General features: G+C 42.2%; 2 protein-coding genes across 4 annotated transcripts; one reads left to right on the top strand and one right to left on the bottom strand.

Annotated features, from left to right (window-relative positions):
- Nucleotides 1–14,973: 14,973 nt before the first annotated feature.
- LOC140480514 (transforming acidic coiled-coil-containing protein 3-like) lies at nt 14,974–66,443 on the bottom strand. Of its 3 annotated transcripts, XM_072575475.1 has the most exons (18): nt 66,310–66,435; nt 60,710–60,784; nt 58,037–58,175; nt 56,383–56,534; nt 53,554–53,615; nt 51,206–52,310; nt 46,611–46,665; nt 42,026–42,233; nt 37,862–37,920; nt 32,161–32,279; nt 30,186–30,249; nt 29,890–30,039; nt 28,339–28,415; nt 28,189–28,232; nt 27,853–28,013; nt 19,255–19,361; nt 15,476–15,596; nt 14,974–15,178 (listed from the first exon to the last, which is right to left on the bottom strand). In XM_072575475.1, the coding sequence occupies exons 3-18, from the start codon at nt 58,172–58,174 to the stop codon at nt 15,113–15,115; spliced, it is 2,688 nt and encodes an 895-aa protein (XP_072431576.1). In that variant the 5' UTR covers nt 58,175; nt 60,710–60,784; nt 66,310–66,435; the 3' UTR covers nt 14,974–15,112. The 3 variants fall into 3 exon arrangements, with proteins under 3 accessions (XP_072431576.1, XP_072431568.1, XP_072431583.1); XM_072575467.1 differs by lacking the exon at nt 60,710–60,784 and having other exon boundaries at nt 66,310–66,443; XM_072575482.1 differs by lacking the exons at nt 60,710–60,784; nt 66,310–66,435 and adding an exon at nt 66,191–66,210.
- A 21,607-nt stretch (nt 66,444–88,050) lies between these two features.
- tmem129 (transmembrane protein 129, E3 ubiquitin protein ligase) lies at nt 88,051–106,064 on the top strand. The gene is made up of 4 exons (XM_072575491.1): nt 88,051–88,317; nt 90,018–90,489; nt 90,775–90,934; nt 103,961–106,064. The coding sequence occupies exons 1-4, from the start codon at nt 88,113–88,115 to the stop codon at nt 104,207–104,209; spliced, it is 1,086 nt and encodes a 361-aa protein (XP_072431592.1). The 5' UTR covers nt 88,051–88,112; the 3' UTR covers nt 104,210–106,064.
- The last annotated feature ends 38,115 nt before the right edge of the window (nt 106,065–144,179 follow it).

The following is a 144,179-nucleotide window of genomic DNA, read 5'->3' on the forward strand; positions in this document are numbered from 1 at the left end:
TGTCCATGCTGGTTATCCAAGAAACAATCCAGTTCGTCCATCCCCTCGTTCTTTCCCTGCAGCATTGCTAATTTATTTTTAAAATTTTAATTGACAGCATGAACCATCTGTTTCTCTTACATCAAATGCAGCAAGTTCCAGCTCATGGTCAATTACTTTGTAAAAAAGGTCCTCCCCACATTCCCCCAGGGTCCTTTGCCCAAAACCTTAAACCCCCTTGTCCTTTAACCATTAGTGAATAGTCTTTCCTGATTGAAATCTCCAAGCCCTGCAAACTCTTTGCCTGCAAGGAGGAGAATCCAGTATCTCTACATAACCTAATTACTAAAAACCCATTTCCAGAAACATTTTGGTTAATCTGTTTTGCAATTTCTAAAGCACATCGCCTCTTTCCTAAGGATTGGTGACCTGATTTTTATTCGATACTCTAGTTGTAGCTTAACTGGGGCATTAAATGGGTTCAGCATAATCTCCCTGCTTTTGTACTTGCTACCTCTATTTATGAAGTTCAAAATACCATATGCTTTGCTAGCCACACTCAATATATCCTGTCACCTTCAAAGACAGACATACATGAAACTGCAAATCTCTCTGCTCCTTTATATTCTGTAGAACAGTGCCATAAAGTCTATATTATCTCTTTCTATCCTTTCTGCCAAATTCATGACCTTACATTTCACTGTATTAAGTTTCATCCAGCATTTGTCTGCCCACTCTGCTGACATAACCTTTTTATTAACTCATTCACAACATGAGGGTGTCACTGGCAAGGCCAGCATTTATTGCTCACAGGGCAGTTAAGAGTCAGCCACATTGCAGTGGGTCTGGAGTCACTTGTTGGTCAGACCAGGTAAGGAGGGCAGCTTCCTAAAGGACATTAGTGAGCCAGATGGATTTTTTTCCTCCAACAATCAGCAATGGCTTTATGGTCACCATTAAACACTTAATTCCAGATTTGTATTGAATTCGAACTTCGCCATCTATTATGGCAGGATTTGAATCCGGGTCCCCAGAGCAGTACCTAGGTCCCTGATTAACAACCCAATGATAATACCACTAGGCCATCATTTCCCTATAACCATGTCAAGTTATAGTCAGTATCATCGTCACTGTTCATTTTACCTTCAAGTTAGTATTATTGGAAAATGTAAAACCTTACTCTATTTAAGACAGTCATATATTGCTGAATTCTAGGCCTTTGTCTTAATCATGAGAATAGTTATGACAGTTTGCCCTAAATCCTGCTTTGAGGATTTCGAGTACTATAGATAGTGTTGAGGAAGCAGGAAGGCTGGAGAAGGACATGAACAAGCTAGGAGAGTGAGCAAAGATGTGGCAGGTAGAATACAATGTGAAAAAGTGTGAGATTATACACATTACAGGAAGAATAGAGGCATAAACTGTTTTCTAAATGAGGAAAGGCTTCGGAAATCAGAAACACAAAGGAACTTCAGAGGCCTAGTTCAGGAGCCTCTTAAGGTTAACAGGCAGGTTCAGGTGGTGGTTAGGAAGTCAAATGCAATGCTATTAAGTTCAAGAGGGCTCAAATACAAGAGCAAAGATGTACCTCTGAGGCTGTATAAACCTCGGGTCAGGTTACATACTCAATATTGTAAGCAGTTTTGGGCCTCATATTTAAGGAAGGATGTGCTGGTCTTGGAGACAGTCCAAAGGAGGTTCACAAGAATAATCCTAGGGATGAATGATTTGGAGGTGTCAGTGTTAGACTGGGGTGCACAAAATTAAAAATCACATCACCAGGTTATAGTCCAACAGGTTTATTTGGAAGCACTAGTTTTCGGAGCACTGCTCCTTCAGGTGGTTGAGTAGTGCTCCAAAAGCTAGAGTTTCCAAATAAACCTGCTGGACTATAACCTGGTGCTGTGTGATTTTTAACCTCAGGATGAAGGACTTGTTCTATAAGGAGTGGTTGAGAACTGTGGATCTACATGAGATGGAGTTTAAAAGGATATGTGGGGAATCTGATTGAAACGTACAGAATACTAGAAGGCCTGGATAAAGCAGGCATGAAGAAGATGTTTCTACTAGTGGAATAGACTAGGACCCGAGGGCACAGCCTCAGAGTGAAGGGATGGCCCTTCACTCTGAGGAGGAATTTCTTCAGCTAGAGGGTGGTGAGTTAGTAGACCACATTGCTGTAAAGTGTTGTGGAGGTCAACTATAATTAAGACCAGACATGGATAGCTTCTTGATTAGTAAGGGGATCAAGGTTCACAGTGAGAAGACAGGAGAATAGGGTTGAGAAACATACCAGCCATGATTGAATAGTGGAGCAGACTCAATAGGTTGAGAATGGCCTAATTCTGTTCTCATACCTTTTGTTCTCACGGTCTTCTGTTTATGTCTATAGGTGACATACTGAAGACTTTCTGAAGACTCAGACAACTCAACTCCCTGAAAAGTTTTAGACATGAAATTGGAACCTTGATCCAACTAAACCTCCATTGGCAATCCAGATCAAGTGAAGGACTGATATAATCTCTCTGCCACTACTTTAGCATTGATTGTTCTTAAGGGCATGAGCTCTGAAAATCAGGCAGCTGTGTCCACGGTAGCGATGATTTTCTGGTGTCCTACTTTTCCTTTTTCTTAAGGCCCCACACAATCTATGCCATACTAAATGATTCCTTAAAAACTGGTTTGGGAATTAGAGTATTGGTCTGATTACATATTGCGGCTTTCCTACAATCTGGCAGATATGGCATGTTTTCTAAAATTGTACCACATCCTCATGAAGACCTGGCCAATAAAAATGTTGATATATGCATGTTTGGGCCTTCCGGATTCTAACATGTCCTGCCATAGGAATTGCATGGACTATTCTTAATATTTCTTGACAATATTTGGGCAGTGTCACAATCAGGTGAAGCACTGTTCACGTTTCATTCACAAATCTGAGGTTAAACTTCCTCGTCAGAATCCCATTTTCCATAAAGCAGCGTTTCGTAATTCCTTCCGATTCAACTGAAGTTTCAGCTGATTTGGCTACTTAGCTGTAGTTTGACTTTGAGCTTTTGTCAGCAAAAACGTACAGAACACTTTCTTTTGATTACCTAAATCTCCAAAAGGAAGTTTCAGATAATCAAATATTTGTCTATGGCACCAAATCAACTTCTGATGAATTTTGTTTAGCCAATGCTCAGGAAGGAAAATGAAAGAAAAACACGAGCAACACTTTCTGAAATCTTCTCGTATAACTGCTGTTTTCTTAACTTCACTTGGCCTGGTCATTACTACAGAAGCTTTAACCTTCACTCTGAGCATGACTATAGGTTTAGAATTACAGAATTAAACTGTGCAGATGAGGTCCATTTAGTCCATTAAGTCTGTTCTGCCAAAGCTACACAAAACCTTCATTAGCCCCACTTTCCACACTTGGCCTGTTGCCTTGAATGTTATGACATTTCAAGTGCTCATCCAAGTTTTTTTTAAGCCTATAACCATACTTAGAGCTACAGAAGTCACCCAAACACTCGCTGGAAAAGGCACAGCATTTCTAACAGTGACATAAATGCCAAGTTTAGGAAATAGTATTTGCAGGGATTACATGCTGAAACCTTGATATCAAGTGCACCTAGAATGAGACCTAATGTCTAGAACAGTAACACAAGGCATTGTCCATAGTTTACCAATAGGTGGAATTGACTTACTCCTAAGGAATGATTTGGTAAGAAGGTTGAGAGATTTCTTGCCTCAACTGCTCTCTTAGACAGTGTGTTCCAAACCTTCTTCACCCTCTTGGTGAGATAAATTTTCCTCAACTCCCTACTTACACATTAAGTGTGTGCCTTGTTTTTATTGCCCTGTCAACTAAGGGAACAGCTGCTTTCTATCCATCCAGTCTGTGCTCCTCATTCTCATATCCCTCAATCAGGTCCCCCGTCAACATTCTCTGCTTCAAAGAAAACAATCCGAGCCTATTCAGCCTCTCTCCATTGCTAAAACATTCCATCTTGGTGAATCTCCTCTGCACCACCTCAATTGCAATCATATCCTTCCAATTGCGACCAGACTACACACAGTACTTTAGCTGTGGCCTAATCAAAGATCTGTACAGTTCCCACACAACCTCCCTAGTCTTATAATTTATACCTTGACTGTTAAAGGCAAATGCCCCATGCGCCTTCTTAGCTACCTCATTCATCTGCTCTACCATCTTCAGGGATCTGTAGATAAACACTTAAAGATCCTTCTGTTCCTGAGCTTCTTAGTGTTTTACCACTCACTGAGTGCTCACATGCTTTGTTACTTCTTCCAAAGTGCATTACCTCACACTTTTCAGGGTTAAATTCCATCTGCAACTGATCTGCACATCTGACCAATCGTTATATCCTCCTGTAACCCAAGATCTTCTTCCTCACTTTCAACCACTTTTGTGTCATCTGCAAACATACTTACCATCGCTCCCCACATTCTTTCTAACATTGTTTAGATGTATCACAAACAATAATGGACCCAGCACTGATCTTCTTAGTACACTACTGGACACAGGCACCTAAACAGCCTTATTACCACCTCCCGCTGCCTCTTACCATTAAGCCAATTTTGGATCCAACTTGCCCAAAACCTAAGTGCTTATACCTTCTTTACCAAATTTGCATGCGTGTCCTTAAAGACCTTGCTAAAATCCATATAAACTACATCAACTGCACTACCCTCATCTACATGCTTGGTTACTTCATCAAAACTTTCCACTGGATTTGTTAGGCATGATGTCCCTCTGACAAAGCTAAAACTCACAACCAGGTTATAGTCCAACAGGTTTATTTGGAAGTACAAACTTTCGGAGCGCTGCTCTTTCATCAGGTAGCTAGCTTCCAAATAAAACTGGCATTGAGACACTTTTAACTTCGTCCATCCCAGTCCAACACTAGAACCTCCACATCACAGCATCCCTCTGACAAAACTATGCTGCATATCCCTGATTAAACATGGAGAAAAACCTAAAGGAGAGAATCTAAGAATATCCCTCTCACCGATGCTAGGTTCACTTATCTATAATTCCCTGGTTTATCTCTATCAACCATTTTGAAAATTGGAATCGTATTAGTGGTCTTCCAATCCTCTGGCACCTCAACTGTGGACATTATAAATTGGGATCACTTTCTCAGAATGCCTGAGATTTCCTCCTGCAGTAGCCTGGGTTACAACTCGGTCACGTCTGGGGAATTTGTCTACTTTATCCTAGAATCCCTACAGTGTGAAAACAAGCCATTCAGATCAACACATCCACACCCAGACTCATTCCCCAACCCTATTACTCTACATTTACCTGACTAATGCACCCAACCTAGTGAAGGCAGCATTGGGTATGCTTTCCTTTATTGGGCAGAGTATTGAGTACAGGAGTTGGGAGGTCATGTTGTGGCTGTACAGGACATTGGTTAGGCCACTGTTGGAATATTGCGTGCAATTCTGGTCTCCTTCCTATCAGAAAGATGTTGTGAAACTTGAAAGGGTTCAGAAAAGATTTACAAGGATGTTGCCAGGGTTGGAGGATTTGAGCTATAGGGAGAGGCTGAACAGGCTGGGGCTGTTTTCCCTGGAGTGTCAGAGGCTGAGGGGCGACCTTATAGAGGTTTACAAAATTATGAGGGGCACAGATAGGGTAAATAGACAAAGTCTTTTCCCTGGGGTCAGGGAGTCCTGAACTAGAGGGCATAGTTTTAGGGTGAGGTGGGGGGGGGGGGGGGAAAGACATAAAAGAGACCTAAGGGGCAATTCTTTCATAGAGAGGGTGGGACGTGTATAGAATGAACTGCCAGAGAAAGTGGGAGGAGGCTGGTACAATTGCAACATTTAAGAGTTAAAAATCACAACACCAGGTTATAGTCCAACAGGTTTAATTGGAAGCACTAGCTTTTGAAGTGCTGCTCCTTCAACAACCACCTGATGAAGGAGCGTCGCTCCGAAAGCTAGTGCTCCCAGTTAAACCGGTTGGACTATAACCTGGTGTTGTGTGATTTTTAACTTTGTACACCCCAGTCCAACACCGGCATCTCCAAATCATAATATTTAAGAGGCTGGATGGGTATATGAATAGGAAGGGTTTGGAGGGTTATGGGCCAGGTGCTGGCAGGTGGGACTAGATTGGGTTGGGATATCTGGTCGGCGTGGACGGGTTGGACTGAAGGATCTGTTTCCATGCTGTATATCTTTGACTCTATTATGGGCAATTTAGTAGGGCCAATTCACCTAACATGCACATCTTTAGCTTGTGGGAGGAAATTGAAGCTCACAGAGGAAACCCACACAGACACGGGGAGAATGTGCAAACTCCACATAGACAGTCACCCGAGGTGGGAATTGAACCTGGATCCCTAGCACTGTGAGGCAGTAGTACTAATCATAGAGCTACCACGTAGCATCTGATACCTCAGTCATAGAAATATACTGCACATTTTGGCCCATCACATCCATACTCGTTGAAAACCACCTACTACTGCAATCCCAAGTTCCATCACTTGGTCTATAGCTTTGCACATCTTGGCATTGCAAGCACACATCTAAATACTACATAAACATTGAGGGTTTCTGCTTCTACCACCCTTACCAGATTACCATCACGGTGTAAAAACGTTGAGAGTGCTCATTAACATATATTCTCCTATCATTGTCATGGAGACATGGTGGAGGGACGGGCAGGACTGATAGCTCAATATTCCAAAGTTCAGAATCTTCAGGTGAGACGCGGAGAGATGAAGCCAATTTTAAAACAAAACTAAAAGGGTAAGAACTGGAAGAAATTTCAACTTTTCTAATATTTATTTGGATAGACAAGATGTAAGAGGCTGAGAAAGAGCAACATTTGAATGGCTCCAGGACAGCACTTTAAAGTCAGCATGAAGGAAGCCCTACAACAGACAGGGCCATGCTGGACCCAATAACAGGGAACTACCAGCGATAGTGACCGTAACTCAGTAAAATTTAAGGTAGTTATAGAAAAAGGACAAAAATAGACCCCAGATATAAAGGCTTCGAACTGGGGAAGGCTAGTTAAAGATAAGGCCAATTTGGATGGAAATCTGCATCACAGCGGTGGAAGTCTTTCAAATAGAAAATAGCGAAGGTGCAAGACCAACATTTTTCCGTAATGGCGAGTAGTGGGACCTAAACCTCAGACAGAGAAATCAATAGAATTGGATAAAAACTGGAAGCATACAGTAGACACCAAAGAATCAGAACACCAGAAGCTGTAGTGACATACAGAAAGTACGGGGGGGGGGGGGGGGGGGGGGGAGAAGAATGAGGCTGCTTTAAAAACTAGGGAAGCAAGGAGCCATGAGAAGACTTGCAAAATAAAAGGAAACGCTAAGACTGTTCTATGTTTATTAGGGGCAAGAGGATAACCAGGGAAAGAGTGGGCTCCATTACACACCAAAATGACAAACTGTGGGTGGAGCCAAAAGACATGACTGAGGTCTTCAATGAGCACACGTCATCTGTATTCATGATAGAGAAGACCCATGAAGTCATAGAAATCAGAGAAGAGGCCCAAAATGTGAACAAACTGCCATCAAGAGGTGGTATTAGCAGTTTTAGCAGGCTTAAAAAATGGAAAGGACGACTGGCCCTGATCAGATACATTCAAAGTGACTGTGGGAGATAAGAGACAAAATTTCAAGGGCCCTGATGTTAATCTTCCCTGGACACAGGAGAGGTGCCAGAGAACTGCCAATGTGAAACCATTACTCAAGAAGGGTAGTAGAGAATAAGCCAACAAACTATAGGCCAGTGATTCTAATATGAGTGGTAGAGAAACTTGGAAAAGAAATTGAGTGACAGAATTAACTGTCACTTGGAAGCAAAAATTAATAGGATAGTCAGCATGGTTTTGACATTAGATCATGTCTAACAAGCTTGGAGTTTCAAAGACAACTAAATTGGTGGTAGAGGATAGTGCAATATATGGCATCCATATGTATTTCAGTACAGCTTTTGACAAGGTCTCACATGGGAGACTGGTTAGGCTAAGAGCCATGTGATCACATGCATTTTGGCAAATTGGACCTGAAATTAGCTTAGCACAGGAGGCAGAGGGCACTTGTCTAAGGCTCTTTGTGAACGAGGAAGGCCCTTGTTGGGTGTAGTGTATATTTATTACCTATACATGGATGCAGTTCAGTCAGTTCACAGATAATAAAAGAATTAGTGCTATAGCAAATAGCAAAGTGGGCTTAGATAACAGGACAGAACACTTCAAATAAATTTAATAATAAGAGTAAACTTTGTTAGCCCTTCTAATTTGCAAGGGAATGAACTATAAAATGATAGGACCATAGGAAAGAGGGTCAGTGCCCCGAGAGCCTTGAAGGCATATCAGGCGGATAAGGTAGTTAAGACAGCATACGGGATACTTGTATTTTAATGTCTTCATTAATAAAAGGCAAGAGCAGGAAAGTTATGTAGCTGTACAAGACCTTAGTTAGCCACAAGTGGAGTTGGACTAGAGGGTGTGGAAGACATTCACCAGAATATCATCTCGACTAAAATACTTGAGTTATGGAGAGAGACTAGGTAAGGGCAAGGTTGTTTTTCCATAGGAGCAGAAAGACTGAGGGAAAATCTAATTGAGCTTTAAAAAAATTAAGACAGGTTTAGATAGACATTTTTCTCCTTTCTCAAGGAATCAGCCAGCAGGGGCTGTAGATCTAAGATAAATTCCATCTAAATCTCCTGCCTTAAGACATTTTTCTTTCTTCTTAAAAAAAAATGGGGTGCTGGACATCTGGAACTCCATGCTTTTTATTCCTGATGAAAGGCTTTTGCCCGAAACGTCAATTTCGCTGTTCCAGCACCACTAATCCAGTATTTGGTTTGCAGCATCTGCAGTTATTGTTTTTAACCTGGTAGTGAAGGGAGCACAACATTTTAATTATATAATCACTTGACTACTTACACTGGACTGGAGGACTCTTTCCCGGCTGAAAATCTGACACCAGTTCCATGTCTGTTTAAAAATAAACAAAGTTGGAAGAACTGCCCAGCTGATCTCCAATTTCTGAAAAATCCCTCGACATCAGTTCAGGATGAAAGTAATTTGTTCATTTGAAAGCGATTAGAAGAACATCACCACGTTGTTAGAATACTAGCCAAGTGATAGGAGATAGTGACTATAATTGCTACTTCTCCATTTGGAGACAGGTGACTAGCACTTTTCTGCAATGAACAGTTTTGGGTTCTCAATCGTAGATGATAGAAGCAAGCTTAGAAGGTTCTTAAATCGCCACTTATGAAATTGAAGTGATGAGGATACCAAAACCGCATCAAATGGATTAATGTCACCAAATGCATGGCCATCAACATTAGATTGAAAGAAAGTACACTAGGGCATTAGGGATTTGTAGCACGGTGCACTGTCAGAAAGGTTCAAGTTAAAGTCCCACCTGCCCCAGACAGTTATTGTAAGGTGTGGGTTTTTTCACCATTTTAAAAATACCTAACAAATAAAGCTTAAACTTGTGCAGATTGCGGCTAGTGACACTTTAAAACCAATCAAGGTTAAACAACCACTCCCAGCTCCACCCCCACACCAGGTCCTAGCTCCCAGCCCTGCCATATTTTTACCATCCCTCCAGACCTCCCCCTGAGGATGAGCGATCAGTTCTCAGCAGAAGCCTCACCTTCATCCCCCTACACTCCCAGATCGACACACGGCTAGATATCAAGCAAGTCTTCCGCCGCCTTCGCCTCCGTGCCTACTTCTTCAACCAGGACTCTCGCCCACCCTCTGACAACCCCTTCTCCTGCCTCCAACATACCCATCCACCTGGACACCCCGTGCTGGCCTCTTCCCCGCCCTCGATCTCTTCATATCCAACTGCTGCCGTGACATTGACAGCCTCAACCTGTCCACCCCTCTCACCACTCCAACCCCTCACCCTCAACGCGCAGCCCTCCACTCCAACCCCAACCTCACCAGCAAACCGGTAGACAAGGGAACTGCAGTGGTAGTTTGGCACACCAATCTTTACACCTCTGAAGCTAGATGCCAACTCGCAGACACCTCCTCCTACTGCCCCCTTGACCACGACCTCACCTCCCACCAGCAAACCATCACCTCCCAGACCATCCATAACCTCATCACCTCAGGGGATCTCCCATCCACTGCCTCCAACCTCAGTCCCATAACCCCGCACTGCCCATAATCCAAACCAGACTGCCCTGGCCGACCCATTGTCTCAGCCTGCTCCTGCCCCACTGAACTCATCTCTGCATACCTCGACACTGCCCTGTCCCCCTTAGTCCAAGAACTCCCCACCTACATTCGGGACACCACCCACCCCCTCCTCCATGATTTTCACTTCCCTGGCCCCTAACACCTTATCTTCACGATGGACATCCCCCATCATGAAGGCCTCCAAGCCCTCCGCTTCTTCCTTTCCCACCGTACCAACCAGTACCCTTCCACTGACATCCTCCTTCGACTGACTGAATTGGTACTCACTTCACTTCTCCTTCCAATCCTCCCACTTCCTCCAAACCAAAGGAGTAGCCATGGGCACTCGCATGGGCCCCAGCTATGCCTGCCTCTTCGTAGGATATGTGGAACAGTCCATGTTCTGCAGCTACACTGGCACCCCCCCCCACCTTTTCCTCTGCTACATCGATGATTGTATTGGCGCAACCAGTGCTCCCACGAGGAGCTTGAACAGTTCATCCACTTTATTAACATCTTCCACCGTGACCTCAAATTTACCTGGACCATCTCAGACTCCTCCCTCCCCTTCCTAGACCTCTCCATTTGTATCTCAGGCAACCGACTCCCACAGCTAACTAAATTACACCTCCTCCCACCCTGCCCCTTGTAAAAATGCCATTCCATATTCCCAATTCATTTGCCTCCGCCGCATCTGCTCCCAGGAGGACCAATTCCACTACCGAACAACCCAGATGGCCTCCTTCTTCAAAGACTGCAATTTCCCCTCCGACATAGTCAATGATGCTCTCCACCACATCTCCTCTGCCCTTGGACCCCATCCCTCCAATTGCCACCAGGACAGAACCCCACTGGTCCTCACCTTCCACCCCACCAACCTCCAGATACATCATATCATCCTCATTTCCACCACCTCCAAACAGACCCCACCACCAGAGATATATTTCCCTCCCCACTCCTATCAGCATTCTGGAGAGACCACTCCTTCCGCAACTCCCGAGTCAGGTCCACATCCCCACCAACCCAACCTCCACTCCCGGCACCTTCCCCTGCAACTGCAAGAAGTGCAAAACTTGCGCCCACACCTCCCTCCAATGCCCCAATAAATCCTTCCATACCCGTTGCAAATTCACCTGCACCTCCACACATTTACTGTATCCGCTGCACCCAATGTTGTCTCCTCTACACTGGGGAGACAGGCCGCCTACTTATGGAACGTTTCAGGGAACACCTCTGGGACAGCCGGACCAACCAACCCAACCGTCCCATGGCTGAACACTAACTCCCCCTCCCACTCCACCAAGGACATGCAGGTCCTTGGCCTCCCCCATCGCCAGACCCTGACCACACAGCACCTAGAGGAAGAGTGCCTCATCTTCCACCTAGGAACCCTCCAGGCACATGGGATGAATGTAGATTTCTCCAGCTTCCTCATTTCCCCTCCCCCCACCTTCTCAGTCCCAAACCCCGGATTCAGCACCACCCTCTTGACCTGCAGTCTTCTGCCCAACCTCTGGCCCCCCAAACACACCTTTTATCTCAGCCCGCCTGGCACACCAACCTCATTCCTGAAGGGCTGATGCCTGAAAGGTCAGCTCCTCCGATGCAGCCTGGCCTGCTGTGTTTTTCCAGCATCATATTTTTCAACTCTGGTCTCCAGCATCTGCAGTCCTCACTTTCTCCTAAACGAGCATTAGCCCTACCTCAAGCACTATAAAAATGGGGCCATTGCTATATGTACAAAATGTAACCTAAAAAAGTGAGAAAGATTGGCATTAAGGACATTGCAGCACAAACATTACTGAAATTTTATTTTGCACTTATCAGGACAAGTGCTGTTAACATTTCAAACCAACTTAGAGTTGATTTGGTTGAAACTCAACCAAAGCAACCAGGAATGACAGGTCCTCCATGCTTCGGAGTAATTAGAGGGAAAGACTAGACCACAATTATATTGTTTGCAAAGAATGATTCCCAGCTTGCAAACATAAACAGCTATGTTAGGAACTTGCATAATTGCTACACTGATGAGCAATATAAGATTATTCAGCAAGTGCTGCAAAATTGCAAGGATATTGAATAGTACATTTAATTTGGTTTGAAATTGAATAGGATTGTCGAGTATATTCTGTACTCAGGATTATAAAAACAGTGACAAAATATAATTTTTTCAATTTGATCAAAGTTAAGATTTGTAGCTGAGGGAGAGATTCTGGATGCTGGTTTGCACGCTGAGCTGGAAGGTTTGTTTTCAGATGTTTTGTCACTAGGTAACATCAGAGAGCCTCCGGATGAAGCACTGGTGGTTCACTCCGGATGAAATTTCCTTGGGTTGGTGATATTTATTGCAGTGACATCATTTCCTAATGTCATGTCCTGTTCTTTTTCCTCAGGTGGTAAACAGGATCCAACTCACTGATGAGTGTATTCTGGTTGCGATGCCATGCTTTAGGCATTCTCACTAGTGTCTATTTGGCTTGTCCTCAGATGGATGTGTTGTCCCAGTAGAAGTGGCGTCCTTCCTCATCTGTAGATAAGGATACTAAGGAGTGGGTTATGTCATTTTGTGGCTGGTTGATGTTACTGTATCCTGGTGGTTAGTTTTCTGCCTGTTTGTCATAGTTCTTGCAAGTTATTTTGTAAATGACATTAGTTTTGCTTGTTGTTTGTATAAGGTCTCAAGTTCATTCCAACTGTTTCAATTCCAACCAGAACACTATCAACAAATATTGACTTGGATCCCATTTACCAACCCCTGAGAAAAGCAGTAAATGACATCTCCATAGGAAATTGTCACCACAGGAAATGACATCACCAAGGAAACAAACAAATAGAAAGCAGGCTACACCACTAGTGCCTTAGAGGCTCACTGAAGATGTTACTAGTATGGTGGCTAAATATCTGAAAACAAACCTTCTAGCTCAACGAGCAAACCTCCATCCAAAAAGTTAGGACTTATGGCATAACAGTAGAAATGAAATTCATATACTTAACTCAGATAGGCAAAAAAATCTTTGGACTGATGGGAAATACTACAGTTGTAACTGCACAATGGCAGCATGAAAAAAGACTGGCTTCCCCTGTTCAAATGCAAGATACATTGCCTTTCCGAATAATTTGAAGGCAGCCTTGGACCATGTGGTTTTTGTTGAAGTCTTCCAGGATGGAAAGTGAATGACCAAGTCTGCTATAGCTGTTGGGAACAGGAAAAGGAGTGTTCATTGCCAACAATAGGTGAATATGGTCAAGCTGTGTATTTTCTTCAACTACTTATTAAGCAATGAGGAACGCTCCCATGATTCTCTATGGAACACCTCAGGCAGAGAGTTGACTTACAAACTTCATACTCTTTTCTCTGGTGGTATAAATTGTTTACACATTTGTCTTGTGTCCCAAGACCAAGAGCTTTAGCAATATGCCTCTATCCACTAATATTCAAGTTCTGTACAGCCAAACAACAGTTAAAAATGGCACAAGTAGCATCTTCCTACTAATAATGTTATTGCTAATCAAGTTCACTAGGACAGAGAGGATACCTACATCAGGTTCCTGCTCATTGAAGGTAGAGATTAGTCAATATTATTAACCCCTCAAAACTGACCTCCATTAGTGATCTCAATCTCTGCCCTGTCCTCTGCTTTCTGACTCGCAGACCACAATCAGTAAAGTTAGATAATTGCAACTCCTCCACAACAACACAACATTGGAGCCACCCCCCAACTCCAAGGATATATCCTCAGTCCCCTACCGTCCCCCTAGATACCCGGAGTGTTGCCGAATTCCAAGCAAACACCATCTACAAGTTTGCTGACAGCACTACCATAGGACAGATATTGAACAACGACAAGTCAAAATACTGATGAGACACGGAAGGTTCAGTGACGGTGCAATGAGCACCTCTCCCTCAACAACAAAACTATAGAACTGATCATTGGCTTCAGAAAGAAAAGTACAAGCACCCATCTACATGAACAGAGGTCAAAATGATGGAGAATGTTAAGCTCCCTCAGAGTGACTATAAATCAACAATCTGTTCTGGTCTTCCCATGCAGTTGCAGTCAAGTCATGATGCCTCTTCTTTCTTTGGCAGCTTAGGAAACATGGCATGTCCAAAAAGGACTGTCACCAATATTTAGAGATGTACAACTGAACACATACTGTCTGGGTGCATAACTGCTTGGTATGGCAACTGCTCTGCTCAGGATCAGAACAGCCTAGGCCACCACAGGTGCCAACCTTCCATCCACAAACTCCATTTATATGGCCCACTGCTACAGAAAGGCTGCTAACAAAGATCTTTTGCACCAGGGTAATGATCACTACAACATCATCCATTTGGCAGAAGACACAGAAGTTTGCACATATGCATTAATTGGTCCAGGGACAGCTTCTTAGCCATTAGACTATTGAATGGACTCAAGCTTCAAAAAATCTTGCTAATGTTGATCTGTCCTGTATGCTCTGTGCAATGCTACCTGTATGCCTCATTCTAAAGCTTTTGTTCTATACATCCTTCAGCCTAGTGTGTTTGATCTGCCTGTACTGCTCACTTTCACAATACTTCAGTACAAGTGACAACAAACAAAAAAGTTTCACTTGGTTAAAATATTATAAATGCAGGAAGTTTTCAACAATGAAAAAGTGTTAATCACAGTCCAGGTATTCTCCAAATTATACAAAACAATTAGACCCTGATCAAAACATCAAGTAGTACTTAATTGCTAGCATTTAGGAAAAGAGATTACCAATTGGGACTTAAATATATCACAAAAGGTCACCAAGAAAATCTTACATTTTGACAGATTGCTAATATTAAACTTTATTTGCTTCTAGAAACACAATACATTCAGTCATAAAAAATACAAATAGTTTAGTTCAAAAATGGAGCAGAACAGAATACATTAGATTTTACAAGTTAGATGAGGAAAGAAGTCAGATCTTCTCCATCTTGGAAATAAGTTCATCACAAATTTTAGATAGTTCCACATTTTCTTTAGTCTGTGGAGATAGAAAATGATTGTATTTATTATATTACAAGATTCAGATAACACTGACTAGAATCCCACCAGCCCTTATACAAATGCTTATTTCTGTAGTGTGATGTAGAACCTTAGTGGCCATCAACCCAGAGGTGCAGGTTGTATGCAACTTGGCTTGAGCTCAAATTACAAAATACTTCAATATTGCTGTACTTATTTGCAAAGTTCACATTTATTTTGTAGAGAAAAACATTGAATACTTGGAGAGGCACATCTACAGCAAAGTGATCTATATTAACATTTGTAATTTACTTGCCTTTTCTTCCAAGCTTCTCTCCAGAGAATTTGTTTTCATTTGCTCTTTACGTAGTTGGGCCTGGAGAGCAGTAACCTCTGCCTTGTACTTGTTGCGCACTTGTGCTATCTCTTCATTTGCTCTTTTCAGCAAAAGAAAAATAGTTTAATTAGTTTCCCTCCCCCTCAATATCCAAGAGGAAAATAGAAATGAGAGAATCTACAAAGTTTCTTTTTATAACTAAATTGATTTTTGAAAGTTGATAAGCTGATCAAATTCCTACAGGCTGGAAGCAGGTCATTTGGCCCAACAAAATCCACAGCAACCCTCCAAAGAGCATCCCACCTATACTCATCCTATCCCTGTAACCCTACATTTCCCATGGCTAATCTACCTAACCTGCACCTGTATGGACTATGGAAGGAAACCCAGGCAAACCTGGGGAGAATGCACAAACTCCAAAGATTGTTGCCAGAGGGTAGAATTGAACCTGGATCCCTGGTGCAGTCAGGAAGCATTGCTAATCACTATTCCATCTCAGATTACTAAACAAAATGGATTCATGACCAGAAAACCAGGTGATATTTCTAAAGACTAAATGCAAACCTATCGACATTACCATACTTAGTCACAAAATGGCAGTTTGTTAAACAGTGCCTTCAATAATGCAGCATTCCAACAACTATGGTACAATCGCGATTACACAAACAACAATTATCCACATTTCGTATTATCCGAACAAGATCATGGTTCTGTGAAAATGGCATTAGGCAACTGAGCATTGCTATCAGTTAAGCCGCATTATGGCATGCACAGAAGAACCTTGATTATCTGAAGGAGATCAAGGTTCCAATAGAAACATTACGTCAAAGAGCTGTTTCAGCCTGATGAAGTCTTTTGTTTACAGGTTCAATGATTTTAAAAATGAACCCTGCTCACTGAAATGCTGCCAAGTACAGTCCTGGACAGTCCAGTCTAAACGACCTCCAGCCCCCTCTTTTCCCCCCTACACTTTCCCTGGAGTTCTCCACAGGGGTGCACCCTAAACCTCCCCCTTCCCCAGATAATCTCTCCACTATTGTTCTGTACAGGTCAGAGGTGGCATTTATCGAAACGTTGCTGTGTGCGTGCGTGTAACTTGGAGACTTAGCCCACAAAGGCAGCAGGAGTCCGATTGTTAGGGTACAGTCCAGCTGCCCTGGGGGTGGTGGTGATTGGAGGGGGGGGCAAGGCCACAGACAAGGGTTGGACAGTGGGTGGGGGTAGATGGGGACAGTGTTGGACAGGTAGGGGGGGGGGGGGGGGGGGGGGGGGGCGCGCGCTTGGGGGCTCACACTTGGTATGCTGCTGCCGCCACCTAGGTTCCTGAACACAAAACTCAGCCCCCACAGGAAAAAAAAATCAATTAACTGAATAATCAATTATGAAAGAATAGTGGCTGCCCATCTCATTTTAGATTAAAAAAAGGTTCCTCTATTGCTAGATAACAGAGGCATGTTTGGATAACTGGCACTCAAATTACTGCTGGTTTGCAATCAGAACAAACATTTTCCCTGCCCGTCTTGTTCAGATAAGCATCAGCCTGAACCAAGAATTTAAATATTCATTTACAGGTTTAGCATTACTGAAATTGATCTCAATATGACATTCCTTAACTCCTGAAGTTCATAGGTACACTTGTTTGTTGGAATAAATCCTGTCCATTTTCTTCTTAGTTTCAATGGTAGTTGATACAACAGGCTGGCATGCTGGGCTATTTCAGTGGGCAAAGAGTCAACTACTTGATCAACTAGAGTGCAGTTTTACTGGATGCAATTTCACAGATTCAATGACTAGTTTTAATACAATATGAATAAGTACAAAGTAAAACATGATCAGAGTGTATGTGTAATGTTTTGAAACTGAAGACAAGACTTCCCAACAGCATCTAGTTTGGTTGAAGAAAAGGAGTAATTTTTCTGGAATTCTGTCTTTTATGAAGTTAGCCTATTAGGGAGAGCAATAAAAAGGGTAAAAGGGACTGAATTGGATTCAAAATGTTTCCAGAGTGATGGCTTTAACAGGAGTGTTGGGGCTTGGTGGTGGAGCAATTGACAGTTGTAGTGGTGCAACGCCTCACTTAAAGTCACAGCTTTCAGAAATGCAATTCCTGTCTGTTCTGAGGGAGGATCACTGGATCTAAGATGTTAACTCTTTCTCTCCACAGATACTGCCAGACTGGAGTTTCAGTAATTTGTTTGCATTTACAAAAACTGTCAACCCGCAGATGAATTTCCATCTTAAATTAGTGCCATTTTATTCTGACACTATGCTCTGATTTACCCTATCAAATCCCATAAAAATACCATGCACTCGAATTAGATCACCTCCCATTCTTCTAAAATGGGAAAAAGTGGCATTCCAACTGGTTTAATCTTTTCGCAAAAGACAATTCTTCAATAATAGGGCTCATCCTACTGAATCTTCTGAATTGCCTAGAATAGAAGGGATACCTTTCCTAAGTGGATTAAAATTGCTCAGTACTTTAGATGTAGTCTCACCAGCATCTTGTACAGTTACAGTAGAACTTCCCTAATCTTCATACTCCAAACTCCTTGAAATAAACATAACAATCTATTAGCTTTCCCGGTCAACTGCTGCATCTGTGTGCAAACTTTTGTGCACATGTACCAGTGTCCCTCCCCTGCCAGTCCCTTAGTGTTGCTGGTTTCTGCAATTCCTTCCTATTTAAATAAAGTTTTGTTTTCTCTTCTAAAGTGAAGATCCCAGTGTCCCTACAGTATACTCCGTTTGCCAACCTTTTGCTCACTTAGCCATCAATATCTCTAAACTTTATACCCATCTCAGCCTGCCTTTCCATTTGTATGGTCTGCAAACTTAGCTTCAGTACATCCATTTCATTCTTCCAAGTCACTTACAAACTAACCTGTAAATAACATTTAATAATTTCATGCAATAATGAAATAAATACTTAAAACGATACTTGATAAAGTGATTCATTTGATCCACTTTATTTGAGCACTCAATCTAGCATCAGAATCTGGTTGATACAGGCATAACTACCTACACTGTCTACCACCTGATGGAGCTCAACACTGCAAACTCAAAACAGGAGCCTAACAACAAAAAAGTCTAAAAGGAAATAACAGAGCAGAGACCCAAAAGAGGGTTTTGAGGAGAGTGAAGGCAGGGACAAGAATGGGGGACTGCTTGAGAAGCACCAATGCTGTTGCATGATTCTCCACAGCAGCCAAGGACAGGTGTAATAACAAAAAAAAAAAGGTGTCTTTCAATAGTCAATAGCACCATCATTAAAACGATGATCTGAAACCAACTCTTCTGGACTAGCCAAAAATCAACTACCAAAGCAAATCTTCATCCAGCTCAAGGAAGGTACTTGAACAGTAGGACAAAAGTAATGTTTCAAGGACTTCCTGCAAAAACAAAATGCAACGTGACCGTCACTCAAAACCAACTTGGTAGAACCTCTTGTACAAGCAAGCAAAATTTTAAGACCCATTGGCAAGAGGAAGCATGGAAAAGAAACTGGAGAAAGGAATGCCAATGATTAAGGTTAGGAACCAATTCCACCTTCTGGAAGCCACTGCCAAATGTGTGGTTGGAGATGCAACTTAAAGATTGGGCCCAAACAGAAAAGAGGAAATAAAAACACTGAACCCATAGTCACTATCAGAATTTCCTAGGTGGACAATTGTACTCAATAGCAAGTGATTGCTAAAGAAAAAATCTGGCTCAGTGAAATTTCAATACTAAAGCAATGAAACCATGGATATACTCACTGATTCAGCTTTTCTTCAGCATGAGCTTTCAGAGCTTGGTATCTTTGCTCTTCTTTCTTAATCCTTGCAAGATAATCCTGGGCACATTTTTTCAGTGATTCTTCATTCTGGAGATTTCAGTAAATAAAATCCAAGTTATGTATTAACATCTGACTTTGCCAGGTTTTTCATACTTAGGCAGAATAGGCACAGCTGCAGGCATGATATGGCTAATGCAGCTACTGAAGAGAAATACCACCTTTTGGGAAACAGATTGAAGATAATTAGGTACAAATCTTTAGGACAAATCAAGATTATGGATAAGACGACAACAAATAGAATTCTGGGGCACTGAAAAGCTCACTGACTGATCAATGATATCAAAAAAAAGAGTTTCAGTATTGTGGATAGGCAATTATCGAGGGTCAAACATGCCAGTCCTAGGACAGCTGTAGAATTCTTCACAGTAGATTAATAACTTATCTATCAAGGTCAGAAGGTAACATGTTCACTGCTGTTTTAAAAAAATACTGTTTCAAACATTGAAATTGGTTTATAGAAGATTTGGACACTAGGATTGAGTTGATGGGCAACACAACATTTTGTGCTATGCAAGTGTCTTGCAATAGCATTTGCTGGCAATCCATACCACTGAATTTCCAAAATATATCAACCAGGAACTAGACCAACCATATGACTGCACCTACAGGAATAGGTCAGATAGCAATTCTGTAGCAACTAAATTTACAGCACCTGCCCATTAAATTACAATGCTGAAACTTAAGATCAATGCAGCTCCAACAAAAGCTGAACTATCCTAGACAACAGTAGCCCACTTAATTCATACCATATCCTTTACCACAAACATGCACTCCCCAAAGTGACAGGCACACAAGTACCAACAGTAGTACATCCTGCACAAGATGCACTTTAGCAACTTGACAAAAACCACCAATAGTAGAGAAAAAAAAATCAGACACATGGAACCATCAACGTATTCACCTCCAGACCCCACACTCTAGATTTAAAAATGTATGGAGACATAACTTAAAAAGTCTTGTCAATGTGAAGGAACAATTTCCTTCTCAGTAGTAGCTTAGTTATAGAAGACAAACAATAAATGATAGTGGCACTTGAACAGAAACATTGTTAAGGTTACTGGCAAAGCCAATGAAGCAAATTTAAAGTAGAAGGCAATGCACTTGAGCTGAACATGTGCAAATGTCACTGGACTTGTAACTGTCATGAGACTATTTTCTTAAGGTGAACAAAATGAATATTTACCACAACGAACTGGAAGGAAGGAAACCGGCCTTCCTTACCCAAAGAAGGTGAAGGGTGGCACGGTGGTTAGCACTGCTGCCTCACAGTGCCAGAGACCCGGGTTCAATTCCCACCTCAGGCGACTCTGTGTGGAGTTTGCACGTTCTCCCAGTGTCTGCGTAGGTTTCCTCCGGGTGATCCGGTTTCCTCCCACAGTCCAAAGATGTGCAGGTCAGGTGAATTGGCCATGCTAAATTGCCCGTAGTGTTAGGTAAGGGGTAGATGTAGGGATATGGGTGGCTTGCACTTCGGCGGGTCGGTGTGGACTTGTTGGGCCGAAGGGCCTGTTTCCACGCTGTAATATAATCTGTAATCTACATGTAGACTGAGACTCAGCAATATCATGACTCCTCATTCCTCAGAAATGGCCCAGCAAGCCACTCAACTGTGGGTCTTGTCAGTGACATTGACATTAACAGAAATAAACTAGTTAACGCCCTTCATGACCACATACATGCATTTGTCAGTAGTTTTTCCCTTCTACAGAATGTTTGCTTAAATGTACTTTATGCATAGATGCAAGAGAACAAGCAGACATATGCAATCACTATTTGATTTTTTTCCTAAAATCAGTTTAGGCACGTTATTACACACCTCTGGAGCAAGTGAGACTTTATCCCAGGCCTTTTAGGTTAAAAAGTAGTTCATTTATATAGTGTACAAGTTGACAACCAACTTTGACAACAAGTGGTGTAGGAGGACAACAGGGTACCATTTTCCACAATTTACAGCCAAATAAATAACCTGCCTCTTTCCTATTTTTGCTACCTTTTATCCACATTATATTGTATCTGCCATGCATTTGCCCACTCACCCAATTGGCTCAAATCACATGGCAACATCTTTACACCCACCTCACCCTCCTTTCTCCCACAGTTGCCCCCCCCAACTTTATCTACAAATGGATATATCATTCATTTCTTACCAAAATCATTAAAATACTGCAAAATGGCTTGGGTCCTAGTATTGTTAGTACCCCACTAGTAACTGCCTGGCATTCAGAAAAAGAAATCCATTTGTTCTTACGGTTTCCCAAAAGCTAACCAATTTTCTTTCCATCTCAGTACACTACCCCAATCCCATGTTCTTTAATTTTACATGCTAATTCGGTGAAACTTGGTGGAAGGTCTTCTGAAAGTCTAAATAAACCACATCCACAAGTTCCCTCTGATCTACTCCACAAGTTACACCCACAGATTTCCAGTAGATCAAGCATAAGCATGATTCCCTTTTGTAAGATGCACATGGACTGTGCCCGATTCTACCACTGAAGCCCAAAGGCCTGTCTTGAATAGAAATCTTTGAAGGTACATTCAAATAGTTTCCACAAGTCTATCCCCAGGCAAATCCACAATTAAGCTAGCTCCAGTTCCAAAATCAAAAACTTTGTTATTGACCTGTTTGTATCCATACTGTTCCTCAAGCTACTTAGACATAAATGTGGTATCAAACTCCCTTTGAAAGTCCACATACACCACATCCACAGTCTGACCATGTGAATGGTATGGTATACATTACTTTCCCTCAAATCCAAGCTGGGTTGCCTTAAACTGCAGTTTCCCATGTTTCTAGTTTTGCCCTAAAACAGTTTCTAGAAGGGATCCCCAGGAGGTCAAATCAACTAGCCGATTACTGCTGGTCCTTTTGGGACAATACTGTGGCTTTCAGAGGTGTTTGTCCAGGTTTATTGTAGAGGGATTGGGGGACAGGTGCTGAACAGCTTGTGAGAAGATAACTTAAACCATGGGCATGGTATTATTTTCAAAATATAAAAAGCTTCAACAGCAGCAGCATGAATGTGCACTGAGGCTTCCACTTAGCATGTCAAAAGCAACTCCTACAAGTTAAAAACTTTCTCACCCCCCACCCCACCCCCAAACCATTAGAGCTATAAACTGGGGGCTCTACCCCTGACAGGAGTAGAGACATTTTCTGAATTTTCCTTTTTGCCAAGGTTTTCACTATATTGAAATAGCTAATAGTTACAGTATTTATTGTTCTGTAATTTTTTCCAGCAGAAATTAGTTCAAGTTTTTGTTTTGTTGTATTTTAACCAGTGTTTGAATAAATTGTGTTCTGCTTAATAGTTTGACAAATTGAATTGTGTCTGGAACACAGCATCTCACATTTACCTTTAAGGTAGCCTAGATCCAAAACTTTTTAGTATTTTGAGGGAGGCAGGTCTGTTCCATAACACTATCTTCATACCTTTTTGAAAGGGGTTGTAATATTTATAATTGTTCACTCTTTCATCAGCATTCAAAGTTAACAAATACAATTAGAAAATTAGGCTCATGGCTCTGCTTCCCCCAACCTCCACATCCCTGGAAGCACTTCATTTTGGTTGTGTTGCATTGTCCATTTTTAGATAAAATGAGAGTCCAATACTTCAGGACTGAAGTGGGTTAAGGCAGCATACAGTATATTTGCCTTTATTAGTTGAGGCAGAGTGTTGGTTTGGCCACAGCTAGGATATAATACCTGCAATTCTGGAATCTACATTATAGGAGAGATGTGATAGCACGGATAAGGAGCAAAGGAGTTAAACTATTATTTTGCATACTGCAGAGTTTCAGGTCATGAAGACAGATTGAGGTTATTTCATTTAAAGCAGAAATGAATGAATGAGACGGGGTGGTGGTGGGGCTTAATAGAAAGTATGAGCATAGATAGGGTAGAAATTTTCCCTGGAGGGATCAGTGACTGGGGCAATAGGTTTAGAGAAGATGAGACAAACATTTTCACCCAGTGGGTGGGAATCTAGAACTCACTGCCTGTAAAGGCTTAGTAGAGGCAGAAGCCTTTATAACAAGCATTTGTGCTCATAGCCTTATTTTAAAAAAGTGGGATTACAATTCAACCAGTATGGATGTGGTGGGCTGAAGGGTTTTGGCCTGTGCTGTTGATTGATGACTGATTTCAATTTTGTGTTTCAAGTATCCCTAATTACTTTTCACCATGGCCAGAGCAGCATTTAAGAAAATTGAAAAAAAACTAAAATTTAAATACTTTAGCCGTACCCACACCTTTCTTAAATCAATCCACTATTTTCCTTCACCAGCTTACGACTTAAGACCACATGTAGAAGCAAAAGTAGAACATTCAGCCTAGAGACCACGCCACCATTACCAGTCATCTGAATCCAAATCATTCTCAACCCATCTTTCCTGCCTCTCCCAATAACTCTTGATTTCCTTACTGATCAAGTGTCATAGGCCAATACAGCACAGTACAGGCCCTTCAGACCACGATGTTGTGCCAAGCATTTATCCTAACCTAAGGTCAACCTAACCTACAAACCCCACAACTTACTACCATCCATGAGCTTGTCCAGTAGTCACTGAAACGTCCCCAGTGTCTGACTGAACTACCACCACTGGCATGGTACTCTATGCATCTACCTCCCCTATACCTTCCACCAATCACCTTAAAATTATGACCCCTCATGACAGCCATTTCTGCCCTGGGAAAAGTCTCTGCTATCTATGCCTCTCATTACCTTGTACACCTCTATAAAGTCACCTATTCCTTCTCTCCAGCGTGAAAAGCCCTAGCTCACTCAACCTCGCCTCATAAGTCAAGCCCTCCAATCCAGGCAGCATCCTGGTAAATCTCCTTTGTGCCCTCTAAAGCATCTACATCCTTCCTCTAATGAGGCAAACTGAACTGGCCCAAGTGTGGTCTAACCAGGGTTTTATTGAGCTGCACAAAAACTTGCAGCTCAAATTCAATCCCCCCTTTAAATGAAGCAAAAACACCATATGCCTTCTTAACAACCCTAAAGTTAAAAAAAATTGCACATAAACATTTACAAAAAACCCTTAGCTTGGGTGGCAACTTTGAGGGATGTACATGGTTCCCAAGATCCTGCCGTTCCTCCACATTGCCAAGAATCCGGTCTTTCACCCTGTATTCAGCATTCAAATTTAGACCTTCCAAAATGAATCACTTCACACTGATATTGAATTTCATCTGCCATTTCTCAGCCCAGCTCTGCATACTGTCATGTTTTATTGTAGCCTGCAACAACCCTCAACGCTATCTACAACACCATAGACTTTAGTGTAATTTGTAAACTTACTAACGCACCCTTCTACTTCATCTAAGAAGTAGATAAAAACTACAAAAGACAGAAGCCCAAGAACAGATCCCTGCTATATGCCACTGGGTCACTGACCTCCAGGCAGAATGCTCCTTCCCCCCCCCCCCCCCCACCCCCCCCCCCCCCCCCCCCACCAATACCACTTTCTTTCAGCCAGCCAATTCTATATCCAGACAGCCAAGTCCCCCTGTATCCCATACCTAACTTTCTGCATAAACCTACTGTGGGGAGCCTTATGCCTTAATGAAATCCAAATGCATCACTGAGCAACCTTCATCAACTTGTCGTCTTAAGACCATAAGACATAGGAGTGGAAGGCAGGCCATTCGGCCCATCTTGTCACACCCTCAGAACGCAAAAGCCTGACCTGCCCCTCAAAGCCTTGCTGACACAAACTGTTTTTTCCAAATAGTCATAAATCCTCTGAATCCTTTCCAGTACCTTGCTTATCACAGAAGACAGACAGACCTGGATTTCCCTATTTCCTTTCTTGAAAAAGGGGGGCAACATTCACGTTTCCGGTCAGTACGACTCCCATGGAGACTGAGGATGCAAAGATGACCATACCCTTGCTTCCCCAACCTTAATCTTCCTTCTCCCTCTGAAGAGAAGCAGCTCCTCTTTAGTCATCCAAGGCTCCTTAAACTTACCATTCTTTTCCTGTCTCAATGGGACAAAGTTATTCAACTCTCACAAGTGTGCCTTAAACAACTTCCACATTTCTGTTATGCTCCCAATTTAAATTGCTCCCAATTTAAACTCCAGAAATTCAAGAGGCACAGGTCAGTATGGTGGTCATTAAAAAGAGAAGGTACTGCACCCCATGGCTGTAGAAAAGATGGCAAGGAGATTAGAGGTATGATGGTGATCTTTCAGGAAAGAACAGGAAAAATGGTGAATTTAACAACCTGGTTCAAGAACAAGGGAGGCAGAAGACAAAATTTTGGTAAGTTACCTCACTTGTTGGTAGGATTTTAGAGTCCATTAAAAGGAGGAGATTGCAGAGTACTTGGAAGTGCATAGTAAAATAAGGTTCAGTCAGCACAGCTTTGTCAAGGGACTGTCAGGCCTGACAAACTCATTAGAATTCTGAGGAAATAATGAGCAAATTAGATAAGAGAGCCAGTGGACATGATCTATTTAGATTTCCAGAAGACTTTTGACAAGGTGCCATGCGGGAGGCTCCTGAATAAGCTAAGAGACCATGGTTTTATAGGCAAAGTATTGACATGTATACAGGACTGCCTGACTGTTCAGAAGCAGAGTGGGAATTTTAAAAAGGTTTTTTGCAGTATGTCTGCAGTATTGCAGACTTGTGGCGTTCTGGAGGGGTCATTGTTCAGACCACAACTGTTCAAGTTATACAATAACAATCTGGACAAAGGAATGGAGGTTAATATTGCTAAGCTTGTAGATGGCACAAAGATAATGGAGGAACATTAGTATTGAGGAAGCAGGAAACTGTAAAAGGACTTGGACAAGCTAGGAGTGGGGGCAAAGAGGTAGATGGAGAACAATATGGGAAATGCAGAGTTACACACTCAGTAGGAGGACAACAGATGTTGACAGTTTTCTAAATGGGTAACGTCTGAAATCTTGTGACTTGGGAGCCCTAGTTCAGCATTCTCTTAACATTAAGATGCAGGTTCAGGTAGCAGTTAGGAAAGCAAATGCAGTGTTAGCATACATTTAAACAGGACTAGAACAGGAATGTACTGAGGCTTTTTGTGGCTCTGGTCAGACCACACTTGGAATACTGAGCAGCATATCCAAGGAAAAGTGCGCTGGCCTTAGAGGGGTTTAGAGAAGGTTTATCTGGATCTGTACTTAAGACTTTAGAAGCATGGGGATCTCAAACTTAGAATACTGAGAAGCCTGGGACAGGGGGAGGAGTGGATGTACTTGTCACAAGGGGCACAGCCTCAGAATGAAGGCATGACCCTTTGCAGAGCAGTAACCTTATAGGGGTTTAAAATCAAGAGGGGCATGAATAAGGTAAATAGACACTGTCTTTCTTCTGGAGTGGTGGGGTGAAGTCCAGAAATACAGGGTGTAGGTTTAGGGTGAAGAGGGAAGACTTAAAAAGGGACCTAAGGGGTAACTGTTTCATGTAGAGGGTGGTGTGTGCATGAAGTGAACTGCCAGAGGAAGTGGAGGAGGCTGGTACAATTAGAGCATCTGGATGGGTATATATGAATAGGAATTGTTTAAGAGGGAAATGGGCCAAGTACTGGCAAATGAGACTAGATTAGATTAGGATATCTGGTTGAAATGGTCCGAAAGGTCTACTTCTGTGCTTCACATCTGTAAGAACAACTGTGATCAGGGGAAATTTCTTCAGCTAAAAGGGTGGTGGAATCTGTGGAACATATTTCTGTAGAAGGCTGTGGAAGTCAAGTCATTGGGTGTTTTTCAGACCAAGATTAGATAGGTTCTTGATTACTAACAGAATAAAGAGTTGCAAAGGATAAACACGTTAGCCATGATTACGTAGTGGAACAGACTGCGAAATTGCCCAGTTCTGCTCCTATAACACGTTCTGCTCGAAAACTTTGGGTTCTTTTTAATGTTACCAACTGTTATTGTCCATGTTTGTGGCTTCAGTTTCCTTGGATCCCTCTGTATCCAGCCTAGTTCTCTATTACCTACCACACAATTACTTTTCCTGCTTCAAAATCTTATCAAGCGAGCACAGTTTTTCCTTGACTTTTCCTTTTCTAGGCTTACAATCTTAAAATGAAGCCCACTGTTCACTTTGTGGTTTGTCTGCCAAACTTAATTCCAATTAGATTCAGATTCAAATTCAAACTTACTCCTATTGAATTTGGCTTTCTGCCAGTTATTACTTTGTTCTGACCTTCATTCATTGCCAAACTACACCTTGTGTCACATTAACAGGCCTCCAAAAAATGTTCCTCTACTGACCACCAATCCACCTTAATCCCAAGAAATAGATGGTACAATGCCTTCTCTCAATGAACTGTAAACACCAGAAAGTTCTGAATACAACCTAAAAACTCTTGCCTGTGAACATTGCTCTAATAATCACTTAAAAAGGTTTAATTTATAGCTAAAGGTGCTCTTCCTCAGAAGCCTTAAAATTGCTTCCCAATATCCACTCAATCGAAATCACAATCCAGAAGGTTGCAAAGTTGTAACAGCACATTCTATTGAATTACTTGAAGTACACTTACTTTTTTGTAACCCTCAATTGCTTCCTTTTGTTTTTCAAATCGCTTAAACAACTCAGAAAATGAGTTTTCAACTGAGTTTAGTTCTTTCAAGGCTTGCAGCTTTTCTTCTGTTAGTTTTTCCATTTCTGCCTTGGCCAATTCACTTTTCTTGCCAGATTCCTCTAAATTCAAAGCAATCCACAGATGTTATTTCCACACAATTTAGAGACACCATTCAGGACACCAGAAAATAAAAGCTTCCCAAAAGCCACATGAATTTTCAAAGTTATTTTCAGACAGACAGTCAAGATTTCATTATAAAGAGCCTGAAATGGTGACCAAGATAATAAAACTCACCCATCATTTGAAAGGTCACCTCAGAATATTCATTTACAATTTTTCTAGGAGACAAGATACAAAAAGTCATTAGCTTTTAAAAATGGAAATAAAAGGCAACATCTAATGTCCAAAAGTTAGAAGCAAACTTGATGCAAAAAAGTTTCTTACTTCATTTCTGCACATTGTGCAAAGCTTTCCTCAAATTTCTGTTTCCATTGTAAAGTCATGGCTTCCTGATGACTAACCTACAAACAAAAAGATTCACTTGGTGAAAACAAATCTAAGTTCCAGAAGTCAGTTTAAAAAGCACTGAACATAAGATTTTGATCTGATATAGCAAGTGAACTTGAATGCGTATCAAAACATGTGTCATTAGTTTAGGTTTCAAACTCCTACCATTTTTACAAGAGGTGTTCTCCAATTTAACAAAATTTTGGGTTCTAATTTAAGACTATAGTCCGGGGACATCCAGTGAGGATAATTTCCCCTCCATGCATAATTAAGTCAACTTTTAAAAATTTCAGGGCGGCCAAGCCTAGAGACAAGACATTGGCAGAGAATTTAAGATTTGGAATAGATGGATGGCTCTGTTGGCCTAATCACTAGGTCAGAAGGTGGTCAGTTTGAGAATTACAGGCTTGAACCTAGTCAGAGTTCATGCTATACTTCAGCTACTATGCTTTAGTAGTGAGGTGTTAAGATATGGCATTAACTTATCTGTTAAAAGGTGGATTCACAATTTCAAAGCCCAAGACAAATGGTGTAATAGTAATATCAAAATTTGAGTCAGTAAACCAGAGGTCCATGTTAATATTGTGGCCTTGGGCTCAGATCTTGGCACAGCAGCTGACAGAATTGATGCAATTAGTAAAAAAAATTGAATGCAAATGTCAGTAATGGTGACTGACTGACTGCTGCAAATTCCCTTCGCATCCCAGAGGAATAAGGCAGCAGTCACCCATACTCAGTGTGGCCTAGATTGCTATGGACCTGGAGTCAATGTTTGAACCAACTGCCTCAAAGTGCCATAAAGCTGCTTAAGGGCAATTATGGAAGGACAACAAATATTGTCTCAGTGATTGCTAACATTCCATGAAAGGATGAAGTTTAAAAAGATGCAATGTAGGAATATTAAAGGGGCAAAACAAAACATTATATTGATTCTGGAGATTTAGGGAGGGTGGCAGTTGGAACAGTTAATCAAGGTCAGCATTTACTGCATGTTCTAAATTTCACTCTAGGTTCATTCTCAAACCAATTGTTCACAACAATTATTTTGATACAGCGGAGTGGCTTGTTAAGCCATAACATTGGGGCATTGAGGTCATGTGGGCCATGCAAAGGGTTAATTAAGTCTGAATCTAACAGCTGACTTTTGCAAAAACATCCTGACTTCTCCAAGAGGTACACTAACCAAATGGAGATCAGTCAGGCAACAAAACATGCATTCATAGACAAAGATCACACTCAGGAAAAATAGTGTGAAGTGTATCATGGAGCAAGTTTAATCCAGAATCAATTTGCTGCCCAATCAACCTATTTGGCCTTGTGTAAGTGTTACACATTTATGCACTTGTATTATTGAAGTGGCATCCTGCCGAATGCAAGACTGACCTTTCACTAAAAGTTGTACTGTTTAGCAACTGAAATAGCAGTGTGAAGATGAAACTTGCAAAAACTTAAATCTTGTATAATGAAAAACCAGAACCTCCTACTTACCTCTTCCTTTACAGCCAGAATTGCAGCATCCATGTCTTTTTGGCTGTATTTGAGCACTTCAATAATGGCATCCTCAGTGGGATGAGTAACTGATGGGAAATCAGATACTGGATTGATAGAGGATGGCACAGGGACCAACGCATTAATATCCTAAGATGTTTTTAAAAAGCAGATTCAGAACATTAGATCAAGATGTTAGACCAGAGATCTTTGTATAATTGTTTAACAAAACCTGCAGTTATGAAATAAGGAGCTTGGATATTAAAATTACAATGGTTTTGTTGCAAATAACTTACAACCATTTCTTCTGAATTTTCAGTATGACGAATAGGTCTGGTTTCAAGATTCACAATGCTTGAACTGCAGAAGAAAAAGTGGTTTTAGAAAAATGTTGAAAAAATGTTTAGTTTATGAATCTAAGTTTAAGCATCTCATTCCTAGATACTTAGATCCTACATTCAGAACCAGGTATATTAGAGGAAGTAACAACTTCAATATCAAGGCATAGTACATTAGCAAGTGACCATGCACACTCACTCCTTCTAGTAGAGACTACTTTGAATATTTAGGATTGTCACTTGCCCTCCCTGTAAGTAAAAAAACCTAAAGAAAAAGTAAGGAGCAAGTAACACTTATATTTTTAGGTTGCTCTCATCTATGGAGACTAAACGTTAATGAGTTTCCAACTGGACATCAAATGACATTCTGTACCCCCAGTGTACAGAGACCACGTTGAGAGCTACAGACACAGATGAGGTGCTTGGACATACAGGAAAACCTGTGCTGAAAGTGGAAGCATCCATTGGAGCCTTTGATGGAGGTAAGAGGATAGGTGTGGACATAGGTGTTACACCTCTTGTGGCAGCAAGGGAATGTGCGAAGAGTGGAAGGTGAGTGAATGTGGACCTAACGAGGGAATCGTAAATGCAATAGTCTCCGCAGAATGCAGATCGGGATATGGGATGGGGGGGGGGGGGGGGGGGGTGCACAGCAGAAATGGAAGATAATGCACTGCATTCAGAGATTAGTGACTAAGGGCCAGGGGATTCAATCCTTGGAGTTGGAGGGGTGGGTTTCAATGACAGATGTGTGGGAAGTGGAGATGCACTTGAGCATTGATGATCATATGGTGGAGAAATTGCAGTCCTTGAAATAGGAGACCAGCTGGGATATCCTGAAGTGAAATTATTCCTTCCAGGAGCAGCTCTTCAAGAACACAAGTCCTGGGACTCACCCACTGCCAAATCCAACCCACCTGACAACTGGAGGAAAAATGCATCATCTTTTGCCTTGGGATACTCCAATCACCATATCAATGCAGACTTCACCAGTTTCATCTTCTCCTCCCAGATCCAACCCTCCAACTTAGCACCACCCTCTTGAAGTGCCCATTTTCTTCCCGCCTATCCACTCCACCCTCCATCAGCCCCCACCTACATTTACCTATTTTCTTCCCCACCACATTTATCTCAGCCATCCCTTCATTGAGTACAGGAGTTAGGACAGTGGTCTGAGCAGTGTTGTGATTGAAGAGAACATTGCGGAGGCCACTTTTGGAGTATTGTGTACAGTTCTGTCATGCTGCTAAGGGAAGGATATTATTAAATTGGAGGAGGTCCAGAAAAGACAGTGGCTGGGCCTATTGCATTTTAAGCTATAAGGAGGGGCTGGGACTTTTTTTGCTGGCACATAAGAGGCTGAAGGGCAACCTTGAGTTATATAACATCTCAGGGGAATAGATAAGGTGAAGAACCAAGGTCTTCACCCTAGGTTGGGGTGAGTTCAAATTAGGCATCATATGCTTTAATAGAGGAGAAAGGTTTAAAAAGGGGCTTGAGGGGTAACTTTCCCACAGAGGGTGATTTGCATGTGGAATGAACCACTAAGTGCTAGATCCAGGTATGGTTTAAAAAATTGGATAGATACATGAATTAGGAAAAAAGGTTTGGAGGTGTGTGGGCCAGAGACTAGTTCAGTTTAGAAAACTTGGATGAGTTGATCCCAATGGAAAAAAAAGTTTTTTCCCATGCTGCATGACTTATTTTATTGTGGAGAGACATACTGCATGCTACAGAAAGTCAGTCAAAATTAAATTTAAAAAACAAATCTGAAACTTATTTTCTCCCATTTAAGTTTCAACAGAATTCAAAGCCAAGATTAGATTCTTAAAAAATGTTATTACATAAGAACACAATTATAGAAGTACAATTCTATTGGTTCAGGTGCCTGTCGGCTACATAAAAAGATTCACAAATTAAGTAACTGATTTACCCATTAGTTGCTCCATTAGTCAAAACAGGATTGGACTCAATGCGCCGAACAGGACTCTCTCTTAAAAGAGGATCAAACTTTAGGTAGAGAGATTGTTTTCTTAAAGCAGAGGCATGGAACTGAAAATAGAAAATAGAAAACTACATTAAGTTCAGTATTTAAAATCTCTTTAAAACTAGATGTTTGCATGTTATAAAATATTAGCTTGCATTCTCACTAAATATCTCAAATGAGATAAGATCTCAAAGTCACTGCCACCCAGCACACTTGGGGCAATGCTGCAATTCCAGAGTAGTATGGCACTTTACTAGAGTTAGACTGGTTCAAGAACAGGCAAATAGACTGTTAAAACCAAATCACAATCTTTTATTTGGGGATATTAAGATAGATAATCAGTAAGTGGAAAGAAAATTAGAATGGATGAAATTTTAAATTCCAAGATTGCAATTTGTGTCAGCAGCATCCTGAAAAGAGCCAAACACAAGACAATGCAGACTTATCCATATAGGAAGCCCAGGGTTGAAGACAAATTATAGGGACTTGCCAACATTATTACTTGGTAAATTATGCATTAGCAATCATAGTACCAATTTCACACATTCATCGCTTCCCATGTGTGGGCACAAGTAAAAATAACAGGCTTAACTGAGGCAAAGCATCAATTGAAGTGAGCATCAGGCGTAGTAAATAAATGCTTCACTGAATGAGAATTAGAGGTACATTCCAGTAGTCAATGAAAACTTTAAACTGAAGCAATACAGTATACAAGTTATTTTTAACACAAGCAGTTGTTAACCTAAGACACTTAGCTATACTATTATCCAACATGGAATGAAGTATGTTGGTTTACTGCTCAAGTTTACTTACCAAGATATTTGTATCAATAGTTACCTAGGGAATTGGTGGAGTGAGTGGCAAGAACCAATGATTGGTGAAGGAAATGGTCCTTGTGGAAGGTATGCTTTACTTTCCAAGAAAGGGGACTAGCAGGGATGGCAGTACAGGGAGAGAAATGTCCCTCCTGCATGATGTTTGAGGTGAGGGACACCATTAGTGTCCCATCCAAGTACATCTGCAGGAGGTGCACCCAACTCTTGCTCCGAGAGTGTTAGGGAACTGGAGCGAGAGCTGGATGACCTTCGGATCATTCGGGAGGCAGAGCCAGTGATAGACAAGTTACAGGGAATTAGTAGGCACGAAGAAAGCTGGGTAACTGTTAGAAGGGGGAAAAAAAATTCAGTGCAGCGATGCCCTGTGGCCATTCTTTTGAAAAAAGTATACTGTTTTGGAGGGGGTGGAGGGCATGCATTGGGCTGCAGGTCTCGAGCACAGTAGTGAAGTTTGGGGGGTGGGGGGGGGGGGGGGGGGGGAAGGAGGAGGAGGAGGACAGTCACTGGGAACTCAGGGTCAGATAGAAGGTTTGTTGGGAACAAGCGTGACTCGGTTGGTGTGTTGCCTCCCAAGGGCCAGGGTCAGTGAGGTCTCAGGTCATGTCTTAGGAGGACCTAAAAAGGGAAAGGGTGACCAGCCCCAAGTTGTACCAACAACATAGGTAGAAAGAGGGATAGGGATGGAAGGAAAAATTTCAGGGAGCTAGGGTGGAAATGGAGAGCTAGAACAAAGTTCTTTGGTTTGTTACCCATGCCATGTAATAGCAAGATGAGGAATAGGGAGAGATATCAGCTGAACATGTGGCTGCAGGAATGGTGCAGGAAGCAGTATTTCAGGTATGTGGATAATTGGGGCTCATTCTAGAAAAAAAGGAGAGCGCTCCACAAGCAGGATGGTCTTCACTTGAATCAGAGGGGTACTAATATCCTGGGTGGGAAATTTGCTACTGCTATTCAGGTGGGTTTAAACTAGCTCAGCAGGGGTGGGTGAAACTGTGGTGCAATTGCAGTGCACAGACGGATGAGTGAGGAGGAGGACATGGACAGGATTTCATGGTCATAGGAATGTGCAGGCAGACAGTAAGCTGACTTGAAGTGTGTCTACGGTGGCTGAAAGAACTTTTGATGAGGACTCATCTACTGGTGGTATGGACTGAGGTTAGAAACAAAGGAGAGGTCAGACTGCTGGGAGTTTTTTTTAAAAATAGGCTTCCACAAAAGTTCCAGGGAGGCAGAGGAGAGGATTGGCAAAACAATTCTGGATAGGAATGAAAGAAACAGGTGGTCATTATGAGGGACTTTATCTTCCCCAACATTGACTGGAAATGCTATAACTCTAGTATGTTGGATGGATCAGTTTTTGAGCTGAAAAATGTGTTGCTGGAAAAGCGCAGCAGGCCACGCAGCAAATGAGCAGGAGAATCGACATTTCGGGTATAAGCCCTTCTTCAGGAATGGATCAGTTTTTGTCCAATGAGTACCTTGTTGTGGTTCTGTTCACTGAGCTGGGAATTTGTGTCGCAGACGTTTTGTCACCTGGACAAAACATGCCGCAGTCCAAAGGACTAGCCACACTACCATACATCAAGAGCATTTCTGAACTGACAGCCAGACTACTGCGACCACTAGGACTCATAACAGCACACAAACCAACAGCCACTCAGACGACAACTCACCAGGACGAAGGACCTGATACCCAGCATGAGCAAAACCAATGTAGTGTACAAAATCCCATGCAAGGACTGCACAAAACACTACATAGGACAAACGGGAAGACAGCTAACGATCCGCATCCATAAACACCAACTAGCCACGAAACGACACTGCCAGCTATCCTTAGCCACGCACGCAGATGACAAGCAGCATGTTGTTGACTGGGACAACACTATTACAGGACAAGCCAAACAGAACAGCCAGGGAATTCCTAGAGGCATGGCACTCATCCACAGATTCCATCAATAAGCACATCGACCTGGACCCAATATACCGGCCACTGCAGTGGACAGCTGGAACTGAACCGGAAGTGGCAGGTACAAACCACTATAAATGCCGGAGGAAACATCACAGAAGCACTTCACAGGAGGCTCCCAAGCACTGAGGATGTCACCTAGATAGAGGACAAAACATCTGCAACACAAATTCCCAGCTCAGCGAACAGAACCACAATGAGCACCCGAGCTACAAATCTTCTCTCAAACTTTCAGGATGGTTTCCTCTCTCAGTGTATTGAAGGGCTGACGAGAGGGGAGGCCACACTGGATCTAGTACTTAATAATGAATGGGATAGTTTGGGGTAACAGAATGCAGGGGATGGGGAAATACTCAAAACGTGGAGCTGGTTTAAGGAACAGATATTGTGTGTCCTTGATAGGTATGTCCCTATCAGGCAGGAGGAAGCAATAAAGTAAGGGAACCATGGTTTACTAAAGAAATTCTGGTTAAGCAGAAGAGGGAGGCTTGTGACATTGAGATAGGATGGTTTAGAGGAGGTGACTGAGAGCTAGGTTAGCTTGGAAGGGATTAAAAAGAGGGAATTAAGAAGAGTAGGGAGGGACCATGAGCAGTCTTTAGCAAGTAGAATAAAGGAGAACCCTAAAGCTTTCGAAAGGTATGTGAGGAATAGAAGGATGACTAGGGTAAGATTAGGGCCAAAGATAGAAGTGGGAAGTTGAGTGTGGACCCTGTGGAGATCAGAGAAGTGCTAAATGAACATTTCCCATCTGTTTTCACTCAGGAAAAGGAGGATATTGTTCAGGAGAAGAATGAGGTATGAGATATTAGACTAGAAAGGATCGAGGTTAGTTATGAATGTGTTATCAATTCTAGAAGGAGTGAAAGTAGACAAGCCCCCTGGGCTGGACAGGATTTATCAGAGGATTCTCTGGGAAGCTAGGGAGGAGATAGCAGAGCCTTTGGCTTTGATATTTGAGTAGTCATCGTCTACAGGTTTAGTACCAGGACTGGAGGATTGCAAATATTGTGCCCTTGTTCAAGAAAGACAGTCGGGATGATCCAGGTAATTATAGACCGGTGAGCCTTACTTCTGTTGTAGGAAAGGAGTATAAGAGATAGGATTTATCATCTAACAAGCAACAATTTGATTTCAGATAGTCAACATGGTTTCATCAAGGGCAGGTCATGTCTCACAAACCTCTGAGCTTTTTGAGAAGGTGACCAAGCAGGTAGATGAGGTTAGGGCAGTTGACGTGGTATACATGGACTTCAGTAAAGCCTTTGATAAGGTTAAACATGGTAAACTGTTGGAGAAAATGCAGAGGCATGGGATTGAGGGTGATTTAGCATTTTGGATGAGAAACTGGCTTTCTGTAAGGCAGCAGCAAGTGGTGGTTGATGGAAAATATTTAGCCTGGGTGCAGTTGCTAGTGGTGTGCCACAAGGATCTGTTTTGGGACCACTGCTGTTTGTCATTTTTATAAATTATTTAGATGCAGGCATAGGTGGATGGATTTGTTAATTTGCAAATGACACTAAAGTCAGTGGAGTAGTGGACAGTTTGGAAGAATGTTACGGTCTGCAGGGGGACTTGGATAAACTGCAGAATTGGGCAGAGAGGTGGCAAATGGAGTTCAATGCAGCTAAATGTGAGGTGATGCACTTTGGGAAGAACAACAGGAAGGGGAGAGTACTGGGTCAATGGAAAGATTCTTGGTAGTGTGGATGTGTAGAGGGATCTTGGAGTCCATGTACATTGATCCTTGAAAGCTGTCACCCAGGTTGATAATGCTGTTAAGGAGGCATACAGTGTGTTAGGTTTCATTGGTAGAGGGATTGGATTCCCCAGCCATAATGTCATGCTGCAACTATACAAAGCGCTAGTGCGGCTGCACTTGGAATATTGTGGACAGTTCTGGTCGCCTCATTACAGGAAGGATGTGGAAGCATTGGAAAGTGTAGAGGAGATTTACCAGGATGTTGCCTGGTCTGGAGGGAAGGTCTTACAAGGAAAGGCTGAGACACTTGGGACTGTTCTCATTGGAAAGAAGGCTAAGAGGGGATTGGAGAGAGATATACAAGATTAGATAGGGTAGTCAGTGAAAGTCTTTTTCCTAGGATGATGACATCAGCTTGTAAGAGGGGATATAACTACAAATTGAGGGGTGATAGACTCAAGATAGAGGTCAGAGGCAGGTTCTTTACTCAATGGTAAGGGCATTGAATGACCTGCCTGCCAATGTAGTTAACTCAGCCACATTAGGGAGATTTAATCCTTGGATAAGCACATGGATGATGGGATAGTGTAGGGGACAAGCTTATAATGGTTCACAGGTCAGCACAACATTGAGGGCCAAAGGACCTGTTCTGCACTGTATTGGTCTATGATCTATTTTCCCTATAGCATCAGATGCTGAGGGGTGACCTTATAGAGGTTTATAAAATCATGAAGGGCATGGATAGGGTAAATAGTCCAGGTCCAAAACTAGAGGGCACTGGTTTAATGCAAGGAGGAAAGATTTTAAAAAAAGGTATCTAAGGGGCAACTTTTCCCCCAGAGAGTGGAGAGTGTATGAAATGAGCTGCCACAGGAAGTGGAGGTGGCTAGTACAATTACAGCATTTAAAAAAGGCATCTGGATGTGTATATGAACAGGAAGGGATTAGAGATATATGGGCCAAATGCTGGCAAATGGGACTAAATTAATTTAGGATGTGTGCTCAGCATGGAATGTTGGACCAAAGGGTCTGTTGTCATGCTGTATCTCTATTACTCAGTAATTAGTGAATTCCAACATTTGAAATTAATGAAAACAAACCAGTCACAGAGTAAATTACTGAACCAGTTTCCATACTTACTGAAGAGTGGCCAAACTGCTCCAGATAATCAATTTCTATAGGATCATTAAAAGCTGGAACTGTAAACAAAAAACTAAGACAGCTGAAGATACAAATTCAATCATTACCATACATGGAGAATTTAAGTTCAGTGCATAGATTAGTCAAACCAAAAACATGGCATCAGGCTATCATAGAAGCCAATTCATGTATGATTGTTGATCCAATCAACTGAAATAGCCAACCAAGTTTCTCAAACTGCAAAAACTGTGAAGGAAGTGATCTTGTGGAACCACCAGAGTAGATAAACACTAATTGTTTAACTTGCCAAAAAAAGTCTTCATTCTTAAATAACCAAACATTCATGCCCAACTCTTCAACATAAGCTTAAAAAATTCACACCTACACTATGTGGGCACATTCTACAAATTTCAAGTCTTTACTTCAAAATATTTGTAGAGAGTGCATGAAGCCTTTTCATTTGTCATCCAACTATGTATTTATCCAAATAAAAGATTGCTTGTCTCATACCCAAAAAGATTAATTTCCATGCTGGGACATGAATATCCAGGTAACAGTTACCATTCCTTAACCCCTCAGCAAATCTAAGTCATTATTAAATTTGCATCACTAATATTAGGTTAACTAAAATGGATTCCCTTTAAGGCATTTGAATCAAAGCACAAAAAGCATACTACAACATTAGAGGACTAGATGCTAAGAGAAGATGGGCTTCAACGAATCAGCTGGAGATTTTTGCTCTAGATCAAATCAAAGTGGGACACAGGAGGAATGCACAAGCACAGACGAGTTAACTATGTGCTGGCTGACAGAAAAAAATGCAGTCATTAAAATGGAAAGAGCTTTGAGCCAAATGTTTGAAAAAGCTATTTCCAAACTATTCACAACAAAAAGCCTGTGGTCCACTGTTTCTTGACTTGTCTAATTCTCACTTCAAATTGGGCACGTTAAATCTGCATTACAATTTTTTGTTCAGTATCTACTTGTGCTCTCGACTAGCAACAAAGATGTTCATTTCAAATCCTCATTTGGTTCTGGCTCGAGATCAATGGATGATTTTCTGTTTTGAAGTTGCTGTCATTTCCAAACCACTCCCTAAAGCATCAGAAAGTCATTCTGCTACAACATCTATTTCAATAGCATTAATTGGCTATACACAATTGTGGACATTGTTTGGATAACATGAATTTTCTTATAGAAAATTGCAGTAACTGTTCAGTAATGATCTTCCACAATGCAATTATTTATATGGTGGTTTTCCATATAGTGTAAAGTTAGAGGAACAGTTGTCACATGATAGCAGGACCACAGATTCTCCAAGAGATGAGCAAACAAAAACAAAATGCTGGTGGAACTCATCAGGCCTGGCAGCATCTATGGGGAGAAAGCAGAGTGCCACAAGAATGCCACAGATTTGCACAACTGAATCACTATTGCCATTTTTCATACCTGAACAAAGGCAGCCATCTGTTTGGCCAAAAAGCTCTGGACACAGTTATGAAACAAGAACAATTACTCCAGTTAGAAGAGGAAAAAGCCTGCCCTGTTACCTACAAAGTGATTCTCATGTCATTATCAGTCAGAAGAAACATGGACCTAAAAATCCCTGATGCTGCCAGACCTAGACAATCACTCCAGTACCTTTTTTGAGTTAAATTTTACTCAAAGTATCCACAGTACTTCACTGTTGTTATAAATGTTGATGGCAGCCAGCACAATGGTCAGAGATGGGACTTGCAACAAGAGAAGGCAAAGATTTCCCAGGGAAGACAAGAACAAGGGAATGATTGACAGTCACCAGATGTCATTACACAATACAAGAGTAATCTTCAGAGCTGGGAATAGAATACTTAGTGGGAAACACGCCATTTGGTCTACAAGCCCACACTGACCCTCTTAAGAGCATCCCACCTAGACCTATCTGCATTTCCCAGTGGTTAGCACACCTAACCTGCACATCCCTGGCCGTATTGCCGAATCTACCTAGTTTGCACATGTTGGACTGTGGGAGGAAACTGGAGCACCTGGAAGAAAGCCATGCAGACTTGGAGAGAATGCCTTTATGGAGTTTGTGGAATTGAACCAGTGTCCCTGGTGTCAGGAGGCAATGCTAACCACCAAGCCCCTGACACACAAAGTGGTCAGTCACAAAGCAAAACTTAGGAGTCTGAGGCAGCAATATCTGGATTGAGTTCCAACAACTGTATGGCTCCATTTAGTCTTTTATGTATATACCTAGTGGACATGGCCTAACTGGCTTTTAGAAACTGTATTCTTGTCCAGAAAATCAATTGGTGGAAAAGAAAAAAAAGGATGCTTTAAGGAGCCTACTCCAATCCACATGAAAAACCCCTGTTCAACCAAAAAAAAACTAAGTTCATAATTTACAAACACAAATGAATATATAAAGAACAGTATTAGACTGTTGGAAGTGAACTTCTGAGCTGGAGCTTGCCCACTCAATCGATTTCTTCTGCACCCCTCCTTCCCCACCCATTCATGGCCAGTGATGTCCAGGAGGAAAGCCACTGTGCCCTTGGACTCTGGGCCCCAGCTTGTAATTGGGACTCCTGGTCTCAGTGAAGCTTAATAGTCTGGTTTGGAAAGATTGTTATCCTAATCAAGTTTATTTATTTTCATTTATTGCTGAACATTTTTCTAATTTCTCTGCCCACCCAATCTAAAGCTAGGTGCCTTGCTACCTCAGATGGATGTATGTTTGCTCGCTGAGCCGGAAGGTTCATTTCCAGATGTTTTGTCACCATACTAAGTAACATCGTCAGTGGGCCTCTGCGCAAAGCACTGCTGATAATTCCTGCTTTCTATTTATGAGTTTGCATTTCTTTGGATTGGTGATGTCATTTTTTAAAATTCTTTTTCTCAAGGGGTGGTAGATGGGATCCAAGTCAATGTATTTGTTGATAGAGTTCTGGTTGGAATGCATGCTTCTAGGAATTCTTGTGCATGTCTCTGTTTGGCTTGTCCTAGGATGGATGTGTTGTCCTTCCTCATATCTAAGGATATGAGTGAGAGGGTCATGCTGTTTTGTGGCTAGTTGATGTTCATGTGCCCTCGTGGCTAGTTTTCTGCCTGTTTATCAAGGCATCATGGTAGCCCACAAACCCACCAACACACAAACAGCAGCTAATGAACTTTAAAGACCTTATATAGATAACAGGTAAAGCTAATGTCATTTACAAAAAAAATGCAAGAAAGGTCACAAACTACATTGAACAAACAGGCAGAAAACTAGCCACATGAACATCAACTAGCCACAAAAACAACATGACCCTCTCTCACTAGTACCCTTACATATTAGGAAGGACACCACTGAGTAGGACAACACATCCATCTTCGGACAAGCCAAACAGACACGCATGAGAATTCCTAGAAGCAGGGTATTCCAACCAGAACTCTGTCAACAAACAAACAGTTAGACCCCATCTACCACCCCCAAAGAAAAAAGAAATTACATCACCAACCCAAAGAAATGCAAACATAAATGGAAAGCAGTGCTTTGCCCGGAGGCCAACTGAAGAGGTTACCTATTAGGAGGCAAAACATCTAGAAATGAACCTTCCAGCTCAGCGAGCAAACCTACATCCAGAACCTCAACCTCAGTTACAAATCTTCTCAAAACTCATCTCAGATGGAGCTAAAAAGGGGTGACTTATACACTTTACTGTCATCATGGGAGTACACGTGACAATAAAATTCATTCTAATTTTAAAAAGAACTTTTTTGGGGGAGAAACCTAGCTCTAAAGTATGTGGGCTTGAAATCAGTCATTTAAACAGAGGGTTATTTCTTTGCAGTGGAATATTACATGACAACTAACTACATAATGTTACAAGTCCAAACTAAGCCATGACATGACAGGTTTTGAAGTTTGTCACTAAGAATTTAATTCCCCTTGTTTCACATTCATTTTCTGAACAAATTAGAGCTACTACCTTAGATTAGTACCATCTTCCACTGGTCTTAAAGCAAAAATCAAGTCTGATTATGAACAGAGAAAACATATACTGGACAGCTGGATTGCAGATTTAAAATGTTCAATTACTGCTGAAGTGAAAGAATTTAAGCAGGAGTCAAGAGCCAGACTTGGATAAAAGGAAACAGTAGGCTTGATTTATTCCTTGACTGACAAGGTAGCAATCTTACTTTGGTCAGCAGGCCTGAATTCTTCAGTTTCACTTTCAATAACATTACGGAATGCAGAGGATCCTGGCACAGAGAAGCCAAAGTCAATACCATCCAGTATTTCTGCATCAGTCATTGTTGATGGTACTCTGCCATCAGCAATTATTCGCTCAAAATTGAGTGGCAGCCTCATCTCAATATTTTCAGCTTCAGGTGAAGAGAAGGAATCCTAAGAGAGTGAATACATTTGTCAGGTCATAATTGGAAATCTTCAGCTACCACATATAGCTCTGAGTCCATCAGTGCATCATGAAGTTGTATCTGTCTTTCCCCCAAAGCTCCCCACTTCTCAAATAATTCAAAATGATGCCTTTGAGGCAAACAAAAGCTTAACTATATTTTATAATTACAGCAAAATACACATGACAAAATCAAAATGAAATTATATGGCACTGTTGTAGTCCAACTAGAGTCTTTTAAATTCAAGAATTAAGCAATTTTAAAACTTGATCACTTTTTAAAGAGAAAAGCAAATTTAATAATTTCTTGTGGGGTATTAAAATGTCATAGGAAACAGTTGTAGCCACATGGTTACCGAGGCTGATTTGTGGGGAGTGTGCGTGTAAGTGTTGGAGATTACAATTGTGAACTTCACTCAATTACTTACTAAAATAAATTCAAGGATGTGGCTGTCACTGGCTCAACCAAAGTTATTGCCCATCTGTAATTGCAATGCAACTGGGAGCTGTCTTCTTGAACAGGAAGTCTTTGGAGGGGAGGATATCTGCAGCTGTTCCGGAGTTCCAAGATTTTGACCCAGCAGGAAAAGGAAGTGATATAGTTCAGAGCCAGAAAGGAGGGTGAAATTGGAGGAAGTATGTTCAAGTAGTGACATTTCTATGCACCTGTTAGCCGTGTCTATCTGGGAGTTACAGATAGGAAGATGCTGTTAAAATGAGCCCATGTTACTGCAATGCATGCTGTAGATGGTACACTGCTGAAAGAGTGGAGGGAATAAATGTTGAATCATCTTAATTGCAATGCTTTGACTTGGAACGGCATTAAGCTTGTTGATAGAGCTGCATTCAGTCAAGGTTAGTGGACAGGCTGTCACTTGCTGCAAGACTGCTAGCCCCTGACCTGCTGCTGCAGAGATAGTATTTGTGGCTAGTCCAATTCAGTTTCTGGTTAGTGGTAACTCTCCCAGGATGCGACTAATGGGGATTTCAGCAAGGGTAATATCGTTGCATTTCAAGGGAGCAATAGCCCTTCCTTTGCTCTAACTTCCTTGTAATAAGGCATGCATCCTATTTGTCTTACACTTTGTATCTACATGCTGACTTTATGCAAAAGGACACCTAGATCCTGCTGCAGTACAGTCCTTTGGAGTCATTTACAGAATCTGCTTTCTGTTAGAGGTCAGAGTCCTACAGTATGGTCCTTTGGCCCAAACTAGTCCATGCCAATCAACATCCTTCCACATGAACCACATTTCCCTGCACTTGGCGCATATCCTTCTAAACCTTTATGTATTTGTCCAAATGCTTTTTGAAAGGTTTGTAGTATACCCATCTCAACCACTTCTGCTGGCAGCTCATTCCATATGCTTAGAAATGTTGGTCCTCTGGATTCTTTATTCCTTCCCCTCTAACCTTAAACCTTCTATTCCTCAATTCAACTGTGGAAAATGGCTGAATGCATTCACCCTATCCATGCATCTCATGAGCTTATACACTTCCATAACATCCACCTGCAGTCTCCTACACTTAAAAAGGAAAAAAAAAGAAGTCTAGCTTATTCAACTGTTCCCTATGGCTCAGACCCTTAAGTCCAGGCAACATCCTTGCCAATTTCTTCCACACTGCAGTTTAATAACATCCTTCCTACAGCAAGGTGATCAAAACTGAATACCCAAGTGCATCCTCACCAAAATCCTGTATAACTTCAATTTTTAATGCCCTGACTGAAGGCCAGTGTGCTAGAAGCCTTCTTCATTGTCGTGTTTACCTGTGACTCCACAGAGAACCATGAACCGGACCTCCAATGTCATTCTGTTCCACTGCACTCCTTTAGGCCATTCACCATGAAATGCCTACCTTGATTTGACTTTCCAAAAAAACAAGACCTCACTTATCTATATTAAATTCCATTTGCTTTCTCTCAGTCCACTTCCCCAGCTGATAAAGTCCTGCTGCAATTTCTGATAACCTTTCTCACAATCCACTTTATCATCTATTTTGAAGTCATCTGCAAACTTTCCAATCATACCTGTGCATTGCTATCTGTATCAGTGATTTGTATGACAAACAGTAACAGGCCCACAGACCAAAGGCACTCCACAAGCTTCCAGTCCAACAAGCATCCTTTAACCATTACCTTCTGTTTCCAACCATCAAGCCAATTGTGTATCCAATTTGCCAGCTCATACTGGATTCTATGTGATCTTACCTTCCACAGCAGACCATTGGAACCTTAAAGACCTTACTGAAATCCATATCAACTACATCTACCACCTTATCCTCGTCACTTTTTTTGGTCACTTCAAAGAACTCAAATTTGAGGGGCATGGTCTCCCACTCAAAGTCATGCTGATTACTCCTAATCCAACCTTATCTTTCCAAATGCATTTATCTCAATCTTAATCTACCACAGATGTTATGCCTACTGGTATTAGTTCTGTTTTTTTTGAGCAGCCCTTGAATAATGGCACAACATTCACTACCTTTTAGCCTTCTCAGACCTCACCCGTGGCTAATGATGCAAAATATCAGCCAGTGCCCCTGAATGTCTTCTCTAGCCTTTTTCAGTGTTCTTGGCTATAGCTGGTCCATGATATTTATCCACTTTTATACATTGAACACCTCTGCTGTGATATGCACTGTCCAAGATATCACCAGTAAATTAAGTTCCGAAGTCTTCGTGTCTTTCTCCACAGTAAACAGGAGAAATATTCATTGGGATCTCATTTAATGGCTGAAATTCTGCACTACATATCTACTTTGGTCCTTGAGGGATCCTATTCTCACTAGTTATTCTTTTTTCCTTAATAGGCTTAAAACCACCTCTTTGGATTCACCCTAATCCTCTCAGCCAAGATGGTCTCATCCTTTTTTTCATCCTCCTAATTTCTTTCAGTAACTCCTGTACCCCTTGTATGCTTCCAGGAATTTCCTTGGTCCAGCTGCTGGTACCTTAGCCATGCATCCTCCTTTTTTCTGGTCAAAGGCTCAAAATCTCTTGCCAACCATGCCCTTCACCCTCTCAGGAACATGCAGACATTGAACTCTAGCTATCTCACTTTTAAAGGCCTCCCACTTGCCAGAAGTCCTTTTGCCTGGAAACAAACTACTCCAAACAACCCCTGTCTAATTCCATCAAAATTTGTCTTTCCACAGTTTAGAACTTGAACTGATCAGTCTTGTCCCTCCGCATAACTATTTTAAAAATTAGTAGACCAATAGTCACTGGTCCCCAAGTCACACCTCCATTGTCACCTCACTTGTCCTACCCTATTTCATAACAGTAGGTCTAGTTTTGCCCCTTCCCAAGCAGGGCCCTCTCTATACTTGAGGAAACTTTCTTGAATGCACTTAACTTCCACCCCATCTAAGCCCTTAATGTTTGCAGTCCCAGGCTATATTAGGAAAATTAAAAAATTCTGCAAGTCTCCAAACTCCCTGCATATTTGCTCCTCTAATTCCCATTGATTCTTGATGAAGAGCTTATGCTTGAAACATCTACTCCCCTGCTCCCCAGATGCTGCCTGACTAGCTATGCTTTTCCAGCACTGCAATTAGACACTGATCTCCAGCAGCTACAGTTTGCAGTGTCTCCTATAGTACAACCCTAATTACATCACTGTCCCCTTATTTCTTCACTCCACCCACAAAGCCTCACTGGATGACCCTTCAAAAATTATTTCAACTGATTACTACTCACCTGAAAATCAAAAATGCACCTCACCCCTCCCCTCTTTCCATTAACTGTCCTGCCTAAAGCACCTGTACCCTGGCTCATGAAGCTGCCAGTCCTAACCCTCCCTTAACTCTAATGTCAGAGATCCCACTCCCACATACCAATCCACACCCAGAGTTCAGCTTTACCTGTCAGCTTTCTTGCATTGAAATAAATGCAATTTATTCCAGCAGGCATTCCTGTCATGTTCCAGCCTGACTAGTTGCTTCACTTTACTGATTAGTGTATCTCCCTCCAGCCTCACACTTGCCTCCCTGCTGTTGAGGATCCCACCTGCCTGCCAATCTAGTTTAAATCCTCCCTTGTAGCACTAGCAAACCTGGCCGCCAAGATATTGGCACCCTCCTTCAGTTTTCAGGCCAACCCATTAGACTTAATCAGAAGTTATGGTACAGGATGCTATTCAGCCCATTGTTTGGGCCATTTTGCCTACTCAGCATACATTCATTCTTTTACAGCATTCCCATCTTTATATTGGGAATCCAACAAGATTTGCTTGAAATACAAAGGAATACCTTCCTTCAAGTCAGATCCAACAGCAATAATGGAAGTCCCAGTGATCCAAGTAGCACTCTACTAGATTGCAGACAATCCTTATCAGACCAACAAATACTTGGAAATTCATACCCACCTGTTCACAGGGAATTGCAGAGACTTCCATCATTGGTTTAACTTTACAAGTGTTTCTGCGAATATTAAGATCAGCAAAATTATTTTTGATAAGTCAAATCTATTCAAACAGACAGTCAAAGCAAAATGAGGTTTGACAATGGACAAACTTCCATATCAAGAACGACAACAAAGGGAAGAAGGAATTATAATAGTTTATTTGTAACTTCAAACACATGAATGTACCATAAGCAACAAATAGCAGGTGCACGAAGCCATTCAAAAAAGTATTCTCATCAAGCATGGCCACAGCCACAACAAATCTTTGCTCTTGGACAGTTTCCAATGACTTATCCAAGGATTAGGGAATAGGACTTTGAAAAGCAGAAAAACATCCGGAAATGCCAAAGGAACAAAAACAAAGCCCACCCTTGTGAAAGACAAAATATTCATTCACATTTGCAAACAGACAAGGCACACAAGAGTACAGATGAGGTATAACCCATATGCTACCAGAAATATTGACCATCTTAAAAATCAGGATAATTGATTCTTTCCCATAGTTTAAACTAACACTGCATTTGTTTAGGCTAAACTCAAGTTTGGTAAAACAGCAATTAGAGAAAGGGCTTCTAACTTCAGAATATACAATCATTTCTGCAGCTCATTTAAAACATCTTTACCTCTATTTTAAAATGTATTAATAGTAGAAGTCTGATCACTCATTTTCAGACTCTGGGCACCTTGGAAAGTCAACAGTCGCCTTTCAAGAGCAAAGAGGTGAGAAGCTTTCCTGAACTTTCAATCTGATGAAAGTACAGTTTTGTTTGGTATCTATCTCCAGGAATTTTATTCCATGACAAACTTACTGACCGCTATCAAGTTTGTTCTTGTACATTTGCAACCCAAACCCAATTAGAAATACAACTGCTTTTGAGTCAGGTTGTAAAAGAAACGAAGTTCCACAAATCAGTTCTCAGCACTAAGGAAAATGGTTTATCTTAAAATCCATGCACAAGGTATTCTATACCTACTTCCAAGAGCAGTTAAAAAACTGAGCATTAATGCAAACCTACAGGCTAGGCCAAATTTGGTAAACTAAGCCCTGACATAATTGGCAAGCTGAAATAAATCTCTAAAGTCAAAAGACACATTGACCTTCATATCTCAAATCAAAAGGCTTTATAACATGGAAAATTTCAATGGAGTGTAAATATAGTGCAGTCCAGGGATAGACACCTCAGGTTTCTGAAGCATTTGGATAGTCAAGTTCAAATCAAAGTACAGAGATAAAATAGTTAATGTTGGGTCCAGTAACTGGTAGTTGTTGAGGAGTGTAACGACTATTAGAGGCATGGTTGAAAAACGTACATGGTTCAGGCATAGTATTCTAGAATGGGCATATTTCAGAAGTGGGTAGCGAACTTAAACTATGAGATCAGTTGTGAGAAAGTAACCTTGGACAGAGGATCAAATACAGAACCAGCTTTGATGGAAACCACAAGAGAACAAAAAAAAGGTCAGAAGAGCCATATTGGACTTAAAATGTGAGCCATTTCCCTCTCAACAAAACCACTGATGGGAGTAGTTTAAAAGCCCTGTACACATTTTGTCACAAGTCAAGAAATAATCAGGGCTTGGAAGAAAGATACAGCAATGAATGTGCAAGTTTTAACTCATTCATGGGATGAGGTTGCTGATGGCTATCCAGCATTTATGACTATTCCTAACTGCACTTGGTGGGTGGTGGTGGTGGTGCACTTGCTATACTCAAGACTGAGTAGAACCAGTGCAATTAAGTTAAAGACAAAAAAGTTTGATCCTGCAACACTAATGGCAATGCAGTCCAAATCAGGGAGATGGGTTGGCTGAAAAGGATACAGGCAAATAACAGAGCCAGTGCAAACCCAATAGGCCAAATAGCCATCTTCTGCACCATAATTATGTTTCTGCAGAGAGATCATAAAACCAGCCAGATTTAGAAAAATTAGGGCCAAAAAAATGAATTGAACATGCAAGAGAAAAAAGAACCATGGAAGATATTGGCACTAAAACCTAAAAGCATTAATCTGAAAGCCTGCATCCTATAGTCTTAGGATAGCTGCAGAGGGGTGTTAGTTGCAATTTTCTCAAATGTGCTGTGATCAAGCTGCAAGTATATATCTTTATTCAGAAAAAGTAGTGTTAAATCAGGAAACAAGCTAGTGAGTCTGACATGTCATTGCAAGTGTTGAAATCGCTACAGGAAGCTAGACAAAATCAAAACAAAATCTACATTGAACTATAGAATAGAATCCCTAGTCTGGAAACAGGCCATTTGGCCCAACAAATTCACACCGACTCTTCAAAGGGTAACCCATCCAGACCCATTCCCCTACCCTATTATTCTACTTTTACCTGGACCAATGCACCTAACCCACACATTCCTGAACGCAATGGACAATTCACCTAACTTGAACATATTTAGATTGTGGGAGGAAACCTGAGCACGGAGCCAACGGCTAGAATCAAAACCAGGTGCCTGGCACCTGAGGCAGAGATAACTACTGAGCTGCCACTAAAATAAAGTAGATTAGTGAAGTGAGATTCCTGCATCCGAATTGCACAGGGTTAGTATAAAAAGGCATGGCAAGCCTTTAGAAATGCTTTTCACCTGTCATGACAGGAATGGAATACAAGGTTATGCTTCAGTTTTACCAGGAATTGGTGAAACTGCATCTGGCACAGTATTAGTCACACTTAAAGGATGGATAAAACTGCATTGGAAGCAGTTCAAAGATTTACTAAGACCTGGGATGGGTGGGTGGGTGGGCTTATGGCAGGGCATTTGGGAGGGGGATGGGGTGCTGTTTGTGGTGGTCAGGCTGTATTTGCATCCACTGAGAGTTTAAGACCAGAGGTGACAGGATAGAAGAAGAAAAGAATGTTTCCTCTTATGGGAGAATCTAGAACGAATGAGGAATCACTCACTTGAATCAAGGTGAAATTTAAGCTCAGTCTTTGGAACACAGTGTGAAAGCAGAGTCCTTAGGTTTTTAAACAAGAGGTCTGATTCTTGTTAAAACAAAAAAAGGTGAAAGGCTATGGGATAAAGAATAATGCAAATTACTAGCCATGGTTTTATTGAATGGCAGACTAAACTCAAGAATCTGAATGGGCTACTCCTGCTCCCAATTCTCATTTATATGCATCTCCTAATAGTAAGAAAATTGATTGCAAATTAGTCAAAACGGAGGATACAATAACCAGAGTGGATAAAAAGGGTAACCAGCACTTTTGGATTTCCAAAAACACAGATTAAAGGCAGTGCTGTATGAAGTGAAAGGCTGTTGTACAAAAAAGCAGAGTGCATGGTGTTAAAAGTAACAAAAATAGAATAGCTAACTAAAACATTCAGAATAAGTTGGCCATTCAGGCTAGCAAATTGCAAGAGTCAATTGCCATAAGGCTCAGGGTAAAGCCCTCCACTATTTACAATCAGTTAGCCCCTTGAAAGAAGGGACCAACTGAGCAGTGATCAAATTTGGTAGAGTATAGAAGGAAAGTTGAAAGGACACTAAAATCTGCAAAGGGATATGGTTGAGCAAGTGGGCAAAAGTTTGACAGATGAAATTAACATTGAGAAAAATAAGTTTGTCTGCTTTGAAAGCAATGTAAATAAATAGACTATTGCAGTACAGAGGTGTCCTTAAATCTGCATTTTAACCTCTTGTACATTATGTAATTATAAAGAGCACCAATGGAAAGGTTTGTCATTTTTGAAATAGTGATTAACTATGAAAAGATGAAGTCTTGCCACAATTCTATGGGGCATTCTAGAGACTGCATCGAGAGGTCCTTGAACATTTTTGGACTCTTGACACAAGTTATTTAAAGGGATTCTTTTGAGGAAAGTTTAAACCTTTGCTCACTGGAATTTAGAAAAGAAATAATAAAATTTATAAAAACTGAGGGGGCTAAAAAAAAAAACAGATGCCATAATTCTCCCAAGGTGAAATACAGAACTGGCTTGACCAAACAGGTGGTCCACTAAAGGGTCCTACATGGACTGTCAAGCTGTTTCAGTGGCTACAAATGAGAGAAACTGAAAAAAAAAAAGCACAGTTCGACAAAAGAGATTGCACAATTTATCTGGAATTAGAGATACAGTTTTAGAAAGGTATTTCCCATTTAAGAGGGAACTTTTTAAGGCTGTTGACCTATGGAATTCCTTTCCCTGTGAGCAAGAAACCATTAAATAAAGGCAGAGCTGGACAGATTTTTAACTCAGTGGGGAATCAAGGATTATGGGGCAGGGTAAAGAAGTGGAATAAAAGGTTATAATCAGATTTCATTGAAAGACAGGGAAGGTTTAAAAAAACAGCAAAGGCCGAATCCTTTTTCTTGGTTATGATACTGCCTCGACTGGAGGGAGGTAGGTAGTTTATCAAAATCACAGTAACTATTCTGGTCCCAAGGTAACAAATAATGGAAGTAAATGCAAACATGGTCAACAACCTTTTAAATTGGATCTTTCAAAACCAAAAGGTGACCTAGACCCAAGAGAGATGAAAGTGAAAGAAAGCACATTTACAAAACGCCTGTAGTGATTGTTGACAAAAGTGATTATCTACTCACTTTTTGGATGATTGCTTGAGTGGCTGAGTAGTAGCTTCATTACTGTTGATTGTCTGAGCAAAGCTTATTGGCTTCTGTGCCACCTCCATTTCTTTTCCAAGTGGCTCCACATTTTCTACTGTATCATCTGCTACAGATAGTCCATCAGATTTGTCTCCTGGTAGCTCAGCTGAACTTGGAGAACTTTCACCATGCCTCATAACCTCACTCATTTCCTTTGCAGTCGACTCAAAATTTTGCATTGGATTTTTTTTACAAGGTAAATCAGAATGAGGTGCTTTAGTCAAACTGGGAGAATTACCAATTTTAAAACCTCCACCAAAGGGATTAAAATTTGGGTCATCCAATTTATCCCATTCAATGTTGTACTCCATCTTTGGGACAAAGGCATCAGGATCATTTTTCTCATCCAGCTTTGTAGCTTCCTTAGACTGCTCCTCAGATTTGCTGCAAACCCTTTCATTTTGAGCTAGACCTATTCTCTCACCCAACTTTTTTGGTGGAGGCTCCTGGCCTTCAACCTCCAACTGCACTGGTTGCACCAGGTCAACATCTTCTCCAAGTAGAGAAGGCAGATTCTGCTCAAATGGTAGACTTGGACCTGCCACTTGGAATGGGGTCATAGAGTCAACATTATGATCAAGATTGAGAGACTCTTTTAAGGGAAGTTGTAAAACTTGTACTTTTTGCTGACTTATGCTAGGACTGATCTTCTCAAGACCATCCTCCTCAAAGTTACACAAGGTCTGTGACCTGAGCATTCCGTAATCCTGATCCATGCGGTTACTTTGACTTTCCACCTGCAAAGGGATATCTGCGGATTCATTTCTACCATTGTCAGCATTGCTGTTGCAGGGAGTGGCTTTTGACAGTTGTTCAATGTTGTTGGGCAGAGTCTGATCAGTAGTTGATGAAATGGAAGCATGTCGTTCCAGATAGTCTGGCTCTGTGCCAGTTAATTTCCTTGCTGGAGAGTTCAGGATTTTTGACACACCAATAAAAGGGTTGATCACATCAAGCATATCAAAATCAAGAGTGTACGTTCCTTTGGATGAAGTATGCTCTTCATTGCCAAGGCCAATATCAGCAGTTGACTGTTTAGTGTCTGACAATAGCAAAAAAGATTCAGAGAATCAGCCATGATCATGCTGTACATAAAATTTCATTAAAACCTAGAGGTGAAGTCTAAAAAAATAAATTAGATTTTGGTATAAGGTTTATGTTAAAAACATTAAAAGAGTAAGGCAGTTTTAAATAACGAATCAGTACGTTGGAGGAAATGTTAAAATGGTGCAAGAAAGTGGATTCAAAGATTTTAGCAAAGAAAAGTTAAAAAAGGATGCCTTCAGAGAGGCATACACGGATCAGGTACTGTCAGGAAAACACATGCCTATGGAGGAAATGAATAAGCCAACCAAAAAGTTAGAGCTCTTCAGAGGGAGAAGAGGAAGGAAGAAAGAAAACCAAGAGGAAGGCTTCTGACAACTGAAACCAATCAGAAGTGAACATGTGAAGCAAAGAAGGTTAAACAGTGAATGACATCAGAACTGAACAGGATGAGAAGTTTACCATAAACAGAATAAAAGGATAATTTAAAACACAAGATTAAGTCAGATTAGGGATGCCATGACAGATCAATACATGGTAGTGATCGGAATGGTATGAAATAAGTACTTGTACCTCATTTTAGAGAGAAAATAGTACAAAAAGGGGCAAGCATTTAAAACAAGATCAAATTTAAAAGTAGATTTGAAAGGCTGGTTATAATTTAAAAAACCTGCTTGTGATGCAGTGGTCATAATCTGACCAGTGGACCAAGAGATCCATCTTTAAGTTCCACCTGCTCCAGAGGTGGGTCATAGCACCTCTGAACAGGTTGATTTATATTAAAACTTTAACTCCAAAAACAGATAGGATGCATACAATGATGGCAGAAAGGAAACTGGAAAATGTACAGGAACTGGCCTGGACTTCCAATCCAATACAGGAGAGGCACCAAAGAATTGGTGAACTTAGAGAAATTTGTTCAATATTGCTTCTCATATGCATTGCATTCCAGTAAATAGTTAACATTGTTATGGAAATATGGCGATGTAGTAATTGGTAACTGAGCAGTAAAACCATCAGGAACTACTGATTTGTTTCTTTCAACTTCTACACAACAAAAAAATCTGTCAGTAATTGCTCTGCACTCAAGTTACTTTGCACATTGTAAATGCCCCATTTTAAGCACAGCTTTTTCTTTAAAATTTTGAACACAGTAAACATTAGAATTGGTATACTCTTCAATTAAATATTTAGATTTAACTCAATGTTAGTTAAACCGGTTTAATTGAGTGCATGCTTACCTGTGTTTTCTGCTTGCAGATCAGACTCTGGAGAATCAGATGTACCTCCAGAATTTGTATCTCTAATTGGAACAGAATGTTTAACAGAACTTCTGATGTAAGAAATACAAAGTAATTATAACAATCTCAATCTCAAAGTTACCGAATATTCAAAGGGCAAAAAAGGACAGGAAACAAATAGCTACCACAAGAAAGAAGTGACAGGGCAACTAATTGGATTACACTTCACCTGACAAAGGGGCAGCACCCTGAAAACTTTGATTGTTCAAAGGTTTATTTAAAATCAGGTGTCATGTGACTGATTTTGTCCAGCCCAGCCAAACACTGGCATCTCCATATTAATTGGAATAAAAAGGATCACAAGAATATTTTTAAATAAGAAAATGAAAAAGCAAGGGATGACATCGGACCACTGCTAATGTGAAGCTGAAATAGTAATAATACAGAACAAAAGTGGCAGAGAAACTGAATAGGTACTTTGCATCAGTTTTCACAGGGGAAGACACCAGCAGCATGCCAGAACCACAACTGAGGGCAGAGGTGATGGTACTGACCATCGTGCTGGGGAAGGTAAAAGGTAGATAAAATCAACTAAACCAAATAAGGCAGTAGGAGTATACTTAAGAGGGAAATTAGGAGGGCAAAAAGGGGACATGATAGCTTTGGCAAATAGAGTTAAGGAGAACCCAAGGATTTTTCCAAAGGACAAATGGGTAACTAGGGAGAGTAGGGTCCCTCAAAGATCAGCAAGGCGGACTTTGTAGAGCTGCAAGAGATGGGGAAGATACTAAACAAGTATTTTGTAACAGTGTTTACTGCGCAAAAGGACTTGGAAGATATAGAATGTAAGGAAATAGATGGTGGCATCTTGAAAAATGGCCATATTACACAGGAGGAAGTGCTGGATACCATGAAATACAAAAGTGGATAAATCCCCAGGACCCGATCAAGCGTATCCCAGAACTCTGGGAAGCGACTGCTGGGCCTCTTGCAGAGGCATTTGTATCATTGATAGTCACAGGGACATGCTAGAAGACTGGACATTGGGTCATGTGGTGCCACTATTTAAGAAAAGTGGCAAGGAAAAGCCAGGGAATTATAAACCAGTGAACCGGATGTCAGTGGTGGGAAAATTGTTGGAGGGAATCTGGAGGGACAGGATGTAGGGCAAGTCAAGGTCTGATTAGGGATAGTCAACATGGCTTTGTGCATGCGAAGTCATGTCTCAAACTTGATTGAGTTTTTTGCAGTAGTAACAAAAGAGGATGGAGGGTGGACCTGATTAATATGGACTTCACTAAGTTGTTCAACAAGGTTCCCCATGGTAGACTAGTGAGCAAGGTTAGATCTCATGGAATAAAGGGAGAACTAGTCATTTGGATACAGAACTTGCTCAAAGGCAGAAGACAAAGGGTGGTGGTAGAGGGTTGTTTTTCAGACTGGAGGCCTGTGACCAGTGGAGTGCCACAGGAATTGATGCTGGGTCCTCTACATTTCATCTATATAAAAGATTCAGATGAGATTATAAGAGGTACAGTTAGCAAGTGTACAGATGACACCAAAATTGGAGGTGTAGTGGAAGGTGAACAAGGTTACACTGGATTGCATAGGATCTTGATCAGATGAACCAATGGGCAGAGGTGTGGCAGATGCTGAGTTTAATTTAGATAAATGAGGGGTGCTGCATTTTGGGAAAGCAAATCCTAGCAGGACTTATACACTTAAGGAGTGTTGCTGAACAAAGACCTTGGCGTGCAGGGTCATAGCTCCTTGAAAGTGGAGTCACAGGTAGATAGGATAGTGAAGATGGCATTTGGTATGCTTTCCTTTATTGGTCAGAGTATTGAGTACAGGAGTTGGAAGGTCATGTTGCAGCTGTACAGGACATTGGTTAGGCACGGATCGAGTAAATAGACAAGGTCTTTTCCCTTTTTTTTGGGGGGGGGGGCAAGAGGGCATGGGTTTAGAGTGAGGGGGGAAAAAGATATATAAAAAAAGGTCCAAGGGGCAACTTTTTCACAGAGGGTGGTACATGTGGGAAATGGGTTTCCACAGGGAGTGGTGGAGGCTAGTATAATTGCAACATTTAAAAATGCATCTGGGTGTGTATATGAATAAGAAGGGTTTGGAGGAATATGAGCCAGGTGCTGGCAGGTTGGACTAGATTGGGTTGGGATATCTGGTTGGTGAGGACAAGTTGGACCAAGGGGTCTGTTTCTGTGCTGTAAATCTATGACAGACTACACCCCAGAGGTCTGAAGGAGGTAGCTGAGAAGATTGTGATGGTAGTGGTGATCTTTCAAGATCACTGGGTTACTGGAGACAGAAGTCCTCAAGGGCAGGAAATCACTAACACAAAACCCCTGTTTAAGAAGGGAGAGAGTCAGAAGACTGGAAACAGGCAAGTTAGCCAACCAAACGCAGAGTCAAAGTTAGGTGTTACTATTATTAGGAGAAGCCAGGTGAAATGTGACATGAGAGGGTAGAAAAGAAAAATGTTTTTCATTCAGAGGAAGAAATTCTATGTGCAATATAAAAGAGGCATAAGCTTGATACAACCTCACTAATCCAGCTGCTCCCCAGCCAGAAGTTCAATCCAAAACCTGAGGCAGATTATAGCAAATCAGGGCTGACAAAAATATTCATTTTGCCTTAAATTTGACAAATGCTTACTTGCAAGACAAGAACAAATGAAAAGCACCCTTAAAAGCCCAAAAAGATTATGGTATTACAGTCAACTTAAACAGCCAAAATGTGCAAAACATCTAGAAAATCACCATATGCTGATGTACAATTTAAATCATTTTAACAATCCAAAATATTTCTTACCCTTTTGCCTCAGTCACATCAAGATTTCCTCGATTCTCAGTGTTCTTCTTACTTATTCCAGCCTCAAATGAATTAGCATCACATCTATTAGTCAGATGTGCACTGAGAACTTTGCGTGTAACAGGATCTCTTACAGGAGTCTGAAAAGATACCTATGCAACAAAAACCACCTTTAAAACTTTGTCAAAGCATACCAACACATTACAGCATGCACCTGTGGCAAATACATTGAATTTAAATTCAGCTGGTATGCTCCACTTAAATCTGAAAAAACAAATGCATCAACACTTCAGGAAAATAACAGTGTGCTTAGTTTTCTTGCCCTTGTATCCCCATTATTACATTTGATTATACAAGATGCTAACTAAAAGAGGAACTGACATGGAAGGTCCGAAGCTCAAATTAGGAGCCAGAGCGCTATGCCAACTACATTGAAATTTAACATGATCTGAATATGTAGAGCTCTTCAATACTTCTAAAATGAAATTTTAATTCAAACCCTGGACTGTCCTTTAAAGTTACTGCAGCCCACATCAAGATGGGGCATCATCCAGATTTTGTGTTAAATTTGTGCACTGAAACATGTCATAAGCATGCACAATGACAGATTACAAAGGGTAATGCTTCTTAAAGAAATGCAGATACTGTCAGAATGAGAAAGGTTAAAAAACAAGATGTTGAAAGATCTCAAACTTTGAAAGATATAGCTTAAACTTCAGAACAAAGCACAATACCAAAAACAAGTCAGCTACTGGAATGCACTGGATGAACAGCAGGGTAGGTAGAAATCAGGCTTTTCAAAATAAAGCTTAATAACCATTGCAGGTACAGGGTTGTTGGGGAAAGTCTGGAGTCAGAGTTATAGGGCACTGAAACAGACTGCAGTCCAACTCATCTGTGCTGACCAGACATCCCAATCGGACCTCATCCTGTTTGGCAGCATTTGGCCCATACCTCAACTTTTCCTATTCATTTATCCATCTGGATGTCTTCAGAGTTGCAATTGGACCCAACCTCCACCACTCTGGCAGCTCATTCCATACACACCCCACCCTCTGCATGAATGTAATCCCTCAGGTCCTTTGCAAATCTTTCCCCTCTCACCTTAAACCTAGACTTCCCTACCCTCAGGAAAAGACCAGTCCCTGCCACTCAATTTTATGAACCTTAAGGTCACTCCTCAGCCTTCAACACTCCACAGAAAAAAGCCCCAGCCTACATGTCAAACCCTCCAGGCCCAGCAACATCCTTCTTATTGTCTTTACTGCACCAAGTTTAACACCATCCTTCCTAAAGGAGAACAACTGGAATTCGAACAGAAACAATCCAAACTCCTCTTACAGAAAGCCAGTACAAAAGTGAATTTAACAGCTTGCCAACCAACTGATCAATTACTGATCAGTGGTGAAGAACCTAATAATGTCAGAAAAGTACATTCAGCACTATGTATGACTGCTCAAATACTAAAGCCATCCAGCCATATAGCACTTCAGCTTCATTAGATAATTGAAGTAACAAACTCAAATGTAGGACAATGAACATGTCTAATAATTGAGAAATCTAACCATTTCTCTTGGCACACAAAGTGGGCAATGAAATCTGGCCTAACTGGCAACACCCACATCCCATTAACAAAATTAACTTTATTGCCTACCTTCGATAGTTTCATTGACCCTTTGGGAGGGAAGTTCTCCTTCTGAGACATTCGAAGAATTGACGGTTTCCCTGTAGCCTCGAGCATTAATGGCTCACATTGTTCATTCATTATTGCAATGCTTTCACCCAAATTCATTCTGTAAGAGAAAAAAAGTCAACCTTCACTTGGAGAAGCCATCTAGAATTCCATAAAATGCCAATTTTTAAAATTGAATTATTTTTATACAATATGTTTTAAGTCCTTGGGGCCTGACAGTCCTGCACCCAAGGGTATTTAAAAGGTGGTAGCAAAGATAGTAGATGCATTACTTATGATATACCAAAATTCTCTAGATTCTGGAAAGGTACCAATGGATTAGAAACATGCTAATATAACATTCAAAAAGAGACAACTCCCTACTTATGGTCTATAGATAGTTTGACTTTTTGGGGGAAGATGGTGGTGGTGGAATGGGGGGGGTGCATGCAAGTTGTTGAAGTCATTCAGCAAAGGAGGAAATAACTGGACATTTGGAAGCAAAGTTCAATTCACCAGTGCCAGAATGGTTTCTAGAAGTTTGTTAAGCATAATGTGCCTTGAGAACGTAACCAGCAAAGTGATTAATTGGTATCTGATGGTATATCTACACTTCCAGAAGGTCTTTGACAAGGTGCCACATAAAAGATTGATACAGGTGGTTAGTTCCACAGGGTTAAGGAGTATTGGCTTGGGTAGAGGATTTAGTTGACGGTCAGAGGATTGTGATAAACTGGTCTTTCTCTGGATGGCAAACTATAACTAGTAGGGTGCTGCAGGATTCAGTTCTCAGAATTCAACTATTTACCATCTATATAATGGATCTACAAACAGACAGTGTAACAAAAAAATTCACAGGTGATACGACGATAGGTGGAAAAGCAGGACAAGGAGATAGGGGTTTATATGTGAATATTGAGAAGAGACAAGAATCTGGCAGATGGAGTTTAATGTGGATAAGCATTAAGTTATCCATTTGGGGAGGGGAGGTGGGGGGGGGGGGGGGGGGGGAGAAGAGGGAAGAAGGAGAATAAAAAGTCAAATTATTATTTAAAAGGGAAGCAGATTCAAAGTGTGTCAGTACAGGAAGATCTGGATGTCATTTTGCATGAATTGCCAGAAAGGGAAATGCAGGTGCAGCATATAATAAGGCAAATGGAATTGTGGCATTTATGGCAAAATGACTGGATTATAAAAGCAGCATTATTAGTTATATAAACTGCATTATTACAATTATATACAGGGAGCAGGCAAGACTACACCTGGAATACTGTGTTCAGTTATGGTCTCCTGACTTGTGGAATGATGTGGAGGCAGTTCAGAGAATGTTGACCAGACTGATTCCAGCAATGAAAGGGCTGTCACACGAAGGGTGGATGAATAACTTGGGCTGGTTACTGGAGTTCAGAAGTTATAAGAAGAGAAACTACTTTGAGGGTTGAGAAACTTTAGAACACACTGCCCCAGAGTACAGATTTAAGAAATAGATAGGTTTGTGAAAAAAATTGGAATAAAAGGATATGGGAGCAGGCAGGAAAGCAGAGTTGAGACCAGATTAAGATCAGCCATAAGCATGTTAAATGGTAGAGCGGGCTTGAAGGGCAGAGTTGCCTACTGATGCTCCAAATTCTTATTTTCTTATGCCAGATTTATTTTCCTTACTGTATTAATTCACAAGTTTAAAAGATTGAACATTTAATTGATAGAGCCATTAAATACAGGGAACGGAAAATTGACAATATACTTAGCATGAATGAAAAAAGTAGCTAAAATAGAATGAAGAATGGCTGGCTACTTTTTAGCCTTCAGCTCTGCAAATTGATTCAAATCCTTATTTTCTTCCAAAATCCACACAGAATCTAATTGCACTATTTCAGGTATCAGGTGAAATTACAGTCTATCACTCAATGCTATGGCATTCACAATTTTCTTAAAATCTGTCTAGCAACCTCAATTTGGAGGACTGAGGACTCTCCTCTTTTTAAAGAGGAAGGGAAAAAAGTCCAAATTTATCCAGATAACAAATCCCAGCCCCACCCTCTAAAATCCTTACCATTCTCCCATTGTGCAGTTAAGGGCCTGCTAGAGTTTTTAAACCCAGAGATGAAGAGTTAGACTTCCAGATTAGGAAGACACTGACTGGTCAGTCACGTTCCATCTGCCATCCAGTTTTGAGGCACAAAGATAGTGAGGTATGAGTTGCTGCTGAAAATTTATGAAATTCCTGCATGTTGGTGGTACAGAATGCAGTCAAATCATCCCATCCACTATGTTAAAATTAAAAGTTTAATTGCCCTGGATTAGTAAAGTTGCTTTCTGAACTACACTCACCCTTACAAGGAGAGGTAGTTTCACAATCTGGAAGGGACTTATTGCAGAATATGAAGCTTTACTTGTTTTTGTACAAAAGTGACATTTCTAGTCAATGGCAAAGGATTTGAAAATGGTAATGCTGTTGTCTGCCAAAACAAAGTTATTGCCAATTAGCAGTGAAGAGTTTTATCAATGCTCCCATAGACTTCTGCTCACATATTACCACGTTTGGGTGGAGTGCAAGCACTAATGTCATGTGTTCTACTCTTAAAATAGATTGGTTTAAATAGCCCATAGTAGGGCACTGTAACAAAAAGCAAAGAATCAAAAAGAAACTTACTGTGTGATAAAAATGGCTCAAAATCAAATCAAACTCATCTTCTAGGGGAGTGATGTGCTCTATGCAATCCCAGCAGCCTAACAAATAGTAAAAAAGATAAACCACTTGCAAGTTAAGACAGACACCCACCTTGCCTAAACTAATACAGATTATTAAAATATTTACAGGTACAAGTTATATTAGTTAACCATAACTAAATCTACCAGGAGCCAGTGATGGCAAAAGGTATCAAGATCTTTTGCGGCTTCTCCATTAAAAGGCACAGAAATCGAGTAAAGCCTAATGCAGCTTCACCATCAAGAATTATTTTCATGTCGAGGCAGTAACTCACCAAACCAGAAGTTCTTCCATATTTCAGACAACAGTTATAATATGGTTTGGAGCAGAGCAGCACTAGCAGAAGCCAATATCACCGAGCAGGTGCCACTTGGTAACACTATCAAGAATAACTCCCATCATTAGCAGATGGGTATAGACTTGGATCATAACAGACTAGTTTAAAAATTTGTTCGACTTGTGACCAGAATGTACTTGGGCAAACACCCACATCAGCATACATAAGCAATGTTATAGCTATACTAAAGCAGTTTAGCTTAAGATACTGCTAGTTGTGGAACCCAGGTCTTCAATATTACAACTAGGATTTTGAGATCCATGGTGTTTGCTATGCTTCAGATATTGAACCATTTCTCAAGTTCACTGGAGAATACCAGTTTGCAGAAGACCAATTGCAAAGATCTGCATCTCAAATCAATGGATCTTCCACTGAAACTTATCCTCCTGGCTCCCTGACAAATCTGCAAGCTTTGATCCAGTTGACCACATCATCCTCCATCATAATGCCACCAGCCATCCACCTGGTTGGGACCAAACTCTGCTGGTCCCATTTTTAAAACAAAATCAAATTGTAACAGGCAAAAAAAGCCATTCACAACACCTTTTCCTGGTGTCACCAAAAACTTGTCCAGTATTTTTCATAGGCAAACTCCTTTCAGCAATAAGAAATATTAACCTGAAGCATCTTAGTGGTCATATACAGACAACACCCAGATAACAGCAGAAGCAATTCATCCACCATCAAGCCTGTTCCATGGTCAGTGATCTTCTTCCTCACCCTGTCCTCAGTACACCAGAGTAAATCAGCAATCAATGTCTAGTTTAAACACAAAAGCTAAAATAGAGCGTCCACATACCTCAGTTAGAGATTTCAACTTCTAGCTGTAACTCAACTGCCATCTCTCCACTTGTTCAAAGTTGAAGTGACATTTAAAAAAGGACTAAACTGATGATTAGTTAGCTCGAAAATGTTGTCAGTTTTTGTAATTTCCATTGTGTTGAACCGGTGATCCTTCACCATTCCATTAAGATACACAACATATCAGCTTTCTTCTATTGTTCCAACTCCAGACCTCAGGCTTTTAAAATGCTTACTGTCTGGAGCATTTCTGTTTGTTTGCCAGAGACTGCTGCCAATAACTAACAAAAGCACCCCAAAATCAGAGCCATACGCGAGGTGCCAGACGTCTGGATGGTGGCTAATGTGGTGCCATTATTTAAGAAGGACTGCAAGAAAACACCTACAAGTCCTTCTTCAGGAATCAGGAAAAAGGGCTCATGCCTGAAACGTCGATTCTCCTGCTCCTTGGATGCTGCCTGACCTGCTGCGCTTTTCCAGCAACACATTTTCAGCTCTGATCTCCAGCATCTGCAGTCCTCACTTTCTCCAAGGGGATTCTGAGAGACAAAGACTATATATATTTGATAAGGCAAGGCCTGACTGGAGATAGCCGGTATGGCTTTGTGCATGGGAAATTGTCAAGGTAACAACGACTGCAGATACTGGAAACCAGGATTCTAGATTAGAGTGGTGCTGGAAAAGCACAGCAGTTCAGGCAGCATCTGAAGAGCAGGAAAATCAATGTTTCAGGCAAAAGCCTTTCATCACATATACCTGATTAAGGGCTTTTGCCCGAAACGTCGATTTTGCTACTCTTTGGATGCTGCCTGAACTGCTGCGCTTTTCCAGCATCATTCTAATCCTGCATGGGAAATCTTGTCTCACGAACTTGATTGAGTTTTTAAGGATATGACCAAGATGACAGATGAGGGCACAGCAGTAGTTATCCACATTGACTAAATTAAAGCCTTCAAGGTTCCACAGGGTAGACTGGTTGTAGTTAGATCACATGGGATTCAGGGAGAGCTAGAAAATTGGCTTGATGGTACACTTTCAGGTCAGATGTACAGCACAGGCACAGACCCATCGGTCCAACTCATCCATGCTCACTGGATTGATTCCATAGCGTGGAAACAGGCCCTTCGGCCCAACAAGTCCACACCGAAGAATAGCATTCTGACAAATGCACCTAACACTATGGGCAATTGAGCGTGGCCAATTCACCTGACCAGCACATCTTTGGACTGTGGGAGTACCTGGAAGAAACCCTTGCAGACATGGGGAGAATGTGCAAACTCCACAGACAGTTGCCAGAGGCTGAAATCGAACATGGGACCCTGATGCTGTGAGGCAGCAGTGCTAACCACTGAGCGACCGTACCTCATTTCCCAAGAGTAGGTCAAGTTTTACATCTTCTCTAGTATGTGGATATACTTAGTAAATCAAAACTTTCCAACACAATCCAGCACAAAGCAGCCCACTTCTTCCACCACTGACACTCAATAGCAGCAGTGCACACCAATTAATAAATTCCCCTCCATCTAAACCTGTAACACTATGGCAGTCCTAGTCTGTTTCAAAAATTAAAAACCCCTATCATAACCATCCTGTTATTCTTACAGAAACCTCCTTACAAAGTTGCCCACTGACTATTGGGGAGTGGAGAGGCATTCCATACAATCCCAATAAGGTGATCAACCCTGATGTAATGACAGGGATTGCCAGACAGTCAGCAGCTCCCTGGATGTCAGTCATCTCAGCTTCAGGAAAAATCTGCAGAACCCCTGCAAAGATATGTCCTTAGTCCAAACATCTTCAGATGCTTCACTAGTGATCTCTCCACCAAAATTCAGGCATGAGATGTTCACATATTCAATATTCAACATCATTCACAACTGCTTAGTGTTAAGCAGTCCAATCACAAAGCCAACAAGATCCGACAACATCCAGGCCTGGGTTGACAATTCAGGCCTGGGTTGACAATTGCCAAGAAATGTTCGTAGCGCACAAATGTAAGGCAATGACAATCAACAATAAAAGAATCTAATCACAACCCACTGACATTTAATGGTGTAACCATCACTGAATCCCCCACCATGATAGTGGATAGGGGTTTTTTAGATTAGATTAGATTAGATTACTTACAGTGTGGAAACAGGCCCTCCGGCCCAACAAGTCCACACCGCCCCGCCGAAGCGTAACCCACCCATACCCCTACATCTACATCTACCCCTTACCTAACACTACGGGCAATTTAGCATGGCCAATTCACCTGACCTGCACATCTTTGGACTGTGGGAGGAAACCGGAGCACCCGGAGGAAACCCACGCAGACACGGGGAGAACGTGCAAACTCCACACAGTCAGTCGCCTGAGGCGGGAATTGAACCCGGGTCTCCGGCGCTGCGAGGCAGCAGTGCTAACCACTGTGCCACCGTGCCGCCCACGAAAGCATATGGTTAAGAAAGCATATGGTGTTTTGGCTTTCATTAACAGGGGGATCGATTCAAGAGTCACAAGGTTTTGCTGCAGCTCTACAAGTCCCTGGTGAGGCCACACTTGGAATATTGTGTCCAGTTCTGGTCAAAAAGGAGAAAGTGAGGACTGGAGATCAGAGCTGAAAAATGTGTTGCGGGAAAAGCGCAGCAGTTCAGGCAGCATCCAAGGAGAAGGCGAATCGACGTTTCAGGCATGAGCCCTTCTTCAGGACTCAGGTTCCTGAAGAAGGGCTTATACTCTAAACGTTGATTCTCCTGCTCCTTGGATGCTGCCTGACCTGCTGCACTTTTCCAGCAACACATTTTTCAGCTCCAGTTCTGGTCACCCTACTATAGGAAAGATAGAGAGGCTTGGGAGAGGGTGCAAAGAAGGCTTGCCTTATGAAGAAAGGTTGAAAAAGCTCAGACTTGTCTCTCTGGAGAGAAGGAGGGAAAGAGGAGACCTGATCGAGGTGTACAAAATAGTGAGTGGAATAGATACAGTCAACAGCTGGAGACTTTAAACCAGGGCAGGATTGATGGGTACGAGAAGTCATAGTTTGAAGATATTAGGAGGAAGGTATAAAGGAGACGTCAGAGGTAGGTTCTTTACGCAGAGAATTGAGAATGCATGGAATGTGTTGCCAGCGGCGGTGGAAGCAGGGACATTTAAGCAACAGCTGGACATGCACATGGATAGCAGTGTTGAGGGGTGCATAGGTTAAATTACTATATTTTACATAAGGATTAAATCACAGCACATCAACGTGGGCCAAAGGACCTGTTCTGTGCTGTACTTTTTTATGTTCTAAAACTAGGTGCGGCTAGAAATCTTGCAGCAATTGATACTACCAAACACCTTTAGTCAGTACACCATGTACAAGGGATCATCAGGAGTGTGGAGAAAAGGAGAACTGGAGGTGCTGGATATCAAAGTCATATTACTGATGAAGAGCTTATGCTTGAAACATTGGTTCACCTGCTCCTCTGATTCTGCCTGACCAGCTGCACTTTTCTAGCACCACACTTTTGGACTCATCAATCAGGGTTAGGATAGAAAACTCCCCACTTGCCTGGATAAGTACAGCTCAAGAAGCTGCACACAATCCAGCACAAAGCAGCCTACTCCTCCCACCACTGACACGCAGAAGCAGCAACACCCATCATCTGCAGGACACTCCAAATTCACCAAAATTCCTCAGACAACCTCACCACTTTCAACTAGAAATACGAGAGCAGCAAATGCACGGGAGCACCCAAATTCATCACCAACCTACACAATACTCTGATTTGTAAATTTAATGATGACTTTCCTGCTCCTCGGATGCTGCCTGACCTGCTGGGTTTATCCAGCCCCACACCTTGACTCTAATATCCAGCATCTGCAGTCCTCATTTTCACCTTGGAAATGTAATTGCCATCCCTCGAACATTACTGGATATAAGTCTAGACATTTCATTCCCCCGCCCCACAACACTGAGTGCCCCTTCACCAAACCGTGATTCATGAAAGCAGCTTGCCACTACCTCCTTACGGTCGGCAACAAGGGGACAGGCCAGTCCAGCCAACAACACTCGCGCCACTTCTATTTAAAAAAACAATACCGTACTCGGGGATATTGCATGGGAGCAAAAAGTTTGGAATGATGTGCAAATTATAAAGAGAATTGAGGGATAAAGGGTCAAGGAGATCAGCAATAAATAGCCCAGCTGGTCTGGAGGCTCGGAAGGAGGGGGAAGAAGAGACGCAAAAAGAACTCCCAGGAATACTTCCAGCGAGCACAGAAACGAGATAGAGCGAAGACTAAAAACCCAGAAGAGATGCATTACTTTTTCAACTGGAGTAAAAACCGCACACCCGAGAAATGACCGTCCCTTCCTCCCGCCTCCTTCACCCTCCAGGTGTTGGATGATAATGACCGGACAGGTTCCCGATGCCGCGGTATTACCTTCGCCCAGCTCCTACTCTCCGTCCGGTCGCGCGGCTCCAACTCGAATTGTCCTCCTCGCGCAAATTTTAAAATCCGGCCGTTTATTCCCGCGGCCAATTCGACGCGGCCGTGCCTTCGGGTCAGAGTTCAACTGCTTTCAAAGGGGCCAATCAGTGGCGGTCCCCTCCCTTGTTCGTTCTTCTCGCGTTCACATGAGTTGGCCCCGCGCATGCGTTGTTGGCGGTGTCGGGTGTTATTTTCTCACGCCGCGGTGTGGTTGGTTGTCAGGCTTCTCCATTCGTCTAACCTAACGGCCTGAGCAGTTTGATTAAAAATATCTGCGAAGAGCAGGAGTCACATTGCTCATAAGACCAAGGGTAGGCCGTTTGGCCCCTCGAGCCTGCTACCCCATTCAATGTGATCAAGGCAGATTCACAAGCTGAAATTGCCTGAAAACCTCTGCAACTCCGGTAGCATCTGTGGAGAAAAAGCAGAATTAACTGAGTTTCTGATCCAGTGACCCTTCTTCGGAACTGAAGGTTCGGATTGATTCAACTGTCGTCGCGACTTGCCAATTCAAATTGTATTGAACCAAGTCCTGCCACAAAGTAACTTTGACACAGAAGCAGGTCTGATCAGCAGCTCTGCTGGGATTTGTTCTGTAGGTTCCATTGCATGACCTACCTCCAGCCCACATCTCACCTTCTCCAATTTAGGATATTTTTTTTAACAAAATGTAGGAAGCAATTAGGAGAGACCTTGGAGTGCACGTTCGTAGCTCCTTGAAAGTGGAGTCAGTGAAGAAGGCGTTTGGTATGCTTTCCTTTATTGGTCAGAGTATTGAGTACAGAAGTTGGGAGGTCATGTTGTGGCTGTACAGGACATTGGTTAGGCCACTGTTAGAATATTGCGTGCAATTCTGGTCTCCTTCCTATCGGAGAGATGTTGTGAAACTTGAAAGGGTTCAGAAAAGATTTACAAGGATGTTGCCAGGGTTGGAGGATCTGAGCTACAGGGAGAGGCTGAACAGGCTGGGGCTGTTTTCCTTGGAGCGTCGGAGGCTGAGGTTTACAAAATTATAGAGGGACATAGATAGGATAAATAGACAAAGTCTCTTCCCTGGGGTTGGGGAGTCCAGAACTAGAGGACATAGGTTTAGGGTGAGAGGGGAAAGATATAAAAAAAGACCTAAGGGCAACTTTTTCACGCAGAGGGTGGTACGGGTATGGAATGAACTGCCAGAGGAAGTGGCAGAGGCTGGTACAATTGCAACATTTAAGAGGCATTTGGATGGGTATATGAATAGGAAGGGTTTGGAGGGATATGGGTTGGGTGCTGGCAGGTGGGACTAGATTGGGTTGGGATATCTGGTTGGCATGGACGGGTTGGATTGAAGGGTTTGTTTTCACGCTGTACATCTCTATGAGTCTGCATTCTAACATGCTGTAAAATTGTGATGAATTGATTTATGGGGGGATGGGGCAGGCACAAGCAAATTTGTGTTGAGTAATCCTTTAAGGGAGCCCATTCGTAAGACTATTTGCCTGCAAATGAGCTCGATATCAAGAGAAACCAAATTAAAATACATTGATGTAAGAAAATTTTTTTAAAAGCATTTACTTACAATGTGATCACAGCCAACCCAATCTGAGCTTATAGCACAAAGGCATTCAAAATTGGGTGTAGCTCCAAAAACAGAGTTTGTATAGCATAGAAAGAGACCCTTCAGCCCATCACATTCATGCTGGTCATCAAGTATCTATCTATTCTAGCCTTCTATGCTGTAGCATTTTAAGTACTCATCTAAATACTCCTTAAATCCCTTGAGGGTTCCTGCCTCTACCATCCTGTTAGGCAGTGAGATCTATTAAAAACTTAACAGTCCTTGTCTAATAGTCTTCTGGTGAGTTCGCCACATCATGTTCAGTCATACCCGTTTTCCTTATTTTCATTCTGCAGTGCAAATTTCCGAGTAGCAGTATAGTCTTTGCTAGGGCTGTGATCTCTACAAGGAGATTGCATCGACTGATTGATCACAGAATATCTAACAGTCGATATCAGTCTCAGTCCATCATAAATTTCTTTGTAAGCTATGCACACACACTGATTGTCGTGCTGCTGCATTACTGCTACATTATAGGGTATGTTGCTGGGGGAATTTAGACCCAAAGGCCTGGCTGCTTCAGCTGGAGACATGTGTTCAAATCCTAGCTGGGCAATTCTAAGTCTGGGAAGCTGGGCTGGCCAAGGCACAATTTTCAAAATGTTCAGATGAAGTGTAAAGTATTGTGAACTGCGAGTGTAGCATGGACTCAAAAGTGGTTCTCATCCCTGGAACCAATCAATTATCCTCCTCTGCACTCCACAATTCGTTCAGATTCTTGCTATAGTGTGTTACCAGAATTGTATACTGGGAATTGGGTTAGCTCAGTTGGCTAGATTGTTGGTTCATAGAGCAGAGTGACACCAACAGCGTGGATTCAATTCCCATCACTAGTTTGAGGTTACCATGAAGGAGTTTCCTTCTCAACCTCTTCCCCCACCTGAAGTCTGGTGAGACCAGTCGCTTCTGTCAAAGTGAGAGCAGCCCCTATGGTCTGGTAAGACTATGGTGACACAACAACAACACTATATTCCTGTGGAATTCTAACTAAGGCCTTATACAGGTTCAGTATAATCTCAATTTGCTAGAAGTGAGGAGCAAAGTTAAAGCAGTTGTATGATGTATTTAGTTGCCATTAGTTAGTCAATGTAATAGTACCATTTCTTTAGTCTGTTAGTCATTAATGTTTGATGTGTCTCAATTGTTTGTTACAATCATTTTCCTAAAATGTAAAATCCTATCCTTCAGTTATTTCCAAAGGTTTTTTGGAAAGTTCCCCTCTAAAATTATTTGGTTTGTACAAGGATCATTAAACTTGAACGATTGTTCATTTTGAGGGAGATTGTGTTGCATGGAAATTTATTTTGAGATTACGTAACAGAAAATGTTCTTTACGTTGTTAAGTTCAACAGAAATTGGTTTAATTCTAAAACTGACCTAATTTCATGTTTGGTCTTGTGTTTTAAAAATCCTGTAGCAAAAACGTTAAAATATTTCAAGCAACTGTCAAGACAACTATCAAAAATGCATCCATTAAGAACAGGGATATGCACAATGATACTATTTGTCCAGGAACTTGGGAAGATCTAAGTAAACAAATGTATTGACCAAAAATACTATGCTGCCTTTCTCTTTCAACGAATATTTCCTGTTTGCTTGATGAACTCATATACACTACTTATTTTAAGTCCTTTTTTTATGAAACAGTTTATGTTTAAGCATTAAGTATTTATGATAGATTAGATTACAAAAATGGGATGCCTCTCGCATCCCTGCACATACAGCAAAATTTGAAAGGTTCTCAGGAAGTTGAAACTGATATAGAGGTTCACACACAAGAACATGCAGTGTGTATAATGGGATCTATCCAAAGGTATTGAAGAAAGCAATGGAGGAGATTGCTGGGATTTTGAGAAATCTGTGTATCCTCTTTACCCACAGGTATGGTCCCAGAAGACTGGAGAATAGCCAGTGATGTTCCATTGTTTTAAAAAGGCAGCAGGAATAAACCAGTAAATTATGGGTTGGTAAGCTTTACATTAGTGGTACGGAAATTATTGGAGAAGATTCTTAGGGACAGGACTTCCTCGCATGTGGAGAAAAATGGATTTATTAGGGATAGTCAGCATGGCTTTATGTGGGGGATGTCTTGTCTCACAAACTTGATTGAGTTTTTTTTGAGGAAGTAAGAGATAAATGAGGTTGGGGCAGTGCATGTTGTCTAGATGGACTTTACTTAGAGCATCTATCAAGATCCCTCATGGTCGGCTGTCCAGAATATGAAGCTACATGGGTGAGTTTGAAAAGTGTGGTACTGGAAAAGCGCTCAAAGTCAGGCAGCATCCGAGGAGCAGGAGAATCAACATTTCAGGCAAAAGCCTTTCATCAGGATTTGGGGGGCGGGTGCATGAGGGGGGTTAAGAGATAAATAGGAGGATGGGGGTGGGGCTCGGGGTAAGGTAACTGGGAAGGCGATACATAGATGCAGTGCGGGGTGATGGTGGGATAATGAGATTTGGGATGAGCTGGGGGGAGGGGAGATGAGGAAACTGGTGAAGTTGATGATGCTGTGTGGTTGGAGGGTCCCAAGGTGGAAGATGAGGTGTTCTTCCTCTTGGTGTCGGGTGGCTAGGATTTGGCGGTGGAAGAGTCCCAGGACTTGCAAGTCCTTGGCGGAGTTGGGGGGGATGTTGAAATGGTCAGCCGCAGGGCGGTTGGATTGTTTGGTGCAAGTTTCCCAGAGATATTCCCTGAAACATTCAGCAAGTTGGCGTCCTGTCTCCCAATGTAGGGACCCATCCAACCACACGGCATCAAAGTCGATTTCACCAGTTTCCTTATCTCCCCTCCCCTCACCTCTTCCCAAATCTAACCCTCCAACTTGACACACCCTCTTGAGCTGTCCTATCTGTGCATCTTCCTTCCCACCTATCCGCTCCACCGTCCCCTCCGACCCTCACCATCACATCCCCTCATGTACCTGTGGCCTTCCCAACCCCAGCCCCACCTTCCTATTTATCTGTCAGCCATCTTTCCCACCCCCAATTTCCTGATGAAGGGCTTATGCCCAAAATGTCGATTCTCCTGCTCCTCGGATGTTGCCTGACCTGCTGTGCCTTTCCAGTGACACACTTTTTGACTCTGATCTCCAGCATCTGTAGTGCTCAATTGTTCCATAGGTGAGTTGGCAAGTTGGATGCAAAATTGGCTTGATTGTAGAAGACAGAGGGTAGTTGTGGAGAGGTGCTTTTTCTGACTGGACGATTGTGACCGTGGTGTTCCACAGGGATCAGTGCTGGGCCTCTGTAGTTTGTAATATACACATATATAACCTTGATTATCGAAACAAGACGGTTGTGTTGGGGGGGGGGGGCTGTATTCGGATAACCGAAGTGTTCTATAAATAATTTGGATGAAAATGTAGATTGTCTGTTTACGAAGTTTGCAGAAGAGAGATAGAGTCATAAAGACGTACAGCATGGAAACAGACCCTTCGGTCCAACCCGTCCACGATGACCAGATATCCCAACCCAATCTAGTCCCACCTGCCAGCACTCAGCCCATATCCCTCCAAACCCTTCCTATCCATATACCCATCCAAATGCCTCTTAAATGTTGCAATTGTACCAGCCTCCACCACATCCTCTGGCAGCTCATTTCATACACGTACCACCCTCTGTGTGAAAACGTTGCCCCTTAGGTCTTTTTTATATCTTTCACCTCTCACCCTAAACCTATGCCCTCTAGTTCTGGACTCCCCGATCTCAGGGAAAAGACTTTGCCTATTTATCCTATCCATGCCCCTCATAATTTTGTAAACCTCTATAAGGTCACCCCTCAGCCTCTGACACTCCAGGGAAAACAGCCCCAGCCTGTTCAGCCTCTCCCTATAGCTTAAATCCTCCAATCCTGGCAACATCCTTGTAAATCTTTTCTGAACCCTTTCAAGTTTCACAACATCTTTCCAATAGGAAGGAGACCAGAATTGCATGCAATATTCCAACAGTGGCCTAACCAATGTCCTGTACAGCCTCAACATGACCTCCCAGCTCCTGTACTCAATACTCTGACCAACAAAGGAAAGCATACCAAACGCTTTCTTCACTATCCTATCTATCTGCGACTCCACTTTCAACGAGCTATGAACCTGCAGTCCAAGGTCTCTTTGTTCAGCAACACTCCCTAGGACCTTACCATTAAGTGTATAAGTCCTGCTAAGATTTGCTTTCCCAAAATGCAGCACCTCGCATTTATCTGAATTGAACTCCATCTGCCACTTCTCAGCCCATTGGCCCATCTGATCCAGATCCTGTTGTAATCTCAGGTAACCCTCTTCGTGTCCACTACAGCTCCAATTTTGGTGTCATCTGCAAACTTACTAACTGTACCTCTTATGCAGTTTATGTAAATGACAAAAATCATTTATGTAAATGACAAAAAGTTTTCCAAAGGCTTTCCCCATTTTGAAAATTATTTTTCTACCGAAGTGCATTTCCCATTTTTTCCTTCAGCAGCTTCTTTAGCCACTTTCCTGGCCTGTCCAAATCCTTCTGCAGCTTCCACACTCCTCAATACTACCCACCCCTCCACCAATCTTTCTATCATCTACAAGCTTAGCATCAAAGCCCTGAGTTCCTTCAACCAAAACAGCGTGAATGGTTGCAGTCCCAACACAGACCTCTGCAGAACTCCAACATTCATTGACTGTTCCTGAAAAAGACCCCTTCATCCCACTCTCTGCCTTCTGACAGCCAGCCTCTATCCATGCCAGTATCTTACCTCGAATACCATGGGCTTTTATTTTACTTAGTAGCCTCTTAGTGTGGCATCTTGCCAAAGGCATTCGAGATATTCAAATAGATCACATCCACTGGCTCTCCTTTGTCTAACTTGCTCATTACCTCCTCAAAGAATTCTAATGGATTTGTCAGGCATGACCTCCCCTTGATGAAGCCATGCATTTCAAAGTACTCCACAATCTCATTCTAATACTGAATTCAAAAATCTTACCAATTACTGAGCTCATGTTAACCAACCTATAATATCCATCTACTGCCCCCCTCCATTTGCCATCCTCCAGTCCACTGGGACCCTCCCTGACTCCAGTGATACCTGAAAGATCACCATCAATTACCAAACATTTCCTCCACTCTCTACTTAGAATCCTGGGGTGTAGTATATTTGATGATTTATCTACCTTTGGACCTTTAAGCTTCTCCAGCACCTTCTCCTTAGTGATGATCATGTAGGATTGAACAAAAATCCCCATATTCTGAAATACGGAACCAAAATCCTGGACTTATAACTTTTAAAGGTAAAAAAGAAAAGGTAGGCAACTGGGCTAGGTTCTGGGAAAATGACACAGTCAGAAAAATAACCGCTTGGAACCATTATTCAGAAACAGGGCTACATATGGCTCAGTGGTTAGCACTGCTGCCTCACAGCGGCAGGGACCCAGGCTCAATTCAAGCCTCGGGCAACTGTCTGTGTGGAGTTTGCAAATTCTCCCAATGTCTGCATGGGTTTCCTCTGGGTGATCCGGTTTCCTCCCACAATCCAAAGATATGTAGGTTAGGTGAATTGGCTGTGCTAAATTGCCCATAGTGTTCAGGATGTGTAGATTAGGTGAATTAGTGCAGTAAAATGTAGAGTAATATGATAGGGGAATGGGTTTGAGTGGGGTACTCTTCGGAGGATCGGTGTGGACTTATTAGGCCAAAGGGCCTGTTTTCACACTGCAGGGATTCTGTAGGAATTCTAAACATTATGGCAATACTGATTTGAGAGGAGATAACAGGGCACCCAGTCTGTATCACTAGCCCTGATGTGGGAAAGAGAGAGATGTTTCCCAACATCAAGCTCCCGCAGAAACAGTTTCCCCAGAGGCTTCTAACCCAGACAAGCAGATTGGGAACCAAGCACCACATTGGCTGAACCAAGAAGCTGAATCGAATAGCCAAACTGAGAGCATCATTGCAACAAAGGACATCCAAGAGGGAGGAATGCCAACCAAATGCTATCCAAACAAGACCTTCCAGACGCAGGCCTGTTCCAAGCCAAGAGAACTGATGGCAAGAACCTCAGCAACTGGACGCACTTTAAACCTGTAATTTCCCCAGTGGTGAGCTGAAACTTCAGAGACCCCAAAGTTTCCAACCTAGCTAGCAGGGAGTGGAAGGTGGCCGGTGATAGTACAGGGACCCCAAGGGCAAGAAGCCTGAAGAAAGTGTCTGTGATTAAAACTTCTGTTTAGCTTCGAATAGTGTTTTAGCTAATGTTTAAGTTGATATCTAATTACTGACCTTTGTATAATTGTGTCAATTTCATTGTTTTATCGCATTTGCCTTTTTTATTTCTTGTATTATATTTATATCATTGTAGTTAAAATAAACACAGAGATTCCTTTGCCCTGAAACACCTGCTGATTGCCTTCTTCATTTCACATCCCTAAAGTGGCAGATAGAGTTTAATTTAGATAAATGTGCGGTGCTGCATTTTGAAAAGGCAAATCAGAGGAGGACTTATCCATTTCATGGGAAGGTCCTGGGGAGGGTAGCTAAACAAAGACTTTACAGTGCAGGTTCATAGTCCCTTGAAAGTGGAGTTGCAGCTAGATAGGATAGTGAAGAAGGCGTTTGGTATGCTTTCCTTTATTAGTCAGAGTATTGAGTACAGGGGTTGGGAGGTCATGTTGCAGCTGTACAGGACATTGGTTAGGCCACTGTTGGAATATAGTGTGAACCTAAAAGGGACCTAAGGGGCAAATGTTTCATGCAGAGGGTGGTGCGTGTATGGAATGAGCTGCCAGAGCAAGCTAGTACAATTACAATATTAAAAATGCATGTGGATGGGGATATGGGCTAAGTGTTGGCAAATGTGACTAGATTAGTTTAGGATATTTGGTCAGCATGGATGAGTTGGACCGGAGTGTCTGTTCCACTGCTGACAATCTCTATGACTCTATAATAAATCCAGTGTCAGAACCAGGTATCTGAGGGTGATTTCAACCAACTAAAATTTACTGATCGCAAATCAGAAACCCCATGGCAACTACACTCACCTCTGCCTCTGACTCTCTTGAAGTTCTGGTATGCTACTGGTGTCTTCCTCCATGGAGATTGATGTGTGATGATGGTGCTACTTTAACAAGGTTATGCTGTCTTTAGCCTTTCTTTTAAGGGAGGTCGTAAAAGCAATGGTTCTGAAAAGTCTGGCTTTCTGTGGGTTTTAGAGACATTTTGATTATTGCTAACAGATACTGCCTCAGGCAAAAGATTTTCGAGTTTAAAAGCAAACACATGTACAATGAAAAGGGAGTGGCCAGTTCTCCCAGCTCAGCTTTTCTCTGGTTGCTTTGGTTTTTGGCAGTCTGGCTATTCACTGAAGCAGTCAGGCAGTTTGAGGCTGCTAGTCAATGAAACAGCTGCATGGAAGAGGACAGTCCATGCTGCCATCTCTCTCTCTCTCTCTGACATCTGTCCTGTAAGACTAAATGTTTGATTTTACCTTTTGTGCCAAGGGCTGTTTTTGGGGATTGTTGCAAGTATTTGGAACGGCATCACTAAGTTGGGATAGTCTGTTGGGTTTTCAGATCGGTTAAGTTATTCTGTATTGTATTCTCTTTTGTTTGTGTTTCACTCGGTAATCTTGTAAATAAAAACTAAGTGGTTTGACCAGCTGCGTCACTCCTGGAATATCTGTGTTACATGTGCTTAAAACAGCTCGCAAAGTTAGGCTACTTTCTTTAAATGTTTTGAGGGGGTCTGGCCATAACAGATGCAAGCAGAAATGTAACAGAAATAAGTGGGCTGTTTTTGGAACAATTTACAATATATCACCAATATGGGTGAGGGAATCAAATTTAATATTTCAAAGTTTACTGCCAACACAAAAATAGGTTGGATTGTAAAATGGCAGATAGGGTATAAAGAGAATTAAACAAGTTGAGTGAGTGGGCAAATGCAGTTAAGATAAAGGTACCACAGTTTTACCAGACCATTGGAGACACTACTGATGGTGGCTTCACCTGACTGTCACCACACCCCCTGGTGGGGGTTAAGAAGGAAAATCCTTCATGATAACCTAAAGTTGTGCACAAAATCAGATATCCACTCCAGTCCAACACCAGCATTTCCACATCATAAGCTGTTGCAGATATTGAACCCACGTTGTTGGAATCATAAACTAGTTGTCCAGCGAACTAAGTTAATCGACTCCCGACAAATGCCATATATGGATAAGTGTGAAGTTGTCCAGTTCAGCAGAAAAACAGACAAAATGTTATTTAAATGATGATAGACTGGGAAATGTTAATGTACAAAGGAAAACGAATGTCCTTGTACACCAGTCATTGAAAGTAAGCACGCATTTCCAGCAAGCAAAAAGGAAAGCTAATGGGTTTATGTACAGGAGAAAAGAAATCTTCGTGCAGTTTAACAGGGCCTTGGTGAGTCCACACTGGAGTTTTTGACTCCTCGTGTAAGGCAAGATATAGTTTATACAAGGAGTGTTCCAAAGTTTCACCAGACTGATCTACAGGGTGGCAGCTTTAACCTACGAGAAGAGTGAATCAACTGTACCTGTATTCACTGGTGTTTAGAAGAATGGGAGGGAATCTCACTGAAACATATAAAATTCTGACAGGGCTAGACAAACTGGATGTCGCTTTCATTTCATCCATCTTGTTTAGTACTTCTTGAAAAAAAGCAGTATTAGGTTTAGCCATGCTGACTCTATCTGACTGTATTATGATTTTCTAAATGACCTGTCATTATTTCCGTGATAATGGATTCTCACATTTCGTTATGACAGATATCTGGTCTACAGTTTTCTGCTTTCCAGCACCTTTCTTGAATAAGGGTGTTATATTTGCAATTTTCCAATATTTTGAAACCTTTCCAAACTCTAGAAAATTTTGGAAGATCACAACCAATGTCCTTTGTTGTACTATACATTCTAAAACATGATATCTTGTACTGTTATCCCTTCAATTATAGTACAACGGATACCGAGCTGATAGTTGTTCAACCAGACACAAAACCACAAGACAGTCACAAGATGGCTATACACTAGGCAGAGATGGAGGTCAACCTAAGACTGTTTATAACAAACTATTGTTCTCAGACCTTGAATCAATGCACACTCCAAATATTGCATCTGCCCATTGATAACATCTGGCTCGGTTGCAGTTTTGCTTAACAGGTGGCTGCAGATAAACAAGTCATGCGTTATGTGGGAAAAGCAAAGATTATGTGAGAAAAGCAGAATGTTCTAGCACACTAGGGGCCACCCAGGGCAAGGGGTTTTAAGCTAGGGGAGAGCAATATCACGACTAACTAAATTGCTGCAGAAAAGCAGGCCAGCAAATATAGCTTCACAATCTCTCCTTTTTGATCATAAGATCAAAGCAATAGCTCAGGATCTCCTGCAAAAGGGGGATTGTAGTGAAAGACTGGGGGAATGTCTAGTTGTGGTAGCTCAGAATTAGAAGGGTAGACCCCAGAATCCTATGTGTCGGAACTAGCACGTTCTAACTCCTGGAGTTCTGTATCAGGGTAAAGGATTTCAAAGGGGGGGACCTTGACCAACTGAGAAGTTAATGGGACTGAGGGTAATAAAAGTGAGCTAAAGCACGCAAAGTATTGCTTAAGGCAGATGACAAGAACTGAAATGATAATGAAAATGACAACAAGTACCATGAGGCCTTGTAAGAGGGCCTTTTCCCAGGGACTGAACCATCCACCCTCTAGCTCCTCTGATCCCAAGGGGAGCTACTGTTATGGAACTTGAAGGCAGTCTTTCAAATGTGATCAACAAGTTTGGTAATGTTCTCACTGGAGTCGGGAATATAGGTACTACATTGGGAGCCAGTGAGGGCACAAGTGCCCCCTTTCTTGGCTCATGGATAATCTAAGGTCAATCAATTTTGGAGGATGACTGTGCGAATGGTGACCACCTCCAAACTAAGTTGGTCAAGGGCTGCTGCCATATAGTTTACTATTTCTTCAAGGACTGAGGCCAATTTTCTGACCTCCTTTACCAATCGAGTGGTCCCATAAGAGGGGAAGAGACTGGCAAAGAACCACTCAGCTTCAGTTATAGCTGTCTTGATGTGAGACCAAGGCTGTTTAAATGGGGAGGAATGCCAGTGGTAAATAGAGGGGACCACATACCCGAGACAGCAACTACGAGCCCAGGAGAGTGGCAGCCACAGCAAGGTTTTCTGGACATAAATGAAATAGGTGCCATTCTAAGATCTAAAGTAATTAGTCTGAATTCCAGTCCAAATAGTGGGAAAAGTGGTATTCTTGGTAGTCTTGTTGTGAACTTTAAGGGCAGTTCCATCCCAAGTGTATTGTCGTTCAGACAGGGTAAGGAGCAGGACATGGATACATTTGCTGATTCCAGCATTCCACTCTGACGTGTGATTGCTTTTTAAGGTTATCGTTCCCATGGGTGTACACTTTCCTGTGGTATTAGTGAGGAAAGCGAGAGGTTATACTGAGATTGGAACAATACTTCCCCATATTGTAGCCTGCCAACTCCCAACGTCCTTCGTTGTTGTTCAAATCATACCTTGGGTCAGTAGATCCAACGTCATGATTGTGCTCCAAAGAACTGCTCACCTTGGAGAACCTATCTTGATCCAACCACCATTTGGCTGTTTTGGACTTATTAAATGGAATGGGTCTTAGGGGGATTCCTCCCTTAGAGTGAACGGGGATATGGGCGCATAGCCAGCAGCTAGAGCAGTTAACCTTCTGTGTGTAAATGTAAGTCATGTAAAGAAAAGTGTTGACATGCAACTCCCTTGTGACAGAGCTCATCTTCCCTGTTCCCCTCATGCCCAATCAGTATTATCAAAGCAATGAGGAGCACAAAGACTGGAATGACGATCAGTCTCCACATACTGCGGCTGGCAAACAAGCTGATGCCTCTGACATTTTCTCCAGGGATGTCCCTCCAGGGATGGCGCTCTCTTGTAGTGGGTTCTGTGCACCTACTTAGGTCTTCCCTTGACATTGACAGCCATCCAGGTAACCAAGAGGACGAGGTACAGGCCTTTCCACCTAGGAGAGAGAGAATTCTTTTCCAATGATTTTATCATGACATAGTCCCAGGTTGGAAGGGATGCATTGGGTCATCACTAGGTGTGGGAATGGCCTCCTTTACCAGATCAAGATTACAGGTAATAAGCTTACAGAGTGCTTTGTCATAATCCAGAAGAGCATCCTGTGTCAAGAGTAATGTGGTATTCACAGGAAATTTAGGTGTTTCCCCAAAGGGCATTGGTCTTCCCATCACAGCCTCAGATGGGGTCAGTCCTATGATTCTGTTGACCTGGTTTCTGAAGGTATACAGGGCTCAGGGTAGAGCTTCTGGCCAAGTCTGGCCCATGTCCTGTTTGATCTTTGTCAGAGTTGTTTTATTCATCCATTCCACCATACCTGAGGACTGGGGCTGATAGGAAATATGATATTTCCATGTGATGCCTCATGCTTTACTAACATTGTCTGTGATTGCTGCGGTAAAGTGAGTGCCTCTGTCACTGTTAATGCTCCCTGGAATTCCAAACCTAGGGATCACATCCTTCATGAGGCATTTGACCATTGTTCTAGCATCGTCTTTTCTTGTGGGGAAAACAAGTCGATAATTACTGAAAACCCTGTTTAGGTGGCAAGTGCACAAAATCAATCTGTAAATGATTAAAGGGTCGGTCTGGGACTGGCAGATGATCATACTTGGCTAAAGATTTAGCGTTATTATTTTTTTGGACATATTAGAAATTTTGATACTAGTGCTTGTGCTGCGCTGCTGCAGAGCCCAGTGCGTACCAAGCTTGTCGTATTGCATGTATCTCCCCTCCTTTTCCTGCATGGCCAACCCCATGGGTGGCCAGTGCAAGAACATGCAAGTATGCTTTAGGGCAAATGAACCTTCCACCATTAGCCCTAAGGGGGATTCCTTAGCTCCTATGCACGTCCAGCTGTCTTTCTTGGCTTGTGGAGCGTATTACTGTGCAGCACATATTCCCTCTACTAGATCTAAAACCTTTGTTGCTTCCCCGGCCTTTGGAGCTTGTAGTACCTACACAGTGGGAGCTAATGCTGCTTGTCTAGCAGCTTGGTCAGTGCAAACATTTCCTCGGGCGATGGGGTCGTTAGCGGCAGAATGAGCGATGCACTTTATCACAGCTACGGCAGAGGGGAACATGATAGCCTGTAAAAGGTTGTTGGTGAGCAGGGCATGTTGCAGGGGACTTCCAGAAGAGGTAATAAATCCTCTATGTTTCCATAGGGTTGCAAAATCATGTACCACTCCAAAGGCATATCTGGTGTCGGTGTAAATGTTAACAGACTTTTTGTCAACAAAGATACAGGCTCTGGTAAGAGCAAACAGTTAGGCTGCCTGCACAGAGGTCCCTTCCAGCAGCACAGCGAATTCAAGGGTTTCAAAAGGTGTGCATATCACATAGCCAGCTAGCATTTGGTGATCTGAGGGCCAAAAAGAGGAGGCATCTGTGAAAAGGATCATGTCTGGATTGTCTAATGGAGTCTCAGAGAGCTCAGGGCGCGGGATGACAACCTCTTGGACTACATGCAGCCAATCATGGTCCTCTGTCGGGGAATCCTGTATAACAGGGTGAAGGGTGGCAAGGTTTAAAGCAGGGGTGTGCGTAAGATTAGTGCAAGAAAGTAGGGCAACCTCACAGCCAGTTCTCTTTGATGCCGTAAAGTGCTGAGTCGCTGCTGAATTAAGCAGCAGGGAGACCGAATGAGGAACAAAGTTGCACAAGAATAATCAAGTACAATAGGGGTGACCATTTCTACCATTACAGCGGCAGCCGAGACAGCTCGAAGACAGGCCGCATTCCCCTTAGAACAGGTGGGAACTGTACAGAAGAAAAGGCTACAGGCCACCAGAGATCCCCATGCATTTGTGTTTGAACACTGGCGCATATCCCTCCTTTTCGTTAACATAAAGCTAAAATTGTTGCATATAATCAGGGATGCCCGGAGCAAGTGCTGAGGTTAAGCAACGTTTAAGTTCCTTCCAGGCTTCTGCCATTTCAGCTGTCCAGTTCACCTGGGTCAGCTGATTTAGCGAGGATGCCTGGCGGGAAGAAGCAACAATAACTCAATAGTCTGTTATCCAATGTCGGCAGTAATTCACCATGCCCAAAAAGGACAAAAGTTCAGTTCGTGTAGTGGAAGTAGAGAGGTTAACGATGGCTGCAATGCGATCCTGAGACAGTGTGAAAGATTGTAGCCCAAATATTGTACTGTCTTTTGGCAGAGCTGTATTTTTTCAACACAGACCTTAAGTCCATCCTGAGCCAGACAGTGGAGCAATGCAACAGTATCATATATGCAGGCATCAGGTGAATCGGAGGTCACTAATGAACCATCAGCATATTGAACTAAGATGCTTTTACATGGCAGATGGAGGTCTTTCAGGGTCCTGTGTACCACAGAGGCATATACAGTGGGGCTCTCCTGTACTCTTAGGGAAGCTATGTCCATGTATATTGGCAGCTGCTGTAAGTAAAAGTGAAAAGGTACTGGCGGTCCAGTGACAATTTAATGAAGAAAATGGCAGAGCAGAGGTCAATGACAGAAAAACAAGTGGCAGTAGCAGGGAGGCTAGTAAGGATGGCATTGGTGTCGGGCACCACTGGGGAGCAGGGGACAACAATGGCATTGACAGCCCTCAAATCCTACACCAATCTCCACTGTACCGGTTTTCCTTAGGAATAGGGAGGATAGGACTGTTGCCGGGGATAGTGGGAGGCACCAGGATCCCTTGCTGTAGGAGGGAATCAATAACTGGTTTTATACCTTCTTGGGCAGTTGGTGAAAAATTGTACTGTCTAATAGTCGGTAGGATGGCCCCATGTTTCACAGTGACCAATATGACTAGGCCTGTATCACCTCCGGGACACCCGCACCAATCAACCAAACCGCCCTGTGGCCCAACATTTCAACTCCCCCTCCCACTCTGCCGAGGACATGGAGGTCCTGGGCCTCCTTCACCACTGCTCCCTCACCACCAGACGCCTGGAGGACGAACGCCTCATCTTCCGCCTCGGAATACTTCAACCCCAGGGCATCAATGTGGACTTCAACAGTTTCCTCATTTCCCCTTCCCCCACCTCACCCTAGTTCTAAACTTCCAGCTCAGCACGGTCCCCATGACTTCTTTTCCACCTATCCACTCCACCCTCTCCTCCCTGACCTATCACCTTCATCCCCTCCCATACTCACCTATTGTACTCTATGCTACTTTCTCCCCACCCCCACCCTCCTGTCACTTATCTCTCCACCCTTCAGGCTCTCTGCCTTTATTCCTGATGAAGGGCTTTGCCCGAAACATCGATTTTACTGCTCCTCGGATGCTGCCTGAACTGCTGTGCTCTTCCAGCACCACTAATCCAGAATCTGGTTTCCAGCATCTGCAGTCATTGTTTTTACCCTGTATCACTGGTGTGCCATGCCTATAATAATGGTGGCACATTATTGAGTACTAAGGGGCTACCATCAGAGGGGGAAGACAGCGGGCTATGTAAGGTTTCTTCAAATGATGGAAAATAATGCAAACAAAACTCCTTCTGCCCTAAATGGGAAATCTGCATGGAGTCAAGATCTGCAGGGTCAATGGATTTAAATTCCTTCAGAAGACTGTGGTACCATGGGCCACAAATCCTTTGGGTGCCACGGGGCTTTAACAATGATTGAAACATGAGGAAATGAGGTGGGGTTATTTCGGAAAAGTGATCTTTGTTCGGCATTGAGCCAAACTTCAGCAGCTAATCCTTCATTCCCAGCGTAACATAACCCAGTCAATGTCAGTTTGGAAAGCAGATTAAGGTAGGGGTTTGTAATAGCAGAATAAGATGGATCAGGGTCAATAAGTTAGGCAGCAGTGCAGTGAAGTTTGCACAGAAAGCAGCCTCTCTGAACAATCCAGCAAAGGAAAGTGGTGGTGGTGGTGGGGGGGGGGGGGGGTGGTGGAGTCCGAGGGGAGGGAAGAGGTAAGGCAGGAGCAGGAAAGGTTGCCCGGGAAGGTCCATGCGTATGCGTAAAGGGAAGGAATAAGAGAGGACAGAGGCAGAAGAGTAGTCATGGCAGCCTGTAAAAGGGGTAATTGGAGTCAGGGAGTTCCAAGGTGAGGCCCTGGGGAGAGCAGTGAATCGAGGCATTACATTACTGGAGAGTCTGGCAGCCGAGAAGGGCAACTGGACAGGAAGGAGAGATTATAACAGTGTCGGGGACCACCGATGATAATAGTGATATGAAGGTATAGAAGTGTGCTGTACCGTTAAGGAAGTTAAAAGTTAGCAGAACTGCTTGACAGTACCAAGTGTTCTTAACAAGATACAATGTAACCTTTTGGTCCAGCAGCTAGTGTAACTGGTTGCCTGGAGACAAAAACAAATTCAAATTAGGCCAATCTGTTTAAATTATACCCCGAAATATACCAAACTTCAATCAAGTTTGAATTTACTATACTGACAATATTAAAAACCAGTGTCACAATCTGATGTTTTAGGGGTATAAAACTGGGAAAATATGAACAGTTGAGAGAGAACTGCCAAAAGACCAACAGATATAGACTATTAGTCAAAACTCTCTGAGAGGTACGTGTCTAGAGAAGGAGTTTGCACAGAGAAAAACCGACCTGGAGAGTAAATCTACAGAGGAAGGTACAAAGGGAAGATTCGACAGCTCCTGGTTTTGAAATTTGAATTTTTGGTAAATCCTAATTGGGGGTTTTATCGGACTAGTATTATAGAAGAGAAGGTAAAAGATACGTTAGAGGAAGGAGTTGTAAATAGTTGTTAGTTAATTATTCTCTGTTATACTTTAAGAAATAAAGTTCTTAATTTTTACTTTAAATAGTTGTTGGCCTCTCGAATTTTCATAGATTACTGCATGGGATAAATCGTTTCTGCGTTGCTGGTTTAAAATTAATAGAGGGAGTTCACCCACGTTGTAACAATAGGCACAGGGATAGAGAGAGGTTCAACCATGGGCACTCCAGATACACCCACAATGGAAACTGTCGGAACTGAGATGAAGGGCCGCTGAGGGAGGTGCAGATGATTGAGTAGCTCTGGGGTCCACCAAAACCAAGACAATGCAACCTCCATCTCAACGTCCATTGTGGGGTTTTCTGAAGGGGGATGGGAGAGTCAAATAAAGGCAGCCTACAAAACCTTGTGGCACCCCCTAGACATTGGGAGTGTGGTGAAAGGTGTAGTGAAGAGTGAACGTGGCCTGCTGAGGCTGTTGCTGTGGGAGGGGTTGGTGTTGCTGCTGTGACAACTGTTGAGGGGGGCTGAACCTACATTCTCACGCCCAGCGGCCTATTTTCCCACATGTTCTGCACCTATCTCTGCTTTTATCCCTGCATTGCTGTCCCTGTCCACGGCTTTGTCTCTCATTCAATGCCTGTATTGATTGGGATATGCCTGTTTTTCCCTTCTTATAATCGAAAAGACCCTGTCGGTCCATATTGGTAAAGGGAGTGAGGAGGGGATCCCATTCCATGGATTGCCAGTTGAGGTCATGGGATTTGAAGGTCTGGGTGTGGTGGGGCTGCATACGGTTGATAAGGGTCTGATCCGCTAAATGATCATTGTGTGAGAGAGAGAGGGATGCCAGTTGATGACTCCCAAACGTATTTAAAGTGAGCAAGGAAATCAAGGCTCATTAGCGTTTTGCAGACAGTGCATAATCTTGCCAAAGTCTGTCCGTTGCCATGCTGCTGTAATAATAGCAGGCTTAACGGTAGCCTCAAGCCACACTGCCTGGATGTCTGCAGGCTTTAATAGCTGTCCAATGGGTTCCATAAGCCTGATGCATCAAAGTGTCCACATCCTGGGGCAAACAATTGTAGCTACTGCAAATGTGTACCAACCAATTTATAAAATGGTATCGGGTGTTTGAGCATATCAGGGTGTCCTGGAGCATGCTGCAGAGCTCAGCGTGGGTCCAAGGCTTATCGAGAGGTGTATTGCTGATCATTACCCTGGGGAAACTGATCGGCGGAATGCTTCTTCACCTGCAAGTGGGTGTCATTCTTGGTGAAAGACATGGAGGTGACAGTGGAGTCGGCTGCCTCCTGATTCTGTACAGCAGACTCGCCTCACCGAAGCCCCTTATTGTTTGTTGATGGGGAGATTGTCAGGGGGTTGGGCAGGAGGAGCTAGAGGATAAGTAGCAACATAGCAACAATTTCGTCCATAAGAGGGTCTGGGTCCGGGATGGGGAGGGGGACCTTTGGGTACTGAGGAGTATAAAGTGGTGGGGCAGAAGGTGGAGGCCCAGAAGACGAAAGGTTGTCGGGCAGTTTGACAGCGATCTTTATATTTAGGGGACTGATGGCCTTCCAAGACTTGTTTAAATTTATCTAAACACCAGAACATGTAATCAGTATCCTAAGAGGGGTCGCCATACCCACCCTCAATGTTTAGGTAAATAGGACGCAGTGGTAGTCTGGCACACTGACCTCTTCACCGCTGAAGCCAGATGCCAACTCGAGGACACATCTTCCTACCGCCCCCTCGACCATGACCCCACCCCCATCACCAAACCATCTCCCAGACCATACAGAACCTCATCACCTCAGGAGATCTCCCACCCACAGCTTCCAACCTCATAGTCCGGGAACCCCGCACTGCCCGGTTCTACCTCCTTCCCAAGATCCACAAGCCTGACCACCCTGGCTGACTCATTGTCTCAGCATGCTCCTGCCCCACTGAACTCATCTCTACCTACATCGACACTGTCCTATCTCCCCTAGTCCAGGAACTCTCCACATACGTTCGAGACACCACTCATGCCCTCCACCTCCTCCAAGACTTCATTTTCCCCGGCCCCCAACGCCTCATCTTCGCCATGGATATCCAATCCCTCTACACCTCCATCCGCCATGACCAGGGCCTCTAAGCCCTCCGTTTCTACCTCTCCCGACGTCCCCAACAGTACCCTTCCACAGACACTCTCATTCGTTTGGCCGAACTGGTCCTCACCCTTAACAATTTCTCCTTCGAATCCTCCCACTTCCTCCAAACCAAAGGGGTAGCCATGGGCACCCATTTGGGTCCCAGCTATGCCTGTCTCTTTGTTGGCTATGTAGAACAGTCCATGTTCCGTAACTACACTGGCATCACTCCCCACCTGTACCTCCGCTACACTGATGACTGCATTGGCGCCACCTCGTGCTCCCACGAGGAGGTTGAGCAATTCATCAACTTCACCAACACATTCCACCCTAACCTTAATTTTACCTGGACCATCTCTGACACCTCCCTCCCCTTCCTGGACCTCTCCATCTCCATTAATGACAACCGACTTGACACCGACATTTTTTACAAACCCACCGACTCCCACAGCTACCTGGATTTCACTTCTTCCCACCCTACCTCCTGGAAAAATGCCATCACATATTCCCAATTCCTCCGCCTCCGCCGTATCGGCTCCCAAGAGGACCAGTTCCACCACAGAACACACCAGATGGCCTCCTTCTTTAGAGACCGCAATTTCCCTTCCCACGCGGTTAAAGATGCCCTCCAACGCATCTCGTCTACATCCCGCACCTCCGCCCTCAGACACCACCCCTCCAACCGTAACAAGGACAGAACGCCCCTGGTGCTCACCTTCCACCCTACCAACCTTCTCATAAACCAAATTATCCGCTGACATTTCTGCCATTTCCAAACAGACCCCACCACCAGGGATATATTTCTCTCCCCATCCCTTTCCGCCCTTCTGCAAAGACCGTTCCCTCCATGACTACCTGGTCAGGTCCACGTCCCCTTCCAACCCACCCTCCCATCCTGGCACCTTCCCCTGCCACCGCAGGAATTACAAAACCTGTGCCCACACCTCCTCCCTCAACTCTATCCAAGGCCCTAAAGGAGCCTTCCACATCCATCAAAGTTTTACTTGCACATCCACTAATATCATTTATTGTATCCGTTGCTCCCGATGTGGTCTCCTCTACATTGGGGAGACTGGGCGCCTCCTAGCAGAGCGCTTTAGGGAACATCTCCGGGACACCCGCACCAATCAACCACACCGCCCCGTGGCCCAACATTTCAACTCCCCCTCCCACTCTGCCGAGGACATGGAGGTCCTGGGCCTCCTTCACCGCCGCTCCCTCACCACCAGACGCCTGGAGGAAGAACGCCACATCTTCCGCCTCGGAATACTTCAACCCTGGGCATCAATGTGGACTTCAACAGTTTCCTCATTTCCCCTTCCCCCACCTCACCCTAGTTCCAAACTTCCAGCTCAGTAACTGTCCCCATAACTTGTCCGGACTTGTCCTACCTGCCTATCTTCTTTTCCACCTATCCACTCCACCCTCTCCTCCCTGACCTATCACCTTCATCCCCTCCCCCACTCACCCATTGTACTCTATGCTACTCTCTCCCCACCCCCACCCTCCTCTCGCTTATCTCTTCACGCTTCAGGCTCACTGCCTTTATTCCTGATGAAGGGCTTTTGCCCGAAACGTCAATTTCGCTGCTCGTTGGATGTTGTCTGAACTGCTGTGCTCTTCCAGCACCACTAATCCAGGATGACAGTTGCTCAGTCCGACACAAAACAAGACAGTCATATGATGACCTACGTGACTATAAGGAGAAAGTGAGGACTGCAGATGCTGGAGAACAGAGCTGAAAAATGTGTTGCTGAAAAAGCACAGCAGGTCAGGCAGCATCAAAGGAGAAGGAGAATCGACGTTTCGGGTAAAAACCCTTCTTCAGGAATTAATTCCTGATGAAGGGCTTTTGCCCGAAACGTCGACTCTCCTGCTCCTTTGATGCTGCCTGACCTGCTGTGCTTTTCCAGCGCCGCACTCCCGACTTCAGGGAGGTTTAGTAAACCCATCATTCTGTTTTCAAGTTCCTTGTATGGTTCTGTTCCCACAAACTGAAGCACAACCGGTACATCCTCACCAATGGATACATTGTCCCATTCCTGAACAATGTATCGGGGGGGGGGGGGGGGGGGTCGGTGATGGGGCGGGCCAGAGTTGGGGGCGGGGCCGGTGATGGGGAGGTCGGAGTTGGGGGCGGGGCCGGTGATGGGGAGGTCGGAGTTGGGGGCGGGGCCGGTGATGGGGAGGTCGGAGCTGGGGGCGGGGCTCGTGGCGAGGTTTGAACCGGATATCCGTGTCTCCAGCGGCGGACAGTTTGGCCGAGCCGAGAATGGACAGCCCTGAAGCAGTGTTCAGTCTCTTTTACATTGTCCTTTCCTTCTGTTTTGTTTTCACTCCGACCGAGTTCCGTTCGGCGGGGGTGACGGTGCAGGACCTGCTGTCTGAGCAGCTGGGCAGTGAGGATCTGGCCTTCATTCACTACCACATCCGCAGGACGGCCGCCACTGTCACTGTGCATTCGCTGTTACCGCTAGGTCAGGTCAGGGCAGAGCGGCCCCGGCTTCATGTGGGGGAGTGAATGAAGCTCCCTCTGATTTGTTTGTGTATTGTGAGCCTGGGAAGTTGGGTAGGGTTTCGCCACTCGCGAATGTTCCCAATTATTGGGAATGCTGTCAACATCAACTTTCTGAACTTCAGGTCGTTGTCTAAACTCCCTCTCTTTGATGCCAACAAGGCAGCAGTTTTCAGGATGGTAATGGTAATCCAGCGAGCAGGGTTTTATAAATTTCAAATGAATTTACTGGAGCCGAATATTTTTATCAGATTTATACTCTACCTGGCTTACAGTATGTTTGTGCTAATTTTGCTAATCCTCCCTTGCCTCGGTGGTAGTGGTAGGTTTAAACACAACATATGCGCAGGAAATATTAAGGGGGCAAGATGGCACAGCATTCATAACATTTTGTCACCAGTGCCCTGCCTCACATTGTTAACTCTTAAGGATTGATTTTCAGTAGATGATCTGATTTATACTGCTTTATGTAGTATGGAATTTTGTCTGAGCTAGTATTCCAAATTAATTTTTTCTTCACCTGATCACCTTTTAGTTATAAATTTTAGGCTTTTTAAAACCTAATTTGCTTCCTTATAAACCTAGTAGTCTCAATGTTTCAGGCCTTTCCTTACTCTTTTCTTGTGACAATAGTCCTTCACGTAATTGTGTCCAGAGTGTGGGGAATTTTCCTATGTGCCTTGTTAGCAGAACTGAACACATCAGCTGAGCTGTGACCGAACCCAAAACTACACTATTTCCTTCAGTATAAAGACCACAGGCTTGTGCTTAATCAAGAATTAAATTAAAAGATAGTTAATCTGAAGGGTTCACTTTCTCTGTCCACTGAAGTTGCTTGACCTCAATATTAGCTTCTGAAATATTTTACATTTTATTTATTTGGTAATACAACTCTATTTGATTGCATTGATATGCGTTGTGATGACATTTAAGTCTTGGCTTTTAAGTCTTGTATCGTTTTCAGTCTTCTATGCAGTCCACCAGCACTCATTGAATAAGTTGTTCTTCCTTCTGGACAATATCTTGAAGGTGCTGACTTAAAATTTAGTATCACTCTGCAAATTTTACCTAACTATTTAGGTAGATCTTTGATTAATTCTTCAGATTCCAGTTAGTAGTATTTGCAAATGTGACCAACTTGCTTTGTGTTTCTGTTAAGATTATTTTTGCAATTCAAAGAGAATCAGAAAGTAAAGTTTAAGTCATGGCATTTTACCCAAGCTGGGTCACTCCTTTGGTTTGTGCAGTATTTAAGGAGTGTTTCATTACTTCACACAGTGTCCACATCCTCCCTTGAACCGTTAAGCCGTAGTGCTGTCTATTTTAGTAGTACACATAGATGTGATCACATCCACTTAGAGTAGTTGTTTCTCCTGATATAAGTAATATTTACCCCTCAGCCAATCTTGCCTGAAAGTTGACTGGTTTATTCATTTTATGCACAAAAGGTTGTCATATTTGGGAACAAATTTGCAATGCACTTCAAAAACAAAAGGGTAAGATGCTATATGAATATAAAGCTTTTATCAGATCAAGCTGTAGTTGGGGTAAAATGATTGAGGGTACCTTTCGTGATTTGTTGCAAGTATGTAATAGGTATTAAATGACCCTTTACTAAAATGTATTGCATGTTTTTCTCACTTATCACTTGTTTCTTAACAGGTTATTATGCAGGAATGTGTGTTGCATCTTCTGGTGAAAAGCAGTTCTACTTTCTAGTAAGCGAGGGTTGGTTGATTTATTTAGTGACTGCTGTGCTCATCTCGGCTTTTACTAGCCTCATGGTGTTGTATTGGTCCTTAAATAAGTGGGGCAACCATCCAATAGCCAGAGGCCTTGCACATTATGCCCTTCCACAGTCTGGTTGGAGAGCAGTGGCATCTTCTGTTAATACTGAGTTCCGAAGAATTGATAAATTCGCTTCTGGAGCAGCAGGAGCCCGTGTCATTGTCACTGATACCTGGGTGATGAAGGTGACTACTTACCATGTTCATATAGCACAGCAGCAGGACATTCACCTCACATTGACTGAATCAAGACAGCATGAGCTGTGTCCTGACGTGAATGCTCCTGTACAATTCCTCACAATTCAAGTATGCAGCATCAATCCGAACATCAAGCCATTTGACATTAGGTGGGTAATGGCATCCAATCACAACTGGATTTAGTTATCCTGATTAAGACTTGAAACCACATCACCTTGTCTTATGGGCCTGTTTGCTGATTCCAACCACTTAACACAAGCACTTTGTCCTCGACCTTTCTGTAGCACACTTTCCCCCATTGCCCTTAACTAAATTGCAACAAGTGAAAAGGAGATTATTTTCAAGAGTGGGTGGTGGATGCAGAAAGAAACTAAGTAAAGTTGTTATACATCAAGAACTGAAGTACAGTCTGTATTGTCTTTATTTATTTATAGACTGAATTCAACGGAGTATGGTGAACTACGTGAGAAACTGCACACAACGGTTCGAAATGCTCATAATGTGGTTATCCATCAGTCGCTAAGTGACATGTTTCTTGACACATTCAAGATCCAGGTGGAATTGAACCAACGGTTTCATCTACCTAGTAATCAGGTATTTGTATTTAAAATCAAATTTTCTTTTTACCTCTTATAATATTGAAAAACAGCTCAGCCACATGGAGTTCTTAGTTGGTCCATATGCTTTGCCTGAAAATGAGTCATGAAGTGAATCCTCTGAATCTGTCACTCAGGCCATTACAGAGAAACCTCGATTATCCGAGCACCAATTATCCGAAAATCGGATTATCTGAAGGAGATCTCCAGGTCCCGATGGAAACATTACATCAAAAACGTGTTTCCAACAGTGATCGCATCTTTTGTTTCCAGTAATTAAATAGGCACCATCTCCAAATGACTAACATCCCGCTCTCTCTCTCTCCCCACACTTTCCGTGGAGTTCTACATGGGTGTACCCTAAACCCCACTTCCCCAGATAATCTCTCCAACATTGTCCTGTACGTGGCAATGGTGAAACCTGTCAAAATGTTGCAGTAATAAGTTGTGTGTGTGGCTGTGGCTGCGCGCGCGTGTCTGTGCGTGCACTATTTGGAGACTTACCCCGCAAAGGCAACTGAAGCTGTCTTGTTGGTGTCCATTCCAGCTGCCCCAGAGAGGGGGCGGGGGTGTATGGGGCTGGGTTTGGGGGCAGGGATGGTGTTGGGGGCGGGAGGCGGTGTGGCACAGGGTTCAGAGTGGAGGGGGGGTGGTGTGGCACGGGGTTGGGGACAGGGGGGGCGGTGTGGCACGGGGCTGTGGACGGGGAAGCACGGGGTTGGGGGCGGGTGGGGCACGGAGCACGGATTTGGGGACGGGGTGGCACAGGATTGGAGGTGGGGGGCGGTGTGGCACGGGGTTGGGGACGGGGGGTTGGGGGTGGGGAGGCACGGGGTTGGGGACGGGCTCACGCGCTGTGTGCTGCTGCTAATCTCCTGAACAGGGAGCAGACTTTAAAAACTCCGAGCCCCAGAGGAAAGGCATTTAATCGATTAACCGAATAATCAATTATCCGAACGAAATAGTGCCAACCCACCATGTTCGAATAATCGGGGTTTCCCTGTTATTTAATAAGTATCTAAGTTAGCTCACTGAGCCGGAAGGTTTGTTGTCAGATGTTTCATCACCATAGTAGTAACATCAGTGAGAGTCCTCCGGTGAAGCGCTGGTGTATGTCCTGCCTCTCTATTTAGAGGTTTTGGTTTCTTAAGGTGGGTGTAGTCATTTCCCAATTTTTTTCAAGGGTTGCCTCTAAGAATTCTCGTGCATGTCTTTGTTTCACCTGTCCTAGGATGTATGTGTTGTCCCAGTCAAAGTGCTGTCCTTCTTTGGATGTATAGAAAATAGTGATAGTGGGCCATGTTTTGGTGGCCAGTTGGTGTTCATGTGTCCTGATGGAAAGTTTCCTGCTAGTTTGTTTGTTTGTGTTTTTTTTTACAGTTCTTGCATGATATCTTGTTGACTGGGATAATACACACATCCTGGGACAGGCGAAACAAAGACACTCGTTCTCACCAGAATTCCATCAATAAACACATAGTTTTAGATTCTACATACCTTCCCTTGAAAAGAAAAAAAAGACTGGAAACAACATCACCCACCTGAAGAAACCAAAACCTATAAATAGAGAGGCAGGACATACCACCAGTGCTTCACCCGAGACTCTCACTGATGTTACCTAGTTCACTAACGAAACATCTGAAAACAAATCTTCAAGCTCAGCAAACTAACTTGTATACTTATCATCAACCTGAGTGACAAATCTTCTCAAAAATCATTCTCATTTAATCATTTAGTAATACATCCTTTAACCTTAGCACATCCAAATATTGTTACCTAATTGTAGTCATGTTCCATTACCCCAGTGCTCCCTGATGTGTATTGCTCCAGGTCCATTAATGCCTTCAGTTTAAAATTCTGTGTCTCATTTTCAAATCACTGTCTGGCCTCACATCCCAAGCCAGTCTTTGTAATCTCCTTCCATCCTATATCCTTCTGAAATATATGCCATTCTGATTCTGAGCTTTTAAGTATCCTGATTGTCTTCCTTCAAATATTGATAGCTGTGACTTTAACTTAGTTAGCCTCAAACTCTGGAGATCCCTCCCTAAACCTCTCCACTTCTCTTCCCTTATTGCAAGATGCTTTTTAAAAGCTGTGTCTTTGAGCTTATGGTCATCTGCGCAAATATCTTTTTATTTGTAACAAACCTACCAGCTCGGCAAACAGACCAACAGTGGATCCAACCAGCTCCAAGCTACAAATCTTCACAAAATTTAAATATCTCTTTATACAGTTCAATAAAAACTTTAGTTAATTTTCGAAAACATTTAAGTTGAAATTGAGATGATGTATTCACCCATTGTTTTTACAGATGAATGTTCATTTTAAAAAAAAATTTCAATGATGTTTTGATTGGTGCTTTACTAAATAATCTACACATTAAGTATATTTAAGTGATTGTAGTTTGTGCAGAGCCTCTCCCACTCCCTCATCCAAGGCAATTAACACTACTTTGGTGCAATGTTTGCTCCAAATATAGCACTGAAAGGATATAAGGTTTGATTTTTAGAGTTTCTTTTGGATGAGTTGTTGTGCATGCTAGAGAGCTTCAGCTACCTTTAATATCAATGGACTAGGATGGTGACGTTGTTTGTGATCTTCCATGTTGTTAGCCATGATTACCTGACTAATTAACCAATAGCCGGGGTTTGGAATCAAAATTGCCTTCTCCTAGGCAGTCTGCCAATTAATGCTGATCACTCCAACCTATACTGAGCTGTCTGGTTTAGCATTCTTCAACACATACCTTCACAACTCTGCCCACAGTTCTAATTAAGACTCAGCACATAAAGCCTTGATTTAGGAGAGGCTATTTGAGGTGCTCACCATATGGAAGTTGCTATGGATCAAAAGCATTGTGACTCTCGTTATCATCTTTGTGCTTCCTAGTCTTTTGACCACAAAGGCGTCACAAGTTAATCATATTTTAATCTTCAGAATTAGTAAAAATATATGATTTGCATCACTTCACCTCCACATGCCATCAACCATGTTTATTTTTGATCCTCATTTCCAGTTGCAAGAGAGGTAGGCCCTGAACACACTTAGCATCAACAGTTTGTCTGGGTGAAGCACATACTTTATTAACTGGGCACCTATGGGACTAGGAGTATACTGGTTAATCAAACATTCTTATAAATCAAGGGGTCCATGTAATCAATGTAAAACCACACATTAAGTAATGTAATGCAAGGGTATATACATCACTGTTATACTTTATTTACAGCATAAATCATTTAAGTTTAGGTTATTATTTAACGGCCAAGAGCCTTTTCACTCTCACCCTCAACTGACTCCTCGAGACATCGTGGAGATCGCAATAACCCAGTAAACTTATGATATTTCAGGTATATAGTTTTTGATTTGATTATTTATTATTACAGACCGAAGTACAGTAAAAAGCTTTGTATATGAGCAGTACAGGCAGATCATAGTAAGCAAGGATGTTCAGATCAGAAAGACTTAAGACAGAAGCATAGAGGTGAAATTGCACAGAGGAGAAACTGTTCCTGAATTTGCTGGTGCGTGTATTCAGGCTTCTGTATCTTCTGCCTGATAGAAGTGATTGTAGGAAATCATTACCGGGGTGCGATGGGTCCTTGATGATGACAGCCTTTAGGTGGTAGCGAGCTGTGTATGGAGTCCATGGATGGAAGGTTGACTTCTGTGATGGTCTGGACTGTACACACCACCTTCTGTAGTTTGTTATGGGCACAGCAGTTGCCATAAGAGGCCATTATGCACCCAGACAATATGTTTTCACTGATGCATTGGTAAAAGCTGGTGAGGATCCTTTTGGACATGCTGAATTTCCTGAGCTGCCTGAGGAAGAAGAGGCGTTGTTGTTCCACATTGACCATCACATCTATGTGGGAATCCAGAATAGATTATTGGTTATCATCACTCAAGGAACTTGACGCTCTCCACCCTCTCAACCTCAGTTCCATTATTGTAGGTGGGGCCATGTTCTCCTCCTTTCTTTCTGAAATCAATGATCAGTTCTTTAGTTTTGCTGACGCTGAGAGAGAGAGAGAGAGAGAGAGAGAGAGAGGCTATTCTCATTGCACCACATCACCAAGCCCTCTATCTCCCTTCTGTATTTTGTCTCGTCATTGTTAGGTATCCATCTATGGTGGTGTCATCAGCGAATTTGTAGATGGCGTTCGTTCGAAATTTGGCAACAGTTGTGGATGTATAGGAAGTACAGTAGGGGCTGAGGCTGCTTCCTGGGAATCTCCAGTATTGTGTTATTCTAGAGGAGGTGCAGTTATCTATCTTCACTGATTGTGGTCTGAGGGTCAGAAAGCTGAGAATCTAGTTGCAGAGGGCGGAGCAGAGACCATGGTCACAGATTTGAGATCAGTCTAGAGGGGATAATGGTGTTGACGGTGGAGCTGTAGATGATGAGCACGAGTCCGACGTAGGTGTCCTTGTTGTTCAGATGCTGTAGAGATGAGTGCAGGTTTTTCTAGTTTATCATGTGTGCTGGTTAATTAAGTGCCAATTAAAATAAAGTGAACTGTATTGAGTTTATCATTCACAACACAATAGTGGCTTTAGGTTCCTTTGATTGTTAAGTGTTTGGCAACTAGAGAAAGGAGCTTTTTTAGGTACATTGATATAAGGAAATCTCTTGCACCGAGCTACAAATTCAATATGAATATAATTCTTAATAAAAGCACTAAAGGAAGAGGGATGGATCAGCTTGTTATATTCATTGTGAGGCTAAACTTTTGCAGACTAAAATCTGCTTTTCTTTTTAACCTTCCCTGCCACCAACCTTTGCTCTGTACCTTCAGTTAAAAGTAAGGCTGAGATTAAGAATTTGCACAGTTTTCAGAGGGAGATTATACTTGCCTTAAAACAGTATTCCATTAGGTATTGCTGCTTTGACTGACAAGTGAAACACCAGCTGTAGTGTGCCATTAATTATGGGAAAGTTTCGAGAGAATGTCATATTTTTTGCTGTTTAAATCAATTTGAGGGAAGTAAGCATGCTTTTCTAAAATAAACTTGGAGCCATAAATTTATCAGGAGTCAGATATTTGTAAATTTGCTCAGTCTTTGTGATGTACAAGATGGGAAGTTAAAAGCCTAGTTTGGAGTTATATGATGCTGAGATTCAAGTTGAGAGTGATTGAGGAAAATTGAGGTATGTAATTAACTTAGATGAGGACGTCCAAAGCCAAATTGTATATGTTTTATATAACGTCTTGGTTGTGGGTATGTTTGCCGAGCTGGGAAGTTGATTTGTAGACATTTTATCCCCTGTCTAGGTGACATCTTCAGTGCTTTGGCGCCTCCTGTGAAGTGTCTACTGCAATTTATTTGCTTTAGTTTTTGCTGGTTCCAGTTTGTTGTAGTAGCTGGTATATTGGATCTAAATCTATGTGCTTCTTGATGGAGTCTGTAGCTGAGTGCCATGCTTCTGGCTGCCCTACATTTAGCTTGTCCTATGATCATTGCAATGTCTCATTCAAATTTATGGTCCTTGTTATCTCTGTGTATGGCTACAAGGGACAACACCCTAAGGTTTTATGGATTACACAAAGTAGACATACCACTTAGACCCACTGTGATATTCCCGGGAACGCCATCGCATAAATTGGCAAAAGAACTTCAACAAAAACTAAAACATCTTAGCAGCGGATCCAAACACTCCATACAATCATCACAATAGACAATAGACAATAGATGCAGGAGTAGGCCATTCAGCCCTTCGAGCCTGGACCGCCATTCAATATGATCATGGCTGATCTTTCCCAATCAGTATCCTGTTCCAGCCTTATCTCCATAACCCTTGACTCCACTATCACAAGAATTCCTAGAGAACATCAAGAATATAAAATTAGATAAGCATGAAGTAATGGTCTCATTTGATGTAACGGCACTGTTCACTTCAATTGACAAAACTGTAGCCAGAGAGACAATAGCCAACCTCCTGGACAAACTGAACAGACAACACAATGGGGAACCTATCAACAAGGACTGCATGCTCACACTACTAGACTTGTGCTTGACGACACAATTCACATTCAACAACCAAATGTATGAACAGATCAATGGGACACCTCGGGGCTCATCCATCTCTGGGCTTATAGCAGAAGCAGTGATGCAAAGATTGGAACAAACAGCCTTCCCACAAATCCAACCCAAACTCTGGATCTGATATGTAGACGACACATTTGTTATCATTAAGAAAACAGAAATAGAGACCATATACATGATTATCAACACCATAATCACAGGAATCAGATTTATGAAAGAGGAGGAAACCAATGATCAATTTCCATTCCTGGATGTGAGGGTACAAAGAACACAGAATGGTGAATGCACCCCACAAAAGTGTACAGGAAAGCCACACGCACTGACCAGGTCCTGAATTACAATAGCAACCATCCAAATACACGAGAAACTGCATTAGGATCCTGTTCAAAAGGGCTACAGCATGCTGTAGTATCCCCAACCTACAAAGGGATGAAGAAGAACACCTCTACAGAGTATTCACTAAGAACGGATACCGCTGCAATTTCATCCATAGATGCCCACAATCAGACAATGCGACAAGGACATGCTGACCTAACTCACCAGCCACGCTACCTTACATTAAAAAAAGTCTCTGAACTGACAGCCAGACTTCTCTGGCCACTGGGATCCATGACAGCCCATAAACAGATAACTATGCCCAGCCAACAACTTACCACGACAACAGACCCGATACTCATCATGTGCAAGACTAACGTAATTTACAGGATTCCATGTAAAAAAAAACTGCAAAATACTATATAGGGCAAACAACAACTAGCATTCACTAACACCAATTAGCCACTAAATACCACGACTAGCTGTCCCTAGTAGCCATACACACAAATGACAAGGACTACAGATTCGACTGGGACAACACAATGATCATACGACGAGCTAAACAGAGGACAGCCAGAGAATTTCTAGAAGCATGGCACTCAGCCACGGACTCCATCAACAGGCACATAGACCTAGACCCAGTATACCGGCTATTACAATGAACAACCGGCACTCGCAATAGAAAGCAGCAGAAACAGCACCAAATAAAGAGACAGTACAGCAGCGCTTCCAAAGCACTGAAGATATCACCTAGACAGGGGACGAAACATCTGCAAATCAACTTTCCAGCTCAGCAAACATATGTATAACAACAACAATTGGCACCCGAGCTACAAACCCATACACAGACCGTGTTTTAAATAATCTTTAAAATCAGAAGCTGAGTAATAGTAAGTCTTAAAGATCATAGATGAGTGAAGCTAATTATTTTGTTTTAAATTAGTCTCACTCCATGTGACCTTATCCTGTAGATACAAAAGTCTGAGCTGAGATATTTAAATCCATAAGGGAATCAAGAGTTAAGGGGATAAGGCAGGAAAGTGGAGTTGAGATCATCAATCACAATCTCATTGAGCAGAGCAGTCTTAGAACATAGAGCATTACAGCGTAGTATAGGCCCTTCAGCCCTCGATTTTGTGCCAACCTGTGGAACCAATCTGAAACCCATCTATTCCATTTACATCCATCTGTTTATCCAATGACCATTTAAAAACCCTTAACGTTTGCGAGTCTACTACTGTTGCAGGCAGGGCGTTCCACACCCCTACTAATCTGAGTAAAGATGCATTGAATGGCCTACTTTTGCACCAATTTCTATGGTATGAGTGTGTTTCTGCAGTGAAAGACTGTTCTACAATTTAAATCCACAACTTCCTACCATTAGTGCTGAACTTGTCTTGATCTCGTTTGTGCACGTTTTTCTTTTTGTTCTGTAACAGCAGATAAACTTGAAATGATCTACATTCGTGAGGCAGAACTTGCTAAAAAATACGTAAATTTAATGCACAATACAATTACTGTATTGCAGTTTGTAGCAAGGAATATATAATATAATATTATTATAATATAATAATATAATAAGGAATAACCTTATAAGTTATCAATTGTCATTGATTGCTAGATGTTTTCAATGTTCTTCCTTGTGTTAGAACGCAGAGACATACGAAATTAAATCAGCTTCCCTATCTCTATTCACAGCACAGTAAAGGTAAAACCTTCAAAAATCCTCAAATCTGACCACAGTAGTTCCCAACCAGACTTTTTCAATAATCATTACAGACTTTGCACACAATCCATGTCAGGCACCAAGTTTATAACTTAAACAAAAGATTCTGGACTACTGTGTGTAGTTCTGGTCACCCTGTTATAGGAAGGATGTTATTAAACTGGAGAGGGTTCAGAAAATATTTATCAGAATGTTGCCAGAAATGGAGGTTTGAGATATAAAAACAGACTGGAGAGACTGGGACTTTTTTCACTGGAGTTTAGGAAGTTGAATAAACTTATCGACGTTTATAAAATCATGAGTGGCTTAGATTAGATATAGGTCTTTTCCCTCAGGACAGGGAGTGCAAAACTAGGGGACATTTTTAAGATGAGAGGAGAAAGCTTGAAAAAGGACATGAGGGGAAAGCTTTTTTTTTTACACAGTACATCATATGTGGAATGAACTGCCAAAGGAAATGGTGGATGCAAGGACAGTTCCAAAGTTTAAAAGACATTTGGATAAGTGCATGAATAGGAAAGGTTTGGAGGGACACGGGCCAAGCGCAGGCAGATGGGACTAGTTTAGTTTGCAAACATGGTTGTTGTGGACTGGTTGGACCAAAAGGTCTGTTTCCATGCTGTATGACACTATTTAACAATTTGTTAACAATAAATAGTTTTAGCATAGCAAAGTTTAGATCACAAGGTAATCTAATTAATGAGCCTGAGCTTCTGGTTGCCAGCTTCAACACATCACTGTATTCCCTGGCCAAATCAGAATGCTCCAACGAAGCTCATTGCAAGCTAGAAGAACAGCGCCTCATTTTCCACTTGGGAACCTCTTATTCTTCAGGGCTCATTACCAAGTTCAACAATTTTTGGGCTTAATACATCTTTTCCCATGTCCTTATGCCAACCCCTTGTCATCATGTCGGCTGCAACCAAAATCAACCCGTTGTCGCCACCGAAGTGTTCAAGTCCCTATTCAAGACGGCTCAGGGAATCCCTAATGGACTCGACCTGTAAGCCTCTCTTGGTTCGTCCTGGAGATTGTACTCTGTGGTAGTCTGGAATATAAAACTCTTACAGACGGTTTAGTCTAAATTATTACCTTTACTTACCAATGGCATCAATGTTACACTATAACATAGATATCTACAAGCTTGGGTTGAGCTAACGTTCTAAAACTTTTAGAGTAGTGGTACCAGCTCTTACCCCGAAGAGAGCTCTCAGGCTAACCCTCCCTATTGCTGCAAACAAGCTGTCTTTATACAGAATTTGGTATTAAAATTACAAAAACGCCATATGCCCATCGATTTTCCTGCTCCTCGGGTGCTGCCTGACCTGCTGTGCTTTTCCAGCACCACTCTAATAACCCACGTCCTTCACCTCCTCCAAGATTTCTGTTTCCCCGGCCCCCAATGCTTCATCTTCACCATGGATATCCAATCCCTTTACACCGCCATCCGCCATGACCAGGGCCTCCAAGCCCTCCATTTCTTCCTCTCCAGACGTCCCCAACAGTACCCTTCCACCAACTCTCTCATTCGTTTGGCTGAACTGGTCCTCACCCTTAACAATTTCTCCTTCGAATCCTCCCACTTCCTCCAGACCAAAGGAGTAGCCATGGGCTCCCGTATGGGCCCCAGCTATGCCTGTCTCTTTGTTGACTACGTAGAACAGTCCATCTTCCATCGTTACACCGGCACCAGTCCCCACCTCTTCCTCCGCTACATTGATGACTGCATTGGCGCCACCTCGTGCTCCCGCGAGGAGGTTGAGCAATTCATCAACTTCACCAACACATTCCACCCTGACCTTAAATTTACTTGGACTATCTCTGACACCTCCCTCCCCTTCCTGGACCTCTCCACCTCCATTAATGACAACCGACTTGACACTGACATTTTTTTACAAATCTACCGACTCCACAGCTCCCTGGATTACACCTCTTCCCACCCTACATCCTGCAAAAATGCCATCCCGTATTCTAATTCCTCCGCCTCCACCATATCTGCTCCCAGGAGGACCAGTTCCACCACAGAACACACCAGATAGCCTCCTTCTTTAGAGACCGCAATTTCCCTTCCCATGTGGTTAAAGATGCCCTCCAACGCATCTCGTCCACATCCCGTCCCTCCACCCTCACACCCCACCCCTCCAACCGTAACAAGGACAGAACGCCCCTGGTGCTCACCTTCCACCCTACCAACCTTCGCATAAACCACATAATCTGCTAACATTTCCGCCACCTCCAAACAGACCCCACCACCAGGGATATATTTCCCTCCCCACTCCATTCCCCTTTCCGCAAAGACTGTTCACTCCGTGACTACCTGGCCAGGTCCACGCCACCCCAACAACCCATCCTCCCATCCTGGCACCTTCCCCTGCCACCGCAGGAACTGTAAAACCTGCGCCCACACATCCTCTCTCACCTCCATCCAAGGCCCTAAAGGAGCCTTCCACATCCATCAAAGTTTTACTTGCACATCCACTAATATCATTTATTGTATCCGTTGCTCCCGATGCGGTCTCCTCTACATTGGGGAGACTGGATGCCTCCTAGTAGAGCGCTTTAGGGAACATCTCCGGGATACCTGCACCAATCAACCACACCGCCCTGTGGCTCAACATTTCAACCCCCCCTCCCACTCTGCTGAGGACATGGAGGTCCTGGGCCTCCTTCACCGCCGCTCCCTCACCACCTGATGCCTGGAGGAAGAACGCCTCACCTTCCGCCTCGGAACACTTCAACCCCATGGCATCAGTGTGGATTTCACCAGTTTCCTTATTTCCGCCCCCACCCCACCCCCACCCCCCCCCACCTTACCCCAGCTCAGCACTGGCCCCATGACTTGTCCTACCTGTCTATCTTCTTTTCCACCTATCCACTCCTTTCTCCTCCCACCCCCAACCTATCACCTCCATCCCCACCCCCATTCACCTATTGTACTCTGTGCTACTTTCCCCCCACCCCTACCCTCCTCTCACTTATCTCTCAACCCTTCAGGCACTCTGCGTATATTCCTGATGAAGGGCTTTTGCCCAAAATGTCGATTTTCCTGCTCCTCGGATGCTGCCTGACCTGTGATACTTTTTCAGCACCACTCTGACCTAGACTCTGGTTTCCAGCATCTGCACTCGTTGTGTTTTACCATCCATAACGACGGACTAGTCTAAACTATGTGGAAAGGTCCTGACGGAGCCTCGCTCAGCTAACATGCCTAGGATCATTGTCCTACCAAATGGCTTTTTCTTTTAAAATCATCTTAGATTCCCAGATTGCAAATTGAGTTCATAACATTCCCGGATCGTGAGCTCCAGGGAACATTCAATCCATGACAAGCCAGTGTTCACTCAAATCAGACCACAAAGAGTTAATCTTTCTACCAGCTTCTGTCCTGTCTGTCTCTCTTGAACCCTTCAGTCAGTGAATTATAGAAGAATGTTTTCTCTCTCTCTCTCTCTCTCACTCACACATGAACATCTTGCAACTTCCTTACTATGCCAGGTCCCACCTTCCTGTTTTCCTAGCCTGTAAGGATAATGAGACATTCACATTCCAGAACAGTCAAGATGAGGGAGCTGAGCTTCATAAATTCAAATCTGCTCAGTGTGGTATCCATGAAACTGTATCAGGATTGCTCTATTATGTGCATAGAGGTACAAACAATGAGGTAAAAACAATGACTGCAGATGCTGGAAATCAGATTCTGGATTAGTGGTGCTGGAAGAGCACAGCAGTTCAGGCAGCATCCAAATAGCTTCGAAATCGACGTTTCGGGTATCCCTATTCTGTGCATATTCCACTCAGCTTATTAAATTACAAATTCTTTTCCTATTGAGTATGAGTTTTGTTAAGAGTCTTCAATATAAACAGAAATTTAGCTATCAGACATCTAATTGTGACATATACGCAATCTTCCAGCCCCCTGGTGTGAGAAGGAAGTACTGCCACACATTCCACAAGTGAACAAATGTTATCATATTAACACCGATCCATTGACATAAAGAACAGATGACACCAATTGTTCAGAACAAATGCCCCACCTCCTCACTGGTGTCACATGTGAGGCTACAAGATTTCTCCAAAAGGTTCCCATTCTCTCAGGCTGACCTTTACACATTACTTTGTCTGCCTACCTGCTTTTCTTTCTGGCTGCATCTCCATATATCGTTTACACCTCCGCCCACCCCATCTTCTACATAAATACCAATCTTTTCCCAGTTACAGTCAGTTTTGAAGGGTCACAGGTATTGAAACATTAACTTTCTCTCCACATATGCTGCCAGACCTGTTGAGTTTTCCCAGCAATTTCTGACTTTGTTTCTGACTTCCAAAATCTGCATTTAAATGGATTGTACACCTTAAAGAAACAAACCATAGAGCAGTAGGAAAAGAAACCTGAATCTTAAGGAGCAATTGTTGAAACTACCATCTATTTTTCAGATGAGATGTTTAGCTTCTCAGGTGAATATAAAAGAAAAAAAACTCATTGTAACTATTTGGTATAGAGTAGAATTCTACCTGGTGCTAGCTTTATACTTGTCTTTGAGAACGTGATAGCAGTTTATCTAATAACTCGCTGTTTCTGAAGCTTTGTTATAAACAAATTGACTGAAGTATTTCTCTCATTAATTACAACAGTGACTGCACATCAAAGCATTTATTCATTGGTTATGAAGCTCTTTGAGACTCCAGAGATCATGAAAGTCTTTTCTTTTACATGTCACTTTTTTTATTAGCCCGAGGGTAGGATACAAATTGAGGTGATGGCAATGATTGACCCAAGTAGATGTTTACCAAAATCACACTTCTAATCAAGAGAAAAGTAGGGATTTTTTTGTATACAATTGAAACTTTAAAACTGCACAGTCCCATGAAATCCTTCACTCCTGTGCTGTTGAGATTGACGTTTTCTAATTGTAAAATGTTGCTTTCAAACAGGAACTGGAGCCGTGCATTGGCTGCATGCAGACAGCTGCTAACATTAAACTCATCAAAGACTGCCAAGAGCCAAATGAGGGCGAGTGTCAGCAGTGTTATTGTCGTCCCATGTGGTGCCTAACGTGTATGGGAAAATGGTTTGCCAGCCGCCAAGATCAGCAACATCCAGAAACATGGCTATCCAATCGGGTGCCTTGCCCTACCTGTCGGTCAAAGTTTTGCATTCTTGACATCTCTATTGTATGCTAACGTGAATGAAATGAAAATGGAAATTATTCTTCATCTAATATCCCAGTTGTCCATCTCATGTCAAGATTTCATTTCTGACCTCTTCCAAGCTGTAGCCCTCAACTTTTTTTTTGTTATGGAAGCTAAACTAAATGTCTTCAGGCCACAACAATTGCCCTTGAAGTGTTCATTTTACTTGAAAACCCTACATCATTCAATGATGAGTACTTCCAGTGAGAGAAATTATTTTCCCCTTTTCTTATTCCCCTGTGTCTATTCAAAATGAAACCTGTCAACTTGGGATTGCTTCTTCGAGAACTGATGACTTTTGCAACAGGAACATCAATTCAGAGTTGCTTGAAACTTAAATCTTCAGAACACTACAATGACTGTATTTCTGGATTGTCATGAGTTGACTCAAATTAATTAACTGAATGGTTTGAAACACTTAAATTTCAAGGCTTGCTTTTTTATATTTCTCAACTCTTTTCGTTTTATATTATGGATTCTCAATATTTTATTTCCAACTTCAAATCTTTCCTATGCAATCACTGCATATACAGTATTATAGTTTTGGATAACATTGTGTCATCCTTGCTAGATACAAAATCTGAGTATTTTCAAACTCAATGAATCCTTTCTATTTCACAATGTTAATTGCACATCTCCTTTATAAACCTTTTTCTGCAGCTGGCTGATTTTCCCATTGTTTATTTTCCCATTTTGTACTCCATATGGACGCTGGTTTTAAAGATTGCCTGTAACTCATTCAGAATGTTGCCAATTCTGGTTCTTTAGTTGCATTTTTTAAAATACTGGTGCAAATGATGCTGCCAGTGCAGGGTTTCTCACTGTAAAGGTGATGATGACAGCCTTTGCCTTGAACTGTAGCAGTCCATCTTCCTCAACTGTTCAGAAATGCAAGGGGAGTTATTTGTTCATTTTGACTTTAACAATGAAGGTCAAACTTAATGTCAAACTTAAATGTAAACAATCTGGAAGAGATTCAGTGCAAATTCTTCTGAAATAATTTTGAAGAAAAATGTTACATTGCCCTGATTTGCTCAACCAGGAGTCTAGGACTAAAGGCAGTCTAAGGGTTAGCCATACCTTTCAGGTTTGAAATTGGCAAATGCTTCTACACATTAAAGATGGAAGTTTTGAACTCTTTCAACAAATAGCAATTTGTAGGTTAACTGTTAATTTTAAATCTAAACTTTTTTTTAGCCAAAATTAAGTGGCAAAGTTAAGTATCTGGAGTTATTTCACAGCTCAGTCATGGTCGTCTTGAATGGTAGGATAAGCTTCATTGTCCAAATGGGCTTTTCCTGTTGAAGCTCTGAAATACTCCTCTGTAAAGTCCATTACGCCAATTCCATTTGGCAATACTTTAAGCAAAATTTTAAAAGACAACCACACCTAATTTGGAAAATTAGAGGTCCTTTTGCAATTTTTCCAGGAGTTTATTCTTCATTGCTAATTTAAACTAGGTTACTTTACCCTGTGTGGCAGTGTTAAAATTATCCCTGGGCTCTTGCAATTACAGGAACAATAGAAAGGATTAACACGATGAAGTGATCCCTGCATAAGTCCACACTAATTGGCATGCTCCCTTCCCATTCTCCCTTAACCATTCTGTAGTTCCACATATATTTCAAACTGAGAAATTTACAGTAGACTGTAGGTATCTTTGGAACAGAATCATGTTGCAGAAGATAAAAAATATTTTGAAGAAAATTGAAATGGTTCTTAACTTTGAATGACCTGATTTTAAGGTGAAATTGTATTTTTGAAGCTATAAGGTATATTTTTCTGTTTTGGTATATGGACAAAGGTACACAATAAAATATTCTGTCCTGGATGTTCATGCCGTATATACTGCCTGTACTCCAAAATGATTCCTGCTGGCTGTTGGTACTAATAGGTTTCAGTGCTTACAATATGATATAGCAGTGGATCTACCACTAGGTGGCATGAGGTAGTAGGTTTCTGAATTACCTGCATAAGTATCTGAGTGCGTTGATTTGGAGATGCCGGTATTGGACTGGGGTGTACAAAGTTTAAAAATCACACAACACCAGGTTATAGTCCAACAGGTTTAATTGGAAGCACTATCTTTCGGAGCGCCACTCCTTCATCAGGTGGTTGTGGAGGACACAATTGTAAGACACAGAATTTATAGCAAAAGTTTACAGTGTGATGTAACTGAAATTATACATTGAAAAAGACCTTGATACCTAACAGCTGAGAGACTTAACAAACAATCAAGGTCTTTTTCAATGTATAATTTCAGTTACATCACACTGTAAACTTTTGCTATAAATTCTGTGTCTTACAATTGTGTCTTCCACAACCACCTGATGAAGGAGTGGCGCTCCGAAAGATAGTGCTTCCAATTAAACCTGTTGGACTATAACCTGGTGTTGTGTGATTTTTAAGTCTGTTGATGTATTTTTTATTCAATTTACCACTGACTAACTAATGCCAATTCTCACATTCCAAAACATGAATTCAAACACCATTTATGATGTCATGAAGAGTTAATGTTGTACCACTGAAAACCTTCAGATGTTATTCATTCTGGTGTCAGCTATAGCTCAGTGAGTAGCACTCTTGCTCTTGAATCATAAGGTTCTAGAGAGCTCGTACTCAAGTGCTTAAGCATAAAAATCAATGCTCCCCTGTAATGATTAAATCTATCTCCACCATGTTCTAAGGCAGTGTATTCTGGATCCTAACCACTTGCTGTGTAAAAATGTTTTTGCTCATGTCACCTTGTATTATTGTACTGTGATTCTCAGCCCTTCTGCCAGTGGGAACAGCTTTTTTTTAAAAAAACTATTCATTCCGACCCCTCATTTTGAACATTCCAAATAAATCTCAATCTTTTCAAAGGGAGCTTCACCAATCTGTCCTCGTTCATTCTCAGAACAATTCTTGTAAATCTTTACTGTGGTTTCATATTGCCTTTATGTTCTTCCTTAAGCAATGTTCAAAATTGGGCATAATGCTCCAGTTGAGACTAAGGCAGTGTTTTATATTGGTTCACCATAGCTTCCTCGGTTTTGTATTCACTGCTTTTTATAAAACTATCCATCATGGAGGCCCTTAAATGTATTTTTTCAACTGGTGCTACCATCCCTCAATGACTTGTCCATGTATATTCACAGGTCCTACTGCTTCTGCACCTCCTTTAGAATTATCTTCTTTTTATATTACCTTTCCTTTTTTTTAACAATATCATCTATTTCTCTATGTTAAGTTTCATTTTTCATCTGTCTATACATTTCATCAGCCTGTCTATGTCCTCTAAATCAATGCCAAACATTATACTCCTCACAATTTACAAACTTTCAGGATTCGTCATATGAAATTTTGAAATTATCCTGTACACCCAAGTCCAGGGCATTGATCAAGAATTTATATAATTGATTTGGACATGAACATAGGTATGGTTAGTAAATTTGCAGGTGACACTAAAATTGGAGGTGTTGTGGACAGCAACGTTATGTCAGAGTACAATGGGATCTTGAACAGACGGGCCAATGGGCCAAAAAGTGCCAGGTAGAGTTTAATTTAGATAAGTAGGAGATTCTGCATTTTGGAAAGGCAACTCGGGGCAGGATTTCTACACTTAAAGGTAAGGTCCTGGGGAGTGTCCTATTTGTCAGCTTTTGGCCCATATCCCTTTAATCCCTTCCTATTCATATACCCATCCAGATGTCTTTGAAATGTTGTAATTGTACCAGCCTCTGCAACTTTCTCTCGAAGCTTATTCCATACACGCACCACCCTCTGTGAAAAGGTTGCCCTGATGTCCCTTTTAAATCTTTCCTTCTCACCTTAAACCTATGCCCTCTAGTTTTAGACTCTCCCACCTGGGGAAAAGACCTTGTATATTTACCCTATCCATGTCGCTCATGAATTTATAAACTCTGTAAGGTCACCCCTCAGCCTATGACGCTACAGGGAAAATAGCCCCAGTTTCTTCAGTCTCTCCTAAAAGCTCAAACCTTCCAACCCTGGCAACATCATCGTAAATGACGTTCCAAATGTATACTCAATGCACGGTCCCATAAATCAACTGTGACTCCACTTCCAAGGAACTATGAACCTGTACTCCAAGATCTCTTTGTTCAGCGATATTACCCAGGACCTTCAGTCAGGATTTTAAAAACTGGACAAAAACAGGCAACTAAGATTGGTGCTGAAAATGCTGTGGCCTTTGAATTTGGGTAACTGATGTAATAAGTCCAACACATGCTTTAAACTTGTCCTTTGTACTTCAAATTGAAGATTAATACAGAGCGAATGAAAGCATCAGACTTCTGAGGTCCCTATGATTACAAATGCTCGTCCTCAACCAATTCTATTCACTCCATGTGTTAGCAAGAAACTGTAGAAGACACTGAACGCTGCAATAATATTCTAACTATAGAATGGAAAACTTGTGCTCCAGAACTAGAGCTTTCACCAAGTTCTTCCAAAACAGTTATAACACTGGCTCCTGCATGACAAAATGGAAAACTGTACCAGTATGTCTGTGCACAAAAAGCAAAAATTCAACACATCCACTTACCACCCATGAGTTTACTCCTTCATCAGCTAAGTAATTTACTGGCTTGTCAATAATGCTATCCAATATCATGTGCAAAGGAATAATCTGCTCATTGACATCCCAGGTTCTTCCATGGCCAGTTAGCTCTTCACCTCAATACAGTCTGGTCCAAACAGAGATTAAGAACTGAACTCCAGTGATAGCGTGAAAGTGACTGCTCTTGAAATCAAGGCAACATTTGACTGAGTATGCCCCCAGAAGCACAAGAAAATCTGGAGTTGGTGCAATCAGGAATAACTTTATGCTGGTTGGAATCATAGGTAGCATAAAGGAAGATGATTGTGTTGTTGGAGGTCAATCATCTCAGCCCCAGGGTATCACGGCAGAAATTCCTCAGAACCCAACCATCTTCAGCTCCCTCCATCGATTATTGTCCCTTATCATACAGTCAGATGTTGGATGTTTGCTGATTATTGCCCTTGTTTGTGACTCCTCAAACACTGAAGCCATCTTGTAGCAAGACATAGATACCATCAAGGATTGGGCTGACAAGTAGCAAGTAACATAAACACCACACAATGCTGGGCAATGACCATCTCCAAAAAGAGACAACATAACCACCACCCCTTGACATTCAATGGTTTAACTGGGAGAAAGTGAGGACTACAGATGCTGGAGATCAGAGTCAACAAGAGTATTCCTGATGAAGAGCTTATGTTTGAAACGTCAACATTCCTGCTCCTCAGATGCTGCCTGACTGGCTGTGCTTTTCCAGCACTATTTGAATCAATAGTGTAGCGAATTCCTTGGAGTATTGACCAGAAACTCAACTGGACTCACCATATAAACACTAACTATAAGAGCAGGTTAGAGGTAGTGAGTAACTCACTTCCTAACTCCCCAAAGCCTGTTAATCATCTGTAAGGCACAAGTCAAGAGTGATGGAATACCCCCACTGGCCTGGATGAGGATAGCTCCAACAAAACTCAAGATGCTTGACACCATCCAGGATAAAGCAGCTTACTTGATTGGCACCAAATCCACAAGCATCCACTCCTTCCACCACTGATAATCAGTAGCAACAGTGTGTATTATCTACAAAATGCACTGCAGAAATTCACCAAAGATCCAAACATGTGATCACTTCCATCTAGAAAGACAAGGGCAGCCGATTTTTGGGAACACAACCACCTGCAGTTCCCCTCCAAACCACTCACATTCCTGACTTGGAAATATATTGTTGTTCCTTTAGTGTAATTGGGTCAAAACTCTGAATGCCCTCCCTCAGGCATTGTGGACCAACCAAGCATGTGATCTGCAGCAGTTTAATAAGGCATCTAGGAAGGGGCAGTAAATGCTAGCCAGCCATCAATATCTAGATTCCATGATTCCATGAATTAATAACAAAAAAAGGAGTCTCAAGACTTGCCCTCAATCTGTGGTCAGTTAATTGAGATCTGAAAATTGAATATTGAGAGTCTAGTTTACCATTACAATATTAATTTAAATATATTTTGAATACAGTGATTGATTATCAGGCTCTTCTGAAAAGGGAAGTGAGGCATTGAATTCATTGGTATTGTGTATGTGATTACGCGCATTAGAGTATTTCATTGAATAAATAAACTCCTTTTATACGTTCAAGAGTTTCAATATCCTATTTTAAATAAGTAATTTAGACGCTGAGTTTTATATTGATTTCAAGTCCACAGATCTGGAAAAAGCATGAAGCTTCTTTGATTGAAATTCCTTTAAGCCTTCTTAAAAAAAGAAAAATATGACTGGTCTTTTAGCCAGGCAACTTCAAAGGCCCTAATACATAAAGCTTTTTAGGATTTATTTACTCAACTGTGCAGTGTATTCACTTTATGAATGCTTGTATGATTTCCAGGCTTTAATAATGAATCTAGTTCAGCAGTGGTTGTTGACACAGCTGTGACCAGATGTCTGTGCTTTCTTTGATTATCAGTTTTATGCACAGCAACAGAAACAAATCAGTTGAAGAGGTTTTAGATTGGCAATTTGTTTCCTTTGACAGATTAATGAGCGCTTGAAATGAAATAATCTTTTCAAGGGAAGTTTCAATAGTTGTTTGGTTGATAATTTCTAAGTAGAGCTTCTCAGAGGGTCTTTTTTGTTTCAATGGGAGTTTGGCTGGTTTAAAAAAATTTGGTTTTCCAAACCTTCTCCATGTCATCATATAACTTGTGTTCAGTTATATGATGATACTGAACGAGTAGGCATGAAGGATGCATGGGGGCATGCAAGGGGCATTGAGGAGGAATAAGGGATAGGGGGAGTGAGAGAGGTGAGTGCTAAAGGGCCGAGAAATCATGTAGATATAGGCTCATGTCCCAGTGAATGGAGGTGAGCCTTCTAATATGCTACCGCAGTACCTGCCTGCCTCTGTTCCTACCTTGGAATTGTACTGGCAAGTGTTCACTTTGGTAAAAAAACAATGACTGCAGATGCTGGAAACCAGATTCTGGATTAGTGGTGCTGGAAGAGCACAGCAGTTCAGGCAGCATCCAAGGAGCAGCGAAATTGACATTTCGGGCAAAAGCTCTTCATCAGGAATAAAGGCAGAGAGCCTGGAGCATGGAGAGATAAGCTAGAGGAGGGTGGGGTGGGGAGAAAGTAGCATAGAGTACAATGGGTGAGTGGGGGAGGGGATAGGTCAGGGAGGAGAGGGTGGAGTGGATAGGTAGAAAAGGAGATAGGCAGGTAGGACAAGTCCAGACACGTCAAGGAGACAGTTACTGAGCTGGAAGTTTAGAACTAGGGTGAGGTGGGGGAAAGGGGAAATGAGGAAACTGTTGAAGTCCACATTGATGCCCTGGGGTTGAAGTGTTCCGAGGCGGAAGATGAGGCGTTCTTCCTCCAGGCGTCTGGTGGTGAGGGAGTGGCGGTGAAAGAGGCCCAGGACCTCCATGTCCTCGGCAGAGTGGGAGGGGGAGTTGAAATGTAGGCCACGGGGCAGTGTGGTTGTTTGGTGCGGGTGTCCTGGAGATGTTCCCTAAAGCGCTCTGCTAGGAGGCGCCCAGTCGGTTTAAAATCATTAAAAAATATATACTCTGCATTTTATTGACAGTTTAATACATTAGCACTTAATCAGAAGCTGTCTACCAAATTTGATCATGAGGATGTTGCCAGGGTTGGAGGATAAGAGAGAGGCTGAATAGGCTGGGGCTGTTTCCCTGGAGCGTCAGAGGGGTGACCTTATAGAGGTTTATAAAATCATTCAGGGGCATAGATAAGATTAATAGACAAGGTCTTTTTCCTGGGGTAGGGGAGTCCAGAACTAGAGGGCATAGGTTTAGGGTGAGAGGGGAAAGATTTAAAAGGGACCTAAGCAGCAACATTTTCACACATAGAGTGGTGCTTGTATGGAATGAGCTGCTGGAGGAAGTGGTACAATTACAAGACTTAAAAGGCATCTGCATGGGTAAATGAATAGGAAGGGTTTAGAGGGATATGGGCCCAGTGCTGGCAAACAGGACCAGATTAATTTAGAATATCTGATCAGCATGGACGTGTTGAACCAAAGTGTCAGCCTCTGTTACCATTCTGTCCATCTGTATGACTCAATGAGGTTATCAGACATAGATGGAAACAAACTATTTATGTTTCATGAGTGTAGAAATCTGAAGAAATCGAATTTGACAACAACAATCTTTATTGTGGCAAATTTTGAAGAAAAATATCTTTTACTAAACATTAGAGTTATAGAATTAGACAGCTCCAATTTCCAAACCACCAACCCCCCAATCTATCTGGTCTGCATGTCCTTGGACACTAAGGGACAACTTAGCAGAACACAGTGGCTCACACAGTCATGGGGAGAGTGTACAAACTCTACACAGACAGTCACCTGAGGGTGAAATTGAATCTGGGTCCCTGGCACTATGAGGCAGCAGTACTAACCAATGGTAAACTGTTTGATTTTAGATATGAAGGTATATGCCATGTATGTTCTAATATAAATCATGGAACATAGAACAATATAGCAAAGGAACAGGCCCTCCAGCCCATGATGTTGTGCTAAACATGACACAAATTATCTTCGGCATCCTCTCAAAAGCTTCCACATTCTTTTTGTAATGTGGTGACCAGAATTGAATGTAATTCTCTAACTGCAACCTAACTAAAGTCTTATAAAGCTGCAACATGACACTGTATAAAGTTGCACTGTATAAATGTTTTTTAAGAAAAGCAAAATAAAGGAATTTAAAATTAATCTTTTATGCACAAATGTAATTGAATCCCACTGTATATTCTCAATCAATCAAGCGAGGTCCAATATGTTCCATTATGACAATTCCCTGACCAATGAAGACAAGCATGTCATGTGCCTTCTTTACCATCCTAACTACTTGCTTGGCCAATTTCAGGGAGCTATGGAACCCCAAGTTCCCTTTGTACATCAATGCTGTTCTGCCATGAACTAAATACTTTTCCTTAACATTTGATCTCCCAAAGTGCACACTTACCCGGATTAAACTCCATCTGCCAATTCTGTCACTGTTCTATGTGCACAATTAAGAGGAAATTATTTGGGCTCAGAAACAACCCCAGAAGGTGTACATAAACTTTCTGCAAGATACTTCCCCCCACCTCCCCCATTTCACCTTTGCCATCCCCTTTTGGTGTCTTATGGACAGAAACTAGATGATATACTTAGAAACCTGATAAACTAGAGGATGAAGCCTGTTTCTCTAATCTGTGATATTGTGAGCTGATGCACCATGGTTAAATAATAAAGAATATTTCTGTTTCGCCCCAGACAGAGGATATCCAGGTTACTGTAACAGAACAATTCTGGCTTCTGGAGCATGGCCTGCTGTGGAAAGGGTAGCCATTCTTTCCTGGTGGCAATCAAGGTCACAGCTGCACTAAACCATTATGCAACTGGCTACTTGCAAGGGTTTACTGGAAACATGTGAGCAATCTCGGAGCCTTGACACACATATATATCAAGGTTGTTACCAATGCAATTTGTGCCACCTCACACCATTTCATCTTGTTTTTCCATGACAAGGTCACTTCTGAAGTTTGTTCTGTAGACTTTGTCAACATAGTTGGCTTCCCTCAGGTCCAGGACACTAAAGACTAAAATCACATAACATTGAAAGCACCATATTAGAAAACAGCTGACTTCATTAAGAAAAAAACTTTCAATGGTATTATATCTTAGAATTCTGTGCCAGATATCATGTGAACTACCATGATGCCTATATCCCAGTGAGAGAGTTTCTGCTTTATTTCAAGGGGTGGATGTCTTACAAGGCTGGTTACTTGGAGGCAAGACTATCAACTGGAGGCATGGCTAAAGGCTCCATTATGAAACCATTGATTGAGGCTGAGCATAGTTACAATGTAATTCCTTCTTAAATTAGGGGTATCATGGAACATACGTTAGGTCTCCTGAAGATAAGGTTCCAATATATTGATTGGTCTGGTGGGGGAGGGCCTTGTAATATGGTTCCGACATAGCATGACATATAATCTTAACATTGCTGTGCTCTGCACGACTGGAGCAAACAACGAGGGGATGTGATGGATTTTGAAGAGCTGAAAGTGGGGCACAGTCTTCCAAGGAATAAGATGGGGACATTGAGCAGGGGGAGCATCACTTTCACGATGATAGGGTGCTGCAGAATCAAGCTCAGCAGACTGGACTGGTATTGATATCCGGTTTCAGCAGACATGACCAGTGATCAAATTTGTTGGTGTTTGAAAGGCAAACAATGCTTGTCTATTCCCAGAGACAAATGCAGTTTCTGTTTGTTTGTTTGTTTATTATCTGCTTTTGCTGAATATATGAATGTTTTCATCTGTTTGAAGGAATTCCAGAATGTGATGGTCCCACTTTGAATAATGAGAAAAGAATTTGGGTTACATTGGGAATGAGGAAATGGGAAGCAGAGTTCTTGGATGGAATGAGGCTAAGGATGGGTAACCTGTGATGCTAGATTCTTAAGTGGCAATAGATTTATAAATATATTTGCAATGAAGTGTGAGATAAGCAACGTATATGCCTTGAGAAGCGTTTGTTTTTGGCATCTCTCTTGCTTTGTGCATGGTGAAAGGTGACTCCTAGCTGGCAGCACTTGTCTGAATGCACAGCTTGACTTCAAAGCTGGTACCAGTCCCAGGAATCCTGGGAAGTACTGACTGTGGTGAGTAACTTTACCTCTGGTGAGAAGAAAGGTAGGAAATGTGGGACACTTTGGCTAATGAGGAAAATTTCAAAGAATAGTGTGGAAATCTTGCTAAAGCTCACAGAGAGAAACCTTCCATGAAACTCGCCAAAGTTACAGGAAGGATCAAAGGCGGGGGGGGGGGGGGGGGGGGAGGTGGGGGTGGGGGTGGGGAGGGGGGGAGCGCAAGAGAGGAGGGGGAGTGGTGTTTTTGATTACAGCTGTAGTTAGGGAGGATATTTTTGGGAATATGTCCAAGGAAGTTATTTGGGTGGATCTGAGAAATAAGAAAGGGAAGATCACCTTATTGGGATATAGACCCCTCAAAGGTCAGCAAAAACAAATTTGTAAGGAGATCTATAAGAAAGGTGGAATGGTTATGGTAGGGGATTTTAACTTTCCAAACACAGACTGAGACTGCCACAGTGTTAAGGGCTTGGATGGAGAGGAATTTGTTAAGTGTGTAGAAAAAAAATTCTAATTCAGTATGAGGATATATCCACTAAAGAAGGTGCAAAACCTGACCTACTTTTGGGAAATAAGGCAGGGCAGTTAACTGAGGTGTAAGTGGGGGAGCACTTTGATGTCAGTGGCCATAATTCCATTAGTTTTAACATAGTGATGAAAAGGATACACATACATAAGAACATAAGAATTAGGAGCAGGAGTAGGCTATCTGGCCCTTTGCTTATGTTGAGAAGGAAGGTGGGAAGAGAGACATTAGTCTTTCAAGGAGTAAGCTGCAGACATTGAACGCTTCAAGCTTTAAACTGCATCTAAAATTTCAAGTTCTAAATTGGAGAAAGGCCAATCCGACGGTATTTACGCAAAAAAAAATTTCAAAAGTTGATCGGGGCACATGTTTGCGGGTAGAGAGACAGCTGGAAAATGGGAAGCATTCACAAATGAGAGAACAAGATTCTGGAGACAGTCTGTTCCTGTTAGGGTGAAGGGCAAGGCTGAGACGGAATGCTGGATGACTAGAGAAATGGAGATTTTGGTCAAGAATAAGAAGGAAACATGTATTAGTTATAGATAGCAGAAATCAAGTGATTCCCGAGAAGTAGTGTGAATGTACTTAAAAGAGAAATCAGGAAAGCAAAATGGGGACATGAAATAACTTCGGCAAATAGGATTAAGGAGAATCCAAAGGGATTCTACAAATACATTAAAGATAAAAGGTTAACTAGGGAGAGAAGAGGGTCCCTCAGCAAGGCCTCCTACGTGTGGAACCGCCGGAGATAGGGGAGGTACTAAACAAGTATTCGGCATCAGTGATAATCTGGAAAAAGATATGGAAGATAGAAATGGTGGGGAAATAAATAGCGACATCTTGAAAAATAACTGTATTACAGAGGTGGCGGTGCCAGATGGCTTAAAGCGCACAAAGGTGGATAAATCCCTGGGACCTGATCAGGTATAATCTAGAACTTGGTGGGGAGCTTGGGAAGAGATTGCTGGCCTCTTTGCTGAGATATTTGTATCATCAATAGCCGCAGGTGAGGTGCCTGAAGAGTGGAAGTTGATTAACGTGGTGCCACTATTTAAGAAAGCCAGATAGATCAGCATAGATAGATCAGCCTGACATCAAGTTGTTGGTGGAAATCATGAGGGCCAGAATGTACTTGCATTTGGAAAGGCAAGGACTGATTAGGGATAGTCAACCTGACTTTGTGAATGGGAAATCATGTATCACAAACCTCACTGAGCTTTTTTGATAAAGTAACAAAGAGAATTGATAAGGAAAGAGCGGTAAACGTGATCTATGTGGATTTCAGTAAGGCGTTCGACAAGATTCCTCATGGTAGACTGGTTAGCAAGGTTAGATCACACAGAATTGAGGAGAATTGTGGAGGGTTGTTTTTCAGACTGGAGACCTGTGACCAGTGGAGTGCCACAGGATCGGTGCTGGGCCCTCTACTTTTTGTCATTTCCATAAATGATTTGGATGCAAGCATAAGAGGCACAGTTAGTAAGTTTGCAGATGACACCAAACTTGGAGGTGTAGTGGACAGCGAAGAGGGTTACCTCAGATTATAACAGGATCTGGACCAAATGGGCCAATGGCAGAGAAGTGACAGATGGAGTTTAATTCAGATAAATGTGAGGTGCTGCATTTTGGGAAAGCAAATCTTAGCAGGACTTATACACTTAATGGTAAGGTCCTGGGGAGTGTTGCTGAACAAAGAGACCTTGGAGTGCAGGTTCATAGTTCCTTGAAAGTGGTGTCGCAGGTAGCTAGGATAGTGAAGAAGGCGTTTGGTATGCTTTCCTTTATTGGCCAGTGCATTGAGTATAGAGGTTGTGAGGTTCTGTTGCAGTTGTACAGGACATTGGTTCGGCAACTTTTGGAATACTGTGTGCAATTCTGGCCTGTATATAGGGAAAATGTTGTGAAACTTGAAAGGGTTCAGAAAAGATTTACAAAGATGTTGCCAGGGTTGGAGGATTTGAGCTTTAGGGAAAGGCTGAATAGGCTGGGGCTGTTTTCCCTGGAGCGTCGGAGGCTGAGGGGTAACCTCTTAGAGGTTTATAAAATCATGAGGGGCATGGATAGGGTAAATAGACAAGGTCTTTTCCTGGGGGTGGCGGAGTGCAGAACTAGAGGGCAGAGGTTTAAGATGAGAGGGGCAAGATTTAAAAGGGGCCTAAGGGCAACTTTTTTCATGTAGAGGAACTGCCAGAGGAAGTGGTGGAGGCTGGTACAATTGTAACATTTAAAAGGCATCAGGATGAGTGTATGAATAGGAAGGGTTTAGAGAGTTATGGGCCATTTGCTGGCAAATGGAACTAGATTTATTTAGGATATCTGGTCAACCGGGATTAGTTGGACCAAAGGGTCTGTTTTTGACTCTAAAGTAGACAGGAATTAGGATTAGGTTTGTTGTCATGTGTGGTCAAGTATAAAAGTACAGGAGTACAGTGAAAAAAGTTTACAGTGGTGCCCCACATGGCACCATCTTATGTACAAAATACCCAGGTACAAGTCTAAGATACAAAATAGCAAAATTATAAAACACTTACATTAGCTCATTGCATAAGTTCAAAATAAAATTATGTAGAAATAAAGAATGTACTAAGGTGAATAAATCTCCTGGTCCTGACCAGATATATCCAAGAACACTGCAAAAGGCGAGGTAAGAAATTGTGGGGGCCCTGGCTGATATTTTTGCATCATTGTTAGCCACAGGTGAGGTCACAGAAGACTGGAGTGTAGCGAATGTTTTGCCATTATTCAAGAAAGGCTGCAAAGAAAAGCCTGGGAACTATAGACCAGTCAGCTTAACATCTGTGGTGGGGAAGTTACTTGAGAAGATTCTGAGATAAGATACACATGCATTTGGAAAGACAGTTTAATTAGGAGTAGTCAGCATGGTTTTGTGTGTGGGAGGTCATGCCTGACAAATTTGTTAGAGTTCTTTGATGAAGTGACCAGGAAGGTTAATGAGGGCAGGGCAGTAGATATAGTCTATATGGATTTCAGTAAGGCCTTTCCACATGGTAAGCTGCTCTGGAAGTTTAGATCCCATGGAATCCAGGGCTAACTGGCAGTAGGAAGCAGAGGGTAATAGTGGATAGATGTTTGTCGGACTGTAGACCTGTGACTCGTGGAGTACCTCAGGGATCAGTGCTGGGTCCATTACTGTTTGTTATCTTTATCAATGATTTGGATGAGAATGTACAAGGCAATTAGTAAGTTTGCTGATGACACTAAAATAGGCGGTACCATAGTCAATGAGGACAGTTATCAGAAATCACAGCAGGACCTTGATCAGCTGGGGAAGTGGGCAAAGAAATGGTAAATGAAGTTTAATATATATAGGTTTGAGGTCTTGCAGTTTGGAAAGTCAAATCAAGGCAGGAGTTTCATGGTGAATGGTAGGGCCTTAAGGAGTGTGGTGGAATTAGAGGGACCTTGGAGTTCAGGTTCACATATGGATAGGAAAGGATTAAAAGGATCTGGGCCAGGTGCAGGGAAATGGGGTTAGAGCGGCTGGACATTTTGGTTGGCATGGACTAGTTTGGGCTAAATGGCCTGTCTCCATGCTGTAGGACTCTATGACTCTCTGACACCATCTGAGCTAAAAAGATAAACATTAGTCCTCCATAAAGGACCTGCAGTCCTGTAAGATCAACACAGAGAGCTTCCATAGATGGTACGACTGTGCTCACATGTTGCTGACAGCCCATACTAGCACCTAGTTCAAAACGATCTCCGTTCTTCTCAGGCCTCCAGCATGCTGGCCATACCCACTCCACTTGGGGCATGCTGGTTGTCCCCACTTCTCATGGTATGCTGGCCAACCCGCTTCACTCAATCTTCCAGCCCACTGGTCATTCCCTGATCCACTCGATCTTCCAGTTCACTGGCCGTCCCTGATCCACTCGAGTTTCCAGCCCACTGGCCGTCCCTGATCCACTCGAGTTTCCAGCCCACTGGCCGTTCCCTGATCCACTCGATCTTCCAGCTCATTGGCCGTCCCTGATCCACTCGATCTTCCAGCTCACTGGCCGTTCCTGATCCACTCGATCTTCCAGCTCATTGGCCGTTCCTGATCCACTCGATCTTCCAGCTCACAGGCCTTTTCCTGATCCACTCGAACTTCCAGGTCATTGGCCATCCCTGATCCACTCGATTTTCCAGCTCACTGGCCTTTTCCTAATCCACTCGAACTTCCAGCTCATTGGCCATCCTTGATCCACTCGAACTTCCAGCTCACTGGCCGTCCCTGATCCACTCGATCTTCCAGCTCACTGGCCGTTCCCTGATCCACTCGAACTTCCAGCTCACTGGCCATCCCTGATCCACTCGATCTTCCAGCTCACTGGCCTTTTCCTAATCCACTCGAGCTTCCAGCTCATTGGCCGTCCCTGATCCACTCGATCTTCCAGCCCACTGGCTGTCCCTGATCCACTCGATCTTCCAGCTCACTGGCCGTCCCTGATCCACTCGATCTTCCAGCTCACTGGCTGTCCCTGATCCACTCGATCTTCCAGCTCACTGGCCGTTCCCTGATCCACTCGAACTTCCAGCTCACTGGCCATCCCTGATCCACTCGATCTTCCAGCTCACTGGCCGTCCCTGATCCACTCGATCTTCCAGCTCACTGGCCGTCACTGATCCACTCGATCTTCCAGCTCACTGGCCGTCACTGATCCACTCGATCTTCCAGCTCACTGGCCGTTCCCTGATCCACTCGATCTTCCAGCTCACTGGCCGTCACTGATCCACTCGATCTTCCAGCTCACTGGCCGTTCCCTGATCCACTCGATCTTCCAGCTCACTGGCTGTCCCTGATCCACTCGATCTTCCAGCTCACTGGCCGTTCCCTGATCCACTCGAACTTCCAGCCCACTGGCCTTTTCCTGATCCACTCGAGCTTCCAGCTCACTGGCCGTCCCTGATCCACTCGATCTTCCAGCTCACTGGCCGTCCCTGATCCACTCGATCTTCCAGCTCACTGGCCGTCCCTGATCCACTCGATCTTCCAGCTCACTGGCCGTCCCTGATCCACTCGATCTTCCAGCTCAATGGCTGTTCCTTATCCACTCGATCTTCCAGCTCACTGGCCGTTCCCTGATCCACTCGATCTTCCAGCTCACTGGCCGTTCCCTGATCCACTCGATCTTCCAGCTCACTGGCCATCCCTGATCCATTCGATCTTCCAGCCCACTGGCTGTCCCTGATCCATTCGAGCTTCCAGCTCACTGGCTGTCCCTGATCCATTCGATCTTCCAGCCCACTGGCTGTCCCTGATCCATTCGATCTTCCAGCCCACTGGCTGTCCCTGATCCATTCGATCTTCCAGCCCACTGGCTGTTCCTGATCCATTCGATCTTCCAGCCCACTGGCTGTCCCTGATCCATTCGATCTTCCAGCCCACTGGCTGTCCCTGATCCATTCGATCTTCCAGCCCACTGGCTGTCCCTGATCCATTCGATCTTCCAGCCCACTGGCCGTCCCTGATCCATTCGATCTTCCAGCCCACTGGCCGTCCCTGATCCATTCGATCTTCCAGCCCACTGGCTGTCCCTGATCCATTCGAGCTTCCAGCTTACTGGCTGTCCCTGCTCCGCATGAAAGATATATAATAGAACATAGAACAATACAGCACAGAACAGGCCCTTCGGCCCTCAATGTTGGGCCGACCTGTGAACTATTCTCCCACTTTGTTCCCCCTACACCATCCCATCATCATCCATGTGCTTGTCCAAGGATTGTTTAAATCTCCCTAATGTGGCTGAGTTAACTACATTGGCAGGTAGGCCATTCCACGCCCTTACCACTCTCTGAGTAAAGAACCTGCCTCTGACATCTGTCTTAACTCTTTCACCCCTCAATTTGTAGTTATGCTCCCTCGTACAAGCTGATGTCATTATCAATAGACAATAGATGCAGGAGTAGGCCATTCTGCCCTTCGAGCCTGCACCGCCATTCAATATGATCATGGCTGATCATTCCCAATCAGTATCCTGTTCCAGCCTTATCTCCATAACCCTTGACTCCACTATCTTTAAGAGCTCTATCCAATTCTTTCTTAAATGAATCCAGAGACTGGGCCTCCACTGCCCTCTGGGGCAGAGCATTCCACACAGCCACCACTCTCTGGGTGAAGTAGTTTCTCCTCATCTCTGTCCTAAATGGTCTACCCCATATTTTTAAGTTGTGTCCTCTGGTTCGGCACTCCCCCATCAGCGGAAATATGTTTCCTCCTGCCAGAGTGTCCAATCCTTTCATAATCCTATACGTTTCAATCAGATCCCCTCTCAGTCTTCTAAACTCAAGGGTATACAAGCCCAGTCGCTTCAGTCTTTCCGTGTAAGGCAATCCTGCCATTCCAGGAATTGACCTCGTGAACCTACGCTGCACTCCCTCAATAGCCAGAATGTCTTTCCTCAAATTTGGAGACCAGAACTGTACACAGTACTCCAGGTGTGGTCTCACCAGGGCCCTGTACAGTTGCAGAAGCACCTCTTTGCTTCTATACTCAATTCCTCTTGTTATGAAGGCCAGCATGCTATTAGCCTTCTTCACGACCTGCTGTACCTGCATGCTTGCCTTCATTGACTGGTGGACAAGAACACCCAGATCTCTCTGAACAGCCCCTTTACCTAATTTGATACCATTGAGGTAGTAATCTGCCTTCCTGTTCTTGCCACCAAAGTGGATAACCAGACATTTGGAATTATCCTTGGAAAATGACTTTCACTATCTACCCTATCTAATCCTCTGATCAGCTTGTATGTCTCCATCAAATCCCCTCTGAGCCTTCTTCTTTCCAATGAGAACATACTCAAGTCTCTCAGCCTTTCCTCAGAAGACCTTCCCTCCAGACCAGGCAACATCCTGGTAAATCTCCTCTGCACCTTTTCCAATGCTTCCACATCCTTCCCGAAATATGGCAACGAGAACTGTACAAAATATTCTAAGTGTGGCCGCACTAGCGTTTTGTATAATTGCAGCATGATATTGCGGCTCCGGAACTCAATCCCTCTACCAATGAAACCTAACACACCGTATGCCTTCTTAACAGCACTATCAACCCGGGTGGCAACTTTCAGGGATCTATGTACATGGACTCCAAGATCCCTCTGCACATTCACACTACCAAGAATCTTTCCATTGACTCAGTACTCTGCCTTCCTCCTATTCTTCCCAAAGTGCGTCACCTCACATTTTGCTGCATTGAACTCCATTTGCCACCTCTCAGCCCAATATGGGGAAATAGATGGTGACATCTTGAAAAATGTCCATATTGCAGAAGAGATGGTGCTGGATTGCTAAAGTGCATAAATCCCTGGGTCCTGATCAGGTGTGCCATAGAACTCTGTGGAAAGCTGGGAATGTGATTACTGGGCGCCTTATTAAGATATTTGTATAATTGGTAGTCACAGGTGAGGTGCTGGAAGAATGGAGGTTGGCTAATGTGGTGCTTGCTGGCAGGAATCATACCCTAGAGTTACCTGGGGTTTATTACAGCTGAATGACCAGTGTTGTGAGACTGGAGGAAACACAGTGACCAGATTTCGAGTTTTCTTTTGTTAGTCAACTGGCTAGAGTTTTACAACAGATGTGACTGATAACAGGTTTTTGTTCAGAGATTTTTGATAAGCTGCATTCAAATTCTCATACTGTCACGGTAAGACTTAAATAGTTAGATTGATTGTTATTTTAGGCCTCTGGTTTACTAGTCTAGTAATCAAAAGCACTCCAAAACTATATCTCTTAGCCTTAACAGTCTGGGGTGGTCTAGATCACAGTTTTAATACTTAACTGTGAATACAGTTTGGTCTTCAATACCTCTATTGTGGTAGCTCTTGTCAGGCAGTCACTTAAATGGGTATATCCAGTTAATTCCATCTGTCTGTGAAGTCCTGAAGCCAAAGGTGAATTATCCTGAACATTTCTAAATCAAGCTCTGACAAACGCATGAGTGACAAACTTTTTTACAAGATGGCTTTATAGGCCTTCTAGTTGTTCCATGTTCTTGACACGTTCCTGTAATGATTGGAATTAGGGCCAGGTGGATCTCTTTGACTAAGAGATCCTGGATTGGGGCTGTTAACCTGGGCTAATCAGGAATCCCTGGCCGACAGATGTAACCAGGAGATTCAGAGTCTTCTGATTCTGTGGAATGGCTCTGAGCTGGCTGGTCAGAACCATATACTGTGCATGTGTAAATAAAAGGTGACTTGGTGACAGGATACCTGTCTCCTTGGAGTTATTTCAGTTCCCAAGGCATTATGTATGAGCTCTGATTTTACTTGATGGCAGGAATCACACCTTAGAGTCACCTTCAATTATATTACGTGCCTGATTATAAGCAGACATTATTTTGGTTAGATGTGCATAAGTAGTGCTGTACATTCTATTGGTTTAATAAATGCTTTCTTCTGTCCAGCATGACATTCTGAAGCAAAATTACTGGAAACATCACAGCTTCAGTTGTACAGCCGCAATACGTAAAACCTAATTGTGGTGACAAGATTTATGACAGCAAGACTCGAGTGAAAGATAGTGGGGTTTCAGAACGTTAACCACTTAAGACAATGTGTATTCTGACAATACATATCTTCCATCGCTTTTACGAGGCCAAGTCACCCTGCGTTTCTGATAAAATACCTTGGTGTTGTATCATGAGGCTTGATTAAAGTAACTAAAGAATGGACTGTTCCATTGAATATCAGAATCTTTTTTGCAGGTTTGAAATGTCTAATATTATGGAGCACGCATGTAAGGTGAGGAGTACATTTCAAAGAAGCTGTGAGGGGCAGTTTTTTTTTATACATAGAGTGGTGGTATAGGTCAGCATGGTAGCTCAGTGGTTAGAACTGCTGCCTCACAGCTCCAGAGACCTGGGTTCAATTCCAGCCTCGGATGACTGTGTAGAGTTTGCACATTCTCTCCATATCTGTGTGGGTTTCTGCCGGGTGCCGGTTATTTTATCACAGTCCAAAGATGTGCAGGTTAGGTGGATTGGCCATGCTAAATTACCCATAATGTGCGGGCCAAGTGAATTAGCCACTGGGAATGCAGGGTTACAGGTGCAGGGTGGGGTCTGGATGGAATGCTCTTTGAATGGCCTGCTTTTGCACTGTAGGGATTCTACACAATGAGCACAATATTTCCACTTGCAGTTAAAGTGTTTTGCCAAGTGAGATTCATGGCATGCACTCTGATATGGGTATCAGCGATTCTTCTCATGCAATGTTCCACTCACCACAGCATTAATTGTGCAAACAGGCTCTTGGGCACCTGTCTAGCTGGAGAGGAGGAAGGGCTTGCCACAGTCAAGATCTTCCAGGATTCATATCTCAGGGCCATATTTAAAGCACAGCTGCACACCACTGCCAGGATCTAGTCCTCACACTGTATTGCTTGATCTTCTACATTAAGGATATGGCCCAGAGGAAAATATATCTCATTGACTGCTTTGTAGAAGGCACCTGGATAACTTGGAGATGGAATGGTGAAGAGGAGGAGAGTCATTTTAGTGGCCAATTAATACAAGACCAGACACAGCCAAATCTTCTACGTTCTGCAAGGTTCAGTCCCACCATCGTTCCTATGCTACCTCACACCGAAAAGGCCACCACTCACTCTAACTATGACATTGTACATGCATCTTACCAAAGCTCATGAATTACAGCTCTGTAAATTACATGGATCATATCCATACTACCCTCGCATCCTCTCAAATTATTCACCCCTTCTGCCATCTGTGCTTCCTACTTGCTCATTCGGGCCCCAGCTCTTCACCTAAGGGATAGTGGGAATCTGGAACTCACTTCCTGGTGTATGGTAGAGGCAGAAACTCTTATAATATTCAAGAAGTATTCAGATGTGCACTTGCTATGGGCCATGTGTTAGAAAATGGAATTAGTATAGTTAGGTTTTTGTTTTTGACTGGCATAGATGCATTGAGGCTGAACGCTGCAGATCTTTATGACTATATGATCTCTCCTAGTCATGCATCACTACAAATGGTTAGCCATCCACTTCCATGATACTCAGTCACCCTCTTTGTCTCACTGCAGGAGAATTTGTGGTGTTTAGTGGTGTTTAGCCTCTCGGTCAAGGAGAATGAAATTGGAGGTGACATACGAGTGGGCCAAGGTAGAGTTTTAATGAGATGCAAGTATATGGAAATAAGGTTGTCACTGTTCAACAGTGAGATTCTGCATTTGACATTTAAGACTTGAGGGGAAAATCACGAAAATATTTCTTGATGTTGAGAATCACATGGTATTTCTAACCTTCTTTGCAATTAATCATTCCATATGAGGGAGGGGCAATACCAGACCAATGTCAATTAACAGTTTGGAGTTTAAATGGAAGAGTGCCACATTTGCTTTGCTTGCATGTTTTTGATTAATTCTGTAAATTAGTCTGATGAAGCATCCTCATTTGATCAGAAGCTGCTGGACCTGATGTGCTTCAGGATGCTTTAATTTTATTGTATTTTCAGGTCTGACAACTTTCTTGTTTATATATTTCACAATACCCTATGCAAATACAAATGAATAAACTGAATAACTTGCATGAAGCCATGATACTTGATTTGATTTGAGTGACTGTTCTTTCAAGTTTTAATCACGGCAAATTACACCAGTGAGCTACAAAACCAGTAGGGAGGGCACAAAGATAGGTGAAGATTCAAGTGGTGACGATGATACAAAGAGTCTGCAGAGAAATATAGACATATTAAGCGAGTGGGCAAAAATTTGGGCAATGGAATATAATGTGGGGAAATAACAGGTTATGCACTGTGGCAGCAAAAATACAGGAGGTTTTATTGATTCATTCATGGGATGTGAGCATCATTGGCCTGGTCAGCATTTATTGTCCATCCCTAATTGTCTAGAAGGCATTCAGAGTCAACCTGTGGATCTGGAGTCACATGTAGGCCAGACTGGATAAGGATGGCAGTTTCTTTCCCTAAAGGACATTAAAGGATCAGATGGATTTTTTTGACAATTAACAATGGACATCATTAGACCTTAATTCCAGATTTTTTTATTGACGTCAAATTCCACCATTTGCCATGGCAGGATTTGAACCCTGGTCCCAAGAACATTATTTAGATCTCTGGATTAATAGTCGAACACAATAACACCTCCTCCGCAAATTATTGTTTAACATTGAATATTATTTAAATGGAGAAAGAATGCAGAGAGTTATGGAACAGAAGAATCTGACAGTCCTTGATTATGAATCACAAATAAAAAGCATCCAAGTTCAATAGGTAATTGGGAAGGCAAATGGACTATTCGCCTTTTCTTTAAAGGGAATATAAAAGTAGGGAGGTTTTACTCAAACCACACAAAGAACTAGTCAGGATACAGATGGATTACTGTGCACTGTTTTGTGCTCCTTATCTAAGAAAAGATAAACTGGCATTGTAGGCAGTCCAGAGAACATTTGCTAGGCAGATACCAGGTATGAAAGTGTGGTGCTGGAAAAGCACAGCCGGTCAGGCAGCATCTGAAGAGCAGGAGAGTCGACGTTTCGAGCATAAGCTCTTCATCAGGAATGATCCCCATTACTGATGAAGAGCTTATGCTTGAAATGTCGACTCCCCTGCACCTCGGATGCTGCCTGACCAGCTGTGCTTTTCCAGCACCACACTTTTTGACTCTGAGCATCTACCTAGGTACCAGGTATGGAGGTAAAAACAAGAAATTGCTGGAAATGCTTAGCAGGTCTGGCAGCATCTGTGGAGAGAAATCAGTGTTAACATTTCGGGTCAGATGACCCTTCCTCAGATCTGAGGAATAAACTTCCCCAGAAGTGCAGAAGTATCTTAGTGTTCGAATGCATGAGTCACAGAAAAGTAGATTTAACAAAAGATTACCTTGAGCCTGCTCTGCAATTCAATAAGATCATGGCCTATCTGACTATAACCTCAAATCCATATTTCCAACTACACATTTTAACTTTTCACCACCTTGCCTAACAATAATCTATGTAACTCCCTTAAAAATATTCAAAGTCTCTGCTTCCACCGCATTTTCAGGAGGAAAGTTCTTCTGAAAGAGGAAAAAAAACTTATTCTCCGTTTTACAGGAACCTTTGATTTTTACAGAAACCACTAGTTCTAGATTCCCAACCTAGCACCACTCCTCCTCATAACTGCAGCATCCACATTCAAGAAAAGGCAAAACTGGAATGAGTTTCAATGGTGCAAAACAACATCAGCTAGAAAGTCAAGCATCATACTGATTAGTCCAACTCCATTAAGTGTGTTTTGAAGAAAAATTGTACTGACTAGAAACATTGCCAGTTCTCTGTCTACCTGACCTTGGCAACTTATCTTGTTCAATAGATGTTCTTGACCGTTTTAGTCACTGATTTTTAATTGAACTCAGATAAAAGAAAAGTATCCAGGGTTGTCTTATGTAACAAATTTAAAAGGATAATCTGAAACAATTGACTTATTTTACTTGACTGAATTTGTACTGTGTGACAAGTTGACATAAAACCCTAGAGAAAATCCCTTTTAGTTTACGCTATTTAATGTTGAAGTGCAGAAGTGTTTTAGATTTAGCAGGTCCTGGGCCTCCTCCACTGCTATTCCCTCACCACCCGATGCCTGGAGGAAGAACGCCTCATCTTCCGCCTCGGAACCCTTCAACCCAGGGCATCAATGTGGACTTCACCAGTTTCCTCATTTCCCCTCCCACCCCCCACCTTACCCCAGTTCCAACCTTCCAGCTCAGCACCATCCTCATAACCTGTCCCACCTGTCAATCTTCCTTCCCACCTATCCACTCCACTCTTCTTTCCAACCTATCACCTTTACCCCTTCCTCCATCCACCCTAATACACTCTCAACTACGTTCTCCCCAGCCCCACTCCCTCCCATTTATCTCTCCACCCAAGAGGCTTTTAGCCTCATTCCTGACGAAGGGCTCCTGCCAGAAACATTAATTTTCCTGCTCCTCAATGCTGCCTGACCTGCTGTGATTTTACAGCACCACTCTAATTTTGACTCTAATCTCCAGCATCTGCAGTCCTCACTTTTGCCCTGTTTTAGATTTAACCTGATTCACCAGAAGAAGGCTGCACCTATTTGGAGCTCAAATGTATAAAAACGGACTCAGCTGGGACCATGAAGGTACAGTGTACACATCAATTTAGATTCACCATACTGTATCCACTTATGAAGCCATATTTTAAAATAGGTATAGTTTAACAAAGGCTATTAAGATCATGTCAAATCTAACTTGAAAGTCACCCCTCAATTGCATTCATGGCCTATAGAGGAGGCATTGGTTATTTAGCTCATGAGTTAATATTGGTCAAATTATAGATTCGAGAGAATTAATGACGACATACAATTGGGTTTCATCAGCATTTATGTGGAAGCCGTTGCTGTGATGTTTATGATATTCAGGAATATTACATAGATGATGAAGGGTAGCTAGATCTTTTGTGGACTTAGCAAGAAGACAGGACATTATTAAAAATGTTCTGAACACGTTCAGAGAGGTAGGAGTGAGACAGTAGTGATCTGGAACTGTACAGCAGTTGAGAGTGAAGGGTCAGAATGAGATGGCAGAAAGAAAACAGTATTTGCCTTATTTATTATCCTAAATATCATCTCCAAATCTCACCTGTACTTGAACCCATGACATTTTGACTTTGTAACAAAACTGCCACCACTGAGGCTGACACCAAATCCAGCAAAATCAAATCAATATAATTAACCAGGGGATTCTCATTTGTTTCACAGTAAATGGACAGTGCTGGTTGGATCAGAATGGTATTTGATTTTTAAAACAATGTTATTTGGTTAGATCTTAGTGTCTGTACACAAGAGACTTTAAAATACAAGATTTTTTTATTGCTCATCTTTTCCTATTGCTTTGTTATTTTGATGCAACATATATGCTCTTGGTACTTGCCAGAGCCCAGCTTTTTTTTTCATTTAGTATCAAACCCATTTACTTGCAGACTATCAAAACTTTTGTCTGAGTTGTAAGCAGGAAGCTTGTGGCTGAGACAACCAGTGTCTTTCCATCTGACTATATTAAAGTCATTAGTCAAACAGGATGCTGTTCAGAGAAATTGAAGCAACATAATTCAGTTTGTATAAAAGTTTCTAAACCTGCCAGGTATGGACGTAAGAAGTGGCAGTCTTTGCAAAAGACTCTTGTTCATTATTCAACATATTCTCCTTTTGCCTCTTTTAACTACTGCAGGTAAGAAGGTTTTGAACTTTTAAAAGTTTTAAAACATATATGTCTTTTCTCATTAAGAAAAGAAAATGATACTTTAAAGAATTGACATCAGTTAGTAGGGATGTGTCTTGCCTTGCCAATGGCTCTGAGTTCAACCCAACTGATATACTGTGTCTGGATATCCTAGTTAAAACTGGAGGTTGATGTACAACTGGCTGAAAGACAAATACAACTGGTGGCAGATGGTTTAGTATTCTAGAGGCTGAAGAAATGTGTATATTAGATTGCCCTATTGGTGATAGCCTATCTTATATTATGAGAAAACAAATGGTGGAATTTGAATTCAATAATAATTTGGAAATAAGAGTTTAATGATAAACCATGAAAACTATTGTCAGAAAATACCATGTGGTTCACTATGTCCTTCAGAGAAGGAAATCTGCCATCCTTACCCAGGCTGGCTACATGTGACTCCAGACCCACAGCAATGTGATTGACTCTTAACTGTTGGCCTACCCAGACATACATCCATCCCATGAATGAATAAAAAAAAGAAGCTGCTCTTTCTGATTTCCATTTAAAAATAAGCAAATTATACATATATAGAAAAATAATTTAATCAGATGAAGCAACAAGAAAACTGAGAATCTTGATAAAATTTGTAAGTGAGGAGGGAGAACTAAACTCATTACAAGTTTATGGACTAAAATGGGAAATCATCTTTGGTGTCACTGGACAGATGAAGGAAGATGGAGGAAATCTAAGAGCCATAGGAGAATCGATATTTACAACATTCAGCCATTGTGAAGCAAAATTCAACAATGCAAGTAAAATACTGAGCTAGATTATAGCTTCAATTACAGTGTGATATTGAGACAGTAATGCTACAATTAAAACACAGAAAATGCTGAAGAAACCCAGTAGGTCTGGCAACATCTGCAGAGAATGAAACAGAGTTAACACTTTGAGTTGGATATATCCAGGAGGTGTGTACAATGGATTGTCCTAGAAACAGTTCTGAAGAAGTGTCATGTCAGCCTGAAAACATTAACTCTGTTTCTCTCTCCACATATTGTCAGATCTGCCAAGTTTCTCTAGTACTTTCTGCATTTGGTTCAGATTTCCAGCACACACAGTATTTTGCTTTTATTTGACTGTGCATAGTCATAGAGTGTTAGACATGTACAGCACGGAAACAGATTCTTTGGTCCAACTCATCCATGTTGACCAAATATCCTAAATTAATCTAGTCCCATTTGCCAGCAATTGGCCCATATCCCTCTCATTGTTCCAGCCTCCAGCACTTCTCTGGCAGCTCAGTCCATATATGTACCAGCTGCTGTGTGAAAAAGTTGCCCCTTAGGTCCTTTTAAATCTTTCCCCTCACACCTTAAACCAATGCCTTAGAGGGTTAATCTGGTCCCATTAAATAGGGCAGGAAAGGGATAAGAGGCTAATCTTTAGTGTTAGGATGCTAAGCTATGAGGGAAAACCTGTACTCTTCATCCTTGAAAGGGCGATAATGAAACCAAGACCTTTCAGAGGTTAAGTTATTAGCTGAATCTTAAAATGCTAGATCACAGAACCTTAGAATTGCTACAGTACAGTAGGAGGTTATTCAGCCCATTGTGTTTGCCATACTCTAAGAAACAAGCAATTCACTTTCTGTCATTCTCTTGCCTTCTCCCCATAACCCTGTACTCTGCACCTTTTTTACAGTTCATGTCACAGTACAGGCGACCCCACTGCACACACAATCAGACACACACACACATGCAGACCTCCTCTCATCAACAAGCTCTCTCATACGCACACACATGTACCCCCCGCATTCACCCCCATGCACACACATCCTCACAGGTGTATATCCTGGCAACACCCATACACATACTTAACCAAGCTTACTTACACATACACACACTCTTTCACATGCACTTACACCCACACAGCCACACTCACGTACACACCCTGACTCTGCCTCTCCTGCACGCCACACATATAAGTTTATGGGGTGAATTTGTATTTGCAGAATTACATTTTATTTTGCTCAAAAACTGCATAAATTAATGTAAGATTCTGTAAGCTCCACCTTAGAAATAGTATTTACTCAACAATGGTACAGATTTTACCTTCACACATTTAATGCATTGTCTGAGCTGAGATGACACCTATTATTAGATCAGCTGATACTACCTTGAGAATGTAATTCTGGGATTTACATACTAAAAAATCTAAACCACTCTCCCATTCTAAAAGGTGAAAGACTTAATCTAAATTTATTAAGAACCTGGCATTGTGATTTTTAACTAAAGTTGTTTAATATATCATTACAACTCCATGACACTGTAACCCTTTTGCTATAAATTCTGTGTCATTTGGTCATGTTCCACAATCGCCTGATGAAGGAGCAGCGCTCCGAAAGCTAGTGCTTCCAAATAAACCTGATGGACTATAACCTGGTGTTGTGTGAAGTTTTAACCTTTTAAATGCTTTGACACCTTTCCTTTGTCTCCACAATACTCTCAAGCAGCACACACCAGACTTTAACAGTTATTGTGTGAAAAAGATTTTTATGTCATCACTTTTGCCTCTTTTACCAATTACTTTAAATTTGCACTCTGTCATTCTCAATCCTTTTGTGAGTAGGAACGATTTTCCCCTACCCATCCTGTCCAATATCTCTATTACATCTTTTCTCAGCCTTCTTTTCTCCAAGAAAAACAATCCTACTGTCTCCATTCTATCTTCAAAACTTAAGTCGCTCATTCCTGAAACTATTCTTGCAAATCATAGCCTGCAATTTCTCCAACACCTTCAAAATCTTTCAAAAGCATTATTACCAGAATAGGATTCAATATTGCAGCTGAGGCCAAACATAGAAGTTCAACATAACATCCTGGGTCTCGTACTTTATGCCACTAACAAAGCTGAGGATGCTATATATTTTATTAACTGTGCGATTAACATGTCCTGCCACTTTCAATTACTTATGCATATATACACCCAAGTCCCAAATAGTCCTGTACACCTTTTTCAAAATTGTAACCTTAATTTTCTATTTTTGTTCCGTTTCCTACCAACTTCAATTTTTTTTCCATGTTGAACTTTATCTGCCACTTGTCTGCCCAATCCACCAACTTGTATATGCCCTTTTGAAATTCTATTCTCCTGACAGTTCACTGTCTTTCTAAGTTTTGTGTCATCCCCAAACTTTTGAATTATATTCTAGAGATCAATATCCAACTTGTTTACCTATTTTAGGAAAAACAAGAGTCCAAGTCTGTGGGTCACTAAAACATAGAAATGAGTTAGGAGCAGGAGTAAGTCATTTTACACCTCAAGCCTGCCCTCCCATTTAATAATCTAATCTGATTAGAATCTTCACTTTCTCACCTATCCCTACAGCATTTCACCCTTTGCTTAAAGAATCCACTCACTTCTGCTGTCAAAAGTATTTGAAGTCTCTGCTGCCACAACATTTTCAGGAAAGAATCACTTGCCTCTGAGAGAATTTCTTTTTGCTATCTTTGTAATGAATATGTGACCCATAATTCTAGATTCTCCTGCTGAAGTTCATTGGTAATTGGTAGTTCTCTCACCAATTTTATTTGTTTCAGTCGTCACATCTTATTCTTCAAGCTTGACATGTGTAACCTCTCTTCATAACACAAGCAGTCCATTCTGGATATTAGTCTAGTAAACCTTCTCTAAACGACTTCCAAACATTATATCCTTCCTTAAAGAAGGAGACCAATATTGTACAAAGTATTTGAGAAATAATCTCCTCAGTGCTCTGTATAACAATAACATAGCCTCATACTTTTGTATTCAGTTCCTAATAAATGATCATTTTCTATTAGGTTCTCTCATTAGTTGTTTAGCCTTTTGTGATTCACACACTAGACCCTCTGCACCTTAGAGCTCTGCAATATCTCACCAGTTTATTAATATACATTATTTCTATGATTTGTTCCAAAATAAACAATTTAACCTTTTCCTACATTTGTTCACTCATCCTTTCGTAGCTTCCTTATTTCCTCTTCAGAACTTACTTTTCTACCTAAATTTTTGTCTAACAGCAGATTGAGAAACAATATATGCAGTCCCTTCACCCAATCATTTATATAAGTTGTAAAAGGTTGAGACTCATACTGATCTTTGTGGCCTACTTGTTATAGCTTGCTAACCAGCAAAAAGACCTATTTCTGCTTTCACTCCTTTTTGTCAGTCCAAAAGGCATCCATTGCTCTCTGTTTTCTGGCACTCAGCCAAATATATTCTTGTCCCTTTTATTCCATGAGCTATAACTTTGCTCACAAGTCTGTTGCATGGCTCTAGATCATCATTCCTGATTAGGAGCTTATGCTCAAAACGTTGACTGCTCCTCGGATGCTGCCTGATTGGCAGTGCTTTTCCAGTACCACACTTCTTGACACTACATCAAATGCCGTTGGAAATCCATATATAAAATTATGAGGGACATAGTAAGGTGAAGAGTAAAGGTCTATTCCCTAAGGTGAGGGAATTCAAAACTAGGAGGCATATTTTTAGTTGAGAGGAGAAGGATTTAAAAAGGACTTGAGGGGCAACGTTTGACACGGAGGGTGGTTAGTGTGTGGAATGAACTGCCAGAGGAAGTGGTGGATGCAGGTACAGTTACAACATTTAAAGGGCATTTGGGTAAGTAAATGAATAGTAAAAGTTTGGAGGGATGTGGGTCAAGCGCAAGCAGGTGGGGGGACATAATTTTTTTTTAGATTAGATTACTTACAGTGTGGAAACAGGCCCTTCGACCCAACAAGTCCACACCGACCCGCCGAAGCGCAACCCACCCATACCCCTACATATACCCCTTACCTAACACTACGGGCAATTTAGCATGGCCAACTGCACATCTTTGGACTGTGGGAGGAAACCGGAGCACCCGGAGGAAACCCACGCAGACACGGGGAGAATGTGCAAACTCCACACAGTCAGTCGCCTGAGGTGGGAATTGAACCCGGGTCTCTGGCGCTGTGAGGCAGCAGTGCTAATCACTGTGCCACCGTGCCGCCCATTGTTAACTAGTTGGACTAAAGTGTCTGTTTCCATACTGTATGACTCTGACTCCATGTAAATCCACCTATTGGTCCCTAAATGGCCCTATATTTATTTTTAATCCACTTAGTATTTCTATGCCTATGCAGGATTTTGGAATTCCCTTTTCATGTTGGCTGCCTAAACGAGATCACCATATTGAAAGGAGCAGGACAGGTTGAACATGCCATTAAAAAAGCATACCTATTCCCGAGACACAAAGCACAGAAGCAATGAAATCATGACAAGTCTGGCTGCCAGTCTCTTTTCATATGCCATTTTTCTTTCTCCTATTTGTATTTTCACTTCCCCTTTGAACTGTCTACATTCAGCTAGGTCACAAATTTATTTTCTATCTGACATCTTTCATAAGCACACTTCTTCTGTTTCACAATTTATTCCTCCTCTGACTTCAGGAAACTCTGGCTTTGTTTGCCCCATCTTTCCCTGAAAATTCTCACAATAAATTGAATTAAGATATTCTCATTATACATTTTTATTGAACATAATTTCAGGTTCGCTTACCATTTTGGATGTAGTAAAAAAAATAGGAAAAAGCAAAATCTTTGGAAATAATCAAGAGATAGTTATGAACTGAGACTGGAATACAACAAGCATTTTATTAACTGGCATCTGTGGAACCTTGAGTGTGTCGGTTGATCAAATATTTTGGATAATCAGGAGGTACATATAACCGCAGTAAACCCTGGCCAAGTGAAGCTTCGAGACATCAACATCCCTCAAAAACTCTATGTGCAAACATCAACACACATCTTAAAATCAATGTAAAACATAAGAAAGTAATAGAAACGCAATGCATGGGGTGTATACATAACTGTTATACTCAACTAACAGCATGCACACTCGCATATCGCGGTAGATCGTGGTATTTGAAGTATATAATTTTTGCCAATTTCTCAAGAATAATGTTTAATCAAGTTGATAAGGTGCCAGTTAAAACAGAGTTTGCCATACTAGCTTTCTGTGGTAAAATGCATGACAGTCCAAATAGCCTTCATTTTTGTCTTTATCTTTATACTAATTGTGAAAAAGAAATAACGCAAAAGTTGAACAAAGAGAGATGCAAAGATTGGTTAAAATGTGATCACTTTCCTTCATATTTTAGACATACAAAAGACAAGGTAGATAGTAGTGTAATACAACATGCAATATTTCACATTTGCATTTATTAAAAGAACTTGTACATAAAACTGAAATAATTGTCATGCTAAAATTAGAAAAATTGCCCCGAATACCCCAATATCATATAGACAATATATTTCACAGAAACATGAAACAAAATCAAATAATTTTTGCTTAAAGCCTCTTGAGGTTTAAAAAAGTATTGATCTTAGTCTTTAATGTATTCATTGATTGAATGTCTCCCTTGAGACATAATTCTAAACAGTCATAAACCTGTGAGTGAAGATCTCATCTTGGCCAAGCCCTTTTCTAAAACTATGACTTCTAATTCTACACTTTCTGGCCACAGGAAACAGGCTTCGCCAAGCTCTTTGAAAATCTTAAAATGTCTCAAGGAGATACCTTACATTCTCCTAAACTCCAGAGAATACACTCCCAATCTGCTCATTCCTTTTTTAACTCAAAACTTTATGAAGTACTCTGTATATAGTTGCACCAAAGCTGAATATAAGTGCATCAAGACTTTAGGACAGAATTTTCCCCTCTGAAAAGCAGCAAGGAATATACCAGTGAGGACAAATAATCAAGTAGTTAGACACTGGGAAGATCCCTGTCTCCTTCCTGCAACCTCAGAAATTAATGCTGGGCAGTAAGGCCAATTAAGAACCACTTAAGGACCTCATCCTGCCTGGGATGCAGTTACTTCAGCGCCAGACAAGTTGAGAAAAGGTGTTTCTACCCCAACAGTAAACCAGTTTGTGTTCTCTTTAACCTGCACTCATTTGTGCAGGACTGAGAAACTGGACCCAGGTGAGTGCTTGGCTTCTGAAAACAACCCCTTTGCTTACTTCCACCTTCCCTCCCTTCTCTCAGTTGAACCTGTCTCCCTACATTCACAAGTTCTTACATTGTTTTTCCTTTTGGGGTATAGTGTACAATTCTAAGAGCTACATGATAGAAAGGGCGTGAGTGAGTGCATTCAAGAGAATTTGGAAAATATTTGCAAGTATAGTTTCAGGAATATGATACTTCAAGTATGGAAATATTGGATATGTTGGAGAGGAGAAGGCTAGGGAGAAATTTTTTCCATTTATAAAAGAAGTGAGACACATCATAATTTTAAAGTATTTTGGAAAGCAACCAAATGTGATGTGAAAAATAACTTTTCATACAGTGAATAGTTAGGGTCTGGAATGCACTGCCTGCAAGTGTGGGTTTAATTAAGGCATTCAAGAGGACATTGATGATTATTTAAGTAGAAACGATGTGCAAGGGTTAGAGGAAAAAAGCAGGGGATTGGCACTAAGTTAATGCTCAGGAAGCCAGTCCTGACATGATATGCTGTATGGCTTCCTTCTACACTCTAACAATTCTGTGATTCACTGTGTAAGAACATGTAAAAACATATCAGCTTTGGTTGTTTTGCCATTTACCTTAAATCAGAGTCCTACCATTTATGAATTTTTCAGACTATTTCTTTTTCTCCATTCTGTCTAGATTCTGTGAGCTTAAACATTCCTATTACATCTCCTCTCAACGAGGACAACACCAGCCTCTTCAATGTATCCAGATAATCCCTCACCTCTCGTGTATCTTTCTTACATAAAGCTGTCACATTTTTCTGAAAGGTGAAGCCCAAAAGAGAATGTGGCACTCTGGATGTGAATTAGTGTTTTATAAAGTTTCATTGTGTCTTCCTTGCAGCTATGGTATTTTTAATCAACCTATTCAGCCACATAACTGCTACAGTTGGGACTTAGAATAAAGAATGGTCCAGCACAGGAACAGGCCCCTTTGGCACACTAAGACAGCGCTGACACAGGCTGCCTTACTTAATAAACCATTCTTGACAAATTATAGCACAGATGCATGTACTATTAGGATAACAACTAGTAACTGAACTAATAAGCAGAAAGGTAACAATACCTTCCCCAAAATATTTTAAGAAGAGATGTAGATTGATTTTTCATTGACAAGGGCAATCAAAGGGTTTTGGGGGTAGACAGGGTAATCAATCTGAGGTTCACAATCAGATAAGTCAAATTTTACCAAATGGCAGAACAGATTCAAGGGGCAAGGTAAAAACAATGACTGCAGATGCTGAAAATCAAATACTGGATTAGTGGTGCTGGAAGAGCACAGCAGTTCAGGCAGCATCCAACGAGCAGCGAAATCAACGTTTCGGGCAAAAGCCCTTCATCAGGATGAAGGGCTTTTGCCCGAAACGTTGATTTCGCTGCTCGTTGGATGCTGCCTGAACTGCTGTGCTCTTCCAGCACCACTAATCCAGATTCAAGGGGCATGTTACCTCTTCCTGCTTCTAATTTCTGTGTTTGTATATATTTATTCCTCTTATTTTCTTTAAGACTTAACTTAAAATTTATCATCCACACCACATTTTCACATATCATTGATATAACGAACAGGAAGGGACCCAACACTGATCACTGTAGTACACTACTGAATGCCAACCTCCACTCAAAAAACTAGCCTTCTATCACCACCTCTGTCTCCTAACACCAAGCCAGTTTTTTTAATCATCTTGTCAAATTTACCTAAATCTTATGTGCTTTCACTTTCTTTATCAATCTCCCAAGTGGGATCTTGTCAAAGGCTTTGCTGAAATCCAAATAAACTACTCTCATCTACATGCTGGATCACCTTCTCAAAAAATTCAATCACATTTTTTTTTGCTATGACCTCCTTCTGACAAAGCCATGCTGACTGACTCTGATCAAACCATGCCTCTCCAAGTGGGGATTAATTCACTCCTTCAGAACTTTTCCAATAATTTCCCTAGCACTGATATGAGATTGTGATATCCTCATGTATCCCTCCCATCCTTCTTGAAAACTTGAACCACATTAGCTATCTTCCAGTTCTCTGGCTTCTCCCCATGGCCAAATGGAATGCATCATTTAACACATAGCTCCTGTAATTTCCTCTTTCACCTCCCACAGCAGCCTGAGATACAACTCATCCAGACCTGGGGATTTGTTCAATTTTCAGCCTGCCAAACCCATTGATACTTCCTCTCTCCCAGAACCAATCTGTTCAAGGATCTCACTATTCCACTTCCCAAATTCTTTACCTTTATCCATTTTCTTCTGCGTGAAGACAGAACTGAAGCATTCATTTAACACCCGACCAATGTCTTCTGGCTCCACACAGATTGTCTCTAATGAGCCCTATTCTTTCCATGGTTATCCTCTTCCCCCAATACACTTATAAGATATATAATTTTACCTATCAGTGGTTTTTCAATGCCCCCCACCCCCCACTTAGCTCTGCTGATTTCTTTTTAAGTTCCCTCTAACATTTTCCATATCACTAGGACCTCCATTGAGTCGCTCTCTGCACCTGCTAAAAACCAATCTTCTCCTTCTTCTCCAGTTCTGAATATTTCTCAATATCCATGGTTCTCGGACTTTGAGCTTGTTCGTCTTACATGTCACCCTAAGCATGTTGGGTCTGTGCTTGTCCCATTTCTTATACTTGAAAGGGTTCAGAAAAGATTTACAAAGATGTTGCCAGAGTTAGAGAGTGTGAGCTTATAGGGAGAGGCTGAATAGGCTGGGGCTGTTTTCCCTGGAGTGTTGGAGGCTGAGGAGTGAGCTTACAGAGGTTTATAAAATCATGACAGACATGGGTAAGGTAAATAGGCAAGATCTTTCACTGGGGTGGGGAGTCCAGAACTAGAGAGCATAGGTTTAGGGTGTGAGAGGAAAGATTTAAAAGGGACGTTCATGTAGACGGTGGTGCATATATGGAATGAGCTGCCAGAGGAAGTGGTGGAAGCCGGTACAATTACACCATTTAAAAGGCATCTGGATGAGTATATGAATAGGAAGGGGTTACTGGGATTTGGGCCAAGTGCTGGCAAATGGGATTAGATTAATTTAGGATATCTGGTCAGCATGGATGAATTGGATTGAAGGGTCTTTTTTCATGTTGTACATCTCTATCCTCTATGATTGCCCCCTGTATGCTTATACAGAGGGAGCTGTCCTCAGTTGACCTTGGTCAGATCCTGCCTTATTTTAATAAAAGCTGCTTTCCTCAATCCAGAACCCTTTCTTGCAGACCATCCTTCCTTTTTCCATAACAAACATCAGTCATTCTGTGTTGTGGTCATTATCATTAAAATGCTCCCACATTGCCACGTTGACCATTTATCTAGTTTAATTCCCCAAAATTATGTCCAGCTTATACTGTCCCCTTGTTGGACCTTCTTCATGTTGACATAAAAAGCTTTCCAAATTATTTTCAAGAAATTTGGCCCTCATTTACAAATGACTATTTCAAATGTTTCAGAAGTTGAAATCCCCTAATATAGTTTGCTTATTATGACACACCTCAGTTCATTGAGTGCATATTTGCTCCTCTCTTGCCGCTGACTATTCAGAAGCCTATAATACACTCCCAACAGTGGTGACTACCCCCTTTTTTATTCCTGAGCTCTACCCGCAAAACTTCATTTGAAGTCCCTTCTTCCTGCAGTAACTGACTCCTTAATAACATTACAACACCACCTCCTCTTTTCCACCCTCCCCGTCTTGCCTAAAGATCCATACCATGGAATATTGAGTTGCCAGTCCTGCCTCACCCTCAACTATGCCTCTGTGATGGCAACAATATCACAAATCCAGATGTCAATACTAATTAAAGTCTCACCTGACTCCTTTGAATTGTAACATGGCTGAATTCTAAATCTCTCTCTCTCTCTCCTGGTTCCTTTGCTAGTTTTATGCAATAAACCTTTACTGTTTACTGACTTCTTTGTGTGGACATCTTTCGTCAAATGTATTCAGCAGTTAGGCCAATACCAGCAAGAAGGATTGGTGGCAGTAAGGCTTCTCAGTCATACCATTATTATGTGCCGGAAATTCGGGCACTTGCAAATATAATACTTTACAGTAAGGTTTATGTCTAGTCCTGACAGTATTAGATCACAACTGTTGGTATTTATTTTGAATAAAAGTAAGGACTAATGATTACAATGGCACTAAAGCATTAAGCAGAAAATATTAATCTGATCATGTACTGTGGCTCTGCATCAGTGAAGCTTTTGTAATTTGTGTTAATATGCTTCTAGCTATACTTTTTGGCAGTTATCTGCTTATCCTAAAGCACCCTTCACTGTGGCTGAGCTGTGGTTTGTCTGGACACAAGTAGCCTGACAAGTAATTTGCAACTTCTGTGGTTAAATGCATGTTCCAGTCACTGTATGTTTCTCTGTCTAGCACACTCCAGCTAACTTAATCAACCCCTGAGCTGCTGAGCAGACATCACTGGGGACAGCATTCTTCTACACTCGTTCCTCTCTTGCCAAGTTAAAAATCACACAACACCACGTTATCGTCCAACAGGTTTACTATTATTTATTATTTATTATTATTTTTTCTCAGCGCAGTACAGGCCCTTTGGCCCTCGATGTTGCACCGATCCAAGCCCATCTAATCTACACTAGCCCACTATCCTCCATATGCCTATCCAATGCCTGTTTAAATGCCCATAAAGAGGGAGAGTCCACCACTGCTACTGGCAGGGCATTCCATGAACTCACGACTCGCTGAGTAAAGAATCTACTCCCAACATCTGTCCTATACCTACCACCCCTTAATTTAAAGGTTTATTCGGAAGCACTAGCTTTCAGAGCGCTGCTCCTTCCAACACCGGCATCTCCAAATCACGACTCCCCTCTTGCAGTTCTCCTCATCACATTTTGCTCATATTCTTCCATCGTCTTTTCTTTTCCTATCATTTTCTCCATTCTGTTTTTCCTAAGACCACTTGAATATTACATTTTATGTTTAAATTGTTTATTCATAAGCACAAAATGTTCTGCTGAAAACTTCATAGTATTCTTTATTTGTACTAATCATTGTACTTTACCATCTGCAAATTAAAAAATCATGTGGCAAGTTCGACATCTCGGCCATTTAAAACTACAGATCAGAAAAGGTCTTCTCATGATACATTCTTGCAACTGGCAAGGAACACATTCTTCTCCACTTATTCATGGGGCATCCATTGGTGGTAAAGACAACATTTCATATGCATTCATAATTGCCTTTTAGAAATTAATGGCATCTTCCATGGTTATATCTGCTCATTGTTGTCAATAGGGAGGAAGCATACAGTATTAACTGGTACAGTTCAGGCCTTCTGCAATAGTTGGGCACTGTGGAGGTTGAGTTACGTTGACACCCACAAAATGATGTTTATGTTTAAAATAAATTTCCTTTAATATTTTCATTACATTGGTTCTCAGGGGCTGTCTATGATAATTTGTTTCCTTTGTTCATTTTAAAATATTAGAAGCTAGTGTAAGCTCCCTTCTCGACAACTAAATGGCTTGCTATTTCGGAAAGCAGGTAAGAGATAATCAGATTGCTCTGGGTCTATTGGCAGACTTGCTAAGGACAATACACTTCCTTCTCTTAAAGGACATTAATGAAACAACTGTATTTTTACAAAAATATGACAGTTACATGATAATTGCTATTGATAATAGCCATTTTTTCCTAAATTTTGACAAATAATAGATTAAATTCAAATTTTCAGCTGCCCTTTGTGAGATTCAAACTTATGTCTCCAGTTCATTAGTTCTGGCTCAGACTGAGTTGTCCACCAAGATGCTACTCATCCTTGAATCCTCTCTGACCATAATCTTTCTATTGTCCCCCTTCCTCACACACTTTGGATTGCCTCCCAACCAATAGTGAATATCTTTCTGACCATCTTTGCTGCATCTTTCATTCTTCAGATAGTGAGAACAAGACCAACCATGGCCTGGTTACTCAGTAGTTAGCACTGCTGCCTCACAGTGCCTGGGATCCAAGTTTGATTCTACCCTTGGGGAACTGTCTGTATACTGTGCACATTCTCCTGTGTCTGTGTCAATTTCCTTTGGGTGCTCTGGTTTCCTCTCACAGTCCAAACATGTGTAGATTAGGTGTATTAACCATAGTAAATGCAGGATAGGGTGGCTCTGTGTGGGATGGTGTTTGGATGGTCAGGGACTCAATGGGCCGAAAGGCCTGTTTTTTCACTGTTGGGATTCTATGATTCTACATTATCTGCAGGAACTCCATCTCTGCTGCCTAAGTTCCCATGACTGATTGCCACACTTGCCATTTCATGCACTTTTGCTGGCTTCTCAATTATGCAGAAGTATCCTCACACATTATTTCACTTGCTTTCCAAATAGTAGTTTCTTAGACAGAACATTGCCTAATGAAAGTAGGACTTAAAGTGTAGAGCTAGACACTAGGGGCGGCATGGTGGCTAACTGCCTCACAGCACCAGGGGCTTAGGTTCGATTCCAGCCTCAGGCAACTGTCTGTGTGGAGTTTGCATATTCTCCCTGTTTCTGCGTGGGTTCTTCTGGGTGCTCTGGTTTCCTCCCACAATCATAAAGATGTGAGGTTAGGTGAATTGGCCTCGCTAAATTGTCCATAATGTTCAGGGATGTGTAGGCTAGGTGCATTAGTTAGGGGAAATGGGTTTGGGTGGGTTACTTTTCGGAGGGTCAGTTGGACCAAAGGGTTTGTTTTCACACTGTAGGGATTCTAATTCTAAACATACCAATGCAGCGTTTATTTAAAATATAGTCACTGTTGTAAGATAGAAAATGCAACAGCCATCTTTTTAGTTGTAGGATCTTGCTGTGTGAAATGACAGTAATAACCAGATAATCTTCTTTCGTGATGTTGTGAAAGGATAAAGTCAAGTGTAAGGAGTAATCCTCGGCCTTTTCAAAATAACATCATGAGATCTTTCTTTAAACCAAAGGACAATGTCAGTTTCATTGGCATTTTATTCTATAATGCAGTGTAGAGTATTATATATGAGGTGAAAATACTGTAGTAAAACAAGTGTTCCATTTTTGAATACATACATTCTCTAATGTTTTCGAGAGAGATAACACTGATCAGTTCCTTATCAGGTCACTCTGTGAATACAAATATCGGCACCAGTGTTGAAGCAGAGGTGGGAGGATGTATTTAATCAGGAGGGTACAGGTAGGGATTGCTTCCTTCAGCTTAACTCCAGGACATAAAGCCTTGTGGACAAGGGCAAATAAATCTCACTTCAGGTTCTTATCCTACCAGAACTGGCTTTCAAGCAGTAGTGGGCAGGGGAAAGCCTGAAAGCCGAACCAGCCAGCAGGCAGGACCTTTATTGCTAGGATTAAATTCCGTATATTGTCTGTTTTTTCTTCACAGATGGAATGGAAGATCTAACTATTAGACAGATGCCCAAAGCAATCAATATTTCAGAAGGAGATACTGCCACACTGAAGTGCTCATGGACTATTAACCAG

Source organism: Chiloscyllium punctatum, chromosome 1 (genome assembly GCF_047496795.1).
Source record: "Chiloscyllium punctatum isolate Juve2018m chromosome 1, sChiPun1.3, whole genome shotgun sequence".
Classification (NCBI taxonomy): domain Eukaryota; kingdom Metazoa; phylum Chordata; class Chondrichthyes; order Orectolobiformes; family Hemiscylliidae; genus Chiloscyllium; species Chiloscyllium punctatum.

What these genes read in the sequence shown, in the direction of transcription:
- tmem129 (XM_072575491.1), top strand. Translation starts at nt 88,113, where the DNA reads ATGGACAGCCCTGAAGCAGTGTTCAGTCTCTTTTACATTGTCCTTTCC. An exon ending in GCATTCGCTGTTACCGCTAG is followed by an intron (nt 88,318 to 90,017) that starts GTCAGGTCAGGG and finishes GTTTCTTAACAG; the next exon opens with GTTATTATGCAGGAATGTGT. An exon ending in ATCAAGCCATTTGACATTAG is followed by an intron (nt 90,490 to 90,774) that starts GTGGGTAATGGC and finishes ATTTATTTATAG; the next exon opens with ACTGAATTCAACGGAGTATG.
- LOC140480514 (XM_072575467.1), bottom strand. Translation starts at nt 58,174, where the DNA reads ATGAATTTGGGTGAAAGCATTGCAATAATGAATGAACAATGTGAGCCA. An exon ending in GCACAATGTGCAGAAATGAA is followed by an intron (nt 28,233 to 28,338) that starts GTAAGAAACTTT and finishes CTTGTCTCCTAG; the next exon opens with AAAAATTGTAAATGAATATT. An exon ending in GGTGACCTTTCAAATGATGG is followed by an intron (nt 28,014 to 28,188) that starts GTGAGTTTTATT and finishes CTTTGAATTTAG; the next exon opens with AGGAATCTGGCAAGAAAAGT.